A 124,471-nucleotide genomic window follows, 5' to 3' on the forward strand; every position below is an offset into this window, starting at 1 on the left:
CAGCCTATTTTATCTACTGGATACTAGTCTGTACTATAGTAAATATGGGACTGAGTACATTTGGTAAATAGTTGAAAGATAATCCAAGCTAACAGGGAAACTGGCATGTTGAGGCCTCATTCTTAAAAGCTATGTTTTTAAGAAGTATGTTCAGGTCACCGTGTCAATGCTTAACCTCACATTTCATGGGAAAATAATTGAGACATTTGATCCCACGACTTTGACATGAGAGGTGAGAGTATTGAGCTCGTATGGTAATTTATTTGCTGCACTGCATAGCAATCTAATGAAAGCACGAAGACTGACTGACCGTTCATGCAGCTTAAGCATCTTCATGTCCCCTTTCCTAAAGGTACCTTTAATTTAAAAAGTCTAAGGTGCTTGCATTGATGTATTCAGCTGTGGTGCAGTCACCCTCATGAATAAAACATGTGCTCAATCTGAATTTTGTGCTCAAATTAAATTGTGGGTGGAAGTCTGGACATTTGAGAGTTGATGGCCTGAGTCACCGGGCGAGCTGGGAGGATGGGAGTCGGTAAAACCGTCTCGCTTAACAATTACTATCAAGGTGCCCTTGAGCAAGGCACTTTAACTTTAAATTCTCATATCTTACCATATAATAGAAGTTGAATTTAATGGACTGAATTTCTTAACAAGGCCCCCGGATGGATGGTGAATCTGAACTGTAACATGGGCTGTAACTAAACTCTGCATAGTTATACTTGAATGGACCGGTGCTGGAGGGGTTAACACCTTAGGTTTGATGTACTCAGGGGGACTAAGTTTGCGTTTTCAGGCTGCAAAAAAGCTGAGCTGGGTAAGCATCTCTTGGCTGAACTGGACTGGACCTGAGATGATGCGTCTCAAACAGACAGACGAGGTTACGGGATGCGGTGCTGCTGCTTAGCGAGGCTGGTCTGTTCCAGGCTGAAGTGGGCTGGAGCTGAGTGGGGCCCAAGGAGAGAACCACGGACCTTAACATTGAACGGTGGCTCCGTGGTAGCGGTGTGGTTAAGTAGCTAGGTAAGCAGGCAGGCCGACCAGCCTGTTCTAAGAGCGGTAGTCCTTCTTACTGTACGGCCTGTTGCCCAGGATGTGGTCGATTTCAGACACTATGTGAGACGTCATCTTGGGAAGGACCTGGACAAAAGAGCAGAATTGAGTATGTGTGGTGAGAAAAAAGTAAAAAGTAAAGAACCCTGGATGTATGAAGAGAATCAGATATAGCTCTTCGATCCCACCTGTATGGCGCCGAGGTTCTCAGTGAGCTGCTCAGGGTTGGATGTTCCCAGAAGAACTGAGCTCACTCCTTCATTTCTTAGACACCATGCTGGAGAGAGACAGTGAGGTTGATGTTCACAGAGTGCCCACATGATGGCACACTGCCGCTTATTATTGTCCACAAATAAAACAGCGCTTTTAGTCCTCTACTTGCTCTCCCTGGATCCATATAGCAATTTATCACAGGGCGTTAGAAGACAAATCAGAGGTTTCTTTTAGTGGATTTACTTCAAATTGTAAACCTTAACATTACCGCCAGCCGTTTCTCCAAAGCACACCGCAGCTGTTTTAAATCTGAATGCATTTATGTCTACCTTCCAGGCAGCTCAGTTATTTTATTGATGCACAAGCAGCACAAATAGATGTAAGTATCTGTGTATTTGCGTGTCAGTGTGAAGCCAGTGGGGAAAATCAAATAAAAACTAAACACAGACATTGTGTGAAGGATGATGTGTGGTCGCGTCTTGCATTCAAAAGGTTCCTGCTTGTTGTGAGAAGGTAAAGGTGGGCAGAGACATCTTACCCACAGCCAGCTGAGGCAGAGTGCAGCCCAGCTTCTCCGCTATGTGGTTGAGCTCTTTCAGCTTGGCTTGTTGCTTCCTTCCGTCCTCACTTACTATTTTCTCCTTCAGCCACTGATACGACTGGCGGGAGACAGGAGGAGATAGAGTGAATGGGTGAGTGAGGGAAGAGAAAGACACAAAGCAAAGTAGAGACAGATCAGATATGGGGGGGAGAAAAACTCGAGGAAGGGAAAAGTCAAGGAGAGTCAAGGAGTGAGAGGGAGTGAGTGCTGCTGAACTGTGAGCATGTTGCATAAGGCTGAGAAGTAGATAAGGTGCTGCAGACATGACTTCATTTAATCATATATGCCAATACAGGCAGCTGGTATTGATCTGTTTCCACTGGTCGTTATGGGCTTGAGATGAATAATACAGCCTTGGAAAGCTGATGACGTTTTTCACCCACATTTCTTATTGTCGTGAGCTTCAGATGTGCTTGTAGGCATTTTTTTTTAACCGTTGGACAGAGCCAGGCTAGCTTTTCCCCCTGCTTTTAGTCTTTATGCTCAGCTAAGCTAATAGTCTCCTGGCTGTAGCTTCATAGTGCACACATGTGAAAGGCATATTGATCCTCTCATCGAAGCATATTTCCTAAAATGTCAAACTATTCCTTTGAGCATTAAAATACATGGATATATAAAATCTAAAAAAAATAGTAAAAACTAAATTAGAACAAGATTGAAAATCATTCCCAGTGTAACTCGACTAAATGTTTGAAGCATGAGAGACATCTGCTTCACTATTGTTGTATTGGACGACTGTCGTGGCGTGCAATCAAAGAGGTGTTGAAAGTCTTCCACAGGGATTCTGGCCCATGTGTTTGTCTGTTTGTCACAGTTGAGTTATGTTGGCTCAGAGACGATATCTACTGGATATTTTCCATCTTATTTCACAGCTCATGCTTTGGCGTTTGGCTTGTAGTTTTATCAACAATCACATCAGTCCAAGCTGGGCTGTGGTTTTAACCTCCACTGTCCTTCTTAGTCCACTGCACCTGCCGCTGGCTGTCACAGACTACTTGTGTTATGGTCGATTGCGTTTATTACTTTGATGAATCTTCTTTTATTAGTGATGTCCAAAACTGCCAGTCCATAACTGTGTGTTGCTCTGCACAATAAGCTGCTTTTATTGTTGACTCCATGTCTTCTGGATCGTTAGAAAAACCTGCAGTGTTGCAGCTCCTGAAGCACTCAAAGGTCATGTGATAATATTAGTCCCATGCGAATCAGCATCTCTGTGATGTAGGGTCGTTTTTTTTTTCATTTTTTAACATCTGTTTTCGGTTGTCAGACAACTGAACAAGTAAGAAATGTGATTGCGGCTAATAACATGCTGAACAGCAGTTAACAGCTGCGCCGTGAGATCGGCTATAATGTAGTTTAAAATGAGTGATGACAACGAAGGTGAGAAGCAACACAAGGCTGCCATATTCATGTGGAGCCACAAGACATCTGTTACTGGATCTGAATGAGCTGCATGTGTGTATTTCTGCTTATAACACATGCAGAAAGTGAGCAAAATAACTCTAAATTACATTAAATACATACTGTGGCTGTGAGCGAATGCATAACATGAAACACAGACAAGGGGTGGTAATTTCTAAATCACATGAGGTCCCCTGGTAATATTAGTCCTGTGTGAATAGGGCTTTAGTATGAGTTATGAGAACGTTTCCCTCACAGACTGTTTAGTTTGAAGGATTTTTAGAGGTGAAGGGTGCAAGTATTTGATAAGGATGGAAAATGTAGAAAATAATTAACATCATTTTGTGCTTATTATATCTCATCTTTGTAAGAAATCTCTAGTTTATCAAGTCATTTCTGTCAATAATTAATCCCCAAAACGTATTTACTTCTCTCTTCGCTCTGTGTAACAATTTGTAGCAATTTACATGTATTAATCTTTTTTTTTTAATGGCCTTATATGAGTAGATGGTAACATGACATGAAAAAAGAGACCTTCCCTGTCTCTCTCGTTGCCTATACAAGCCTTAATGCTGATTAATGCTGCTGGACTGTGGGTTTCTTTGTGAAGGACTCAGGTTGGATTTTCCGTGACACTCCAAAGGAAGTGACTTTATGCACGAGTGCCTCGTCTCACTGCCTCTCTCCGCCCCGATAACAGGGTCAACTGTAGCTGACGTTAGTTTAGAATAGTCCGCTAACATAAACTAATGACCGGCTTCCAGCACAACAAGTTTCATAGAGCTCCTTTAAAACAAGTGAAAACATCTTTAGGTACAGTGAGTCAAGTGTTTCAAGAATTAGGGTTAGGGTTAGGGTTTCTGTATCTTGAACTGAGAAGGAAGGGGCAGGTCGCTGCTCTAGAAGATACTATATACTATACTATATACACCAAACATAGCTGTCTGAGGTAGGCAGCACTGATTATCTGTGATGTTTGGGTGAATGAACACTTTTAAAAATGTTAAATATTGACAAACATCTCCAGCTTCAGGATCAAACGTTTGCCTTGTTGAAGACGAGTTACCAAAGATTCTTCATGAGACTAGTCTAAGGCCTTTTTTTCTAGATAACCCTTCGGACACTGACACAAATTGATGTGTATTTAACACATAAAATCTGTTAAGGATCACAGCTTTCACTTTGATCCATGTGGTCGTTCTATTCTTGGAACAAACTACATAACCCTTGTGTGTTGAATGTCACAAACCAAGTCCTGATGAGGTTTTCCTGCCTACCTTCATGGAGGCCCTGGAAGATTCAGGAATGCCATTTTCATATTTCCCTGTGATGATGCCGCACGCCAGCGGTGACCACGTCATCGCCCCAACTCCTGTCACCATGGAGACAAGCAGGAGTTAAACAGGAGACGTTTTGGTGAGATGCGTCGAAGGGAGAGGTGTGAAAAAATGTGCGAGAACAGTGCCAGGAAAGTGAAAATGTATGAGAGGGATGAAAAGAGATGAGCAACAGCTGCTGACGGAGATTATTTATCTGTTGAATTTATTCCTTATTTTTCTCATTTATGACAAACTGAGTGCAAGAATGTTCTAATCGGATGTGTGTGCTAACTAGCATCAAGACATTTCATTATCAGGCATTGATTGACTAATTCGTCACAACACGCACAATGAATACTTGCCTATCTTGTGGTAAAGTTCAGGAAGTTGAACTTCTACTTTCTCCCTCTGGAAGAGATGATACTCTGCCTGCTCACACACTGGAGGGATGAGATTAAACTGTCTTGCCACTGAATACGCCTCCTAGAGATAAAAACAACAGGAAGACAGAGATAAAAGGTAAATGGACGGTTGTTTCGATGTTGTTTTCTTTTTGGTGAGAATAAAGGAAGGAAAGAGCTTGAATAAAAGAACAAAAGGTGATTTTTGCATTAGTAAAGGTTAGGAGAGAAACTCGGGTAAGAGAAGGGAGAGGGAGGGTATTAATCAGCTTGTGGGAGCGTGGCACAAATTCAAATGTGGGGCTCAAAGTAAGGCACCCAATCAATATTCCATATCACATCTCTCTGAGGCATCATATTCAAATTTCCTTATACACCTTCTTATCTGGATTCCCATGTGTCCTTCATGCCAGAGGAAAATACACACTCACACTCACACACACACACACGTCGGGCTTGTTGCTTCTTTAAACATTCCCTGCTCTTTTATTTTACAGGTCTCCTGCTGGGGAACACATGTCAGGACTGGAAAGCAGTAGGAGGGGGAATCTATTCAGCGTAACGTAAGGATAATGTTGGTGCCATCACTCAACTTACAAATTACCCTTTTGTGCTGCAGCCCATGACTTCTGCCTCCAGCCTGTGTGTGTGTGTGTGTACTGTACTGCTGCCTCGTCACGTACACCGAGCAGCCGTGTTTACCCCCTCCACCCCCTCCTCTTCATTATTGATGCTATCTAAATTACACAGCTTTCATGTGGGCTTGTGTTCTACAAAGATATCTGCTCCCTTTCACCGTGATCACAGAGAGAGGATGTCAACACATCGCGCTGCGCTTAGAAGGGGGGAGGGAGGGCGTTAAAGACACCCGAGAGAGAGAGAATGAGTGTTAGGTCCTTGAATGTCACTTTAGCGATGTGTTCATTTCATAACTCTCCGCTCTGGCTTCACACACCCTGAATGTATTCATTACTGTAGCGAGAGTTGAGTTGGGAGGTGCATCGATTCTGACAGGAAGTGGAAACAAAGCTGGAGATCGCCGCTGTGCCTCAGTGGGAACACTTCCTAGAGACACCTGTTATTCCTCAAACCTTTAGACAGCACAGTTTTCCATTTTCATCACATTTCCTTTTTCGTATTTCCATTTTTACTCAGGTACTATCAGTATGGGTGACTTTCACTTTGACCAAAGTCATATTTGAACATGATATCTTTACTTTTAGTACTTTAAGTATGACTGTAAGTACTTTTTACAACCCAGCTGACTCTGCATGAACAATGTATCTCAATGGTTGAAAGTAACTAAGTACATTTACTCAAGTACTGTACTTAAGTCTGATTTTGAGGTTTATTTGAGTGGAGCGTTCCAGTCGAAAGATGTTAACCCAACACATGAGCTTGTTACCACTCTCGATGGAAGCTAAACTTATTTTATTCCACTCTCTGCGTTAATCTTGTATCACTGTTTACTCCAGGTTTTTCAGCCCATTTCAGTTAGTTACATGCATACAGAGTCCTTTCAAACTAAACTTCCGTTTTTACAGGAAGTAAAAAACCATGAGAACATATACAAGTGCATAACAAACATAAACTTTGCATTAGGGTCATTTACTTTGTGTATTTCCATTTTATGCTACTCAACTACATCTCATTAAAAACACCAGGTGTAAATGCAAAGGCATTGTTTATTCTCCAGATAGTGTATCAGGATAGAGATCCCAGTTTAATACCAGGTGTAAATAAGTTGTAAATGATCCCCTTGAATATTTTAATTCTTCACTTCAAAATGAGAATCTGACACAGAACTGACACTCATAGCTCCTCGCTGCTTACCATGATCTCCATGGCCGTCCACCGAGACGTCCCCCAGTACATCGCCATGCCCTGGTTGATCACATAGGTCATGGCCCGAACAATCTCTGTAGAGATACAGCAGAGATTATCAGTCAGCTGGATCGATGGGGAACAACTTATTGAGTCCACCCTGTACATTCAGTGCTACTAACAGACTATAACCTATTTCCTGCAATGCTCCTCTCACCAGTATGTTTTCCACACTCAGTTATGCCCTCTAAACAAACAAAACACATCCGTCGGTCCCCGCTGGGGGCTTTAGGCGATGTTCATGAGACTCTGAGGAGACATGCAGCAAAAACCTTGCTGTAAGAAAGAATGTTTCTCTGCATGTTTCACTCCTGTCTTGAAACAGTTGTGATTGTCATTCGTAAAGTTTAACGGACAAATGAAATCCATAATTCACTCAGTAGAGGTAAAGCATTCAATATTGGCTTTAATGAACTTGTTAAGGCTTAATGAGCGAGAATGGACATTGGAGAGACGACTTTGTGTGGTCCTGAATTACAATTAATTAGTATTCGAAAAATGTCACAGAGGCACATCAGTCTTAATCGGATGGGAGGTGGTATAACTGTGTTTATATTCATTTAAAGGTGTAATTTGTAGAATATGGCCAGAATTCAAAGGTAGCTCCAAAAACATAGGGGCAGCATATCACCAGAGTAAGAAACTGCCGCTCTTTGCTAGTTATCCTTGGCCGTGGTTAGCTACCATTAGCTAATTAGCTCATGGATCAGTTAGATACAAAGTGGTGCAATGTGTTATTATGAGACAGGACAGGCTGGGGCTAGCTGGTTAGCATGCTAACATCGTTAGACATCTCTGCAGCATAATACATGCATCAACACTGCTGATTCTTCACACTATGTTGATAATGTTAGTTCATGTTTTGAACATTTTAAACTAAAATTCTGTTCATATCTTACAAGTAGCTCCTGGGTCTGGTACTATATAAATACAGTGAAAGTGTCGTAAAGACAGGGGGTGAAGAGAGAGGTGCTGCAGCAATGGACAGTATGAGAAGAAAAATGTGTTTTTTGAACATTTAATCATGTAAACATTTCATAGTAGAAACCCAAAATAAAAGTATGAACTAGAAATGTGCATATTGTTGGATCTGTAAAGCAACCACAAGAAATCTTAAAAATAAGAATAATGGTTTCTGATGCGTGCAAGTTATCCACAAACAGAAAACCGAGCTGCAACTGAAACAGAAAGTGACTGAGAAGCTGTTTTTTGTTTGTTTTCTTTTTTTCCGAACAAAAAATGAGCATAAAAAACACCAGGCACAAGTTTGAAGTGACTTGCCGGGAGGCTGGCAATGTATCCTGAATCAACAATAGCCAAGCCACCGGAAAAGACAGTGCCAAAAAAAGAAAGAGATGGATAAAACCCAGAAAACAAACAGTCACACAGGAAGGAAACATGAAACAGAAACAAAGACAAGACAGGTTTTTATGAATGGTTTTGCCAAAGCACTCAGGAGTCAAGAAGCAAGAGACATTAAGACAATTAAAAAGCAAAATTGGCAGCCTTGAGAGTACACAAACTTTATTTTGTTCCAGTTTTGTGAAGCCTTGATGAAGTTAAAAAGCCTCCAAACACCTCCTTGAGTGTCTCTTACCTGCTGACGGCTCATCACCCACCGCTAACAACTCTGGGGACAAACTAACAAGCTCACATACTAAATCCCCTCAGATCACGTTCAAGCTGCTGCATTTTTAATGATGCAATTAGCTCCAACACTGCTGACTGCGCGAGCCAACAGCAGTCAAGGCCAACAAAAACTCAGATTAAGACTGTCATTAAGGTTATTCATCATCGCCCCGCGCTCACTCCAATTATACTGCAATCCTTCACTGTGGCAGGACCCTTGTATTTCAATCTGTATAACTGCTTCTTGGAGCTACGACAGGATGTGAGGGGTAAGAAGCGAAGAGGAAAAAAACATTGACTGAAAATAAAAAAGTATAGCAGCAGAATCGAAGGAAAGAGAAGAGAACTGCAGAAGAATGTTTAATCAAGAAGACCAAAAGTGTTGAGAGGGCAAGTTTTTTTGTTTTCCATTCAAATTTGGTAAGACTCTATTAACAATATTAAACACAGATGCTGAACTAATTACCATCCTGTCAAGTGAAATAACACAGTATCTATGTCTTGTTTCTCCCGTCCTCCTCTCCATCCCTCGGCCTGCCCTCCTGCCATCCGGCTCGCTCTGTCTCCGGCAGCACGCTGTGATTGTGCTACACTGCACTCACATTTAAATGCTACTTGGCTCACATTTCCGGCCAATATAACAAGAGGGAGAAGAGGAGGGAGTGAAAAACAAGTCAGAGGAAGGAAGAGCAACAGATCTAACAGCTGAAGGAATTGAAAAGGAAATGAACAGTGGGTGCAGATGGTAGTAGACAGTACGCTGAGTTTCAAGGACAGAGTGAATCTATAACGAGGCAACAGCTAGAAAAAGTGTGAAATCAAGGTCTTTGTGTGTGTGTGACATAGGATATCCTTCACTGGTAGCTTCCACAATTGCACAAGACGTAAATAAAACCTGGCGATATCCCTCAGTGTTGTTTAATAAACTCTGCTTTCACGTCAGTAATCAAAATCTTCAATATTGAAACAAAAGTTCTCATCATTACCGTCCCCGTCGTTGCAGTAGCCTCTAGTTTTGCATCAATTAAGGTTCATTAAAAAGTCTTGTTAAGCTTAGTTTTAAAGATTTGAAAAGTCCCACTTAAGACAGTAGGAATTCTGAGCAAAGCAGGTAATTATTAACAGGCAATGTCTTTATTGATTAGTTGTGAGCACTAATTAATAAGGTGACGAGAGAAAACCCACAGTTAATTGGCTTTATCTGTAGAATGCAATAGTACACAATTTGTTAATGATGACTAATGAGGAACCAATACACTACTTATTTGCATTTCAACAAGAGATGATGATGAATTATGTAGGGTTGCCTGTCGCACTTGGACTTAGAGCTCTAGTATAGCAGCTCTAACATCACTGGTTATCCTGAAATATCTTCTGTGTAAAGATGATGAAAAATTCAAACGCTGCGATCGCATTTATTATTTTGTTATTTTCCAACTCTGTAATTTCTCTTGCAAGTACACAGTTGCCCTCTAGCACCGAATAAACAACCTCTCTCTGCAGTCCCCAAACAAAAAACACACTTAAAGTAAAAAAAAAAAGAAAAAAGTGTTATCCAGTTCCATCTGCCTTGACCAGTTGGGAAGTCAGAGAATTAATTAAAAGTTTAACACACTTGAGCAAACACATTCTGAAACATCACAACACAAGTCACTGTTCACTCAAATACTTGATTAAAAACTGTGAACTCATCCTGCTGCAAAACAGCAAAGGCAATATCCCCGAACATGAATCAACATCGTCATCCAACATCTTAAACTCACTTTGGCCTCAGGACAAGTGACAGAGAAGCAACTCATACAAGTTGATTGGTTACTCAAGTACAAAGTTGTTTGGCTGACTCACCCTCCATGGGAGTATTGCTGTCAGGGCGATTGGCAAAAACTACATCTACATACTCCAACTGCATCCTTTGTAGAGAGCCTTTTAGACCTGGGAGATACAGAGAGGTGTGAGGGTTGAGATAGTGGACGGTGATTGTATAAACACAATTTGAAGGTTTAATGTACAGTAAGTGAAAAAGACCAAAGTTCAACTTGTCTTACCTTCAATTATGTGTTTCCTTGACAGTCCTCTCTCCGTCTCTGCTCTGATGGCACAAACACAAACCAATGATGAGCTACACTGTCAAGGCATTTTTTATTTTATATATTTTCACACTTTTAAGTCACAAATTCATGTTTGGGTCTTCAAAAAGGAAAATGAGAAAAATGCAATCTTGTGTGTAATGTAACTCACAATACAGAATGAATATACAGTATGAGAGTGTTTATACGAAATGTTTGATTGTTGCTGTGTTTCATGGACGATGAGCAGACTTTAATTACAGGAATGTGTACTAAACTTCGATAATATCTGGACTTTCTGGCACTTTTAAGTATATGACTTTAAAATAACTTTTTTAAAATGTGCCATCTTGCTCAGCAAGCAGAGTCAAAGTTGTTTTAAAACACCTTTTGACCCTGGCTGGAGGACAAGACATGAGAATGTGCATATCAGGCTTTTTTTATTAAAATGGGTCAGTGCGCTTTCAACTGTTCAGCATCATTATGCATCCAAACTCTGGAGGAGAGAGGTGGAGGACTAAACCTTCCTCCCAGGAAGAAGGGATGCTCAGGAACAGAGAGAATACCTTCATCCTTATCTCCAGACACAGTTGGACAGTCTCTGCCAAGGAGTGTGACAGCCTGTTCGAAACAGTCCATATGTGTGTGTGCGTGTGTGTGTGCTATAAAACCGATTTCTCTCTCTCTCTCCAGTTTCAGCAGAGGAAGTGGATGTTACTGTATGTGGCATGACGTTGCACAGGCAGTCACAGAGAAAAAAGGCCACCCCAACTGCCTGTTTGACCGCAATGAGACCTCCTAAATAAATGAAGCTTTACTAACTAACTTAAACGTGATCAGATGGGCTGATGAGACCGACATTATGCACACGAATGTGGACGTGACTGATATAATGATCTCACCACAGGTTGTCTTCTTCAGGTCTAAGTAAAGGACACACCTTTAATCCTACTTGAGTAACTGTTTTTGAAAAGTAGCAGTACTTTTACTTTAGTTTATAAAGTTTCTTACTTACTTTCCTCCCCAGTAGAGTTTAGTAGTAATGACCAAGCTGGATCGCCTGAGAAAGTGCAGAGACAGAAACAGAAAGTCAGAAGACAGATGCAGCAGAGTGAGCGATACATAATGCATTGCACTTGCTCATTGTATTCTCTTATCCAGACATACAGGTCCATCACAACTTTTCTTTCCACCACATATGATCCTATCACAGATGTTGTTATCCCTAAATCTGCTCTCTCTGCAATTAAAGCCATAATCAGCTCTTCTCACGTCACTGAGGTGCATTCATTTTCAGTCTAAAGCAGTTTAATGTCCTCTTATCCTCAAACTGTTGGACTAATCGTTGACACATACAACAGGTGTGAATATGCCACCCACATGCTGCTTAAGAGATTTGGGTGACACCCTGTTATTACATGCCTGGTGCTCTGTTAAATCATTAAATGTTTCCTCTCTAGATACACCATATGAGGTTTGCCTACAATCTGTTTACTTTGTATTAAAGGATAAGCTTGACGCCTTATTTTCCATCAAGTGACGGTAACAGAGCTGCTCATTGAACGTGGAAGTTTCTGTGCAGTAAAAAGTGGATCATCATCCCTCAGTACATCCTGTTCTCTCATCCGCTCTGTAAACTCATGATGACTGAAATGCCAGGATCAGTGTGTCTTTACTGCACCAGCATCAAACCACCTACTGGTGTAAAGTAGTCAGATCAGCGCATGTCACTAAAGGCGGAGACACACGTTGCGACTGTTGAGCTGATCATTAATACGAGACGAGCATGACGACTTATGGGTCTGTTCTAATCTGGGTCAGCTGGTGTTGACAGTCAGCGGATAAAATCACATGTGTTCTAATCAGGAGTAGGGATGCACAATAATGGATTTTTGCTGATATCCGATATTACGCAACTCATTTTGGCTGATGGCAGTACAAATATATGCACATATTTTCCTCACCACCTGCTTACACAAACAATAAGTATCAACATTCAGTGGGTTTGTGTTGCACGCCCATAATTAAAGCCTGTTATATCAGCAGAAATGTCCATGTCGGGTCGATGCTGATGTTTCATTTTTAAGCCTTTATCAGCAAGTACCAATGATGTGCCGATATTATCATGCACGCCTGATCTAAACTCTTTAGATCCACTCGCTGCCAGTCGTTCTCATCAAGATTTTTTATCCTTGCGATAGACATCAGAGAGGAGGCTCTCACCCAAACTCTGCATCTTTTTCCTCCTTTTTTGAGCCTTGACAACACAAATGTCCCTGCAAATAAACATTACAAGCCAGAACGGTGCAAGAACATGCAACATTAGAGCTGCTTCATACTGACATAGAGAGGCTGATATTGCTGTAAGGCTCCATTAGTTTATTCCTTTGATGTTACTGTAACTTTCTCCTCCCTGATTCCTACAGAGTTTATCAATAATACAAAAATGAGCATGTTTAAATAACTCCATCAAGGGAATATTTAAAAATGTGTGGAAACTGAAATGGCTGAAGGCAAACAGGGTAACTGTTTCATGCTTTGATGCAATATGTCTGTTTGCCTGTGTGTGTGTGTGTGTGTGTGTGTGTGTGTGTGTGTGTGTGTGTGTGTGTGTGTGTGTGTGTGTGTGTGTGTGCGCGTATGTATGCAGAAACATGCAAATGACTTCAAACTGCAAACTCAGCATTACTTAAACATCAAACATGTCTGTCTCTTACACATACTTGCAACACTAACACATGCATTTGCCCACACCATTGGGAAAAACATCTCTCACTCCTCTTCCATTTGTCTTTCCTTCATACAGGCCTCAAACACGCACACTTCCTGCCTCTTGCGACATGCACACACGTCGTCCTTCTCCAGCTTTCTCTCTCACACGAAAGTGATGAAGCCATCAGACACGTTCATGTCGCCATTACCTCCAGCATTTCTTCTTGATGATGTTTCCGAGAATGATTTCCGCCCTGCAAGGCAATATAAATGAGGCGGAGTTATTAAATAGTTCATAAACATAATAATATATTATAATTATATAATTCATAAACACCGCAATTCATTGTCACAAAATTAAACAGCCCCCCTGTGCATTAAAAACATGGCAAACCTGTTTGTTCATGAATGGACGGCTAAATGGTGTATTTAAAAAGTCTTAAAATACTCTTAACCATCGTACAGTGAAAGAATTGTATGTCCGACTGAATTTTATTTAACAATGCAGCTACAGGAAATCACTCCTTAGTGGGCCATATGGATTGTTTTAATAGTAGAAAGGTCAAACCCCACTGAGACGAGGCAATTTTGTTAAGTGTATGGACCATATTCACACGCCGGCAATTTTCCTCTGACGCCACGCTCAGGTTTGGTAGCACGAACTGCTGTGTTCCAGGTTGCAAGTCATATAAATGTAGGGAATATGACAAACTGTTATCATTTCACCACTTCCTGATTGATCAGCAACTGAAGAGAAAATGAATAGTGAAAATTAATTCAGTCATTTTTTCAGTTGCAGGAAGTTGGGAGATGATAACCATTTGTCAGCTTCCCTATGTTTATACAACTTCCAACCTGGAGCACAGCAGGACAACATCTGAACTTCCCACTCACTGAGTGTGACATAGAAGAAAAATGGCCACTGTGGGAATATGGTCTATTGTCACTCTGTTGTGACTTGCTGAACGCTGAGATAATAAGGAAAATCTCCTCACTTGTCCTGATGAAGCTGACGCAGGCTAGAAGGGTGTTTACATCAGACTGTTTAATTGTCTAATTTGGCGGATTAGTTTACAGTGATGGCTGCAAGCCTTTTCAGAGCTGTAATGCATTTTAATCTGACACAAATATCCAAACATTCCTATAATCCTATAATGTAAACCAAGAATATTCATATTTTACACTTCTCTTCATCTTTTAACATTATCCAAAGGCGCAGGCTCAGGTTACTCCAAGCAAAGAGCCACGATAACAAGAATTCCAGCCTCACATTTACAGCAGATATTTCTTTTAAGCGGAAGTAAATGTTACCCATCCAGTCTCAAATATAGGTTTGAAAAGGTTTTAAAAGAAAAAGTAGTAGTCTAGAGTGGCGATGAGTGGTCATGAATTATCATTCCAGACCTGCTGATTATTTACCACTTCACTAAAGGAGTGGAATAAATTGTATGTAGGAAACCTTAGTAAGTAAAAACACTTCCTGGAGCCACAGTGGGGCCAGATGTCTGCACCTGATCACACTAAAACATGAATGGTTGTTATGAGCTCAGCTGAACTGAGAGGTTCGTATGACACCCACCTGCCGCCGGCGTAGACCTCAGCTGTGTCGAACAGGTTGACTCCACTCTCATAGGCGATGGTCATTAGCTGCTCTGCAATCTGGCAAGAGGTCAGGACACACACACACACACACACACAGATGGTACAGTGAGGCCAGTGTGCACAATGTGTATTATCTTTTGTATATCTTTTTAAGGACTTGTTTCCACAGCAACAGTGTTCAAGATACCAAAACTGTTCCATCGAAGTAGAAAAAGGTGGTACACAGCCATGAAACCACAGCTTCATATTTTATTAAATACAAGTGCCCATGCATTTTGACCTGAGGCCTTCCTCAGAGTTGTTTAACTAAGTCACTTACATACAGGACAATCAAGACAGTGACTTAAATCAACACAGCAAACACAACAGACGACACCAAAATAAGGTCCAAACTCTCTAAGAAAGCTTTTAAAGTAACTCTGGAATTACCAGCTGTTATATTTTGAAGGTTGGTTAGTTTCTCTCTCTGGAAAGCACACTAACAAAACTTTCCACAGAACACAAATAATTTATTTATTAAATAAATAACTTTGACTGTATTATTCAGTATATAGCACTGTTTCAGTCTGCCAACTCATGTGGAATGGATTATTATGTGAAGGCCCAATATGTACCGAGTTGATATTTGACTTCTGGGCTCTGACCTCCAGGCCCCAAAAGGATACGCGAGTCAGCACAACAGGGATTGAGGAGCGACTGTAATAACTTCTCCTCAAGATGGTCCGTCAGAGCTGCTTGTCGGACAGTCATGGATTAGGTGCGTTGTATAACGTTAACCTGCAATATAACATTTACGCCTACTTCTCACTGTGAGTTCTCACTGCTAGTTCTCGCAACTATTTCTGTCACTTTTCATTTGAACGACTGAGTGCAACACGATGGATGACTTCTAGGAGAGACTATCTAAAAATGTGCGCCCTTATGGACAACATATATAACAAAATTGCGCCTCTGCCCTCTCTATGGCCCTCAGCTTTTCAATCCGCCTTCCAGTGTAGCCAGTCAGAAAACCTATACACAATTTTGATTTCCATCGTGGTCAGACCGAACGTCCTACGAGCTCCTTTTGATCCAGCACAACCCCACCCTTAGATCCCTAAAGTGTATGCTGGGGCGGCTTATGAAATGCTACCTGAACAGCACTGCAGCAGCCGTGGCAGAGTGTGAGCCGAGCATCGAGGCTTGAAAACAGCGCCCTATAGTAAAGGATGAGTTAGATACTGTATATATGCTGCAGTACTACACTCTATGTCGTGTGCGAGTATGCTGCAGTGCACTCGAGTTGCCAGCCTGAACTCGCCTGCCCCAACAGAGCCTGTGTGGCTGTGAGTCTGTTGATGTACACGGTTTATTGGGATCACAGTGTGATTATTATCTGTGAAATATCCTCTATGATGTACAGTAGTGTCAACTCATTCCTGTTTAGTTATTAAGTGCTCATGCTTTACTTAAGTGTGTGTGTGTGTGTGTGTGTGTGTGTGTGTGGCATATGTGCAGATATTTTTCATATTTTTGCAGACATGGTGACCATAAATCATCAGACCGAGATCTAATTTCCTCGTGGTGAGTTTTATCACATGGGGACTTTAAGTGAATTTGCCATCAACTCCCTGTGGAGTTACGTGCGTGCGCATGAGTTGGTTTTGTGGGCGTGTGGGGACAGAAGTGTGCACATGGTGCTTGTGTGTTTGTGTTTACATGTGTGCATGCAATCTGTTTGTCTGCCCTTGTGTATACGCCTGCAGTGTGAGCACTCCATGTGTGTGTGTGTTTCACTGGTGGCAGACAGCGGAGGTGTTGCTTCTCAAAGAATTAGATAATCTCTCCTCTGAGAATCTGTCTCAACCTTCCTCAACCTTCTCAGTGCAACCTGCACAAACAGGGTAGCAGTCCAAGCCGATGTGTGATAATGATACAACAATATTAAACTCTATTTAATTAGTGTATTTAAAGATGGACAAAGTAAAAGCATGACTCTTAAAGGAAAAAAGCAAGACAATAAACCACATACAACAAGGATTTATATTAATGCGAGGAAACAAGGGCAGAGAGAAGTGATGTAATAATGAAATAAAATACAGAAAGAGTAAGTGATAATAAAAGAAGTAAAAGAATAAAGGGATGACAAGTCAATAAAAACTGGTGTTAAAAATGCAGGAGATAGTTCCCATCTGAGCTCGAAGCCTATTGCGTAGCTCGGAGCCAAATCTGAACATGATCAGTAACATTTTAAATGTCCTATTTGTAAGAAAAATTGATTTTTGAGTCTCATTCCCAGTCCGGGGAATGAGAGCTGGACATTACAAATAGGACATTTAAAATCAATTTTAAACTTAATTGTGAGTCAGTGAACACGTTTGTATTAAGCTATTGTGATATGAAATGATTTAAAACCACCTATCTTCACATTCAGTAGCAAAGGAGGATTTTGCATGCTGTTTAATTGCAGTAAAAGGGAGGAGAGTGCACGTCCTGTCTCTTTTCAACTGTTCCCATTGGTTTCTTTTAACTCTAAACCCTCACCATCAATTACAGGACCTTTGAGTGACCGGCAAAACAGTTTCACGGGTCTGATCGCAAAAAAAAATCAAACTTATGCTATCTTCCAAAAGTTACCAAATTATACAATTGTTTTGGCAAGATGTTCAGAGTGGCAGGAAACACAACTCATAAACTGGACACACAGATCCAAAGCCAAAGGAGAAATGGGAAGATGTGACAGAGATACCTTAACTCAGGATACCTGCCAATATCTTATACCAGTGCTCTTTTTTGTACATTTAAAATCTGTAAAACACTGTGAAACTGTTTGGCAACTGTACAACGATTGATGTGGTGCTTAAAATTTTTCAAATTCAAATTCAAATTTAAAGGGGCTTTATTGGCATGAAAGTTTAACAACAATTTTGCCAAAGCATCTGTCCAACACTTGGATATAACATAATAAATAACAACACAAACACAACACCAAGATTGATTTACATTAATTATATATACAGTATATACAGTGTGTGTGTGTGTGTGTGTGTGTGTGTGTGTGTGTGTGTGTGTGTGTGTGCGTGTGCCTGCCTGCGTGTGTGTGTGTGTGTGTCTTAAAACTGAGTACGGATCTGTACCATATTGGATCAGTGTATCACTTAACACAACAAACACTATGCAGGTCTGTTGCCTTTGCCTCAGAAAGAAAAGTAATGAGAGTTTAATATTTGTTCAGCTTAGTATAACCACTACTATCTGCAGCGTATTTCAGAACTCATTCATGTTTAAGACCTGCATCATTATCAGATGCAAATCCACTGCTTTCAAAGAAGGTTGAATAGACAGTGAGATAGCAAAGTAAAGGACAGAGAGAACAGTGGCCACATTTCAAAATGGCTCATTCAGTCTCCGAGCTCTGGATGGACTGTCATTAAACCAAACAGAGCAGAATGAAAAGACAGGGCTGGATAATGGAGGTTAAAGAAAGTAGGGGTCAGTTGAGGAGAGAAAGGTTTGGGAAAAGAGGGATGACAGAAAATGAACAGCATGTTCTTTCTCTAACTGGTCTCTGTTGAGTGCGGAGGGGAAACAATCTCGGCTGGGGGCACTGGAGGGTGATTTTTAATAAAGTGAAGGAAGAGTGGGATGAGAGATTTTTTGCAGAGGTAAGAGAATAGATGGAGGATAAAGACAAAGTTGGATGTGGATAGAAAAAGTAAGAAAGTGCTCGGTTCAGTGAAAAATAGTGGGAATTAAAGAACAAACACAGTAGGTAACAGACTTTTTGCAGGAATATGCTGAAGACAGCTTTACTTATAGACTACAGATGAAGAGATGCAGAGGAGCAAACGGTCAGAACCGAGACGAGGGTGATCGAGTCAGTTTTTAAAGGGCGACTTTTTGGCCTTTGGTGATTGCTCACTCACAATGAGTCTCATAAGATACTAAAAGGCCAGTCACTGTCATCGAGTGATCAAAGTGACATTCACAAGGTCAGAAAGTTTGTTTACGATGACGAAGCAGACTATTTCTGACTTCTGGCCATTTCAGATTAACTGAATGTGACTAATGGCCTTCAAATGATGTGATAATTTTTTTAAAGTGAATACAAACTGCAGAGACAATCCGTCTGTAACACACAATCATATACACATGCGCTTCTATCCTCACCTTTACAGAAACACTGAGTCACTCAAAAGTTGCAGGAATACATGGGTGGCTGAGCTTCAGGCATCTTTCTTTGTGTTGTTTTTTTTTTTTCTCTGGGGCACAAATGGTGCAGGAGATTTTGATTTCCATACATAGAACAGACATAATAAGAAGAAACATTTTCTCTCTCACAACCCCAGATTCAAGGCCGTGGTAGCTTCCCACATACTACCCACACAGCCTTGAGATGATTTTATGACTACACTGCATCCTCCCAACCACACTCCCTACATCAAAGTTAACATCGACAAGAGACGCTTTCTTCAAATTCACTTTCTGATTTATGGGTCCACTTTTGGCCTTCTGGAATGAATAAGCAATGTTAACTTGCATCCCACCATCACTCTTGTGAGCTTTCTGTCTGGGAATGTGTTGCTGCCCAGACAAGACTGCAGTGAAACCAACCTGCTACCACTTTGATAAGACGCACTTTATTAGAGGTTTATAAGCTGTTACTAATGGCTTCATAAAAGGCACAGTTCACTAGCATTTATTACTGCAGACCAGACAGCTTATTATTATGTGAGACAGTGATTCATTCTAATAGCTCTCACATCTGCTGGTGTGCATGTTAAAGGAAAAGGTCTGAGGAAATAAATATAAATATCCTTTATTTACTTTATTTGAGTTAGATGAGTAGATGGATACTGTACCAATCACACTCTGAATAATGACATGAAGCTAGAACCTGAAGGTTAGCTTAGCTTAGCATAAACACTGGAAGTAGAAGGAAACAGCTAGCCTGAATCTGTCCACTGTTACAAATCAACAGACTGGCACCTCTAAAGCTCACTAACAAACACATGTGCATGTGGTCTGTGTTGTTTGTATTCAGGGTAGAAGCAAAGCTAACTGGATGCTGAAAAAACGACAGAGCCGACTGAAGACAGGGTGAGTGGTGCTGGCTCAGGTGTGAGCTGACCAATCAGAGCAGACTAGGTATTCGGGAGGGGGGCCTTAAAGAGATGGGAGTGTTTTAGAGAGAAGGTGGATTCAGTGCTGCAGCAAACTGATGCGTTTCTGAGCATTAAATCATGTAAAACTATTCTATAAAACTAAAACTAACTATAAAATGATGAACCTGAAAATAACCATAATATGTCTCCTTTAACATGTACACACTAAAAATGTATAAACAAGTTAGTAACTTCCTGGACCTTGGTTGTCTGACAACATCACAGTGACATCAAGACTCTAAAAGGTCACTGCACCCCGCCACTGGTTGCCAAGTTACAGCATGAAATCCCCTTTAACATCAAACTCGTCATTTTTACATTTCTGTGTGTACAGATACGACGTGTTAAATAATACGATTCGAAGAGAGTAAGGCTATCTGTCTCCCCCTGTTTCCAGTCGTTATGCTCAATACTTAGCACAGAGACACGAGAGTGGTATTCTCATCTAACCTTCAGCATATGGGATTAAGATAATTTCTCAAAATGTGTAAGTATTCCCTTCATAAGTTGTTTTTTTCATTCCAGTTTCTCTGCAGCCGTTTTGCAGTATATCCAACTTTCCATTTTAAGGGTCTGTTTAATATTCATAAATCCACTGGTTGCAATTAATACACTTTACAAACATGCCTTATGATAAATAATACAAAATAACTAGGGGAAAAGATGTGTTCACTGTTTGTAGAAGCACAACTTTGTGCTTATTAGAGCAGCCCTCACAGAGATTTTATGCCGTAACTGTGTTTGTGTGCCAGAGTTGTTGTGCATTTCTTAATGAGGGCAGGGACACTGAACTCTGCTGAGGACATGTTGTATATTTAGGGTGCTTTTGATAACAATGACATTGAACAGGGGGCACTCAGGACAGCAGAGGACATTTTAACCCAGCAGCGTTGCATGTGTTGGCCGTGGTGGGATCGCTTAAGTTTGTATGTCCACTGAGAGCCCTGCAGCACTGGCTTCTTCTTTGGTTAGTTTCAATGCCAATTGTGTGACTCTACTGGGAGCTCAAACATTATCTTCTGTCAACAATGTCATATTTAGAATAGTTTTGATGTGAGCCAACCAGCATTGCCCGTTTGAATCTCAGCTGTCGAATCAAAAGCCCGAAGTGTCTCAGTGATACCAGTGACATTGAACTGGGGACATTCATAATAATGGACAGAAGACGGTACTAAGCTTTGAGCGTACCATGTGAGTTGATGGCACTAAGCCTTAAGGTAAGGAAAATAATACTGTTACATAAGCTTAATGTCCCCTGAGGTGAGCTCTGTTCCCTTCTCCCTAAGTGTCACTCTAAAGTGTGTGCGTATGTGTGTGTATCTGTGTGTGTGACGACTGCGGTCAAGACCCCAGCAGCAAAATCAGAGCATGGTAAAGGGGTTTCAAGTACGCACATGTAAACATAATGTGTTGAACCTCAGTATGCCCTTTTTCAGTATTATGTAGCATAAAATGTGAGTCAGTCCAAATGATCTGAATCATCTCACCCAAAGTCTTTGTCAAGGTTGTGACTAAAATGTAAAAAAAATAAATCCACCCTCTTTCATTATAGCAAGGAAGCAATAAAAACTAAGCTGTAGTCCAATTAAGCTTGTAGGTATTAGAGCTCAAGGTAAACTGTGATACCACTGAGAAAAAAATAAAGCTGCGTTTATAATTACTTTGTTGTTCCTTTCCATGATGCAATTTTCTAATGTTTCAAAAGAGTCGGTGCCTCCTCTTAACAGAAAATTAACAAACACAAAATATTTTGTCATTTAAACCCAAAGACAGCTTCTGTTTTCCAAGCATGTCATAAGAAATGTGCTTTAGTTTTTCATATTAACACTGTGTCTAAACAGGAGGTGTAGTGTGAGCTGCATGATAACAGAGCAGCAGCGTCAGTCCTCCATCTGTGTGTCTACACAGGATGCATTCAGGCAGGGGTATTGACTGTGGGTCATCTGCGTTTTGGCAGCAGGCCAAACCTAATAGACAATCACTGTACTTGTGCAAGTAAAATTGAAAGAATTGACTTGAAGCGTAAAAATAATCTTTGGGTTGCATATAGTGCAAGTGAAAAACAATCTGTTAGTAGTAACGTTATAGAGAAAAGGACTGACATGTGACTCAAGTCAGTTAGCCCAAGTCGAATCAAGTCACAGTTTGTGTCAATTCAAGTCGAGTCCTTAGGCAAGTCAAGTCACTTTTTTCCCTATCCAAGAAACTTCAGTCTTACCTGCAGAATCTGGTAAAAAAAAAAAGATAGGATAAGGTGTTAATTCCTGTCAAATAATGATACTATTGACAAATTTATCCAGCCTGTTCAAAAAGTATAATAATGAATTGAATTTGTTTATTAAGATTCGTTGAAATACTATAATCAAACAAAAACCTTCATAAAGGTTTCCTTAATTTCTTCAGGTGAAATACTTACAGCAAGTCAAGTCAAGTCAAGTCACAGGTCTTTTACTTCCAACTACAAGTCGAGTCTCAAGTTGTTTATTTTCTGTCAAGTCAAGCTGACTCGAAATGGAAAGACTCAAATGACGGGTGGATCATTTCTACAGGTTGAGTCAAACAAAACTTCACAGCTTGTTTACATACTACCAAAGAAGCATGAAAATCTGACGGCCCACTGCTGCTCACTTTGCTGGACATTTCCAAAGGTGACTCATTTTGGATTTGGCAAAATGTGGTGTGGGGGTTTTTGTAGTGCCATTTCAAAGGTATCACTTGTTCATCAGTGTTTGAGTGCTGTGACATTTCCCTTAGGAGAGTCTGTCAGAAGTGTTGGAGTTGATGTGTATCAGTGAGTTTAGATCAAGAAAAACATGGTCTTATACTTCAACTGCTTCCACAGGTAAGGCAAGACTATTTCATATACAGCACAGTCCGAATCAAAGAACCTGAACGATGCAGTTTGACACATCACTACGGAAGAGTATTAGGGCCAGGGGTTGAGAAAAAAATGAGGTTTTTTTTTCATTATGCACTTCAAGAAGAGGAAAAGTCAAAATGTCGAGAATAAAGTTGAAATGCAATTTTGTGAATTAAGTCGAAATGTCGAGAATAAACTTGACATTTCAAGATGAAAGTCGACCTTTTGAGACTATATGCTTTAGTGGCTGGTTGTTAACTTGAATTATGTTAAGTTCGTACTAACTTAATGATATTGATATGATACACATATTAAGTATGGCGTTACGTCACTTCAAAAACTCAGCTTTAACATTACACTCCAAGGATGTAATGTAGATGTGATAATCTACAAATGTCTAAAGAACACACTCATTACAGGATTGTAAACCATACAACAAAACACAGAGTCCATTTAGTTGAATCTATATGCAAGATAAATCAAAGTGTTTCATACCTCGTCTGTTATCTGTCCCCCAAATGTCACCCATGTACCTGGAGGGAAGAGAGAGACATTTCATCATTAGAAAACACTTCAGCTCTTTATGTCAGTGTGTTCGAGTGTGTGTTCGTGTTTGACATCCTGAAGTAAACACTACTAATACCTGAGCTGTGACACTACTCGAGGAAGGCTGTCAAGTTCCCAAGAGGAAAATATCAGCTTAGTACTGAAGGATCACCTCACCAGTGTGAGCACTGTCAGTCTTTACTGGTGCATATGTGGATGACCTTGTGTCCGCTGTCCTTGTGTGATTATGTCTGTGTGTGTGTGTGTGTGTGTGTGTGTGTGTGTGTGTGTGTGTGTGTGTGTGTGTGTGTACCACATGCCTCTGAGTGCCATGCAAACAATGCTGATAAGCAAGACAAAACGGCTAAGCCATGCCAACCAGAGGAGACACGACATCCTCGGTGCATTCCCTCACTGAATTATGCATGTAGCTTTGTTGTGGCAGAAAATGTTTCCCATTCAGATTATGTCAAAACGTTTTTTTTCTCTGAAACTGTCCCGCTGTGCCAGACAGACAGAGCGAGGAACACCTTTTTACATCACAAAAATGTCTAGTGCTTATGTGTGTTCTGGGAGTTGCAAGAAAATCTGGGCTGCCTGACAAGATATGAGACGGTCTGTGTTGCAATGTGTTTGAAATTTGGCAGGAGAGGACCAAGGACATTGTCACCACATTTTTCATTTGTCATCTGAGGTAAAGGGAAATTCCAAGAAAAGTGATGTTATGAATTGCTCATGTACCTACAGTATGAGAGTTTAAGTACATACAGTAAAAACAGCACATTATAGTCTGACAGATACTGGAATTAAAGGCAGATACTAATATCAATATATGAGGGTAAAAAAAAAATACTACATTGATATATTAGCCAATATAATGAGAAACTCGTGCTTCAAACTTCAGTGTTTCCAGTAAAACTGCTGATTCAGTTTCTTTGAATTTTTGTATTTTGACTGCCACGTACATTGCAACATCAACAGTTTCAGCATTTCAACATGTTAGCATCGAGCTAATAAATGGTAAATGTTTAGTCAAAGGAGCTCTATGTAACTTTTTATGGCAATTTACATGTATTCATCACTTTTAATTGGTCATTTGTGAGCGGATTGTAATCTGACGTGAAAAATGAGTCTCCCTGTGTTGCCTTTACAAGCCTGTGAACGATTTGTTTTAGTTATTTAACGCTGCTGGACTGGACTGGATTTTTTGTAAATGACTCGTACTTTCTGTGACAGTCCAGAGAATGTGTCTTTATGCATGCCGCTTACAAAGAGCAACGGTTCTAAGTGCTATATCATATATGTTTATAAACCTACAGATGCTTAATAACTGGTTTATAAAGCATTTAACTCTTTCTTAACAAAGATGTAACTATTAGTTTGATGTAACTACTATAGTTTGACAGTAAGTTTTTATTTTGAAATGTATACTGGCTCCAAATATCGGTTACTAGTCTTTTATTTATTAAATCCCTCCAGGCCAAATGATCGCTCTCTCTGCTCTGTTTCATCTCTGTGTTGAATCCTTCTCTCTGTCCGTCTCTCACTCAACCTGTGCCACAGTGCTGAATGAACAGTCTGTTCCTCCTCTGACTCTGTCGACCTCCACCGCTCGACTGTCAGAAAACAACCGATGCACCTCAGAGACAGGAGACAATGAAACAGCCCTTAACCATCTGCTCATTTCAACAGACGGGATGAACAATGAAGCTCATTACTCCATACATTGCAATGCCATCAACTCCACTGAGGTTTAACTTACAGATGACACCCTGAGGATGAACTGGATCTGTTGGTGCATAATGATGATCTTCACTTAACAAGGCTGCACTTCAACATGCCCCTTCAGCAGAATCGTAATTGAATTTTTTCAGAGTTGTCGAGGGGGCTACAGTGATTACAGGTTGCTCTTATTAAATATGCAAGATGTTTGTATGTTATTTCCTATCCACACATGTATGCAAAGCTTGCCTGTGTACACCGATCAGCCTTTTAAAACCACTGACAGGTAAATTGAAAAACAATACTCATCTCATTGCATTCAAATGTTCTGCTGAGAAATCTTGGGTCCTGGCCTTCATGTGGAACTGATACAGTCTTCAATGGTGTTTGGGTGGGTGGCACAAGTATACCCCCTGAAGGCAAGCAATAGCACTCCCCAATGGCAGTGGCACGCCCAGCAAGACAACTCACAACGCAGCAAAAACCTCTCAGGAATGACCCAAGGAACGTGACAAGCAGTTCAAGGCGCCCCCCTGGCCTCCATATTCCACAGATCCCAATCTGATCGAGCATCCTTGGGATGTCCTGGAATGAGTCCAATTCATGAAGGCCCTAACGTGGATTGGACTTGGCTCTGACCCGTTGAGGCATGGACACAGGACCTCTGGGGGTGTCCTTTGGTGTCTGACACCAAGCGTTAGTGGCAGATTCTTTATGTCCTGTGGGTTGCGTGGTGGGGACTTGATTCAGCACATCGCACGGATGCTCGATTGGATTGGGATCTTTGAAATTTGGATTTCCATGAGGAAAAACCACCTGCAATGGTATTTGGGCAAGAGTTTTGTGTCACGTGGAATCCATGTTGAGATGATCAAAGTTTTTCACTTCAGCTGTCAATGTTTTTAATATTGTGGCTGATTGGTGTATGTGTTAAGCCTTGTTCCATTTTTGGAATATCAACATTGTGTTCAGACTGGTTTTAGAAAGTCTGGGCCGCAAAAAAACAAATCGGATCCAAACCACATTTGGAGTCGGTTCGAAATGTGATTCAAACAGGATTTCTACAGATGCACCTCGGACACAAAGGACAGTTTGAAATCCTTTGTGTCACTCCCAACACAACAGGACAATGACATCAAATCCAGAGTCACAGATTTGCATCAGAGCAGCTACAAGCAGAGTGACATTAAAGACAACACAGGGAACAGCAGTCCGTGGACCATCTCCCGCTGAAATAAACTGTCTGCTCTGCGACTTGACAGTGTGATTGTTTGGAGGGTGAGACGATGACTCGCCATTTCCTGTTCTTCTGTGTTGGAAAGCCACATCATCAGCGTACGTAGTTACGGACACCTACTCTGTTACTGACACCTACTTCATTACCACACCAACCCGTGCTGAAAGGCTGGTGATGTCTGGACACAAAAATCCGATCTGATCGCTTGCAAATGTCTGTTTGAGAAACAAATCTAATATACCTGCAAACTGATCAAGGCTTGAGTGTGTACATCTGTGTGTGTATGTGTGTAATCGGCCCTCTTAGCCGTCTTTAGCGCGGTGGAATTGTAATCACAGCTAACAAGGTGCACTTGCAGCTCTGAGCTTTGTTCCTGAGCTGGAGGCTGACAGCATGACACGAACACCCTGCGGAGCTCTAATGTCAAGGCCACCGCTCTTATAGGCTCAACTGAGGTTTTTTCTGTTTGATGGAAATTAAGTCCCTGCGAGTGCTAAACAGCTATTCCACTGCTGGTGGAAAGTGCTGGCAGTGGCATTTGATGATGCCGTAAAACAAGAGTAAATGTGATAACCTTGCAGTGCTTTTTGATTTCATATTTTGCCATTTAGGGTGATATTTCTGCTCTGTATTCACACATGTCAAGCACTTCAATTGGGTGGTTTAAAGAGAAAAGACAAACTGACATGAGCCCAACAGTACAAGGCATAAAAACAGGACAGAAGGAGTAAAAGGGAAAGAAAATGGGGCAAATAAGGGATGTGAGAAATTAATGAGTTACCAAGTAGTAAATTTGGCAAGAGTTGTCATTTATGTTTTCAATTTTGTGTGAACCTGATTCTTCACTCTTGAATCCGGTTCTGTGCCTGGCAGCCTGATAGATGGCACACATTTAAATGAAATATTTTTCTCTGGTGTCTCAGTTTAACAGACCTCCTAACTCTCTTTTTCAGCATTTTTCGGCTCATCTGCCTACAGATAGAAAGGCTGAGTCATAATTTTTCTGTTGGATTCATTTCCAGCTCCAATAAAGTAAGTCTCCAGTAAGTCTGCAGGCTGGTCATGCCTGAGAAGTTTACAGTAGGTTTATCCAGACGAGAGCCAAATTATAATTTGACTTGGGTTAAATATGGAAAACTACACCGTCATCATCTTCCAACAGACACATTTAGCACTATTTAAGGATCTAAACTGCAGTTATTAATGGACTCCGTCGTGAGGAAACCTGTGAAATTGAACCTGGGATGTTTTGGTCATGTAGAATTGTATGTGTCCTAAACAATAGACCACCAGAACGCCTCATTATCCTTCAATGAAAGTACTTAGAATTGTTTTTTTTGTCCAGGAATCCATTTAAATCTCTTTTTGGGAGAAGTGCCATAAAGTTTTGTAAAAGGGCTCTTTTTTGCTTTGAAAGGATCTGAGCAAACTGGTATCGCCAGTGTTTGAGTTAAATGTCAAAGATCCTGTATGGCACCTTACTGCATATATACACACACACACAAACACAAAGAAAAACTCTTTCTTTCCCTTTGCACCTATTTTCACTTCTGTTTCATGCCCTCGTCTCCTGTACTGCCTCTTCAAGCTCTATTGATTTCTTCTAAACAATTCGACTTCAGTCGCCTTCGTCTGCGCTGTTATATCTATATCTGTTTCTGTCTGCTCTTTTCAGCTGCCGCATACAGGGGGCGGACAAAACAATATAAACACTTAAAAATCGACACAGCACAAAAAGAATGTTTCTGTTGTTTTTTTTTCTGCAAGGTTGACAAAATAGCAGTCAGAGTGCGAATGAACAGAGCATCACAGATTATCTCAAAGTTTGATTTTTCACAGCGTTAACAGAAACTGAAAATCATAATTGATTTAGCAAATGGCTTTCACATTTAATTGCAAAACAGTTGTTCATACTGTGTGCATGCTGTGCAACTCGTAAAATGATCAACCACTAGAGCTGGACTGATAAAATAACCGAGCATAACTCGAAATCTTAGGCAACGTTGATCCTTCTAGATTTCTACTTCAGTTACAGAGGAGAGGAAAGTCAAGGCATTACAAACAACTTGGATTTTTACTTTATTGAGGGTTAAAAGGAGTGGACAGTGAAAGCAGGCTGAAGCAGAGAGACAGGGACACATGGTGAAGGTTGTCTGATCCCCTTAGTGCAGTGAGGATATGTAATGACATTAGGCTGCTGAACCACACAGCTGAAGATTTTAAAGGATGAGGTACAAAGTAGAAAACAGATGTGAGGAAAGCGGGTGCTGAAGAAGTAGAGATAAAAGCAGTGATCGGAATCACATACTAACATAGATTAATGTAGTGCGTTTCAACTGCATTGTATGTGAATTTTGTGTATTTGAGACATTGTGACATTTATAGTATACGTCCTCAGCTTACAGCAGACTGTCTGATTGAATAGTTTTAACTGTGTAGATTTCAAACATGGACAGTTTTATGAAAATTGATGGCGAATCAAAAATATGTTCCAAGGTTTTGTGCCTGTGGGGGTAGCTAGCTAGCCAGCGGGTTAACTGCCCTCTGTTATTATAGTTAAGAGCTGCTTTTATAAGATAACGTTAAACTCAGCAGCCTTCTACACCGACAGTAGCTGACAACATTGCTCGGCTCATCTTTGATCCTAATAGGTTTTTTACCTTAATTCTTTATACTTTAAATCAAATGTGAACCATAAACAATAGCCTTTGCCATGTCTTCTGTTATTTCTCTAGTTTTCTTTAAAGCAAGATTATGTAGAAATTGGCATTTTGTGTGATTTGGCGCCCCCCACAGTTTCTGAGTGCAACACCACTGTCGTAAATACAAATCCCGGTCTGTAACAGTTTGTCAGATGTAATGTAGGTGCTTACCACAAAAAAATCTCTTTACATCATCATTACAATGTTATGCATTGAAAACTTGTATGTTGAAGTGAACATGTATGTAACGCTGTATCCTACCCTCTCACTGAAGTCACATAGTGCAGAAACAAGTGATGTGGGGCAGAGTGGCTGAGACAGAGACACCATTCATCCTACTACAAGACACTGTACCATCAAAATCATAATGAAATAAAACACTGGGAAATACTACATTGAGTGAAGGACATAATGTTGATTTACATTTGTGATAAACAATTTTGTAACCCTAACCCGACAGTAGCTGGCCCATGAATGTATAGTGAAGACGGTAATGTTGTTACCAATACAGTGGTCTGATGCAAAGAAGACGTATTGCTTAAGTATGTGTGAACAGTCTGCTAGTAAGAACATTCTTTACTAACATAATCGTTTTCCTTTCGTAGGCAGTACACAGTATACACTGAGTGAGTATGTAGTAGGCAGTGTGTTACCTTGTCATTTCTAACACAGCCAAACAGGCTGTACTACATGTTGGTCCACTTACTGACAACATGCAAAGGTCCATCCTGCCATTGTCTTCTCTACACTGCAGGACTGCAGGATTTTCTGATAGAACCACTTTAAAAATTCATCAATCAACAGCACCGCATCAGTGCAGCATGAAGTCAGGACAAAATATGGACCTGGATGGTGTTTGGCATGTGTGTAGTGTGAGGAAATGTCTTCACACAGAAGTGCTGATGGTTCTGATATTGCTGATCACAAACCTCTGCATGCATTGTTTTGTTTTCCACCAATTAAAATGGGTTTGCACATGCAAACACACAAACACTCAAACACTGTTTATTCCATTTTTCCCAACCAATTAGCATCATTGGAACCAGTGTGTGTGCTGACAGCACAGTGAAGCCACCACAGACCGCCCTGCAGTCAGTCTGTTTTCAGGCAATGAGGAGATAGTGAATTATCTGTAGCAGCAGGCTGCCTGTGCTGCCGTCGGTGACTTCACCAATCACTTCACTTATCAATTAATCCACTCTCCATGCCCCTCTGCAGGGATAATCAGTTTTTTTTATAAATCTATTCAGTTTCAATTAACTGGTGAGAGGTTTTTACCTTGAAGACAGAGAAGCTTGTCACACAGTAGGTGACATTTTCACATGCATGGAAATTGAACTGATATTAAATTGAGTTTTGCTTGAATGTGAAAATAGCTTTTTTTATTGTTTGTGGAATGGAAATAGCTGATAATGAAATGACAATCAGAATTTGGCTATTAGACTAATATACAGGAGATAGAATTTTAACAAGAATACAGTCAATTTCTGAGCGAGCATGCCAGTCCTGCCACCAGGAAAGAGAGAAAGCAGTACTGACTTTATAATCAGAATCAGAAATACGTTATAATTCCCCGATGGGAAACTGGGTTATGTTACAGTTGCTCCTTCTAGAATAGAAATGTCACAGAGATATTATAAGAAATAAAAATAAAACCATAAATTAAAAATGTAAAAAATGTTATGGTGTACAAAGAAGGCCTTTGTATTTGCTTAAAGCAACATTATGTAGAAATTGGCATTTTGTGTGATTTGGCGCCCTCCACCGTTTCTGAGTGCAACACTACTGTCGTAAATACAAATCCCAGGTCTGTAATAATGTTGCTTTAGGTATGATATAAAAACAATAATCTGTTGCAAAAAACGTTTTTCTGTGGGTTTTGTTGGACCTGTACGACAGACTGTCTGTCAGTGTGTGTGTGTGTGTGTGTGTGTTTGAAAGCCATCTTTATCTTGCCCGAGCACAGAGCTAACCTTCATGAGACCTCTTTTAACCAAATAAGCTGCTTGTACCAACAGCTGGGCCCTGGGAGCAAAACACCAGGGACAGAGAAAGGCAAACAGAACAGTGAAGAAAGGAAGAAAGAAAGAAAGAAAGAAAGAAAGAAAGAAAGAAAGAAAGAAAGAAAGAAAGAAAGAAAGAAAGAAAACACAGAGGAAGGAGGAAAACTTAGCGAGGTTGAGAGAGTTCATAGAGAGAGACAGATAGTGTGAGAGATGGAGACTGTCAGGATAAAGGCAGAACTGCCAAGGCAGGAGTCACATCTTTCCTCTTCATTTTTCCTGTTCACATCTCATCACCCCTCCCTTCCTCCCTTCCTCCCTCCCTCCCTCCGTCCGTCCATCCTGGCCCCGGGATAATAACAGTATGTGTGGAATACTAATTCATCTGACTGTTCAGATTCTCCCCGACATTAGCAAGCAGCAAATGAACCCAGCACAAAGAGTCAGCATTTGTAAGAAAATGTTTCTTTAAACTCCACGCAGTGAGTCAGGAATTAATACAGCTATTAATTCCTCAGCTACACATATTTAATGTGTGTATATGAGTTATAAATATGAAGCGAAAAATAAATTCTGCCAACTAGAAAATGATCCAGCATGCTGAACAATTTAACAGACTGGAGAGAAACAAAGATCCTGCGCTCAATCACGATTAAAATTTTAAATCGAGAGCAAAATGTTAATAGACAGAGACTGCAATAAGTATGGATATGATCTTTTCTTCAAATATAAAAGGTTAGTCAGCTGATGACTGACTTAAAAACTGTATCTACTGACTGAGTTACATATAATAAGTAGTAACAGAAATCAGAAATGAATGGCCCTTTAGTGCACAAAAACCATGACGTAAGATTAAATTGCCTTGCATACATGGATTTAATTTGAGGTCAAACACTCACCATCCCTGCCTTGCTTATGTGCACTTCAGCAGTGTTGATCTGCATCCTAAATGCTGTTGCAATCATTAACCATGTTCTTCATAGCTCAGAGTCAGCCAGTCGCTCCATGTCAAGGTCAATCTGCTACTTTATAGTTACATAACTTTTGGACATTTCATCTAAAACACATTCTGGGCTCTGGCCAAGTTTGCCAGTTTCAAAGTTTTAAAAGCAGCCTCGGGTCTTGAGTGCTCAGTGCAGTCGTAATCCAGTGAGCAAACATAATACCACTCAAAAGGACATTTTTAGGAATTTTGAATAAACAACTACTCAAACTAAGTTATCTCTTTAATGTAATGTTTTGATGAAGAAACCAGACATCAGCTTCCCTCGTATTGGAAAGGCTGTGGGAATTCTGAACAGTGAGAAATGTTGAATTTCTGTGAAAAGGAGGTCTTCAGCCGATTAAACCATTATGTAAATGAAGCCGGTGCTGGTGAGACGGCGTTTCTCTCGGGGCGCCATCGTGACGCTCCAGATTGGCTCTTTAAAAAGTGAGACTCCTGCGACTGTTACATCTCCTGGCTGTGCTTCCCACAACCAGCGACAAATGGACACAAATGACTGAGTCATGATTGAACATGATTGAGTGTGTGTCTTATTAATTTTTGTGTTTACTACGCTGTCATTCAGAATTATGAGTTTGTGTGTGCGTGTGTCCTGCTGAATTTGCTCTAACATTACAGTTTTCAACCTCAAACACAACACCTTTCCTCTATCTTGGCACTTTTCTTTGAAGTTAAACAGTGAAACACCGTTTAGCATCCTGCTCTTTGCCCTCTCTCTTCCTTCTCTCCCCTGCCAGCATCATGTCTGCCCTGGGCGCAGCATGTGGCAGGCAGCTGGCATTATGCTGACCTTTTCCGCACCGCGCAGCTCAGCCAGTTTGAGTCAGACCTCTCAGTCTACTGTGCACCACCTGGGGCAGCGGCGCTCAGAGACAACCTGGGAGCCAGACATTACACCGTGAAAAACTGAAGTTATACATGGCACTAAAACGCCTTTTTGGATCTAATCTACCAAAACAAAAGGGAAGACCCTTTTGGTTCAACTTTCTGGTGCTGCACAGCTTTATTCAGCCAGCTGAGCACCTTTTAGATTGAACGATTCTTGGCAGAGAAAGATCATCTGCTCCAGGGCAAGTGTTGGATAAAGCAATGTAAAACTGAAATACAATTAAAATCATGAAAAAAGGGGAAAGAACAATTTTGCGGTCACTGCTGCTGTGCATCATGAAGCTGTGCTCTCTTTCTGTATTTATCTGCATGTATGAAATGAGAAAATTAATCAAATTATGTTTAAAATGCCGGAGTGTTAAATGTTAAATGTAATTTGAAACAAATCATCTGATGTGCCCTTTGCAGAAACGTTGCTGTGTTTTTTAATCAGAATCTAACATTAAAAATCTCTTCCACATATTAAGGACAAATGAAAGTGCTCTGATTTGAATACTAATGTAATTTATACAAAAAAATAAACGGTAATAAACCGGTCAACAAAAAACAACCTCACCTCTACCTCATGAAAAGTCCAGAATCTACGAATATATACATATTTTTTATTTCAAAAGTGTAACTGCTAGACACCGACACTGAAAGTCCCATCTAAACATGTGTTTACTGGAGGCCGCAACCTTTATCATCACACTGGCGCATTCAAAACTAATTGAGATAAAACCCAAATTATTTGTAATAATCCCTCAAATGTGTTTATCAAATACTTGTGACAAAGGTACGTACGCAATGGAGGCACGATATTTAACAGTAAAACAATTAACTTGATTGTCTAAAATTACATCAGTTCATTGGCACATGTTGAACAAAATATACGGCGATAACAATATATTGGTGATAGACCAGAATTGGCTGATGATATTGGTCAACCGATATAACATATGACTTTGAAAAAAACTCAGACATCATTCTCCAATGAAGCTCAAACATCCAGGTGAACAAAACAGATTTTGGAGTGGAGCGGGACTTTGAAATGCTGTTCAGGTCATGCCTGAGAATGACAACACTAACACTAAAAACAGGAGGTGCCTCGTGCAAAATATGGTGATAGAGCTGGAGCTGCTTTAAACTACATCGGAGAAAACTCAATCAGGCTTGGCCAAGTTAAAATCCATGCAAGAAGGATGCATCCATATGAGATCAGCAAGAGCACCTCTGTAAATATGAGGAAGCTCAGTCAGCTAAAGTATGCCTTAGACTCGACTTGGACATCGGTAGCAGTTTTGGGGAGATGCAAAACTAAAGCCACAGCAGGTACAAAAAAAATCTTCCTGGACAGGATATGATTTCTCCCAAGTCTCTGCTACCACTGCTGACCAAAAAACTTTGACTGAAGCAGAGCCTGTTTGAGGACAAGACTGTACAAAATGTCCTAGTGAAGGTCAGCCTCTCTAAGCTGGCTAAAGCTCACATCCCATGAGAACTAGAACTAGTTTTGATCCGATTTTCAGGATGGTGGCTGATCTGAGCCCTTGAGGGCCTCCTCTGAGCAGGGTGACGATGGCTTTTTATCCAATCCAGAGGATCCTGCAGGTCTGCTACTAACAGTATCTCTTGTGAACAGAATCTCATTTATCATCTGAGTCAAGTTCTTGTGTTTGATTCTGTTCATGTTGGGCAATGTTTTGATTTAACACAAATTCTGACTTCCTTATCTAAAAACCAAGGAGGTTTCTAGAGATGTGGAGAGGACACTTGAGAAGATATTTGATTTATTTATAAATGATATTAGAGTGCAGCTACTTTAATTGAAACAGTGCAGGCAGATGCAGTGGGTTTTCCACCAGAAATTGGATAGGAAAAACTAATAAATATTTCAGTCACAGTGAACAGGAGTTCATGAAGATTTATATTTTCTCTAAAAGTTAAAACTACACTTTGATATCATGTATAAATTAAGAACATATCTCGTATACATATCTCATGCGGTCTTTAGTCAACAGTCAAACTGGGAACCTAAAACTTCAATACATTAAGGCTCAAGATCCTGAATAATTGACAATTTTTGAAGGCATGTTCAGCAAAGCACATGTGAAATATGGTAGAATATTGATAGAAATAAAATAAAATATATATAATGTTCCCACATTATTACAAAACTAAATGAATCAGTAAATCATCACTGTTCAGTAAAGTTCCATCTATCAATGTTCCTTCTCAGATATTTCTTACACCACATTTCCTTTTCTTTTCCTGCACAAAGCAAACCTTGGGTTTAATATCTTCAGTTTGGTCTCATTATAATGTAACAGAAAGGCTTTTTAAAGAACAGTCCAACTAAAAAGAATTGTGATAGTTTACTTTTCCAATAACTTTACAGCAATGTTCATGATTTAATTACAATTACAGTTTTCCTATGCATTGGTAGAACTACGTCAATCATTATAATCTAGCAGGCCTAGATACAATTGTCACAATAATGTTTTTGCCGTCGGTGAGCGCCTGTGGCACACATTTCTGCGGTGTGCCCTGCACCGTTGGCACTAGTTGGCCCTTGTCAGTGGCTTTTCAGCCGACTGAGCAGGTAGAATCTGCGTCGTGACACAAATTGGCTGTTCAGCTAAATCAGTGCAAGAGAAGAGAAACACAAAAAGGAAGTGAAAGCCCCTTGAGTCACTGTAGTGTCCATGATTCAACCCATTTCCACTGCCATTTGCAACTTTTTATCAGACATTCTCATTTAGTGGGGGCTATATTAGTGAGAGTAATGTGTAAATGAAAGGCAAAAGCTGCTTCATCATAGCAACGGGTCTGTGTACCCGCAGTCCAGAGTCTTCTGGTTTCCCTTTTTGAACGAGGATTACAGATTACCGCCACCTGGTGGCATGGAGAGTTATCTTCTCGCACACAGAGAACATACAAGCTAGTTGGCTTTTAGCCTTGCGGTGTGTTCAAGTGCAGCTTTTTGGCCGAGACACAGGCGGGTTGAGGAACAGGCGGCTTTCATGGCCACTCGTTATTTGATGTTAGTTTGGTGTGTCTGGGTCGCTTGTCTGCAGGACGTGAACCTACAGTTTATCCAACTGTCTGTCTCTGTTTGTGTGTCCTACCCAGGAGAATGAGAACATTGGGCTAATATTTTTTGTGGACGAGAACAAAAGAGCAAGAACCAGTAAACAGACACACACACACACACACACACACACACACACACACACACACACACACACACACACACACACACACACAATCCTCTGTTGTTGTTTGAGAGCTCTCCATGGTGACAGAAATAGGTATGCTGTGTGTGTGTGTGTGTGTGTGTGTGTGTGTGTGTGCTGTCTTCTTCCCACTCTTAGGCTAAATATTGAAGCTGAGTTGGGGGTGGCTTTGACTCTCTCATGTGAAAAGTGAATTTTTACCAACAACCCACATTGATATGGCAACACACACACACACACACACACACACACACACACACACACACACACACACAAATGCACGCACGAATGCACACTATACTACAAACACCTCTGCTGGACGAGTAACTCCTGATTGGGCTACAGTCAGTCATTTAATCAAAAAGTGAGCTTTTATGCTTGTTTGTGTGTGCGCGTGTGTGTTTGTGTGAAGTCATTTGAACCAGGATGTAGGGGAATTATATAACCACAGCAGATTGTTGTTTTAATAAGAAAAAAGGCTCATTTGAACAGTTCAATTCCCAGCCCAGTTCTGAATTTATTACTTTGACCATGTTTTACCAAGTGACTCGATTAAATGTCTAAATGATTCAATGAAAAGCTTCTCAGTCACTTCTTCTAAAGATCTTTTTGTTGTCATATTATTTATTTAGTCCATGTAATTGGTGTTGTTGCTAAGTAAGGCCTGCTGAAGGAGTGCATTATGGGATGTGAACCAGAGAGTCTACTCACCCAGTCCTAAGCAAGATACTCTGAGTCCTGATTTCCCAAGGTTCCTGCAATAACAGAGAAAAAGGAATCAAATCTTTTGTAAATGTACACGTATTTAACCAAATAAGATCATTCAAACGGAAGACCAGTGCTGAAAAACTGAGAATTAGCTATTAATCAAACACATTACAACCTCTACCTCGGATTAAAACTTGTATTTAGTCGGACTTTCCTATCTGTAGATGAAATATTGTGTATGCAGCATGATGTCAAGGAGGCCGACAGTCAAGTGAATAACAAGCAGGCCTTTCAGTTTTACAAGAGGCTGGAGTGGCTTTGACTCAGATACACACATGACAGCTTGACAGTGTGTCTGATTCTTCCCTGACAGGAAATTGAATTTCACTCTCCTGGACCTCCAGCACTGACACGGTCAGCCTCCCATCATGTGTGGAGTGAAGCTTCAGAGTAGAATGAGCAGGTAATCTGCTCTTTAATGTTACTGTCCAATGTCCACGTCAGCGGGGAGGAGAACAAACACCCAAGAACAAAATGATGGAGGCACTACAGAAAAAACCTCAAGGCATCGATCAGACAAAATGGGGAATGTTAATTGAAACAGCGAATGCAGCAGTGGAAAAAAATAATGACAAACAAAATTACAGCTTCTATACTGCAGGATGGAGATGAAGAGTGTGTGTGTGTGTGTGTGTTTGTGTGTGCGCTATATATACTGGATGCATGTTATTAGCTTGCTAATGGCCTCATTTGCTTTTTCATTACCACCGCAGTCTCTGCTAAAAATGAGACTTTTTTGTTTTTTTCAGAATATACATGCATCCCTAGACATATAGAGTAATTATTCTGTACTTCTAAAAACCCACACCTGCCTTGACAACCTCATTAGAAGAAAAAAAATCAAGCACATGCTGACAGTAGTGTCTACCCGGTCCAGCTGAGGATCCCCTCTGGAATGAATTAAAGAATTATTATTGTTGATGTTGCCATTTAAGTTACTCTCATACACTATGTTGCTATATATACATATATATCATATTTTGGAGATACGGAGCAACAGTAACATTCATTTGGAGTCAAATTTTTGGCCACCTGACGAGTCCAAGCCTAATATTCAGCATCCTTTGAGCTCTGTTTTGGTCTCCAGCAACACTTGAAGGAAATATCTGGCTCTTTAGCTGCTAAAAGCTCCACTATGTTCACTAGCTAGTTGCTAACAATGTCTGTCTGCCGTTTGGTATCATATATTTGTTTTTTATGCTGCATTCCATTGTATTCGGAAGTCCATCACAGAAAAGTGCAATGGAACGTCATCCAAGTCAGAATTCCCAGTCAGAAACTCAGGCAAGATCCACCAAACCCCACCTCTCTGACATAAACACAGATGATATGATAAACTGCCTGGACTTATTGTTACGTTTGTGTGGTGAATCGTTCAGTAACAACAACTTTATAGTTGCATTTTCTCTCCCATTCAGTTGATTTATGCTTGATAGAAGTCTTTGCGAGTCGGAGCCTACTCCTCCTGTCTTTTCTTAAGTGCCCTAATCTTGTTAAATCAGCTGCTGTAGTTGTTGTGTGGGCGCCTATGTTTTCCCAAGCAAATGCAAGCATTTAGATTGGAAGTCGTTAATACCGACACGGAAACATCGACTTCAACTTGCAATGGATTGCAGCATTGCAGTGACAGCTAACGGAAAACTTGAAGTTGCTGGCCGTAAAACCAAAACATTGAGTTGAAAGTTGCTTGGCTTGGGAACGGGAAAGGCATAGTTCCACTCATGATTACAGCCACACAGTAGAGTCTGTCCTTCCTGTCTGTTCCAGTGCTGTGAGGTAGATTGGCAGATCCCTGCCATGTCCAATCAAGCCTGAGAAACAGTTATTGTCCTGTCATGTTGGCTTCCTGTGAGAACGACATGGACCGATGACTAAACCGATGCTCGAGGGGACACACACGCACACACATACGCACACGCACACACACACACACACACACACACACACACACACACAAACTTTGAAAACGGACTTCTGAGTTTTGTGCAGGTGCAAAGCTAAAACCACAGCTCCTATTCATCAGCTTGTAGAGTACAGGTGACACAGTTTTCAGAAAATGTCAGGTCAGCGCATTCTGACTTGCTGAGGAACCTTATTTAGAGAGGATTCTCCACAATTGATCTCAAATTAAAATCCAAGTCATCATTTCTATTATGAAACTTGCTATTTTTTTCATCGTAAAAAAGTACGAGAAAGAAACTTATGTGCTTCATACTGTGTACACAGACAACAAAGCAGGTGATCACAGATGCCACAGTTAAAGTTTTTACAACTCTTAAAACAAGTAAAGCAGGACACACGCAATGCAGGAAAATACATTTTTATCAGCACCTTTAAAATGCAGAAAACTAAAGATGTAACAAAAGCAGTAAAGACAACAAACTTTAACAAAGACCTGATCCTTTAGCTCACTGTAGATACGCCTCTGCCCTCAACACCAAACAATGGAAATGCACAGATGAATTCAGCTTTAAAACCTTTGCTAACTCTTTTTTAAACTAACTTTTAAATTTTAATTCTATACTCACATTCTCTCTAAGTTTGCATTAAGAATAGACGCACGACCTCATTAAAAGCATCAGATTTACAGGCTCGGCCTTGTGTATTGATTGAAGAGTACATTATTCACAGCTGTCAGCAATCTTTCATTTTTGCCCACCTGTCAAATCCACTTTAGTTATTCATTGCTGATATGTCACCTCGGTATCCTTCAATATCAGAATAGTTAATCGGGCGTAAAAATCAAGCCACCCTCGGATAATTGATTTTGGATGATGCATGAGATCCTCTGTAACCTATAACATATCCACTAAGGACACACGTTTTGGACGAGGTGTTCTTGAATAACAATTAACAGAGGTTCCTCTTTACAGAGGTTTAGTGGTTATATCTGACTGGAATTTGAATGTTTCCCCATGTTTACACCTGAAAACATGGGAAGAACTTCCATAATCTGGGTCCTATGTGAAAGTAAGTGGAAGACATTTAAGTGTTCACAGGAATGAATGTGAATGTGACTGATACTCTGTGTTCAGCTGGAACCGGCCCCAATGACCCTGAACAGGAATGAGCAGGTGAAAGAAATCATGAATGCAAACTTATGTAAGGCCGCTTTTCTTGCCTGTAAAGATGACGACAGTTTAAAAAAGTTCAAAGTAAGGGCCTGCCTAGAGTCGGGGCAATCTTTTGAATTTAGCTCATGGAGACTGGAGGCGCTGAGTCAGGCAGTGGATGCCCCGCCAGCGATTAATGATGATGTCGCTGTTCCCCGGGCCACGACCATGAGTGATGACACTCCAGGTGACTCTAATTCAGGTCTACAAGAAAAGCTTGGCTGGAGCCAGAGCTGAGAACAGACAGATCACCTAACGAAGCAAAAAACTGCACACTGTGATGAGTAGTATGATGACTAACATTTATTTAGACAGAATACTTCAATGTCTAAATGGAGTGATGGCGGGTTATGTTTGTGATGCAGTGTACATTCATGCCATTCTATGTTACTAAACTGGACTAGACTTCATTGCTGTGTTTTTTTGTTTTTACTCGTACAATATGTTCCTATTTCCATTTTTATTCTCATATCCTTGTGTGTATCTGTGTGTTTGTATATGTCATATAAGGATACTGGATGTCCAAATTTCCCCCAGGATCAATAAAGTATGTATCAATATATCCATGTATCAATCCATCAATCCCTGACAAACAGCAGCAACTTAAAGAAACTGCAAATGAATGTTTGTTTCTGTTTACAACTGTCAGGTGATTATTAGGACTTGGTTCATCAAGAGAGGCTGTAAGAGGCATTTCTGTTTATTACATTTGTTAATCTGAGGAAGGTTACATCAGATTTTACATCAGAGCAATGAGGAGACTTTTTTAGTCTGCGGAAGCAACTTCTTCTCCTGCTCTGGAAGTGGAAACATCTGAACAGTTATGAGATTTAAATCAGTGGTTCTCAAAGCGGGGTCCTCGAGGGGGTTCCATAAGAACACTATTACAGACTGTTTTGGTCATGGGTTCACACTTTCTGTAATAAAACATCTAAAAGCAAAATTAACTCTTCTTAAAAAAGGCAAAAAACAACTTCAAGCAGTTGTAAGGACGTTTTTGAGAAGTTTTGTGAATTTTTAATTTTTAATTTTGCAGTTTCTATTGACCTTTCCTAAATCAATACTTGAAAAATATGTTGGTAAACACAGCTAATAGGGATCACAGGACTGGTTCCTCCACCTACAACAAACTTGATTGAGCAGATTCACAAAATAAATGTAACTATGTCTGTGCAGTGGCAAACTCACATTAAATCCTTGCTTATTGTGCTATACAAGAGAGAAGTGCAAAGAAGCTACTGGGCAATTATAGCTGGGTATATTTCCCTTTGCTTACTGTTTGACTGTTTTTCTCCAATGTTGACTGAAGTAATAAAGGAACAAATAACTTTTTTAGATCAGCTTGGTTGGCCCTGATTCTGCTGAGCCTACACAATATGCGCCCTCATTCAGCTTTCACAGGGAGAGACAGCGAGATGGATGAAAGAACGGCAGTGAGGAGGATAATAGACAAGATGGAGAGAATGATGCAGAGAAGAAGAAAATAAGAATCCCCCACTTGGGAGATGGTGTGAGAAAATGATCTTCTCCCTCATTTAAAATCCCTTTCAAACGGCTCTGCATAGATATGCAAACACTTATAGCCACACATATGAATAACCAAACCCCCACCACTGAACACACACACACACACACACACACACACACACACACACACACACACACACACACACACACACACACACACTCGTGCACCAATACAGCCGTCCTCACCCATCAAATATTTATTGAAATATGAACCCCCCGTAGTTGCTTTCCAAACAGATCTACCATAACAAGCCTTCTCCATCAATGAGGCTATTCATCTCCACTTAAACACGTCTTCATTTGCCTCATGATGGACAGTAATGACTTTCTCTAATACCCCCGGTACTGGGGCAATATTATCCTCTCTCTTCATCTGACAAAACATTCTCTCTCTCTCTCTTTTCCTCTCCTGCATGTTAACAGTCATCATCACAGATCTGTCACTGATTCGCCCATTACCTCCTCCACGACAGTAGCAGAGGGAGCTGCTCAGTGTTCAGGAAGAGAAAAAAAAAAAAGGGTTATGCTTCGAGTGTGCATTTTAAACAAGATTAGTTTTTTCTAGACGGTTGGTTGTAATTGGCCAGGAAGGCGCAAAAGGCTTTGCTGTTCAAAGTAGAGGAGACAAATTATTTTCTCATCTAATGACTAACATGTTGATTAAGGCACCTTACCGAACTGTGACTGCTCAATTTATATGTATTACTCGCACTAAACTGATTCACAATAATATGAATTACAACATCTAATATACTGTCTTTGGGTTTTGGACTACTGCTTGGACAAAAGAAGTGATTTGAAGATGTCACTTTGGATTCTGGGAAATTGTGATTTCTGACATCTTAGATTAAGCGATTAATCATGAAAATAATCAGGTTAATCAATAATGAAAATAAGCGTTACTTGCAACCCTAATGAGAGGACGTTGCAGTGCATATGTGAGGATGGAAACACAATGAGAGTGAACATCACATTTTGTGAACTGTGAAGCACTGTGTAAGGTTTTGTTTGTGTTGTATTTTTGCACGATTAGATGCTGCTGCTTTCCGGATGTTTTCACTTGTTTTTATTTGTTTTAACTGCTGTTTTGACTGATTTCTACAAACACTGCTGTTAGTTTGTTTTATTATCATTATCGTGTCTTTGAGTGCTCTATAAATATAATCTATTTTTGTAAATATTATTATTAGAGTAATTGGTCATCTCTAGAAGAGTACAGCCCTGGACACGTTATTTTGATGAAAGCTAACACAGTACAGAAATAATTTACTACTTGGCTGCCCTTGTTAGTCTGGTCAATGTTGGTTAGTGTTTTATTTCTGGATGCACTTTCCCTTTAATGATTTTGTGGATGTCTTCCAAAGGGATTGGTTTTGCCTTTGTGACCAATTTGAAAATGAACACTGAATTGCTGTTTACGATACAGAAAAACAGTTAGAAGCCGCAAGAGACCATCTGACACACTTCTCTATCGAGTGTACAGTCTCCGTGTGTGTGTTTGTGTGTGTATGTGTGTCGGAGAGAGTGAATGAGACGGGAGGAAGGAGGACGAGGAGGGGGCAGGGGTGCACGCCTAAGGCCACCTGAGCTCCAGATAAAGTAGGTTACAATGTTACAGTAATCACCCAAAATCTGGCAACACACGGCGCTCGTCTACGGTGACACTTTACACCTCATGGAGACAGCAGCAGTTACTTCGCTGTGCCTCATGTTTCATTCACCTCTGTTTGAATCTCCCTGAATGTCACTGTCAGTTTAGAACCCCTTTCACACTGGACAACAACCCCGATAACATCTGGCTTTCGTCTTCAGTGGGAAAGGGCACAGAAGGCATTCAATCCCAACTCAAATGACTCTGGTTGGGAGTGAGCTCCTGCCCCAAGTGAAGGAGTTTAAGTGCCTTGGGGTCCTGAGATGGACATGAGATGGACAGGCAGTTTAGTGCGGCGTCAGCAGTACTGCAGGGCTTGAGCCGGACCATCTCAGGGAAGAGGGAGCTGAGCAGGAAGGCAAAACTTTTGATTTACTAGTCCATCTACGTTCCCACCCCCACCTATGGTCATGAGCTGTGGGTATTGACCGAAAGAATGAGATTGTGGATACAAGTCGCCGAAATGAGTTTCCTCCGTAGCGTGAGAGATAGGGTGAGGAGCTCTGACATCCAGAGGGAGCTCAGAGTAGAGCCGCTGCTCCTTCACGTCGAAAGGAGCCAGCTGAGGTGGTTCGGACGTCTGACTAGGATGCCTCCCTTTGGAGGTTTTCTGGGCATGACCAACTGGGAGGAGACTCCAGTGCAGACCCAGAACTCGCTGGAGAGATTACATATCTCATCTGGCTGAGAACTCCCTTAGGATCCCCCAGGAGGAACTGGAAAGCATTGCTTGGAAAAAGGGACATCTGGAATGCCCCGCTCAGTCTACTGCCACCATGATCCAACCCCGGATAAGCAGACGGCGAAGAATGGATGGATGACTGTCTCCGCACTTCAAGGATGGCAGCATGGCGGACAGCTGGATGCACAAGTTTTCGCCCATTTTCATGACTCGAGTTGAAGTTTCGAATGCGGGCATGTAAATGCTTTTCCATCCATCTCCATTAAAGTTTGAACATCTCTCAGTAAGCATTTAGTTGGAAAGAGACGCTCATGTAAACACTATGAAAGAGTAACCATCGTAATATTGGCACTGGCCTCCATGTCTGAAACTGATCGGAACCAGCTGTCCAATCGATACTGTGCAAATGCATCTCTCAACAGAGATGAGAAGGAAACAAGATGTCACATCCCTTAGCAACTTCCATCATCAGTTTTATCGTCCTCTGTAGTCTGATTAGGTATGAGATCAGTCCATTTTTTTCTGTCCTCTGTTTTCCGGCACATTTGTGACGTCAAATGTGGCAAATGAGGGAAAAAAAACAGAATCATCTACTGGCCATGGGACAGGAGTCAGTCACCTATTCTTAGTGATTTTCCTGCATTCAAGAAACCTGCATATAAACGCTAATTTCTGTCTAAAAATGGTGTATCTGTGTCCTCCTCTACAAATGTTCTCTGTACCCATTTTCTCAGTTTTTCTCTTCCTTCAGTTTCTCCACATTGGCTCTCTCTATCCTTTTCTGATGCCCCTTTAGTTTCTTTTATTTTCTCTCCTACTCGCTGTCTATCATCTTTAAGTTTTAAAAGTCTCCCAACTATATACTGTACTTGTCACATCCCACTCTATCGCAGATGTAATTTTCCCTTAACAATCAGCCTTGTGAGTCAGTGTGATCTCATGTCGTAAATTAATCTGCCTTTGCTTTGTCTTCATATCTGTCTCAATCACGCAGTTACTATTTTTGTCCTACAGTAGGCAAGGCAAGACAAGGTGATGTTATGTATACAGTAAATTTACAGGTAAACTCAATATGCTTAATGCTTAAAGTGAAATGTAGTTGCTGTGGGTGTCTGTGTCTGTCCTGTCACTCCAGCTCAGTTTAATTCAATTTAATAATCAAACATGGATTGTTGTTTATTAAAGCATATGTAGATAACCATCAACATACACTGGCTGTACTCTCCTCTCCTCCTCTCACACAGACCAACAATCCTCCATCCTCTTGCTCTCTTTTTACCTCCCACTTGCAGCCATCATCTTTTAAACATGAAAACTCTCTGCAACTATTCCACTGCGCACACCCATCTCATATTCAACTCTGAAGGTCTGTCAAGATGCCTGATTAACGCAGCAGTTTGGCAGGAAAAAAAAATCCTCCGTCTCATTGCTGCTGCTGACTTGTTTTTTCTTTTGTTCTCCTCTAAACATCTTCAATGTCAGATTCTTTCAATTCCTCAACACATCTTTGCTGAGTTTACATCATGAGATGGAATAAATGGGCCAAGTCCTGTTAGAGGTCTGCGAAGTAGAGACGCACAGCAGAAAGTCATTATACTCTCCAGATTCACGATTGTGTAGTTAGTCGTAATTCAGAGAGAGGGAATCTGACGCACAAATTCATAATTAGTCATATCGAGTCGTAATAATTTAGCATAAAATCTTCTGTAGTACAATGTTAATGACTTCACGTCAGAGGAAAAGAGAACCATCTGTAGATACTTATAATGCTTAGTGGACTTATTATCTCTCCATATTTAATTGACTCAGTAATCAAGGGAGGGGGATAGTTGTGATGATTGATAAGAAACAAAAGGGGGAAACAGATCAGCTAAGATATCAACTATGACGCGTTATTCACCCATATCAATAAAGTTCAGATTGAAATGTATCATCTTCAATGAAATGTCATAACTGTGAAAGCTTTCATGAAAATATGCCGATCTGATGGAAAATTATATGAGGGGAAAGGCTGAAGAGAAAAAGATCCAAAGGGTGACAAAGACTTAGCTAGTGAAATGTTGATAAACTGCACCAGGGAGCCAAAGATAAGGAAAAAAACACTTTTTCTTGAGGGAAACTGGTATTGTGATTAATGATGTGCCAATTAAAATAGAGACAGTGAGGGGGGAAAATTAGAGAGATGAAGTTGCCTTCAGCTCACCAAGAGAGAGAGAATCAATCACACTCACACTCTGAATCAGCACTAAGAGATATAGATAGCTACTACCTACTGAACAAGATCCAACTCTTGAACCTGCAAGACAGCGACAGGGACAAGAAGAGGAAGAAAGAGCTCAAGGGGGCAGATAAAGCAGCGACAGATAATAGTTGATGGTGATGTTCTGTGATTGGCTGACACTCAACTCACCCTGACCTTTATACTAATTCTGTTAACACATGTTCCTCCATTCTGCCATTTAAGGAGGAAAGGGGAAAGGGAAGAAACAGCACCTGGGGATGTTATCCTCTTGGATTGACTTTAAGCGATTAAGCAATCAGCTCCTTCCTCCGTCTCCAAGTCAAATGTACCTGTCATTACCCACATCATCAATCAGTGAGAGAGACTGAACAAAAGCTACATCAGGTCAGTCAAGCATGAGGATAATACCTTTGAGCATTGGGACCAATCCAATCCATTATCGGTATCGGGTGGTAATACTGACGAAATACCGATTGATTTCGTAGTATGATTGACTGATTGTCAATTTCCCATCATACTCTGAACATTCTCTTATTACTTTGGAACTCTGCTAACTCGTAGTCAATAATTCACTCGACAATTGATTAGTTTTTCTAAACATGAAAGGAGTTGCCATAGCAATCTGCTCTCCTGCACCTGTTAGCACCTCAAGCCTTCTTAACCTACAGTTCAAATAAATTGCTCTGGAATACATTTAAATGTAATTTTTGTATATTGTTTTGCTCTTTTAATAACAAGTGCTGTGTGGTTCACTACAACCTCTTGTAATCTTACACATAATACCACCACCAACAAGAGCAATAATAAAAATGATCTTTTTGTTTTCGACAAATTCCATAAAAATCAAAATTTTTAATACACATAACAACATGACTATTGCAGCGTACCAGCGACAGGCATACCGAACCTTTGTCATACGGTCGCAGTTTGGCTAGGTTTAGGAAAACATTGTGGTTTGGGTTAAAATCACTGTTTCTTCTGCAACTTAAGTTATGAATGAACATATATTGCATATGTAACGGTACGTACATTATGTCATGTAACCTCACAACATTAGTAAGTTAAAATAACCCATTGTTGACATGTGGCTTCACACTGGACATGAACAGCAGTCTCAAGTGACCTTTGTCGCTCTTTATGCTATTTCGCTTGAATTATTTCACTGTAACCTCTAATGGCTGTACTAATAATCACACAAGGAGGTCCTTTGTGCTGGAAAATCAACAAAAACCAACAATGAATTCATCCTATCAAAAAAGATGTATCAATGGGTGACATGTTCCTTCATTTTCAAAGAACTTGGGCATTGTAGTTTTATTCTGACTTAATCTCACATTCAACATGATTCACTCAGTGGAGCAAACGTGTATTAATGTGCAACTGAAAATAGTCCCCAACATACAAATCTATTGTGTATTGTTTGAGTCATGTTCCCATGTGCAGCTGTTTTCAAAACTGTGTAGCCTTTGTTAAAAAATAAACTTTATATTTGTGACTTGTTTGAACAAACAAACACAACACACATTAAATTTCCTCCCCTCACATCCACCATGTTATCTCCTGTGCTGCAATATCCTGCAGGCTGTAGCCCCAGAGCACAGTCAGTCACCTTTTGCCCAAAGACCCTGCCTACTGAAGTTCGGTAGAAAAATACATTCATACTAAAATCACAACCATTATTCTTGAAAAGTCTCTTTTGAAAATAAAGCAATCTATATGTGCGTGTGGCCCTGTGAATGTGCCTATGCAGTCATGCATACATAAATACATGAACACATTTGTGTATATGGTGGGTGCACATGCTCAGCTTTACATGCACTTGCACCTGCTTGCATGTTGTGCCTGTATGTGTCTGTACCAGTGTGCCTGTACGAGCCAAACTAAGGAGCAATCTCAGCACTGGGGCTATTTCATGCCTATCAAAGCCTGAGCACTGAGTGGGTGGGGGGTGGGAAGTGAAGAAGTGCAGGGGGGGGACTCTCAAAGCCTACGTACAGGCAGAGTAATGCAGCCTGTGTATAGGAGTAATATAAAAGCTGTCACCCAGCAAGCAAGGCCAGATTACAGTGCCAATGGGAGCGGGGGGGGGGGAGTACACTTTCAGCCAATCAGTCTTTTGACACCTTCCCAGTTGTGGCTGCAATATATATACTGTGACGAGAGCATTAATTGTGAGTATGGAGAATTTTGCGGTGCCTGTGTGCATGTGTATGCTTTAGCATTTGATTCAGCACTGGATGATGCAAATATGCATTGCTGTACAGCATTTGTACCCTTGGTGGATGCTGCTAATGAATGGCTATGCAGCATATGGAAATGAAATACATTAACACACATTTGTGGTTTTTTTAGTCTCGCTTCTCAACGCCTCCTGCTGTCACCATGAGAAAAGACACCTGACAAAAAATAGAAAGATACAGAAATAACGACGCTCTTGGCTCAATGCTTCAACAACCCACACATCTGTAGAGTAAACACATAGCACCCATATCAGTACATACACGTGTTACCGTACCTGTGATATATTTTAATGTGTGGCCTTGCCGTATCACTTCTCACTGTGTATCTGAGTATTATTCGCTCATAGAACACATCTCTGCATTAACATCTCATAAGCTGCAGCTGGTGAGTATGTCAGCATTCTTGAACTACAGCTCTGATGGGGCTTTGATGGCGTCCACATGGCTGAGACTCATGGGAGCTGTAATAATCTAACGCTAACAAAATCATACTGACTTTCTCTGACAAACTTGATTAAATTTTACTGTCCATTGCTGAAGCAGATAATCATCTATTCTAAACCTTCACGCCATGTTGATGAAAACAAATCAACAGAAGCTTACCTGGACATGACGAATGACTCGGAGAATAATAAAGAACCTAAATATAGTGTAGCGTAATTCAACCCCCACAGTAAAAAAATACCACTGGGACTCATTCTGGATTATTATGTAGCTGCTTCCATCGTTTCAGCCTTGTTGGAACAGGACTGCTGTCCTGGCGGTCCCCTTGTTATGTAAAGTATACATATACCTCTTGATTTTTCTCCTGAGGCAAATTTGCATTAAGTTAGGTACTCAAAATGCAAATTACCCACAATTAGCTTCACGCTCAACGAGACAAGCCCGGCATGTATTTGTACAACTGCAAGTTTGTTCTTGTAGTGTGTTCGATCACGACGGGAGAAGCACTGATGACAGGCTGAGAGGATGTTTAAACATGTTTAAGATGATTCAGATGCAATCATGTATGTGGCAGTATCACCAGCACTTGAATAGTTAGAGAAGGACACCACCAAGCACAACCCCATATGTGCCTGCAGTGACTCAGAGTGGCTGCGTGGGCAAAAGATCCTCACATTTCAGGCCTGAATCATTCTGCCAAAGTCTCTGATCTATTTGTTGTCAAGTGGTCTTGCTGTTCAGCAACAGAGACAAACTGGTTTCCAAAGCTATGTAAAGCCCGTACATCTGAGAAAGGACAAGCAATTTCCCCAAACCAAGATCCATTACACTACAGAATCCTTTTTGGCAGCCGGTCGGGTAATTCTGCCACCCTTTTTCCTATTATTTTTCCTTTCACTCTTCGTTGCGGCGATAGAACAAAGCCAGTGTCCCACCTGCCTCTCACACAAATCAATTTCCCTTCAATTTTCAGAGGTGCTGATGGGAATCCGAAGTATTTCAAACAATTGCAAAAACACAGGGGCATTCTGCAGAAGATTATGATATTGTTGTGGGGATCTGCAGCAACTTCAAGTGCAAACTAAGGACAGACAGTGGAGGAAGTGCTGACAAAGGAGTGGATGAAACTTTTCTTCCTTACATTTCTGTTTGAAAACAACTGATTTTCAACTTCTCTGACAATACATTTCTGCTGAGATCAAGAATAAGGACTTTATAGTATACAGTGGCGTTAGGCTTGAGGGTAACTCCTTAAAAATGACAAACCTAAAGAGGCCAAGATGCGTGATATTTATTCTGAACTTGTTAATATTGCAAGACCCCCGGCAGCTAGTGGATCAATCTACACAGGCCCTCGTGTGCTCAGCAAAACACTGTTTCAGAACATTACGGCATTGTTTGGTGTTCTTTATTTGAGAAGGGGAAAAAAAATCAATGCTTTCTCCATAGTGCTTAAGAGCCGCTAGCTTTGGCTTAATTTCCCCAAACCTCGACTGTAGACCTAGATGACTCAGAGCCTGGAGGCAAAACAAAACAAATACCAAGTGAAATTCTTAGAAGATCCCAGATTCCCTTTCAGCGAAAGATGGCACCCAAACATAGAGGAACACACACACACACACACACACACACACACACATGGCTTGACGTCCGTACAGTTGTAATGCAATCTTGTGTTAAGTGTTACAGGATTCTGCACATTAATCATGGACTAATTATATTAAATTGTCACTTTGGCTTTCCTGCTGTTGAATTGGGCTCAGTTCCCAAAAGAAGGGTGAATGGATGAATGGATGGATGGACTGACCTTCTTTTATTTGGCACACAGTGAAAATGCCATCAACCAACCACGCAACATGAACACAAGTAAATAATTTACTATAGGAATAGTGCTAGATGTCAGCGTGCTTCTGGTCTCCAACCATAGTAAATGTGTCACTACTGATTTATCAGGGCTCAACAATAAGGAATGCCCGACTGCCCAGGGTAAGTAAAATGCCATGTCAGGCTAGTAAATCTAGCAACTCACCTGCCAGATCTGGGAAGTGGTAAAAAAACAGAATTAAACACATAATTTTGAATTGGAGGACTGAGCCTTCTCACTTCTTTCTCATCTCTGTTGAGGGTTGCATATGCGTAGTATCAATCAGACACAATGGGATCACAAAAAAAATGGCAGCAGGTAAGGATGATTATGACCTGAAGTGGAAGTTTCCTTACACACTTTGCCCTTGTTCTGATTCTTTGATTTAAACCTACAACACTTAACTTTTAACTGGTTATGAATCAGTCACAATTGAATACTGATGCCTCCATAGGACCTACATAAGCAAACAAGACCGTCAGGGAGATGACTGGCTATTTCTAATTATTATTATAGTCATTCTTAATTGAATTTTGAATTTCAACTTATCCAGGTAATTTTATGGCAGAGCGCTGAGGATGAATTAAAGAGTCACAGACTGTTAACAGTCACAGCTCAGTTAACAGTCTGAACATAAAAGCTGCTCTGTAGTCTGGTGCTACAGGGGCCGCCAAAATCAACAAAAAAGGAAAGTTTGGGGATCTGTGTAACCATTTGTAGCAGTTAACAGAAGTTAATCACTTTTTTACTGGCCACATGTGAGCAGATTGTTATGTGACGTGAAAAATTAGACCTTCCCCGTCTCTCTCTCGGTTGCCTTCACAGGCCTGTGGACGATTTGTTTAAGTAGTTTCATGCTGCTGGACTGTGGATTTCTTTGGGAAGAATTCTTATCACCATTCCAGCATATATGTAGTTTAATATAGCAATCTATCATACTTGGATTAAATGTCACCCAAAATCATGTTAAGTCTTTAACCATCCAGTATGTGAACAACATTCTGCCATCATAAGGAAAAAGTGAAAACATTCCTCTAAACATTAAAAATAGATTCACAGAGTTGATTTGAAGTTTGACCCACATGGCAATGTGAGCCCTCAAGGAATTTTATTTATGTTGTCAGCTTGCTTCATTACGCTGCCCATAGCGCATATATCTGCGCTCATACGGATAGGCGAGGCATTTATAGGCTCATATGTGGTATAAATTGATAGAAGCTACCATGTATTTATAGATAGTGCATACACAGATATATGTGGGTGCAAAACACACACACAAGGTTTAAGATGAGTTTCCCTTCAGGTCTCAGGCATGGAAAAGGGTTAATTTGTCTATTTGACTCCATACATAACTCTCTGTGAGTGTGTGTGTTTCTCTCTGTGTGTATAACAGACTGAAGCCGTGCTTTTGTGCCTATAAAATATATCATAACTGGATGTGTGCGCACCACACATTATATATTTGTGAGTGCTCCAGTGTTATTGATTTCATGACCTTGCATTTTGTTGTGAGGATTTATATGACTTATTCAGCCTGGATTCATTTACCTGGGAAGGTTCTGTAATATGATTTTCCAATTTTACGTGTATCACTCCAGAGCATCTTTTTATACAGGATAAATCTCTCAGCCTGGATGGTAGATGCTGATCTGCACTTCTACTTACACGAGCAGCTGGTCGGACAATCTGCTGGACGAAAAAAAACATAATGTCGGGCCAAATTAGTCTGCGCTTAACTGTTATTTGTTGGCTGAACACGAGTCGGTTGCTCCGGATTTTTCTTTTACTTTACTGGCTTTTTTTTTTTTTTAAATTACAGCCAAATCAGAATCACAATGTATTAAAATTAAGGATGCCACTTGCAACATCCACCATTAACAGACTCAAACAAAAACACTAATCCAGTTTTAACAGGGATTAGTGTGTCTTTCTGACGGCTGTTCCCTGCAACCAAATGAGGAAGTTGCAGACAAAATAACAAACTTTGATAATAAATGATGTAAAAGAGGATATTAAGGTCCATCTTTACACATGGATTTAGATGAGCTTAGACTCTTGGTAGGGAGTAAAAACATCACGATAATACAGACTGAAGCTTCTGCTGCTTCCAGTGATGACTTTGCATTGTGCGTGATTAAAATGTACAAATTAGGAGGGGAGACAGGGACGTATGCCAGGCCAATGGCCATGAGAGAAAACTCAGCAGAATTTTCTGCTGCCACCTGAGCAGTGTCTATGTTGTTAAAAACGGGAACACAGGGTTGATTTGTTTCCTTCTGTTGGGACTCACTGTGCTGCAGAGAGCTGACCAGGGACAGAAGAAGGTGCACAAACTGGGACTGCAGCCAATTCAGAGATACTGTATCTAAGTGGTCTTAACACTAAGATTGTAAGATTCAAATTCTTAAGGCGGCTGGAAATGTGCAGCGAGGAACTGAAATGAGTATCTCACCTCCCTCAACAGCCACTGACAGGATGCTATTGAGCAATCACAAGAAAAACGCAGATACCTGAGCAATAGCGAGGCTGAGAGTTGTGATGCTGCTCATGTTTCTGTCCATCTGCAGCATGTTCAACTAATCCTGATGGGTCATTAAACACACTAATTAAGACTTCAATCAATAAAGGAGATAACATGTGAGACACACTCACACACAGCACACTGAGGGACATTCGCACACAAACAGGCACAATGAGAGGAATGCACACGCACACACACACACACCATTTTCATACACAGACTTGTTTTGGTCACTCCAGTTTCTGTTCTTGTCATCACTCGTCATGGTCTCAAGAAATCATATCGAGCTGAGATCACAAACTAATTATGTTTGAGAAACATGAGAGAATAATAATGACATCATCATTCACTTTCACTAAAATGAAAACCAGGCAAACATGCTTGAGTCAAAACAACAGCATTTTGGGAAAGCATACATTAAGATGTAAATTGCTACAGAATTAACCCACATTTGACAACATCACCTACTGAATGAAATGCAACCCTCAATGGGTTATTTTTGATTTTTGATTATGACAATGACTCATCAGGGGTTCTGACGCTCAAAAAAATGTTTCCACCATTTTGACAGATGCTTCTTTCACAATGTTAGCTTATGGGAAATGTATTTTTGGGCTGCAGCATCACATGACGATGTAATTACATGGTTTGGCCACTACGAAAACTGGCTTCAAAGCCTGGCGCTCCTCCTGGGGGCTTGGTTATCATTAACAGCTGTAAGTGTTGTCATCGTTTTACCTAACTTCCGGTCTGTTTTGCTGTTAGCAATCCCCTCCCTCCGCTCTACGTCACAACACTTGCATGACTCCTTTCTGTTTTTTCAAGGCTGGTCTCTTTGCCTCTTTCTTTTCTTCAGGGGTTTCTCAATGCTTGTTTTACATCACTCGCAATTGGTAGCTTTCCCTGCTCCACCATTAACGGTGTAGGTACCAGAACAGGAGGATCCTTCTCTCTGCGTGTTGGCCAAGCAGACAGGACCTCCTTTTTATTGACTTTCAATAAAGTGGGCAGGGATGCAGTAAAGCATCTTTTCTCTTTTACTGCATGAGCAGGCGGAGGAGAGACATGGGTTACTGACCAAACACTCTATAACAGTGATTACTGTTGGAATAAAGAGCTTGTGTTTATGTTAAGTTATGTTATTATTAAGAAAGGGGCAGTAATATAAGTTCCCCCCCCTCTTGCTCCATATTCAGTCAAGGAATTTGTAGTTTGGTGTATTTGTTTTGTAAAATTGGGTTTTGAAAATTATACAATATAATCATCGACATACATGAAATACAAAATGAAATGAAATTTACTGTCAATACGGTTAGTAATAATTAATTAACACTTCTTAATAATCCAAAGTACCTTACCAAGTATTTTTCAAAGTCATTGGAGCCTCAATGGAAAGTGAAAATCTAACCATTATAGTTTCTTTCCACTAAACTAAATATATCCACAAGTGACAACTGACTGAGAGCTGTGGTGACATTTTAATTCATACTATACATAGAACCAGCACTCATAATATCACAAGTCTCTTAGGAGTTGTTATGTGCACAGGCTACATGACTATCATGCCATTTCATGGGGTCTAGTTTGCATTATAGTCAGCGAGTAAGAGAATAATAGTGAGAGATACAATCAAACCACCTGACATTACCTCCCATTCATTCATGCAGCCTATAGCAGGGAAACAATGTTGGTCCAATGACTATCTGACAATGAGACCGGGTTTCTAATTAATTATTTATACAGATAAGCATTTCCTTCGTCTAATGGGTCATGGCCGTTGCATTAGAGAGGCAGGATTTCAAACTCACGTCATTACATGAATAGATGGTCCAGAGAGAGTCCACTAGGATTATTTTAATGCAGCACTGAGTCATTAACATTCAAAAAATGAAAAGATGTCATTGGTGAAAGGAAACCACGGTGCACAGAATATTAATGAGAACTAAAGTATGCGGATGGTACTGTTTTACTTAAAGAATACATTACTAGATCACAAAAAACGGGGGAATGATTGCAATTCAAACAAAACAATATTAGTATAAGAATTTGTTAACACACTGTTTCTTTTCAGTCCTAGTCTGAACTGAAATGTAACACTTTTTAAAAAAGTTTTCTGATCAGTTTGCTCTGATTTAAACTCCCCAAGAAGAAAACTATGGCCTGTATGAATTGTTAGGAACATTTGCCTCGGACTAAAAATACTGCAGTCCCTAAAAAATAAGAGATAGTTAAGAAGCTTCCTCCAGCGTCTTTCAGTCAAGACTCAAGCTCTCCTCAGAGAATGAATACTATCATCATTATCATAAAGTGAGATAATCATTGTAATTCACTGTAGGAACGGAGAAATAAAACACAGACAATAATCTCGCCTGTGGGGGTAAATGACAGGGTACTTATGCACAGCTGATAGGCTAAAAATATCATTTTTAAAACTGAAAATATCTCAAGATTATCTATTCACTCCATACATTCAATGTGAAGGCACTTTAAACAAAATTTGGCAGGTGCTGTAACTCTGCTGCTGACTGCCAGAGTGCCATGTGTGCCTGGATCATTTGGTATAGAATCACTAGATATTGATGTATTTGCTACATTTTCTTCTTGTGAATGGAGTTATTATAATAATAGTTACAGAAAGGATTAATAGAGACGGGAAAAAAGCTTGTTGATGTTTTAAGCTCTACAGAAGTCACCTTATAAATAACGTTCTAGGTCGTGGTCGTTTCCTACAGATGGAAACATGGACCCCCAGGTGGACATGCTAATTTTCACCCCTTTTCGGCTCGATGCTGTGATGTGTTTTAAAGCTCCGGATGTTGCTGCATAAATATTTTTCCATCCGTCTGTGTTCAAGCTCTGCTCTCATTCAATAAACGTGTTGTGACATCTAATGAGACGCACCAGAACAGGACGGCAAACTGGTGTACTGACAGTGAAAAAGGAGTCGACTGCCTCTTTTGAGCAGGTGTGCCCACGTTTCAAAAACACATACTTCGTGCTCGTTTTAGTGTAAAAAAGTGTATGACTGATGAAGAATTAAAGTGGCGACATCAAAGCATGGCTCCTTCTCACCTTTGCACAGCTGACCAACCAACCATGCATGAAGTGGGTGTGATAGATTGTCAGTTTTGGAAAAGCTATAGAAAAGGTCGGACAAACTTCTGATGGAGGATACTGGGAGCTTAACTCCAGACTACGTCTCCACTAGATATAGAAATTTTGTTCAGTTCTCCCTTGACTGATACTTTGCAGACCTCAGCTGTGTTGACTCAAAATGTATTTGTCCATTTTCACTATGACACAGTTTTATTAAATCAATTCATGTGCTCCAACCATTTTTTCTGCCCAATAAGATTTTCTGTCCTTAGAAGCAGTTGATTCAGCTGCACACTCCTGGAAGATACACAGAGAACCACTTTGAGTTTCAGTCTCTCACTCTGCTTGTTAAAGAACAGAGCATGCAGCTCATCTCATAATGTTCTGCTGGATATGAATGTCAACATCCATCTCCTTCTGGCTGTACAAACATATGGCGATGGATATCATGTTCATTAGGAACATATGTTTGCTGTATGGTCGTGTCTTCTTGTTAGGTTAATCACAATCTTACTCACTCTATAAAGCAAACCACAGTTGGTTGCATGGAAGAGGAATGAAGCTCGCACTTTGAAGCAGGTGCAGTTTATCACGTGAGTTTGTTAATACTCTGACCTGCAAACACAAACTAAAAGACTCGAGAATTCAGCAGAATAGCTGCAAATGCCTGATGTGAGCGTGCCCTTACAGACAGAAAGACCTTCTTTACTGTGGGAAAGGAAACATAATTGTTGTATCTTGGGGTTAGCAGGTAATTAGAACTACATTCCCCTCAATACTTTCCCAGGAAAAATAATATAAATAGTGATGTTTGCTTTTTTTAATAAATTATGACCTCATTTAAGTCTTCTTCCCCAAAGACGCACTGACACTGATGCTGCTGAGGCTTGCACACACAAGCAGTTTACAAGGTGTCACTCACATTAAAGTGGAGTGTATTCAGTCTGATAGTCTGTGATATTGTTTAGGGGCCTTTCATCATGCAACTGGAACAACTCTGACACACTCTGAAGCACATCCAAATACACATACAGGCAAACACTCACACAAACACAGTGCAGATGCAGCCATACCAACACTTTTATTTCCAGATGCATGCACATCAGCCGACATAGTTAAGCATACACTCACCTCCACACGCAACACAGCACTGACATTCACAACGAAAGTGTACAGATTGAATTTAATTTACACGGGAGGTGGAGAAAAGACAGCGGCAGCAGATTTTCTAGCCATCAGTGTGTATGTTGGGGAGCTGCAGTGTGTGGGGCGCGATCAATAAAATCCCCCAGAACAGTAGATCAGAAACGCTCTGATGGATTTTCACTAAGTTACTGCTTTATAGACTTGACTGCACACGCACATGCACACCGGAAACATAGATAAGGGTACAGACACGCATGCACACATACTGTACCATACAGGCAGTTAAAATGAACAGTTTTATAAATGTCATAAAACTGCTGTGGGCCATAAAAAGTACAATATATAAGCACAGCTCCCTCAGAGGAGAGATCAGCCCTGCTGAGTCTCTAGCACATTAATATTACTTATGGCCATTTTATGGATGTTATTATTACATTGTTTTATTGCGGCAATAAACACCAAAAATAAAATAAGCCACCTTTCTCATTTAGCATAGTTTTACAATAATCATATAAAACTGATTGTTGGAAATGTTCGTCCAGGGACAAATTAAAGCTCTACAAATCAGTGTTGACTAAGACACAGAAGAGAGAGAAGAGAGCGTTTGTGTTCTCATGAAGGAAAACGCAGCTGCAGCCTTTCAAAGAGCAGAGGGTGACAGTGTCAGAAAGACTCTCGTAGTAATAAAAGAACAAGGTTTCTTTTTTCTATGCTGACACCACTGATAGTAATTTCCCGACATATTGAACACACAGTAAGCAGCATAATGTATTCTTTGTTTGCTTGTTGTGTTTGTCTAATGAAAAACTTCAAAGGACTCAACCATCATGGGACAAGATTTGCTGTGTTCTGAACGTTTTATGTATGTTGGTATGTTCTATTATTAATTAACACGACTGTATGTTACAATAAGAACAAGGTCACCGTCTGACATTTAGACTGCACCACCAATCAAAGCAGCTAAATCTGACACTGCCGTGTGACAACTAAATACCTTCAGGGATCAACAAATGTTTTCAGCTCTGTGATTCAATCGTAAGATAAATAAAGGTTAATGAAGCAAAGCAAATCTTAAATTAATTGTAACAAGATGACCTTTGATCAACTACAATGGGATTTGGAATAAATTTGCAAGATAAGCAATCCAAACAAAACACTTTCCAATGCACGCATGTGGGACAACCAGCCCTACATCCACAGATTCAAAGGAAAATCTGATGTAGGGCTTGATTACATGAAAACAATCATATTGCAATTACTTTAATAGATAATGCAATTGTGATATGAGTCATTTTTGTGGGAATGGAAATTTCTAGAGGAGGGAAATAATGGATTACAAATACTTTGTTACGGTACTTAGGTAGATTTTTCAGGTATCTGTACTTTATTTGAGTATTTATTTTTCTGACAATTTTTTACTATTCCTCCCTACATTTTAACACAAATATTTATACAATATCTAAAAAAGGCTCACTACTTCATTTTTAATGTATTTAAGGGGAATTATCAATTATTTTGTATTTTGCGTCATTGCACGCTGCCTTCCCAACATCGCAAGATTGATTTCAACCTATCAGTGCATATCACGCACAGCAGACATAGCAAGACGGAAACAGACAAGAGGGAGACTCGAAAGGGGAGAAAAGGTTTGTGCATGTCTCATATCTGCAGACAGCCCTCTGCCTGGATTTTATTTTCTCACTTTGTTGGTGTGCTCGTGACACTTTACCAACCCAAATCGTTTTTTGACATCCTGGGAATGAGACTCAACAATCAACTATCTTTCTTACAAACAGCTCTGACAAAATCCTGCTGATTCTACCTTTAAGTTTTATAGTCTTTGAATTATATTAATATGACGTGATGTTCAGTTTGTTGGCTGGTAGAAATGTCCTAGCAGAAAAAAAAAACTTCCACCTTTCAGGACCACTATTAAAAAATTCTCCTTAATCTGCACTGAACATCACTTAGAGGACCAAATGCAGCTTCCTCATGCACTGTTCCATCAGTCCAGCATGTGAGCCGTGAATTAGTTCATGCAGACTATAACCCCACTGAGTAAACCCAGCTTGACCACTCCATCCTGCATTATTCACAACATCACCACTCACTCTGCCTTGCACCACACTGCAGCAGCCCTGACTCCATCCACCTACAGTATACAGTATGGTGTACTGCAGCTGTCACCTTACAGTAGAAGAACCTCTCTTTCTCTCTCAGTTTCACTTTGTCTCTCTCAGGTTTTGCCCATCACAGAAAAAGTATTTCTTGTTTGCTCTTTTAAGTCTGCAGATCCCTCTTTTTTACACAAAAAAATGTGGAGAGAGGGTGACAAGAGGACAGAAGTTCAGCTTCATCATCACCACCATAGAACCTGATCTGGAGAGGCTCGCTCAGGTTTCATTATCACAGCAAGTCATGATCCCTGGGTAGGGGTGTGGGGTTCTTCTAGTTGATGAAATTTGAGTTTTGCACCTCAGATGAGAGAACTTTTTTGCAAAGTAAGATCTTGTCAGCATTCAGCCACCTAGATTTGCCCACTCGGTTCTATCCATTATCTCATCAAACTGAAAGCAGGTTTGTATTTCTGCCTGAGTGCTGCTGCAGCCTGTGTAAAACCTCTGTTCCTGCTGAAACAGTCTTAAAAGCGCAGAAGACCTAAATCTTTGAACTCCTATTTTCACCCTTGCACATGCACTGACCTTGTTAAAATGGGATTGTCCTAGATTCATTTTCTATAATAGGCTGCTGTCATCAATTTAACTGTTTACGAAATCGAGTAATATTCTAAGTATGTTGCACATTATTATCATGCTGTGGAATCAAAATGCATCGGCTTTGTGTCATCACAGCTGATCTAATTTGTAATGCTTCCTGCAGCACAATTTTTTCACCATCTCATGGCTGAAGTTCATTATTTCAACTTTTCCCATTTCACCAGACTACACCTGCCGCTTCCCAGAGGCAGTGTAATGGTTAATAACTGTAATATGTACTCAAGGCAAAGTTAATGTGGACCCAAATTTCTGGCTGTGTTTGTGTTTTGCAGGTGTTTATGTATGTAATAATATGTTTACCAGATTCTCAGGAGTGAGTGTGATAAATTAGGCTTTGGTTCAGAAGTGCTTGTTTAGTAGTATTAACTAATTAACACTGCACTGGCTGGCTAAACACTAATGAACCCAAAATCCTTTTTTTTTCCACAAGCAATATCTCATCATTAAAAATGTAATCTCTATTGGGCCTCTGTTGACCTCTTTGCTTGTTTCTCTCTCATCCAAAAAATGATTGTGCTGAGGATATAACAACAGCAATACCATGGTGCATTAGGCTCATATATATACACATGGACACACAGCGCACCTTAGGGAACACACATCAACCCATGCTCATAGAAATGGACAACAGGAGAAAAAGTAAATGGAAATGAGAAAGTGGGCATAATTACAAAGGAAGTGCAGGACCAGGAGAGTCAAAGGGGTCATTCATTGTTGCTACTATTCACAAAGTGTACAAGTGTGTTGACATGCTCCTGCCCTGCTTGGATGATTGAAATCGATCTATGACAACAAAGTAAAAAAAAATATATCACTCAACTTGATGTAAGACTAGTTATGTTTATACAGTTACACATTTTCAGGCACCACTGAAAACTTTCTTGGCAGTTCAACCCTGTAACGTTCTTACCGCCCCAGCTCGAAATCACGTTCATATATCGCTGACATGCTTCTCCCAATTAACTGTTTGTTGGAAAATGTAACTGCTCCCTACATCTTTGGCAATCTTTTTAAAGTAGCATCCCAGGTCTGGCTTGTGGTTAGTCTGAGGCAATAAAAGCACTTTGGTTAAAGGTCTGGGAAACATTGTGGGTTGTGGTTAAATTTTAATTAGATAAATACACCATGTTCCATGCTTCTATTAACTATAGAGTTAATTTCAATATTACAGCAAGACCAAAATCTTTACTTTTAGCTGTGAGTGTCTAAACACAAACATAAAACACTTTTATGTTGTAGCAAATATGTAAAGTGGATTATGCTGGACGAGCTGTATGCTTTTTGAAGTTGTTTTTTTTTAGAAGTTTTTAAAACAAGCTGTTTAGGAGAATGCTGTAACACTGTTTTGCTGTGTTACACGAAGAAAATGTTTTGTGGATTACGAAACCTTTTTGCGTGAACTTTAATAATGAACGACACCATCATTACATCCATCTCAAAACGTATAGCATAGTTGCATATATAGAGACAGGAGACTGCATTTGCAAATGTAAGCTGAATCCTGTAGAAACTGCAGCCAGCCACTAGAGCGAAGCCAAGAAAGGTTAAACATGAGCTGATGCTTCTCACTTAAAGTAATGAGGATGGAGTTATTACATCCATCTTGTCAGTGTGCTTCTCAGTCTGTCTTTAAATGTCTACAGGTTATATATCTTTCCACATCAACATGGTTCAGTTGTCTTCATTCTCATGACAGATCTCCTGCATGAGACTCCCCACTTTCCTCACATTAAGAGCTTTAATGGACACTTGAAGCAACACCACTACCTTTAATGGACAGATACTAATGATGCTGTGTTACAGCAGGTTTAAAGTTACAACTGCTTCTAAGCACCACATGAGGACGAGCACAGCGAAAATCAGAGGTCTCCTCAGGAGCATTTCATTGTGTCAGCTTTGATGTTGACACTGATCAAAAACCAGATGTGGAAGAGGAGAAGAAGAAGGAGAACAAATCCATCTTAGCCATATTAAAGAAGTAGCTGAGGGAGTTCCTCACTGTGTGGGATTGAACGTCTGTCCATATAGCTCTCTCAATTGCTCACCCACTGTATATCACACCCTATTTTTTTTCACTCACCATCTTTAACACAGACACACACACAGACACACGCACACAGGCACACACACACACACACACACAAAATCTCCCTTAATTCATCTCTGTTCTCCTCAAGACTCACTCTTATCGATCTGAATGCTCACTGTGAAAGAGTGTGTATTTATAGTCTGTGTGTTTGCAAAGATATGTGATTGTAAAATTGTCTGATGTGTGTATGAGTGTATTTATGGCTCTGTGTGTGAAAGAGAGATAAAGATATCAAAGAGAAAAGACTGACCAAGTGAGAAAATATTGCTATTGAAAAGAAACCCACAGATCTCAGCTTTAAAAAGATCACATATAACAAAGAGATTCTCTCCAGCGCTGAACCAGAACTTTCTGTATGTACATCTTCAAGACATAAAATAGTTAACTTTCCACACACTGCATTATTTAATACCACAGTTTGCACCAAACAAAGCAAAAATTCACTTTAAAACAGAGACACGAAACCTCCAACAAGCACACCTCACACACATTAGACAAACCCACACGACGGAGCCTCGCACTTGCAGCTTTTGCAGTCATTCACATCTCCATGGAGACGGAAGTCAATTATATGGCCTTCATATGGATACAAAATCACACACACACACACACACACACACACAGTCCCTCTTCCCCCACACCACTACTACACATGCAGATATAACCGAGTGAGAGAACTGTTGTTGCTGCATGTGTTTATTGCACAGAACTCATCGGCATGCATAAATTATTTTTCATTCTCATCCCAATTTGTTTTGTCGCTTTCTGATGCAAGGTTCAGACTACTGTGTTTCTCTTCTAATACAAATTGCAAGTTCAAGCTCCTCTTTGTTCCTGGGTAGAGAAGCCAACCATGCAGTAGGAGCTGCTAATGCAGTGACCAATACACGCTTACTGTGTCAGCTTCCTCCCTCACAAACGACTGCTTGGAACTGAAGCTCAGATGTTCATTCAGAGTGGGACATTTATGACAGCTTAATACAGGAACTCATTGTGGGTATTTGTCACGACGCCTACAGTACTCCGGTTAGTCATTTTTGCTCATTTTCCTGTTTTTTCACTGATAAACTCCCCTCTGATTTTTCACCTGCCCTAGTTGCCCTCAGTGTGTTGCCAGCACTCTCAGTCACCTAATCCCCTCACACACCAGAATACCTGTTCTCCCAGTCTCTCATTGGCTTCCCTGTGTACATACTAGCCCTCTTTCCCCATTCAGCCAGCATATGTAATGCCAGGTTTAGACTCCATGATATCTTCCAGATGTTAGCCTGACCTGATAGACATGTTAGACGCAATAATTAATCTTTTAACCTGTGTAGCCCATCAAAGTAGACATTGTCGTGGCATTGACCAATATGAGCACAGAGGTGCTCTTTCATGCACGACTGTGAAAATGGCGAAGCAAAAGAAGAATAATGTTAGGGGGGACTGTGAAACAGAGGAAACAGTAGGGGTGTAAATCACCAGTTTTTAAGTACGATACAATATTATATTGATTATTTGGACTCCTGACAGGCCATCATGGTTGAGATTCAGCCTGCATGCGCGTTTTTCCAGCCTAACATTGTTGAAAAAGAACAGCTGATATTGGCGTAGCGAGAGCAACAAGTTAGCAGACGTGTTTGTCTGTTGACTCGTCTTTTCTCTGAAATCCACAATATTTCCAAACTGTTTATTGATTTATTCCTGAAAGGGGAGTAAATATTCTCATTGCATTGTTCTTGGTTGCTTGCCATTACCTGCCTGGGAGTAGCACTGTTTGAATATTTAGGACAAGGTGACACAGACAAGCCAGAAAAATGTGTGTCATCCTAAAGCTGATGACATGGATTGATGTTTTTCACTTTGCATCGATTCCATCCGATCATTAACCATTGAATTGATACATCCATCCGGATCCATGGATCATTACATCCCTTGGAAACAATTTCTATTTCTGTTTTAGGCTGTTTGTAATCTAACAAGACAGCCGGCATCATACACACCACTTCAGACACGATTGTTTAATAACATTTTTGTGTCCTGGGTCTCTTGGTAATGTAATGACAAGAATTTGTGACTCTATAATCACCTAATCTCACATGGTCACCAGCTTAACAGACAAAAATATTATGTAGTCTGAACCCGGCATAATGTACTACCCAGTCTAACCGTTCCAGCCTTCTTTCCTGATCCATGGCTGCCTGATCCTGACCACAATCCTTTCCAGGTGCTGCCTGCCCATTGCCTGCATTGTTTACACTGCGACTGATTACCTGTTGCCGCACTCCACATCTAATGTCTTACAGAGCAAGTGATTGATTGCTTTCAGCTGCTCAGCCTATGAGTCCTGCCTTTGAGTCCACATCTTTATCTGCAGAACCCATTAAAGTATTACACACAGTGCTGCCGAATGAGGATTGATTTATATTATCAGAGCTTCAACTAACAATTATTTTCATTATTGAAAAATCTGCAGATCATTTCCTCCATTAATCAATTAATCATTTGCGCTATTAAATTGCCAAATTTCTAAAACCCAAGGCGACGTCAGCAAATACTCCGAGACACAGAGAGGCTTTCCATGGCTGTGTGTATTAGTGTGGCTTTAAATGGCTTGGTAAGGTGTTAACGTGTGTGTGTGTGTGTGTGTGTGTGTGTGTGTGTGTGTGTGTGTGTGTGTGTGTGTGTGTGTGTGTGTGTGTGTGTGTGCATACAATATGGGTATGTAAAAGTCAGCCCACCATGACATCAGCCTCAGGGCACAGTTAGGTGATTTTGATTACAACATGGATCAAAGGCACCGAGCTGAGCAGACACTGCACAGTAACACCTATTCCTCACAGCATTTAGTGTGCCACTGCTGTCTGTGGAGGGAGGAGAGGGGGAGAAAAATTGAGAGAAAGAAGAAAAGAGTGAAAGAGATGAAGAAGAAGAAAGACTGAAGGGGGTAAATCTGACAGAGGGAGAAAAAGGTGTGAATTGAAAATCTGTAAATCTGTGAATCTGTAAGGGAAAGGAAGTGTGTTTGTGTTGTCATAGTTAATACAGACACTGAGGGATGAGCAGCACTGACACACATGCTCAGTCAGAACCAATCAATTATACTTCCTAACCTTCTCTCTATCCTCGTTTTACCTCTGTCAACATTCCTGTCTCTACAACATCTAATTCAATGTAATTCCACCACCAGCTCATCAGGAAAATGTCCACTCAGCTTAATAACAACGTGGAGAATAGAGACAGATCAGTACTTAGCAGAAACCTTGTCTTCATCTAGCTCAATGTGAATATTTTGGTTGCTGCAGTATGCCAGAGATCAAAGCAGTCATGTCGTGTTAAATTACAACGAAGTGAAGTCATCGGAGGTTGTCATGATATTTGATTTCTCTCAGTCCACACCTCCAGTATTTCAACAAGAGGATCAGAACAAAGAGTTTTCAGTTATGTTTTCCAAGGATTTGTGACTGTCAAAGAGAGACAGAAAGAGAGGAGAGTTTGAGGAGAGAATAGCAAACTGCATATATACAGGCCCACAACAAACTGCTTCTCACTGTGGTTTTTAATGAGAAACAAAGGTGTTATTGCTTCCATTAACTCACATACAAAAGATAAAAACAAGAGAAAACTAATTAATGAAGCTGAAGCTCGTACAAATATCCTCTGTATATCAGCTGCAGAGACATTCACTCATTCTTCTTGTTTAGTAGAAAGAGAAGAATGTGTATTAACTGTGGTTTATTTTATTAAACTGAAACAAATACATGTCATTAAATAACAAATAGCGTGCCAGGTGATAGTGTAAAGATATGTCAACAGTAAAAGCAGCAAATATTTAACTATCTGTGATCCAAATGCAAACTTTGTTTACATCAGCAATGCTTGTGAAATTTAAAATATGCATGACCCATAACTTCAACCTTCAATTCTGCATGTGAACATGCCAACTTGTACAATGTCATCGTTTTGGTTTTTGGGTAGCTATGTTTTATTTTGTAGTTATATCCTCTTGTGTCTTGTTGTCACTTTCTACTTCCCAGTGTTCCCAGTGATATGTTTCCCTCCTGTGTTCCTGTGCTCCTCCCAGTCTGATTTCTTCCTAATGGTATTCTGGCTTGTCCTTAGTTTTTGTACTACTTTTGTATTTTCTTTTGCCAATTTTTAAAGCTCACGTTTTGTTTTACCACCTGCCTGCCTGTGTGTCCTGCGGGTCCTTTCTGTGTAATTGTGACACACTCATTTTCAAAGTAAATAATCATAAATAATAAATAAAACTCCTTAAAAATATTCTTAGAATACTTCTTTTATGACAAAACAGGTTCAAGATGACTGAAAAGCTGCTGCTGCTGATGTCATCTGTGCAAATTCTTCTAAGTAACATTTCTCAGCAGACAGCAGTTCAGGTTCATCTATGTTGGGATTGTTCCATCAGTGGTTAGTAAAAATATCCAGTAGTAATATATGTCATGGTTGGTATTCGATACCAACAATGTTCAATATAGATAGTGAAAAGTACCAATATAATTGAGGCACAAAGACAGTAAACTTGGAGGTTTCCTCTAATATTAACCATAATTTGAATGAATGAGAGACAACAGCTACGAGATGTCATTTCAACACATCTGTCTCACCGGACGTCATTGTACACTGTAAGTTAACTGTGGTTTTGCACCTGAATACAACAGCAATTTTAAAATGTAAAAATTAATCAAATGAGTCTGTCTCCTAGGAGAGAGAAGATGTTAGTGGACGCTGTGAGAACAAACAGTTTGGTGTAGTTTAAGTTAAATAGCGAATTCAAGTTAAAAGCTTGTTGTCACAGCTCCATGCATATATAATACATTAGATTTGATCCATATGCAGGTTGAGTATCCATTATCTAATTAAGCACTGCTCCAAACAGGAATTAAGGAAGAAAGAAGTTGCCAGGAGTTGCAGGATACCTCTAATGTACAACCCGCTGCCCTCAGGCCTGCAGGAAGATTCACTGTGGATCCTTGTAAATCCGGTAAAAGAGCTGTCAGGAGACCTTGTGTGAAAGAGACAAGCTGGGCCCTGCAGATATCAGTTGTCATACAGACAGCGGCAGTCTGTCTGATTGGCCTGAAGTGTCAACACAGGCATGGCTGTTAGGATGATTTTTAGCTGGAAACAGGCAGGGTGTTGGGCTGTTTATTCAGTGGTTGTCCCGCTTTTTGGACAACAATGAGAGGGGATGGGGAATAAAATTTACTTTTTATATTCCATCGCAGGCATGGGAGTAACGAAACAGATGATGGCACTCTAGCTCAGTTTGCATAAAAATATCTGCTCTGAGAGTCATGAAATTATGCCTTGGCACTTATACTGGGATAATGCACCCCCATCATTGTCTACTGGCATCCAGTCAAGAGAAGGGCAGATCCAGTATGCAGATCGTGACACATTACTGGCCACTGATTAACCATACATGCTTATTAAGAGGGAAACATACATTATATTTCATCTTAATATATGTGCTGAGCTTTAACATTCAATTAATTTTCATCCCACTGCAGCTCACTTTGCACTTAGACTGTAGTGAACGGTTAAAGTATATCACAGCTTGAAATCAAACATCAATCTGGGCTGTCTCTGCAGTAGCAAGAAGTAAATATTATTGAAACTTTTGCAACGTGACCAGAGAAAACAGAGAATATTGCTACAGTATCCCAATTTGCTCAAAAGTTAGAAAACCTACAACAACCATAATGCACTGTGCCGCACCAGATTACTCAATGTGGATAGATCTAACAACCTATCACTCGGCAAAAAGGGACCAAGTTAGCTAACTTCTGGTTTAGTAGACTGCTAAGTTGAATGGGGATAAAATAATTTAATCGGACGGCTCTTCTAGACTTCTAAACTTGCTCAAATTCTGACAGTAAAACGAGTCATTTTGCAGGGGTTGTGAGGCGATGAGAGGCACGCAAAAATTTAATTACTGAATTTAATTTAATTGATGAGGCCAGCCGTCTTCTTTGAAGAGGAAGTTCGGGTCAAGCCAGCAGCATTAAATGCACCCCCTCTTCTTCGTTGGTTTAACCGGCAAACTAAAAACCACACCGCTATCCACTGTATCGGAGTATATAACAGCTATTCACTGAAGGGTGCGCTGTCTTGAGTGAGAACGGAGAGCGCAGCTCCAAAAATAGAAAATCAATAAGTGGCGGCCAATGTACATATTGCGTAAATTAATGTGTGGGAAAACACTGCATGATCAGTATTACTTGATTTTATTTTTGCCGTTATCCTCTTTTTTGTCGAGGTTGTATAAACATTTGAGATGTTTGCTGCCCTGCCAAAGGTTCATGTGATGTTATTCACAGACTTTAGTTTTTTTTACATTAGTAAAGTTACAAGGCAGATGTCTGTACAGTTAAATGTTTACATTATGTAATTTTACACTTTTTACTCAGATTTCTACCTCTAAAACATTTGAGAGTTGTAAAAGTAAAAGTACTTAACCAGATAAATATTTTTTACAGAGTTAAATGTTTATGTTACTGTTTTTTTTCTTGTTTGTTAATAAACTGTTCTAAAGTTTAAATAATAAACCCTCTGGTTTCTTCAGACTTCAGTCATTATAGTCTTCAAACTGGCAGCATGACCAAATTATATATCGTGATAAATATCAATCAAATAGTTGTATTTTTTGCCATATCGCTGAGCCCTACGAGAAATAGACAATTAACAGGATTATGGGTCAGCACGTCCCAGTTTTACAGTTTGGTCGGAGTGTTTTCAGCAACTTCTGGTTCACGATCTTCTCTATTGCAGCTAAACAGTACACTAAATTATGTTTCTTGAAACATTGTAGGCAAAAAATAGGCATTGTAATAAAAAAAAATCTTGGTTTATAGTTTATCAGCACTGCCTAGTTCAGAGTTTAGTGAGACGCTCCTGCTCTCGATCTTACTACTCTTTGTTGCTCCACACTTTGTTTGCCACATCCACAGACACAATCTGTAGTTGATACAACAGCTCTAGAATCTGCCAGATGACACAAATTTACCATTGTTCATTTGCATAAACTACGAACAATGTAGTGATACAAAGCTGGTTGAAAATCAGCAAAGTTCCCATTTAAGGGAACATCATGCAACTGTTGAGCTCCAACAAAGCAACAAAACCACTAACAAAATGTTGTTTTGTACTTTAACAACAAGGAACAGTAGACACCCAAAATGGATTCTTTTAACAATGAACTTGTTTGTGCTAATTGCTAGGAAGCCTGCGTGTTTACAGTGACACTGTTTCTGGGATGAAGGATTAATTACCAACTTAAAAAGGCTTCTGGGAGGAACTAACGTTCTTTGGGAGGACAGATTTTTTGGAGAAAAGTGTGCACTTTCAACTGATCAACATGGTGCTAAGCATCTAATAACATGGTTAGGGTGAGCAAAAAAGTTAACTCACTGATTAACTTTCTTTATTCACGTCTGTTTCTCTTTCTTTTGTTGTTTGTCTTCTCTCCTGTTGAGCAGCTACAGCCCTCTTTATGTGACACTGACAATGATGCTTGCTTTTTGTTTTTTGGCTCTGAGCCCCATTTAAATCACTCTCCTGCCACGCTATGGAACAAACCTGACAAGCCTTCCCAGCACTTCTATTAATTAAAAAGCCAAAGTAAAAGGGGGAAGACAGCACTTGAAGCTTTTGAACGCGGATGACACCATTATCCTTAACTCTAACATCAGTGCTATTAGGATCAGATCAGAGGAGCAGTAACTATAAAATGACAACGCGTGATATTACTATAACTTTATTCTTGCATTAATAACTCGAGAACAAGCAGTCTGTAACTTCAGAGTCAGCAGACCGAGTGACATATTTTATTCAGCCATGCACAGGGAGGTATTAGTCTTATCAATTGCTGTCACACACGAGATAAAAGGTTTGAACTCGGAGCGAGTTTCGGCTGCAGACCTGTCACAAGAATTAATAATACTATCAGTGTCTTTCAGGACGCCCAAGGGCACGGCAACAGTTCACAGACAAACTGACAGACAACCAGTCACAGTCACTGTTTGTTATTCTGCCCACAGTTCAATATAATAGCCCCCTGCAGGGATTTACCACTGTAATCATTTATACATTTGACACACTCGGTCTTTGCTGTATTTCTCTCTCCTGTCCTTCCTCTTGTTCCTTTTATCTTCCCTGCATCACTCTGAGTGAGCTAAATACCTGCTCGTGTTTCTCTAACAGCATTGAACAGAGTTTTAAACCCACCACAGTACTTGAATTTTTATAGTATTTATAAGAGACATTGTGTGTTTTAAAGAAGTCATATTATGCTCATTTTCATTTTGGGTTACTGCTAGAATAGTTTTACATGCTTTAATGCTCAAAAAACACAACAGTTTTCTCATACTGTCCACTGCTGCAGCGCTTTATTCCCCCCCTGTTTTAGCTCCTGTCTCTTTAAGGCCCCCTCTCCCAAATACCCAGTCTGCTCTGATTGGTCAGCTCACACACTCCTGAGCACAGCTGACAACAACAAAACAGCTGTGCTAAATTAATTCTTATGTGCCAAACGAGCCACTAGGCATACATTATACAAATGTGTGACATGGTGATGTAGTGTGATGTGTGAAAAATGCATACTAGGTCGCTTTTAATGGTTTTTCTTAAAATGGAGTTGCAGAGCTCAATAAATCAGTGTGTTTCCAATGAAAGCAATGAAAACAATGACTGCCTACTCTTTGCTCAAAATCACAACTAAAATCAGCAGGTCCTGTTCTTGCTTTCATGACATAGACAGCACTCGGGGCTCAAACCTGTCTCTTTCCATCACCCTCACCGTTTCAATCCCATTATTCTGTCACTCTTTAGTTCAGTTGCCTTTTTAGTTCATACCGCCAGTGGCTTAAAGTCTTTCTTAAATATGTTTGTTTTGTGTGTGTGTGTGCGTGTGTGCCTTCTAAAGCGTTCCAAATTGAATGATGGCACTACAGAGCCAAGGACATGATTACCATAGCAACAAGCAGAGATAATGCGTTGGTTAGGGCCGTTGAGTATTTGTTGTGTGGTGGTTTGGAGCTCGACCAGCAGGCACAAAGAATTCCTTCCTTTATTCATTATCATCTGTCTCATTCTATTTTTTTCTCGTACATTATTTGTTGTCGTGTTGCGAAACAGCTACGTGGAATTGAACAGCTGCCATCTTTCTATAACACCAACTCACATGCACACACAGGAACTTATGGTGTCACTGTTTTTCACACATTGCTGCAAAATGCACAATAATAAATGTCTTAATTATGACCAAAACATTGAGGTCTTTCACATGCAGTGCACCTCCGTACCTCCTCCATAAAACACCTTTACAGTAGCTGCTTATCTGGCCTTTCACACCGCTATACTGTGCAAGCTCTCAGCAGCCTGTGTACAGTAGCTGAGCTGACACCAACCCTCCTCTGCCAAATTAACAGTTTATGAGTTGGCTCCTGCATAAGCTTGCCCAGTACTCACAAAGCCTTCATGTTTTTTTTATTGCAACACATGTTGAAATGTCATCAGGAGTTAGCTTTTTTTCTTGCTCTTTCTTCAGTGGCCAAACCTTTCTTTTAAAAATTGTACAGCTCTATTTTCTTACCATCAGCTTTCACTGAAAAATATCAAATTTTAATCTCTTTTTAAAACAGATGCAGTTAGTTTTCAATAGCTGGAAATAAGAAGCTCTTTGTGAGTATGTTATTATCCTGTGATGAATGTGTGTTTGGCCTTTGCTGTCTTTTCACTGGTTGTTGTGTTTCAGTCGCTAATCACTGGCCTTGACTCCTGTGACCCACTAAACACCTCCCAACTCCCACATCTGCTGCCTCTCTTTTCTCTATTATCTCAACTGAAAAAGCAGGGTTAGCTGTCATTGAAGGTAAAACAGTGTGAGTGATGAATGAACCCATGCCTCACTCAGAGAAGCAAGTAAATCAAATATAGTGAGAACGAAGATTAAGATGAAGGGGAAATATGAGCAGAGTAAAGTCTGCACCAATGATGTTCAAATAAAGCTGTTATGGATTAATGGAGACCCTCTGCTGTTTTCACATGCTTGTTTGGACACCCTGAGACAGACATTTCTATCACCACCCAATCAGATGGTAGCACGCCATATTAAACACTACACAGACTGCCATCCTGTTCACTGTGTACTCGCTCATCTGCGAGCAAGGGGCCAGCTGCTGTTAAAAAGTCTATGCACACAAACATAAAATGTCTTCTTCAGGTAAATGTTTACTGTTTTGTACAGCGTTACCTACGGAAGCTCACATGGTCATGGGTCAAACATATTATTTCTTTCTTTTTACCTTAATAAATGTTAAAATAAAATTGGATTTGTTTTCATGACTTATTTATGTCATCATCACAGAAAAACAAATGTTGTGTTCCTGATATATGGGAGAATATTCTTGAAACCTCAAAAAAAAGTTGTTTTTGTCGCTTTTCCACTAAATAACATGTTGTTTTACCGAGATAACAAGATGAATTAATCCGTTATCAGAAAAAATAAAACCTCTTGGGAGGCCTTAAAACAGAACAAGTTGCGGAAGTGAGATAACTTTGTGCGATAAACTCCATATGTCCAGATAAGGGTGGTAAACTTTTTTTCTGCAGCTTTTGACAAACACCATTTCCCATAAGCCCTAGATTATCATGAACTAAACATTATAGCCAGACAAAGGTGACGTAGAAAACAAACCACTAACTAAACTATTCGACTACACTACAGATGATCACCAAAAAACATAGTAATGCATCAGCAAAGGCAGGGAAGAAGGAAATCGCTAGCTAATAAATATGGATGCAAACAAAGTAGTTTAAAAATATCAAAAAGTAATCTGCTTTGCAAATGTTTTATTTGGAGTAAAATACATTCAGCATGTTTGTTACATCATAAAGAAGCACACGATGGGTTTTGGTGAGTTAACAGTGAATGTTAACATAAGTCTTGTTTGTTTACAAGAGAACTCCACAGGGCACCTTTAATTTCGTAACAGTAAGTGCAGCAGTGAATGCCACCGCAGGTAAACCAACCGTCTCTCTAGTGTTTTATTGAGCATGTTACCACCTGATTGGACCTGATGTGTCTCAGAGCAAAAAGTCAGAGTCTGGGTAAGGTTAATTGATAGTGAAGCCTGTTAGAGACCAGGGCACGTATGCAGCTAAGTACAGCATTGTAATGCCTCACACATTTCAGTGGGGGGGTTATACTGACACACACGCACACACCTCTGATTTATTAATAGATCTGATATTAAGTCAAGCACAATCTCCTGCCTCCGAATGTTTCCCTCTTTCAATTATGTTTCCCTACTGCTTCATTTTTATCTGCCCTTCTCTAACACTCTCTCTCTCTCTCTCTCTCTCTCTTTCTCTCTCTCCCTCTTTCTCTCTCTGTAAAGGAAACATGCATAGAAATATAAATCCAACAAGGGGACGACACAAACATCACTGCAGCTCTCGCTAATCTCAAATGCTGCCAAGCTTGGAACTCTGACTGATTCAGGGCTCGTTATCACAACACACAGTGACGCAGGGAAGGCGACACAGGGAGCGAGTTGCACCCTGGTGGCTCACTCTATACAAGTGCATCCTGTATACAGTAACCAGACTACAGCATGGGATTTGAATCCTTTCATGAGAGCCATCTACCACCTCTCTCGCTTCTGTATGTCTCCTTCCACCTGTCTCACTGATTGACTGATGCTAATGTTGTTTACCGAGTCTCAAAGTAAAGGAAATCATTATAAATTGGATGAGCTCTCACCATCAGTGCATCAGAGTGATGGTGGGAGACAGTAACAGACTCAAAAATAGCTCGGCGAACCTTTTGTTTTTGCTGTACTGTCACAATCAAAGTGTGGGCACATACTGTAAATCCACCATAATCCTTAATCTTATCACTGTATTCAGATGTACAGCGATGCATGCACCACCCCCACCCCTCCACAGGCATGCACCAACCGAGCCTGCTCCTACCGTACTCTACAGCTCTGCTGTGGTCGCAACTTATTAAAATTTAAATGATCTCATCTCAGTCAAGCTCACATAGGGCAGTGTAAAAACATATCTTATCAGTCAATAAGTCAGTAAGAAAAGTATTAAAGTATTTAAATCTGTTGATGCAGTTAAAACATTTGCAGGATGTCAGAGTTGAAGTTGAGAGCACCTGAAGGACCATCATCACAGACTCTCTGCCTCATGGTTGTTCCTATTAATGCACACAAATACAAGCTGTTAGAGATTCATATTCTTTCATTTTACCATGTATAATCTTTGAAGTCATTCATTTATATTTGTGACAGCCAGGTTTGACACATCTCTTCTCTAACATGAGAAACACACATTTGTGTTTATAGGAATAAATTGTTAAACAGCGTGACCCCACATGTGACCCGTCTGTATGTGTTATGTGACCGTAAACTGCTGTACGAGCACAAACAGGTACACACTGAGAGGCAAACACATCCTCCTCACTTGTCACGCTTTCACCTACACCGAGGTGCCAGAGCAGATGGTGTGTACAACCCTGGGTTCACTTCCTGAAACAAAAAGAAACCGAGAGAGAGAGGGAAAGAGAGAGGGATGGAGAGAGATGGAGGAGGGGGTAGTGACTGTCTATCTCATCCTATACTGTCCTTCCTGAAGAATTACTGTCAGCGCAAGACAATACAGTGCTGAGTGATTAGAACACACACACGCATACACACAGGTATTTCTCTTGTCTGTTTTCGTTTCCAACCTCCTATTCTTCTCGCTTCCTATTTTCCCCCATTGTTCCAACTGTATAGAGCTGTGTGTAGAAACTCTAGCCCCGTCCTCATCTATTGTCAGAAGTCATTTTCACCATCCTCTGCCTACTGAACTTTTAATGACAAACTGTCAGGAAGACCGCACTGGCATATGGTTTGGCATCCTATAGAGGAAGCTGTGTATAGGGGAGTGTATAGAGTGTGTGTGTGTGTTGTGTGTGTTTGAGTGACGTTTCAATTCAACAGCCATAACACTGCTCCCTCTCTTTGATGCATTGTCCAAGAAGGGGATTCAATCAATCAATCAATCAATTCAGTGTATTTTTCCAGACTCAGAGTCCAGAATGAAAAAAATGGAGAGAAAAACAATTATTACAATTTCAAACTATCGTATCCTACAGTATATGACATGCAAGAAACAACATCACTGTGAATCACCCATTCTCAAAAGAATGTGCAGCTTGTGGTCGGATTGACTCATACATTAAATATTCTTATATATTTACTGTACGTACATCATGTACTGCGCTGTACTGAGTACTTTCTGAATAAATGCTTCTTATTGCTGCCTGAAATGTAGGTACATGTGTGCTGACAAACATATGACTAACACTACAAAATCCTGGCACACATAACAGCGCTCTCATAGCATCATCGTACGTGTCTGCTCTGTTTATTCCTGCACGATACAGTAGATCAATATGCACTGGCATTGATAGTACAGGAGAGTAAACCCTGAACAGTAAGACCCTTGCATCCGTTAAACACGTGTGATGTACATATAACAATGTAAAATGGTTGTTGATATATATCTCAGATCATCTTTCACAGCTTCTTTTTCAGCTTCTTCTATGACATCTTAAACTTCCCCGGATATAAACACAACGTGGCAGCATTAAGATCAGAGGAAACTTTTGTGGTATTAGTACTCACAATGTTAAGGGCCATCTACACCAAGAGCGATCACTAAACCACAATTATAATGAAAACCATGTAAGCATCCAAACTGATAACGTTCTGTAAAATGTGACACAAAGCAGTCCAGCTTCATATGCCGGCAGCTTAGGAAAATGGCTATTGCTGACCTGTTACTGCTGTACCTTGCACAGAGAAAGCAAACAAAAAAAAACGGAAGGATATGAAAAAAAAAGAAGGATATGGATATGGAAATTGTTCAAAGAGGAGGAGAGTTAGGAAAATCCAACACTCTGTTATGAGAGTTGTCATTTTTTGAAGACTCATTTTATTCATACTTTTGTATGAGTCAAGTATCCTGGCAACAAAAGACAAAATGAACTTCAGAGACCCTTTCAACGCCAAAGACCGTTTGCCAGTATGTCTCAGGCTTTATAGGTTTTATAAATAAACAAGACTGAGTGATGAGAGTAGACCATCTATTAAAGGTTCAATTTGTAACGTTGATTTTTGATTGTGGGTCGAGTCCGTCGGCATCCCAAAGCAACAGTATTTGGCAAGTTGGAAATGAGATTCAAAAATACATTTTTAAACAAAATGGACCTTTAATGCCATCAATTCTCTGAAAAAAGAGGTCAACTACAGTTAGAAACCAGTAATAGAAGACATCCTGCAACATGAAAAAAGTGATCCCAACAATAACAATCGCCGCTGTCGTCATTATAGTTGTGGTGTGGACTACACCATCCACTTTTGTTAGAATGATTTTTAAACTGATATGTTTATAGTTATTGTTATAGTTACCTTTCTTGGTTTGGACGGTCATTTAGTCTTCATCATTTACACTGTATATTGCTTGCTTTTCCAGGATTTATCATTCAAAAAATTAAATACAATAACGTTCACACAATAGTATGTAACTGAGACATGTTTAAAGTGGCTGTGATTCACTGCTATCATATTGTCAGAGCCACTGACATTATGTCTGTTTTTTAAGGCAGACCAGTCCATATATCGAATCATCAAACCCCAGTAGACTCCCTTTTTAGATGCCTCTAGTTCTGCAGAATGGAATCCGTTGACCAATTTGCTTTCAGCTCAATGTCACCAGCCAGGTGTAGCGCTGTAAATTTCACTTTTAGTCCAGGCATGTTTACTGGCTACCCCCACCTCTCTTGGCTGTTGTTTCGAACACAATGTGTTGTGGCACTGAGCCATGGCCTGTACGCTGCTCACCTGTCTGCCAGCTCTCATTACTGGTCAAGTCGTATCGCAGCGCACTTATATTACATGTTGTCTAGACGACTTCAGAGTCTGGACAATATGTAATAGTCTCAAAAATGAGACAACAGTTTTCTGTTTGCCTTGAATAGTGCCTTGAACTCAGGCACTTGTTTGAATCCCTGTATAAAACATGTTACATGCTGCAAACATGTTACATGTTACAGTTCTTTCACTGTGTCCCTTGCTGCCCTCTTCAACAATAGCACAATAACACAAAGTTATGTTTCTGAGATCTCAACTGATACCTCCTGTCAGTGTTGTTTAAGATAGACTAACTGACAATAAGCATTAAATCAGTATTATTTCAGGCCCAGGGCTTTTATCCATTTCAAAAATCAAAAGTAGGTGAACAGCATTCCTTCAAAAAAGGGGAAAAATGAACTGTGGCAGTTTTCACTTTTCACTGCAGATGAAAAATGTATTTCCCTGCGAGACAGGCAAAGCAATTTTCCATCATTAACCTATTTTGTGATATGCAGAGCGGTCTGCAGAACTTTTATCTGACAACAGCTACTACACATCAGTCTTAAAATCACCCCAAAAACTAGTACCTGATGTCTCTTATTTCCCTGCCTTGACACTGACGGGTTTTACAGAGTGACTTGATTCAGCAGAACATGAACAACATCGAATATAGGAGCGTGTGTGTGCAATCTGTCACTATCTCTTCTCTGCGCACACGCAAAACATGTCTTCATACACACTCTGACACACACACGCACACCAGTCTGATTTCACAGTGATCTGCAGAGCTTGGAAAAAGTAATGGCACCATATTTTATGTAAGATTCGCAGCCCGAGGCTACGAGAGTCAAACACACAAGTCAGCTGAGGAGCAGCACTGCTGAGGTCAAATCCGACTCAGACACTCTGCCCACACTGCAGAGCTGTCTCACCAAACCACAGAGGAGAGAAAGAGGAGAGAGAGTTAGAAAAAAGTGTTGAGGTGTGTGGGAGAGAAGCAGAAGAAGAGTATTTTTCCATTCATGGCATTTGGTTTTGAGCATTTGAGTATTTCTGAGCAGAAAACGAGGGAGAGAGCTTTGAGATTTGTGCGAGGCAGTTAATGTGAGAAACGATGTATAAATGAAGTGTGGGGAGAAAGAGGGAAGGAGAGAGGAGACACAGTGATAGAACCGAAAAAAGAACCTATAGGAACTGTCAGTAAACCAACTATCTATTCATAAATGCTGACAGGTTTACTTGTGACATCCAGCGTGAATGAGCAGCTTCTGTACGACTAGTCTGGAGACCCGAGGATCAAGATCTGAAATGTGCAGCGCAAGCTCACTGAAAACATACTGCAGGCTTGGCAGAAGGTGCTTCAGATGGTGTTGGCAAGAATGGCTTCATGAAATGGAACAATATGACGGCAACAAAAGCCGTGTGAGAGGGGATTTTAAGGCAGAGAGGGGGAGTCTTGTGGCAGCAGGTTATCAATAAGATTTAACTCTTATTTACACAAAAATATTCTTTATCGCACCATCATCAAATGTGAAATGTGCTACTAATTAATAAATTAGACAAAACTCTTTAAATGACATTTTTTTCATATAATTATGATACAATTCCAGTCTGTCTAGGAAGTGTGTCCTTGCTTGGATGACTTTCTTACACAATTTGTTTTTGCTATCTTCAAACTTTTGACCTTGAAAAGTGTAAAAGATTTGTACAACAAATGGATTAAGGCTAAAATCACAAATATGTGGGCAAATCTAATACAAATTTGAGCAGCATGATTAAACAATAAGGAAGCTGAAGAGGAGGAGAAAAGAAATATAGACAGGAACATGAGCAGCACAGTACAACATACAAACAGTTGGGAGGAAAAAACTACAAACAAACAAACGACAGCTCTTTTTCAAGAAACATACCCTTCAATAACTACACCCCACTTATTATACACACACACACACACACACTGCTAATTCTGCCACACACACCTGTACTTCATGCCAGTGTGTTTCCCTGTTGACTCCTTGAGTGAAATGTGGCGTGGAGTGAAGGAGCCGAAGCTGCGAGCGATGATGGCCACGGTGCGGAATTTGGCCCGGGCTTGGTTCACCACGTTGGGGCTGGTGGCGCTCTGCTTGCTGTGGTCCCCATTCCCCCTCTTGAGGTTGTGGTCCGTGCAGGCGATGGACACCTGCATGGTTGTGCTTTAGTTGGGGGAGCAGAGCCCGAGATGAAAGAGGAAAAAAAGTGCAGATGGGACAGAAGGAGTGGAAACTGACACTGGCAGGGGAAGCCTGAGTCTCAAAAAGAGTGTTTGTTTTTTTCAAAATCTACTGATTTAGCCTCTCGTCCTCTTTTTTTCAAGGTCTGTGTTCAAGTCCTCCTGTTTCCTTTTGCAGTTCTCTTTTCTTTCCTTGGAAATGGATTAAGTCTTCAGTCGCTCGCTTCCAAACGATGTGTCTCCATTTGCATCACTTTGTTCTGTGAAGCAAAAATAAAGCTGCAAAAGCTTCTCCTCTGTTTCCTTTTTTATTCTCTAATCAAGCCTCCCATTTCAAGTCTTTTCTTGTGGAAGAGAGGCAGCGGAACAGGTCAATCATCAAAAAGCCTGAGAAGAACAAAAGACTCCACAGTTCTTTGAGGAATCCCCAATTTATTTCAAGAGCGGTCTTCCCTTCTCCTGTGTCCTGCCTCTGGTGCCGAGCTCGGGGAATTATCTTACAGGGTTTCAGCTGCAGAATGACAATCAGAAGAGCCGGAGAGAAAGCAGAGAACGAAACACAGAGACAGAGATGCGACCCAGGCACTCCGCTCTCCCCGGTCTGACTGTGTGAAGAGAGAGAGAGAGAGAGAGCGATAGTGTGTGAGAGAGAGGAGGGAGAGGAGGGTGAAGGAGGAGGGGACAGGGTCAGAGGAGAGATAAGGAGGAGATGGGGGCAGAGAGGAAGGAGGAAACAAGAACGGGGAGTCACTCTCAGGTCCGGGCAGGTTGCACCATCACACTTCTGCCATCAGCACTTTTTCCTGTCTTGTCACTTCTTCTTCTTCTCCTCTCCTCATGCCTCTTCTTCAGCGCTCCCTTGCTCCTGCCTGCTGATGTTAATGCGTGTCACTAATATGCTCGTGCCCCAGTTTCCCCCTCTTTCTCTCCTCTCCCCTTTTATGTCTCTCTCTCGCCTTCTGATATTTGCTCTCTATCCGATATTTGGATGCTCCTGTTTCCTGCCTTCCTTATTTTTGTTTGGCTCAGCAGGGCAGCTACTTCGCCGTCAGCACACCTTCAGGGAACTGAGAGGCATGTGGTGCAACACACAGCTCTCTCTCTCTCTCTCTCTCTCTCTCTCTCTCTCTCCCTCACTCACTCCCACTCTCTTCCTGTCTCTCTCTCTCTTTAGCTCCCACTACCTGTCTCACTCACCTTCTCACACTCTTTTTCTCACCTGTCACCCATCTTTGAAGGTTCCCTCCCCACTTCCTCCCCAATAATCTCGATACAGCAAAGCTGTTGCCATTTATTTCCACGTTATTCTCTCTATGGTATTCCTTATTCTTCTTCTTCCTTCCTATTGTTTTGTAATTTTTGGACTATTTGTTCATCAAAAACAAAAGAAACTTCAGATGTTGTAGCAAGATAAATCCTGCAACTATAACTGTGCCACATTTTGGCTCTTTGCACTAAAATCACTTTATATTTAAAGACAACATGTATACTTGATTGGTCTTTTGAATTAGTGTTGTTCATGTGCTTTCTCTACGTGCACACACACACAAAAAAATGATGCACAAGCTGCAGTATGTGCAAGTCAGAAACATATGTTTGCTGACATAAAGTAAATCATTTCTTCAAATCCCCTCACACACTGTAAATACGACCTCAATAGGCAGCTACGAATCAAAACCAACAAGATGAAGATGGATGGACCAGATGGGGGATGTGTGCAGAGATTGTAAGCAAGAGAGAAAAAAACGGATAAAAAAGCAGGCTGGGGCGTAACAGAGCTGCGAAGAATTAATGTGACTGTGCATGTGTTTGATTACAGCACAAATGTCTGCCTGCATAGGAATGGCTGTGTGTGTGTGTGTGTGTGTGTGTGTGTGTGTGTGTGTGTGTGTGTGTGTGTGTGTGTGTGTGTGTGTGTGTGTGTTTGCAGAGGAAGGTGTTTATGTTATATGCTTTGCAGTAATTCTATAAGGGGTGTCAAGCGGAGGTAAACGGAGTATTTGCTGCGGGGCTCTCTCAACAGTCTCTCTTTGTGTGTGTGTGTGTGTGTGTGTGTGTGTGTGTGTGTGTGTGTGTGTGTGTGTGTGTGTGTGTGTGTGTGTGTGTGTCTGGTGGATGAGCACATGTGGTGTAAATGTCAGCACTGCAGTGCTCCGATATGCAAGTGTTTGGACAGAATAGATGCACCATATCATTATCTGGGCTAATCAAATACACATGAAGAATCTCAATATGTATGCATTTTGTTTATGTTTGTGTGTATGGTTGTTTACGTTGTCAGCAGATGCTTTTTCTGCAACAGCTGATAAATGTCTAATGTTAACACACACGATAAAAAGACTGTGCCAACAGCAAGAACGCTGTTGTAAATGTCATGTAAATGTCATGCTAACACCCGTGTTATAATTTTTTTTAAATCAGTTTCTAAACTGGAGGAGGGAGGCACAAAGCCAACGACAAGGAATTAACTGTAGATCATACTGCTACATTGATAAAAAAAAAAATGTGATCTCTTCACCACGACTTAAAGCCAGCTGAATGCGAGCCATGTACTTTTGTCAGTGCCAAATGATAGGTTTGGGTTTTGAAAGTGCTGACAGGACACCTACGGTCCAATAACAAAACTTTTTATGACACCTTACTTTGAGGACTATGGACATGAAATACTGTACAGATATAGATGATGACCGGAGGATCAACACTAATGACTTTGGTGACCCCTTAACTTTTCCCTGAGCAAAGCCACTTCTTTCTGAGAGGGACAATTGTGGTTTGGAGGAGACCAAGACCAATAACCGATATCTGGAACCGATATTCATTTGCAGTATGAATAAAAATCTTAGTGTCAAAATTTAGAAAAACAAGTGATGGAAAGTAACAAATTACTGTACAAGTACTGAACTTAAGTACAATTTTGACGTACTTTACTTGACTATTTCCATTTTCTGCTGCTTTATACTTCCAATTCACTACATTTATTTGATACATTTAGTTACTAGTTATGTGGCAGATTCATATCATTTTATAGTTTATAGGCTATTAATTGTGATGTGTTACTAATCAGTTATTAAAAAAAGAAAGAAAACAAGTTCATTTTGATTATGAGGTTATGTCTGATTAATGTCTGAGTAGGTATTGAGGTTTGATACCCAGTCGACCCAACAACCAAGCAAAGTGCTTGGATTGAAAATGTCTCAGCTTGATCCATCCATTTAGACAAGACAATTAACTGTCTATAAACATGACGTGATGAATTCATTCCTGCAGCTCTTTCTGCTGAAATGACCTTGTGTACATCAGGCATTGGAAATCGCCCAATAAGAGCCTTTTGGGATAAAGCGGCTTACATAAAACAAAGCCAGAGCTGCCTCTTGAGGCTGACTGTGAATGATTTGGATCTAGTCCATTGTTTTAAACAGCTGTATTTCATTGATTTGATTTCAACAGCACAGAAGCCCATTGTGTATTCCTGCAATCCTTCTTTTAATCAGCCCACCTGAACCTCTCTCATCTTCAAGCCAGTCAATCTTTTCTCAGAATAAATGTGTTAATCAAACATGCTTCTTAGGGCGTCAGACAGCATGTTTTTTCAATACAAATTCAGTCCTATAGAATTAATATCGTCATATTACCTGCACTCCCTCCTGTTCCATTGTTCCCACCTCACTGGGGGACGTACACAGCCTCAGATCAATTTCACACCTAATGGAAAAGCTACTCTGCAGCAGCTCATTCCTGATCGATCCCATCCCACTCCTTAAGGGAACAGCAGATTCCCAACGAATTCCACACATGGAATTGGAGCTGTCTTGAATCCTCTTTACTCTAATGAGGAAGGGGAACGTGCTGAGTGAAAAAGGACTGTGGTTGCAAGGTGCATTTCTGTCCTGGAGTGTGCGCAACACACCAGTCTATCCATCACTGTCAAAACACCAAAGCTTCAGGATGAAATTTGTGTTACTGTAAACAAAAATGTGTCATATTTTCTAAGAGTGGTGTGTCATCTACTTACATACTGTATATGTTATCAGTCATTTGAATTAAAGGTTATCATATCTGTGTCACTGAAGTTCAATGACTAGTATGTGGAGGTTGTGCACAGCTGTGATCCACTAGTTAATGAAGCCAGAGTCACTGAACTGAGCGAGAAAAACACTGAAAACAAACAAACAGAAAAACACTGCTTTTAACAACTACACAGTGACAATTTAGGCTTGATTAAGGTGAAAAAAATCCACAAATTTGCCACAATTAACAAAACAAACTTTTCAACCTCTTTATTTAGCCATGCTGCCGGTGGTTCTAAGACAAAAGACTATGTCAATCAGTCAGTCCACCACTTTGGTCCAGACTGAAACATGACTACTGGAAGGATTGTCACAAAGAGGATGGTAATCCCCATGGGGATTTCTTCTGCTGTGCCACCATGAAGGTGACATTTGCGGTTTTAAGTGTAATGTCTCAATTATTGAAAGGATTGCTGTGAAAATTGGGTCACACTTCAATGTTACCCTCAGGATGAATTGTAAGGTTTCTTAATAGGGACTATACCGCCATCCGGGGACATTCAGAGAGTGTTTCTGGGAAAATTTGTTTAAGACGAGTTTACACCAAAGCATGTTGAAACTTGCAAAAGAATGTCGTCTTCAATAAACTAGCCAGTTAACACCAGTGCTACTAGGTGAGACAGTCATCATTTCCCTAGCAACAACTCTCTGTACTTCACTGTTTCTGTCAACTGTCTGTAGCACAGCTCCATGGTGCCTTCAAGAGAATGAGACATCAGAGTAACATCTATACAATTTCACAAACATGGTGTTTACCGTATCAAATCACTAAAATGGACGCCCTCTTCTTTGATATTCCCTGTTAAGGAAATTAAGAGTTTCTTCCTCTTGGTTGGTGGTTACAAATTCACAAGAGGGATATCCCACTGTCGGACTTCCCGTAACTTAGCCAAGCATCCATACACAAACTACAATACTATTCTATAAACACCTGCCACCTGACAGAGTCACAGCAACACCACCTACATGTCTCTACAACATTGAGCAGGGATGTGGACGTGATGGCATCCGGCACACTACGGCTTAAGCTAACCTCTCTGCCTATGTATTCTTCTGCTTTCTATCCAGTAGACTCAGACTTTTTGTTGGTAACCTGTAATTCTCTAATTTATAACTGAATAACTTTGCATGTTTAACATTCATGAATATAATTTCTATTCACACGGCATAGCGTGTGTTTTTTTGTTTGTTTTTTTGCTCCCTATAACTAATGATTATGATAGTATAGCTATATTATAGCGTCCAATTGAATCAAATGTGCTATTTGGTATTCACAGGCATGCTTTTTAATGATATAATACAGAATAATAATCAAACGCTAAGACAATTAGCCTACATTTTATTTGATGTTGGGATGGTAAGGGACCTGGATAATGGATAGGGAGGTGCTTGCCCAAAAAAGAGAGCCACTGATCTAATGCCATCATCAGGTCAAAACCTTACTTTGTCCAATACTTTGGTTTATGACCAAATATCTGCAAAACTTCCTGTCAGCCTCAACTGCACTTTGTTTCATACCTAGTAGCAGGTGTTAGCATGCTCACACACTAATCTAAGATGTACAACCTAATGGAGCTGCTCACAGAGGGCTGTAGGCTATTATTTATTTTTTCTGAAAAATCTGAGACAAATTATTTCTGTAGTACATTTCAATACTTCAGTTCTCCTATATGTCTTTCTTTAACATTTTCTACATATTTGCTTTGTTTTTGAACAGGAGGTCACATAGGCACACAATCAATTATGACTGAAATACATGTGAAATATGGATTGTGTTAAAGCCTGAAATCAATATTTCTCATTTAACACAGGGAAAATGAACTCGAAACCAAAAAAACTGTGCACTGTGACAGGTTTTATTAAATTATCTGAAATACCACACATTTATTGCTCTGTTGCTCGGTAAAGGGAGCTACAATTCAGCAGCAATCAATACTGGCATTCATGTTTTATTAGGAAGTTTACAGCTCTCTGCAGCTCAGAGAAGAGAAGCAGAGGCAAGCGCAGAGAGATAGTAATAAACTGTATGTGTTAAGAGGAATCTTAAAGTCTGTGACAGCAGCTGAGTACTTTCTGCTGTTAGTCTTTTAGCTTGCTTGTATTCTGCAGAAGCTACAGCTACCCTTCACCAATGTTGTGAAGTGTCACTCAACATGTATGCATCAGCCTCTACTAACACTAAAAAAACCTTTTCAGGCTGCAGTAGTCCTATCACCTTAATTAAAAAGTCAAGCAATTTAATATTTGTTGTAAATATAATCAATTAACCCAAACACGTGGTGTTTTCTTTATTTGTTTTTAAAATGCATCCTCAGATTGATTTACAGTATTTCTCTAGATTTTGGCTATGCGACCATTTAGTTCTGGCTATACCTTGCTATCACTTTAGGATGCTGGTGATTTCCAGTGTTATTTATGAATTTAGCTGCAATCAAGTACAGGAGTTCTCTACTCCTCCCAATTATAGGGGAGGTCAGGGAGCTTTAGTACATCATTAGTCTGCATTCAAAGGTAATTTACTGCTGTTCTGCTCCCTGAAAACTACACACAACAGCAGCAATGGTCTAAATTAAAGATTAATGATGTAGGTCTTAATGTGTGTGTGTGTGTGTGTGTGTGTGTGTGTGTGTGTGTGTGTGTGTGTGTGTGTGTTTGTTTGTTTGTGTGTGTGTGCGTGCGTGTGTGCGTGCGTGCGTGTGTGTGTGTGTGCACATGCACTTCAGAGGTAGAGAGACAACACATCATTTTTGATTGACCACAACTATATACCATTAAATTGACCCATTACACTTACAGCCTGGGATCTCTCTACTCTTTCTGCCGAGTTAAACCTAAACTGATGCACAGTCAGCCTCTCAGTCTGTGCAGCTGTGTCCCGTAACCACACGCACAGATGTGTGTGTCGGTTTTAAAACCGACCAACTGACCAACCATCACAGCGACATACGCTTTCTGCTGGTTGTGTCTAAAACTTATAGCTGGATCTATTATTTGTCAGGTTGTACATATTCTAAGCCTTTTTTCCCCATTTTTCTGATTAACATCCATGTTTTGTTTTTGTTTTTCCAGCAGCTGCCCCGCAAGCACAAGTGATGACATACTCATAACTCTGAGCGTAAGGCGGCAATTGTGTCCTACTTTTGCACCTGTGTGTGTATGAGCGTGTGTGTGTGTTCTACTTCTTGCAGGATCATGAGCTTTGTCAGCAAAAGCCCACACACTACATATTGAAATCCCCAAGAGATGCCCCACGCTATGTGTGAGTGTATATAACTTGTGTGTAAGTATGTTTGTATGACTGTGTGTGTGTGCATGTGTGCGTGCGTGCGTGCATGCGTGTGTGCGTGCGTGCATGCGTGCGTGCGTGCGTGCCTTAATAATTTTGTACTGTGCATCACCACCCAACTGTCTAGCCTTCCTCAGGTCAGTGCTCTCTAACCTAATTCTGATGTGAATATCATTTCTATGACACAAGCGGCAGACAGCCATGGTTTTTCTTGCTTAGCAAGGGACACAGTGCACAAAACACTCACGCACACTTATACAAATGCATGTGAGTGCATCCAAACGTGCTCATTAAAACACACAGACACTCACAAACGGAAACACAAGCTGCCACATTTGAAATTCAGTCACTGTTTACTAAACTCACTCAACCATTCCTGAAGAAAAAAGTGTCAAAGAATAAAATCACAGACTGGTGCACAACTGAGGGCTCTTTTCTAACATGCAATAATATAGACCTGTTAGAGACGTTACGTGGACAAGGCCAACAAAACAGTATTCAAGGACACCTGCTATTTTTGTAAATAGAGATGTGCGTTGTACACAAAAATATGTTTTGTAGTGATAATTCATTATATATCAGGTGGCACGTTTGTATTTTGCAACACAACGCATATCTCTGTTACATCAAAGGTTGCTGATGTCAACCTAAATGCATTCAAGGGGAGTTTAATTCAAAGTGTTCCAGCTGTTATCTGCCATTAAACTGCAGTTTTTGAACATATCTATTTAGCTTGAGCTAAATAATGGATTCACCAGATTATAAACAGATTGACTTCGTCCTTAAATCTCACTCAGTGCTTAATGTCTAATCTCTTTCATATTGGTTATACAAATGCAGAAGTGACAGGGTACATTTCAATGTCAGGAAAGAAATCTAACCAAAAAAGTGTTAGTTGCGTACATACATTCAGTGCAGTACAGTACTGTAAACGTATGCCCTTGTCTGGGGCTCTGCCTGGAGTGCCATGACGTAACTGGAGTGCAGTATCAGGGATGTCAGGCCTCCTCATCTCCTGCCCATAGGACTGAGCTGTTCCCACTGCCATGGACTGAACCATTTGTGGCAGCAGTAGGGAGGATGTTAACAGTGAGACTTGACACTGCTGTAGAGCAAATCTGACTTGTTTGTGTCCTCACAGTCCTACCAAAACTGTATGGTAAGCAAAACAAGAGAAGAACACACCGAGGTAAAGAAGTTGAATATGTCCCTTATATCTACAAACTTTTCGAGTGCCACCCCTTGGAGAGTCAGATACTTTAATAAGCTTCTCCAGGTGTTAGGAACTAGGTTGGAAACACAGTTTGTGTCCATAAAAAATGCAGAAAATAAGTTTATGAAAAAGTAAGTAGGCAAAGTGACTTCACATTTCTTAAAAGTAGCATTGTTGTTTGATACACTGTAGTGTATACGTATATGCCACCCAACAGCAAGATGTGATGTAAAATTCTCCACTTTTACCCTATTTGTTTTTTTTATTTTCTACATGTCTAGCAAATATGGAGAAAGGACATTTATATCTATGAAATGGGTTGGTGCATGATGTCAGGAGGTGGTGTACAAGGCAACAGTGGAAGGACCAAAATGTGTACAAGGCAAACACGGACACAGAAGGAAACAAAACACATGAGCAACAATGTGACATTAAAACTTCCACAATCTGACAGGGAACCCAGATAGCAAAATTGTTGTGGCCCAGATCTGGCCCACACCAGACACGTTCATCCAGCCCACATACCACGTGTGAGCGATGTCACTTGGGCAGTCCGCTCCTGTTTGCAAGATCTGAGCCACAAGCCGGCCATAGTATGGCCACATGTCAGCCAAGAGCGAACAGAATAAACCAGAACTAGTCAGTCTGTCATTTCCATGTGACAACTAGACACACAAAGTGGCACCATCATTAAATCTGTCCTACTCCTTCCAGGCATGACTGAGGCCACAGGCCAAAGGGCAGAATGACAAAGAAAGAAGGAGAGCATGAATGCTTCATTAGTCAATCATATCCATTAAAATCCATAAAAGCAGCATTTCAATTTCACCCCTGCCACTTCAGTGACCTCTTTCTCAGTACAAATGGTGACACTATGGTGGCTGTCACACCCCCAACACTTCCATTAAACTGTGCTCCAGGCTGAATCAAGGGAACAACAGGCAGCTTACATGTTACATTTTCAAGTTTTGTTCATGTTTGATGACGCATAGTTGGTCCATTTTGGGTTAAGTCATACTGTTAGCCTCCTCAAATATTGTGCAATATTTTGATACATAAATTTATTCAGAAGAATTATTAAAATGCCATAAAAGAAACTATGTTAAAATGTGAATATGGCACATTAATGCTACAAACGTCAGCATATTGCTACATTATAGTTATTAAAGTTTCATATGTGTGTGAGAGCTCACTCTGGATAAAGCATGATCTTATTTCCTGTGCAGTTATTTAATTTTAGCAGAGCATCCTGTGGAATTAGTTTGAAATGCATGCAACCACGGCTGATGATGCCAACTGAATGTCATACACATCTCCTCGGGCTTCTAATGTATCATTTCAGCGGTTTACACATAGAAGCGGAATAGATCATGGGTCAAGGATATTACAGCCATAAGCCTGCCACAGTGATGAGTTTTGGCCCTGAGGTCATCCTCACGTCAATCATGGACCATACCATGAAGATACGTACGTGCTGGGTCTCAAATGAGAATCACTCATCCCCTCCTCCCTTCTCCTCACAGAGGCAGAGCTGTGAGCATGTTTGTAGGGGAAGCACATGTGAGCTTTCGATGGATTGTAATGTGATTTTAACGACCAATCATTGCACTATATAATTGCGTTTTAATTGTTTTGTTTTTGTAGTCAGTCTTTAATCTTTGCAGCCTTCTCATTTTATAGGTCACCACATGGCAGTTTACCAAACACGAGTTAGTCATGCGCAGGAGGTGCATACCGGGATATTAAGTTGATGAAGACTTTTTGAACGTCAGAAAAATAAAAGCAGATACAAACAAAAGTCTGTAGTTTTCATATTTGCATTTAAAGGCCTTCTCCTCGTGAAACTGACATTTCCTGTATGTTGAGATCTGCATCATGAAATACTTGTTAGCACAAAAATCAGGGTAAACTTTATTTTACAAACATGAAGGTAAGTAAACTGGGTTTATGTACTCTTCAGCATTGGCAAACTGGCAGAACAGTTCTCCACAAAACATCCCCACTCAGCTTTGCATAAAAGCCAGAGCTTCAATTATCCAGTGGCTGAGCACTGAGGTGTGTCACAGTGGGAAGATGCCAGACGCTCTACAGCTGCCACCTCCACTCATAGGACCAACAAAATTACCCCTGAAAATAAAACCACCTCTCCTCCAGACCACAAGGACTTTACGTAATAGAGTGCTGATTAATTACTACTTCAGTACATGACTCCTCAAAATTAAGAGGTTAGCTTATAATAAAGATTCTTTGTGAAAAAAAAAAAAAATGAGCCTGTTTACACGTAGATGAATATTCCACTAATATTCCCGTTTACATGCAGCCCTGTTAATGTTACCTAACATGGTGTTTATCATGAAAAAGTATAAAAGCCATAAGGGTTTCCACTGGTGGCAAAATTGTTCGACCTGGAGAACACAGCCTCTCTCTCTTATTACTTTAACCTTCTTCTTGAAAAGCTTGATGTGGCAATAGTTGCACATAGAAAAAAAACATGTTGATATCCAAGACTTTCATAATGTTTAAATGTAGTTGTGTGTCCCCTCATGACCAGAAATGGGGGGTTTTCTTTTGGGCAAGCATCTTTACCCCAGCCTTGCAAACATTTGAATTTTTAGTTCGTGTACAATGCATCCATGACAACACACAGAATTGACTGTGATGGGCAAGAGGTCCTATGTCACGAACTGTGGTGAAAACCCCAGTTGAGACGCGTAATGCACTATATACATGTCCAAATGCTCCTAAAACACAAATAATATTGGCATATCCCACAAGCCTTACTCAGAAAATGCTAGGGCAATAAGGCCGTTTGGAATATCCTAACGAGATGACATGTGATCATACCAACAGATTAATAACTTAAGAGCTGTCTTTATTCACTCACTTATATCACCCACTCACTTACACCCAGACACACAAACACACACGCACGCATGCACACACACACACACACACGCACACACACACACACACACACACACACACACACTACACAGGTAGGTCACCACTGGGTCATAATCCTGAGTGTATCCATTTAGTGTCATTGTTCTCAGAGGAGTTTTAGATTACCACTAGTCATTTAGACTTGAGACAGCTGGAGAAGATAAGAAGGGTCAAAGTGTCATGACCTTGTATCTATCGCTACCAATCACTTCCACCCCATGTACTGATGACAGATGTCTTACAGTAGAGCTGGGTCAAAAGATAATACCAAATTGCAATACAGTTAAGGTCAGTTATGGTTATAATGGCAATACATGTTGTAACTTGGAAGGCTAGATGTCCTCACGTGTCTTTAAACATCATTACTTGTTCTATAATTATTAAAATTCATCTTAATTAAACACTTCAACAGGCCCAGTTTGAGGGTAGAATTAATTAGTGGGGCCGCCCTTGTAGTTGTTACAGTGAAGGTTGTAGTCGCTGCCATGCAATGGAAACTCAACTTCAACTATACGCAGTTGGCAAAACTTCTTGGAGATTAACACTTCATAATTATTGATTTGGCGCACACTATTTATAAACCAAGAGCTATTAGTTGAAAGACAATTATTTTTAACCATCCCCTTTGTAGGCTTTTTGTTAGAACTTTAAGTGGTGTCCAAGGAAAGGGGGAGTCAGGGTGTGGGCTGTTTTCCCTTGGATTAGGCAAAGTAAATTTGACCAGCCGCCTTGGTTCAGCACATAAATTGTCATCACAACCACAGGACAGCTGATGTGCCATTTGTTGGTGTGTATGACACACTATTGTAACAGACAGTAGTCTGTCTTCACACATCAGCTTGAGCTGCCAACAGTGATTTGACCAACAGAACTTGTTGTAGTTGCATGTGCACACAGTTCTCATTGGCAACAAGACACTATTACTGAGATTACCATTACCTCCAAACAGTACAGTAGTTAAGATAACTGGATAAACTGCTGGCTTTTTTTATAACCTGTATGATCTGAGGGCCAATAATCGGTCTATCCCAAACAAAGATCCATCTGAGCAACAATTAAATAAGAATATAAGAAATCACCAGTCATTAGTAAAAGAAACAGGAGGCTTAGCATCACTATGAACAGGTTTTTGTTTGTGTCAAATGCACAATAATGTCTAAAACATGCTGGAACTAACAAGTGTGTTGTATTCGCAAAACTATTCTTAAAACTTCAAAATAGAAGGTCAGCCTGGGGTTGGCACTGTTGAAATGGATTACAGAATATCAGCTGAACATACTTTGGACTGACAAATAACAGTTTAACCTAACCAGGGCTCACAGAAAAAGTGGATCCCAAAATACTGTATTTAGGGCCCAATAGCACTGTTGTGGTTCAATAATAATCTAGGGTGGCTTTTCTGGACTGGAAAACAAATTAAAAATTGAAGTGTATTTGGGGCAAAAAACAACAGTATTCTCCCTGGGGATGCACAACATACATCAGGCCAATAAATTATGAATGGGGACATTTCATGGGGACGACAACTAAATCATTGAATTATTCTTCTTTTGAGTCCTAAAAACAGTGTTTCCCACACATTAATTTATTTGTGGCGGTCTGCCACAATAGCAACACTGGCCGCCACATATTGATTTTCTGTTTTTGAAGCCGCGCATTCCCATTCTCACTCACTCAAGACAGTGCACCCGTCAGTGAATAGCATGATGTTATATACTCCGATACAGTGGATGGCGGTGTGGTTTCTAATCCACCTGTAAAACCAACAAAGAAGAGGAGGAGGACTATTTAACGCAGTTGACTTGACTGTAACTCCCTCTGCAAAGAAGACGGCTGGCCTCATCGTCGAAATCAAGCCCCCACAAAGAGCGCCAGGCCTTGAAGCCAGTTTTTGTCATGGCCAAGCCATGTACTTACATCGTCATGTGATGCAATATTGTGAAAGATGCGTCTGTAAAACCATAATAAAAGCCGCACATCCCCCGCAAAATGACCGGTTTTACTGTCAGAATTTGAGCAATTCAGTCCAATAAAATTTGGAGAGTCTAGAAGAGCCCCCGATTACATTTTATCCCCATTCAAGTTAGCTGGGCGCTAAACCGGAAGTTAGCCAGCTCACGCCCTATGGCACCCCAGCTGGACAGCCACCACCACAATTAAAGTCTGATTCTGTGGGAAACACTGTAAATAATACAGTTGGTGTCTGTATTTAATCTTTGTATAGTGCTATGTGTAAGTTAAAATAGTTTATTATTATTAAAGGAAAGAAGAAAAACATCAACATACCAGGTGACTCCAAACGCTACAGCAATTTGCCAGTGAGTCAAGTGAGGACAAGTCTTTCTTTTCCATACCATTACTCCTTTAACAAATCCCCAGGTTGGTCATCACGGTAATATCTGTGCAAAGAGTCATATGAGCTTTTCGCGCCATATGTCTCAACTGATATGTTTTACATGCAAACAACAAAGGACCTCATTATAAAGTGCCTGCAAGCAAGACCCAGTTCTAGCACACTTGTCCAGAGAGTTTTAGCAGTACTGTGTTTGGACTGAGAGTTGAATCTTGTGTGTGTCTATGTCTAGGTTAACACTTCCTCCCACTGCAGCTCAGGTCATTGCTGTATCCATCCAGGGCCACTGCGGTAAATATGAATGTGTTCCGAGGGAGCGATTTAAAATAGGAAATGAAAGTCGTGTTTGCTCTATGAAGTAAAACTCAGCATAAAAAAACGCTTACACTGTAGATAAGAGAAAAGTCACCACTTCTAGTTCCATTAGATCTTAAGCCTTCAAATAATGTCAACTAAAATGAATGTGCCTGAAATTCTACACAGTGCATTTACAGGAGAATTTCCGAGAGCATAATTGTAAGGCACAACTTTTTTGTAAACTTTTGTACCTGAATGCATGACATAATAAGGTTGTTCTCAAACTTGTACCATGTAATAAGCATATACTCCCACACTACCTGCACCACAATTAGCTATTTGTTGCAGAGAGCAGCGTTCCTGGCTGCTAGAGAGTCTCCAGATATGGACACTTGATAGTGAAGAGTGGTAACAACAAGAGAAAGCCGTCATCTCAGTAATAGCATTGCTATGGAAACAGTATGGAGGCGTTATGTGTGTGGGAAAAAGCAGCAATAAAATAACACCAGGCAAGAATAAAGATGCCAGATGGCAACCAGGCAGCATCTGGAGGAACCAAGGATACACGTATACTGGTTACCTTGGAGAGGAAAGTACAGTAAGTAGTGTCACGAAACACGGATGTTAAAGGCACAATCATCTGCCATAGCATGGCTACATTACATCTGCACAGGGGATGTTTAAAAGGAAGGTACGCTGCACAAATGATTGAGTTAGTGTTACGTACAGTCTTAAAATCAACAAGTGAACAATTTGAGGAACACATGTCACATTGTGGAGTAGCACAGAAAAGGAAGATAACAGCAACAGGGATTTATTAAATGTTTTTACCCATTAAGCATTTAACACTAGCTAACCCCTTTTGTTTTAAGGGGATTCAATGTCAGATCAATTCCAAGGGAAAAGAAACCTTATCTTTGATCTATACAGTTTCTCAGCACCAAAACAAAGTCACTCTTTGACATTATACAGAAGTAGGAGAGAGCTGCACTCACGCAGAAGAAACTGAAAACGAATTTGCCCTTGTTTTTTTTATTTTGTGAATTGTGTTTTGACCTTTATGCCACTTTTCTAACAAAACACTTTTCTTTTGGTGACACACATCCTCTCTCCTACACATACACACACATTTTTTACTGCAGGTCTACTGCAGTTTTGTTTGCATTGCAGAGAAAGTAGAGTTTATGTGAATGTAATGTATTGAATGTGTTTAGGGTGTGTGAGTGGGTGTGTGAGTGATACATATATGTCAAATTTTATTGTGCTTACTTATTTTTATTACTTACTTATTGTACTACTCCGATCTTTGGCCATTAAATTCTAATCAGTTCATCCTTAAATCTTTATTTAACCACTTGTCCAATATCTGAATCTCAACCATAGACTACTCACCAAAATCTGACGCAAAAAAAATAAATAAAAAGGTCCCAAATAAATTATATTTCCCTGTACCTTACAGTTCTCACCTTTAAAATCATCTCCTGTGTCAATGATGATCCAGATATCATGATTGGATCCACTTGAACATGAGACAAATTGACACACAGGCCTGAGACCTGCAGCAATAAAACAAAGTCCTACATGAACCCCATTAAACTGAAGATAATTTGACCCAACCCGACTGGATCACGTTTAAAATATGATGAACCAGAGGACCCATGTAATTGGCATTGATTGCTGGACTTGGACAGAAATCGTGCACTGCAGTATTTTCCAGTATGACATAATAACTAGCAAGACTAGGCTGTCAGTCATGTTGCTCTTTCAGATGCTACATTAAATTTGGTGCACAGTAGGGTCACGCTACATAACTCCCTGGAAAAAAGACTTGTCCCGGTTGGTTGAGCAGGTACATGTACAGTAAATTGTGGCGTAGCGCTCCACAGAAAGGAACACTTAAATCCACAGAGCCTGTTAAAGGGCAAAGCCTGTGTGAAATAGAAAGAGGTAAGTTCAATGTATGAAAATGATTCCTCATACAACTCACTATCCACTCAGTACTGCTCTGAGTTCCGGATACAAACTTTTTGAGAGAATTAAACAGATGGTGTCTGTTTACTTCTGTATGTCTGTGCTTGCTTGCATTCATTTGTATGCACAATGATGTACATGTGTTCTTATATCAGCGTTTTATTGTCTGTAAGAGGGAGAGACAGACAAAGAGCTCAAGAGACAAACACAGTGAGACGTAGATTGCATGTTTCATTTACCAGCTCTGGTGAGTTCGTCACTTTGTTAATTGGATTATATCAAACACCTGTGTCTAGTCTAATGTGTATCTCCCTTTGCTCCAATTTCATGCTCTAATTACTTCATGATTACTGGTTGGGTAGGTAAAAATCTACTGTGTTTGATGCTTTTACTTTGCATTTACATCACTTTCTCCACATACAGTACACGAACATAATTCACTTTACAGGAAAGCTGTGAGCTCGGCTGTGGGTGTGGGTGATCTTTGCATTCGTTAATTTATGGATTTACTCTATTAATCTTGAAATTGAATTGTGATAATAACCCACTGTACAATAAAAAAAAGAGTACATAATTAAGGGCTTTAAAGCCTCTATGATTAACCCACGCAGGTGATTTCAATTATTTGGACTGATTAGACCACTTCTCAAGAATGTGGGTGTGTGTAGACTGAGCTTGATTGGCATCTCCCTCAATCTCTCCTGTTGGATTTGTTAGGGCGGAACAAATTACATATATTAGCACATAGCTAGCAAGTGCACTATATAAATCTTCTGCCATTTTTTGGGGTGTTAGATTTTAATTGTGACTTTTATCTCCTGTAGATATTGAAAGCAGAATTTTTCTTTTAAATGATAGCCCATGAAATTCATCTCTTGTCGCACTTTGTAGAGAATGATCATTAGCGAAATTACTTAAACCATAAAAGTGTTGAAATAAAACCACTTGAAGATAATGAGAAGGTGAAGCGGTCGTATGAAGGAGCGCTCTTCCATCCTGCCAAACCATTTGGCTCTTCTGATAAGTGCTTTACTGTGGGAGTAGTAATCATCGAGGTGAGACAGTGTGATAGGTCTGTCCCTAAAATCAAGGATTGGATAGTATCGCTAAAAGATTGAAACAAAGTCCAAACTTGGAAAGGATCTTTACGATCAAAAAAAGCTAAAAAATCAGGAAAATCTGCGATTCCTCTCTGTGTTTTGACATCAATCATAATATTCCAAGATAGAGCTGCAACGATTAATCACTTAATCAATTATCTGTCAACTACTCTGATGATTGATTCATCAGTTTTAGTAATTTAGTAATAAAAAAAAGAAGATAAGAAAAAATCTGATTCAAGTCTCTTGAATGTGAATATTTTTTGGTTTCTTTACTTCTCTTTGACAGTAAACTGAATATCTTTGGGTTGTGGACAAAACAAGACATTTAAGGACGTCATCTTGGGCTTTGAGAAACACCGATCAACATCTTTTTTTTGTTCAAACAATTTCCTGACATTTTATTGACCAAATAACTTATCAAGTTATTAGGAAAATAAACAAGAAATTAATCAGCAATGAAAGTAATCATTAGTAACAGCCCTAATCCAAGTATTCCAAAACTTTAAATATAAAAAGGATGATTGTGCAAGAAATGGGAGGAAAATACTGTAAATGTGTATATGTACTTGTGTGTGTCTGTATTGATTTATGTGTGCGTGCGTGAGCACTTGTATGCAATGATCTAAGCTCAAGGGATTCCCCATCACTCGTGTGTGCTGACAAGGACTTTCTGCACCACATCTCACGCCATTTATCATCTGTGCAACATACAACTCAACTCAAGATTTACTGACTGTGTCTGTGTGAAACAGGTAAGATTGCTTCCATCAGTATCACTTCCTGCAGTGGAGATTAAATCATTTTATATGATGTTACGATGGAAACATCACAGAGACTGTGCAGCAAATTAATGAACAATAAAAACATGAATGAAAAAAGATAAATTACTATATATTAAGGTATTGTAAGGTTATGCTTAGACAGTGCTAGGGATACAAGAAAGAAAGAAAAAAAGAAAGAAGCACACAGGAACGTGCAAACACAAACTGAAGTGACGGTGTGAACACATCTCAAGTGCTTAGGAAGGCTATTCCAGCAGCTATGAGCATAAAAACTAACAGCAGCTTTACAGGATTATGACATCACAACAGCAAAAATAACAATACTACATGACTTGAGAGGTGTGGATTATAGCTTTTAAACATGTCAAATACAAATCAGAGAGCGCGGCAATTGTGCATTTTGGAAGCCACTGCAGTGATTTGAGGACACGTGAAGTGCGCTTTCTTTTCTTAGTCCATGTTCAAACTCTGGCTCCAGCATTTAGATTAAGTTTCTGGAATTTTACAGTCAATTAAATTATATTTTAGTCTATGAATTTTTTTGTTTTATTTGTTATTTTAGATATGGATACACAATATTTATTTTTTTTATTCATGTAATGATCATTATATTTAATTTATTCAGTAATTAATATTAGATTTGTTTTGAATTTCAAAACATCAGTCAGGTGATAGAAGAGCACATTTGATATGTAGACCACAGCTTAGCCACACACGCTAAAGCATGTATAAGTCTATCCAGGTGTGGCTAGTCTTGTGACACTGTTGCTGAGTAAATACTCGACACATTAAAATGGGAGACTGCAGTCACTGGCCACAGATCGCTGCATTTTTGCTGCATTGCTGCACTGAAGCCACAAAAAACACATAACTGTTTATTTATGGATTTTTGATTAATGCAACTACTTATGGAGTATTTGCACACAATGCTCGCAGAACATTGCTGCGCTTCACTCTGACACAGTGTTGTCCTACACTTATTGCAGCGTTTATCAGTGACAAATACTGCGGTAAAGTCCACAGTGTGTGTGTATGTGTGTGCGTGTGTGTGTGTATGTGTGTATGTGTGTGTGTGTGTGTGTGTACATTGCACTCTGGTTGTTATGGCAATCTCTCATATCCCACTCTTTGTCCTCTGTTCTCTCACCTTTCCTCTTTAAATTGGCCTTTAGGGAGACTACAGTATATTACCCTTTCTTACAAAACATAGCCCTGCACCCGAAAACACACATACTGTACACCGTCTTACACACACGCACATACACACAAACTGGCAAGGACTCAAGCTCCACTCCTGTATATTACAATCTGTGAAGACACACACACACACACACACACACACAGAAAAGACAAGAAAAGTGCTGATCCGAGGAAGCATAAAGTTTGCCTGCGTCAGAGTATCAGCTTACTGCTGTGAACTAAGTGGAGATATATGGTGACACTAAAACTGAACGTATATGGAGGAGTATAACTAATGACAGTACCGAGGGAGGAGTGGAAGAAATAAATTAGGATTAAATGATAGAGAGAGTGGAAGGAAAGAAGGAAAGAGGGAAGGAAGGAAGGAAGAAAGAAAGGAGTGAGCGGTGAAATAAATACACATTGGCAATTTGAAAACAGCAGTAAGATAAGGAAAAAAAAAGCTTAGAGAAAATTGGTTTAGAGGCAGATGGGGAGATGAGAGAGAGAACTATAAGAAGAAAGAGTAGGGGTGATTGTTTATCTGTTAAAGGAGCTGGCTTGGATTTTTTTTTTATTGCCCCCCTTGAGCCGTGGTTTGAAAGGTCCCTCTGCAATCCACAGGAGGGGACACTCTGCTACTGATTCCACCATTGCATGAGCACTGCAGCGCCTCTTGAAACGATACAGTATTTCACCCTGCTCGAACATTTTCTGCTCTCTTGGCAAACACACAGTTATCTCTGGGAGCTTATGAGCAATTGACTTTTACGGGCTCTGACTCTCTGCCATCAGCGGCGGGGCACAGGCGTTCATTTTGTGCCCTGACAAATATGAAACAGTGCACAGATAAATAAAATATCCAGGTGTATGGTGCTACAATTTGTATTGTGTGGAGGTGTAAGTTTAGGACGTAAATGTGACGGCAAACACTCACTGCTGTTAAATCTACTGTTGACAAGTGTTCCTCTCTCTCACAAACTCACACACAGAAAGAAATACGGTAGTAGCATGCTTTCGTGTCCATTTACAAAGTGACAGCAGGTCCACGGCTCCCCCTGGTGGTGACAGCCCCAACCAGCACTATTAAACAAATTAGAGGACACTTCTTATCTCTCTCGCTCTCTCTTTTGATCCCTCTCTTCATCTCCCAAGACTCTCATTTATGTATGTATCTCCTCACTGCACCTCACTTGCCTGCCCACATGTACTATATAACTGTTAAACATGTTTTAAAAGTGCCTTCCCCTCTTGGTGTTCTTCACACGCCCACGCCATTACCCCTCATGTGCACTGCATCATCATTACAAACTAGGTATTTAACTGCTGCTCTTATCTTATCAAATGGTTCGGTCTCACATCCTTGTTACAAACACACGCACAAACCTATTAGTGAGTCCTTGTGGGGGTTTCTAATTAAGTTACATGACCTGCTCAGACCTCACAGACCATCATTATGAATCGTGGTACTTTGGCTGTGGTCTGATTTGGCTGCAAAGTCACCTTGAACATCAGCTAATATATAAAAAAGATGTGTCTGTGTGTGTGCCACAAAGCTGAAGTTGGCACCGCTACTTTTATTTTTACATGAATCAGCGTGGGAGAGTAAGATAAAGCTCCACTGGGGCATTATCCTCAAGCGACCTCATTGAGCCCCAAGGAGAGCGCTGCCTCTTAAATAACCGCTTATCAGCCCTCATCAATAATGGACAAACACCAAGAGGGGGGATGAAGGAGGCAGCGAGACTTAAAGACCAGAGCGGAGAAAGAGCGAGAGATAAAGATGAAGAGAAACAAAGACCTCTGTCTTGATGGATTATGATGTTTTGTCCTTATTTTCATGGTGAATGAAAAGTTAAAACAATTAAAAATAAAAAAAAGACGGAAGAAAAGAGGAAGGATATGAATCAACTGGATGAGGCACATACTTCATTACCTTCTGACTATATTAGGAGATTTTTGCTTAACATCCCAATGCTCTAATCTCTGTCGTTCACAGATCTAATAATGCAGACATGGACGCACGATTATTTTTCTAAAGCTGAATGAGTTTTAGAGGCTGTTCAGCAGAGCACGGTGTCAGTCCTAACTGGTCACATCCTGTCTGGCACGTCAATAGGACAAACTGATGCCCTATTGATACACACAGTCAGTTAGTGCTGACACAAGAGAAACACCAGAGGTCTGTGTCTGAAAAGACTCTTAGAGTTACAGCGCTGTGTGTGAGAGTCTCGTTGATTTTCCAAGCTGTAGAGTTGATTTATTAATGAGAGTCATGTTAAAAGCACGCATTAGCTCACTCAATAGCCGACTAATAAACTGGTGATGTGTGTGTCTGTGTGTGTGAGTACTGGGGGACTTGCCCTATGTGTCACATTGAAGAACTAGTTTCAATCTTGCTTAGACCAGTACGGAAACAACATTGACTAGTGGGGGACAATAACCTGAATTTGTTTTCACCACAAATATATTCAGTATGTACAATAAAAGTGTTTCTGTCTGTGTTGGATTCATAGGGTTCATGTTAAGGTTGAGGCATAGGGTTTGGTGTCTCAGAGGGTAAGCTTCTTGGGAATTAAAAAGTCAATTAAATGTCCCTAAAGTGACATTTAAACAGTAAAAGTGTGTGTGTAGATGAGAGAGGGCAGGAAGTGCATAACCTGATCAATCATTAAGATTGATAAAACACTAATTAACTAAAGCTTCTCTGTCTAAAATCCATCCAGCGGTCCATACTCCTCCACCTGCTCTCAAATGATCATAGAGATCTCAAATACAACTGTAATTGGCATGATTTCAGGAATTTACAGTCAATTAAAGAATATTTTGTCTTTTAGACCATAAAATTTGGAGAACAAAAAACAATTAAATATTTTGATTATAACTGAAAGGATAAGTTCACCCAAAAATTTAAAGTCAGTCATTATCTTCTTACTCTCGAGGCGACAGAAAGATGGCTAATGTTTCACAGTCCACAAAACATTTCTGGGGCTTCACAGCAAAACAGCGAGAATTCTCCTAAACAACTGCAGAAGATGGGGACTGGTTTTAAAACAGGCCAAAAAAAACTATGAACTGGCCCCATACAGCTCATCCGGCATTATACAAATCTCCTGAAGCTTCAAGATCCCAAATTAATTCAAAAACACCCTTAACACGCAGCTGAGCTCATGCAACCACTTCAGGTGAGCTAAACAGCTACAGTAAAGATTTTGGCTTAAAAAAGGGTGTAAATAATGTCTTTTCAAATCAATATGGGATCTCGGGAGCCACCGTAGGATTGGATTATGCCAGACAAGCTGTATGGTACGGAAGCCCTAAAGGGCCATGCATTCATACATTTTATTTCCTCCGTTTTCCCGTGATAACGAGTTAATTTCATTTGTTTTCTCGAGATCTCGAGTTATTATCTCGAAATAACAACTGCCGTTTTCCCGAGATAACGGGATAATTTTCTCGAGATCTTGAGATAATGAAACGATAGTGTAGTATATTAAATAATTGCAGGAAACATCATTCAGTGTAGCAATGTCAGAGGAGCAGGAGCATATCGATCACCACGTCACATATCTTTTCAATCAAGGCCTGACACAGGCTGAAATAGCATTATGCCTTGCTATTACAGATAATATACACATTAGTGTGCGTAATCTAAAAAGAGGTTAGCAAGGCTTCAGCTATATCGGCGGCGCAATCTAAGTGAGCCTGATGTCGTCATTAACTACATAGCTGACCAGCTATGTAGTTAATGAGGAGATCTCGAATTAATTATATCGTTATCTCGGGAAAACAAAGTTTCGTTATCTCGAGATCTCGAGAAAATTATCCCGTTATCTCGGGAAAACGGCAGTTGTTATTTCGAGATAATAACTCGAGATCTCAAGAAAACAAATGAAATTCCGTACTAAAGGGCCATGCATTCATACATTTTATTTCCTCCGTTTTCCAGTGATAACGAGTTAATTTCATTTGTTTTCTTGAGATCTCGAGTTATTATCTCGAAATAACAACTGCCGTTTTCCCGAGATAACGGGATAATTTTCTCGAGATCTCGAGATAACGAAACTTTGTTTTCCCGAGATGACGAGCTCTCGAGATAATGACTGTGATATGACAGGCCTGAGATTATGGAGACGCCCGGGACCTCGCAGCTGGTCAGCTATGTAGTTAACGACGACATCAGGCTCACTTAGATTGCGCCGCCGATACAGCTGAAGCCTTGCTAACCGTCTTTTTAGATTACGCACACTAATATGTATATTATCTGTAATAGCAAGGCATAATGCTATTTCAGCCTGTGTCAGGCCTTGATTGAAAAGATATGTGACACGGTGATCGATATGCTCCTGCTCCTCTGACATTGCTACACTGAATGATGTTTCCTGCAATGATTTAATATACTACACTATCGTTTTGTTTTCTAAAGATCTCAAATTAATTACCTCGTTATCTCGGGAATACAAAGTTTCGTTATCTCTAGATCTCAAGAAAATTATCCCGTTATCTCGGGAAAACAGCAGTTGTTATTTCGAGATAATAACTCCAGATCTCGAGAAAACAAATGACATTAACTCGTTATCACGGGAAAACAGAGGAAATAAAATGTACTAATGCATGGCCCTTTAGGGCTTCCGTAGTGTGGAGCCATTTTATGTTTTTATGTTTGGTTGTTTTCTAATGAATCTACCTCAGTTGTTGACTGCTGCAACACTGTTTTGCTGTGACGCTCCAGAAACGTTTTGTGGACTACTTCACCCAAATTTCCATCAGAATAATGGTGAGCAGATAATTACTGAATTTTCAATTTTCGGTTGAAACGCTCCTATAAAGTTTATTACTCATTAAAGTTTATTACTCATTATGCAACACAGCTTAAAATCAAAAGATAGATACACTAAGCAACTACTACTGTAGATCTTCAGCACAAACACAACTGAATTGAATATTAAAAATGCAAAGTGGTACAAGCGTTCAAGTAAACCAGGCACATCATACTAGTCCATTTAACCAAATCAACCTTCATAATAACATCAGCAACAAGCTAATTCTACAAAGCAACCACATAGCATTAGCCCTGGCAGGACATTTAACCAGCAGTGAAGCCACAGAGTATAGAGACAGTTATGAGAGAGATAAGTTAACAAGTTCAGACTGTATTTTACTCACATTATTTGAAGAGGCCCTTCTCCTTCTGGTTTTAGGAGTAGCCATCCCACTGCACTCCACAGGTGGATGATATCTTGCTTCTCTGTCTCAGGACTCTCAGCTGCTGGTTAGCAGCCTCAAAGCTAGCTAAAGTAGCCTAACTGACAGTAGCTAGAAAACTTGCTAACTCCCTCTCCCGTTTATTTAGTTGAACAAGACACTACTTTCCTATAATTTGAGCCTTTTCTATCTACAGTCTGCCAGTAAAATAACAGTGGCGACTTCAGACGAGTTAAAACTTTTTATTGTAAATCAAAGGATGTGAACCTGACCTGGCCAGGTGTTGACGTCTCAGGCTGCAATACCATTCTTCACCACACAGACTGACTGGCATGTACCAGCCGTAACAATCCAGAGGGGCGCTGTTTCACCAATTTGAAGAAAGCCAATGTTAACTTTTTAATAAAAACTTTTCTTTTTACTGAACAGTTTGGCAGAGAAACCTGCACTTTAGGGGGAGAACCAGGGGGATAAAAGGTAGTAGCACAGACCACTCTCCCATCTCAGTATCACTACACCCACTGGAGTACAGTGTGTGACTTAATTGGACACATTATACTATAAAACCTCTGGTTAAAGGGCTTTTCCCATCTTTTATTTACAGATGAGGTGCTCTCTTTCTCTCCGTCCAGAGTCATTTATTACATGACTGGTTCTAAGCCAATGGTGTCACTGGATCTTCGTCGGTCTGATACCTTGTGTGTAAAGCCCATGACACTTTACCACACCCTTACAGGGCTTTTAAAGTAATAGCTTAAAAGCATTCATAATAAAAAGGCCCTAAAGAGGTACTTGTAGTGCTGTATTCAAATACACGTGGAAATTCGTTACCATAGAGATTTACTTTACAAATAAGCTGCCTAAAATTATTTTAATAAAGTGGTACTTGAATTTATTTTACAACACAACACTTGTTGGTGTTTCTTCGAGTCATTTAGTCACAGTGATGAAAGCACTTTCAATGTGTATTCAAATTGCTGTAGAAGCAAATGGGTGTCTATGCAATAAAACAAACTTGAAACGTTTATAGTTCTATGTATAAAATTGGACTCCACACACACAAACCCATCACACAGACGCTTCTGTGACCGTCTGACCAATTAAGTATTTAGTGAGGATCTCGGCTCCAATGTTAAATATTCACTCGTTTTCCAAGATGAATAAAGGATGAGCAATTGACGCATTTATCTGCATGCGTGTGTATGTCTGTGTCTGATTGCGTGACAGTGTGTGTGTTCTGTGAATCCCTTGAGTGCACGATTTCACTCACTGCTCCTCAAGTGTCGATCCGTTACAAACTACAGCTTCATTAGGCTCTGATTAAGAATACAGACTGACACATATTCACACTCAGACACACAAACTATCCCACAAGCTGACAGATGCATAAACATAAAGTGAGACTGATTAGTCCCCCATCACCATTTTTTTCTTTTTTGGGCAGTGGTGAGTACACTATAATCTCATTTTTCATTTTAAAGTACTCCTCTTTTATTTATATTTTAGCTTTGTTGCTCTCTCTCTTTTCACTCTTTCTATTTCTGTCTGCTACACAACATAACAAGTAAAGTTGTGTGCCTGGACAGCCTCTCCTTACATAGGCAGATGCCAGAGTCTAAACACTTAGCGAACATGAGGCTCCAGTCCAGAGAGGACAGGCTTGTGACTGGCTGTAGTCAATAAACATTTGCTGATACTCTCTCTCTTTCGTTTGTTCTGATTTTTCTCTCCCACATTAAAGTACTGTGGAGCTCAGAAACAGTCCCACAGAACAAAGTCTGAAATCATTATCACTCAGCCAAAATAACTTCCAAAATCAGATGGTAAATCTTTAGCAAACATGCAACTGTGTGTTTTAGCTGGTAACTCCTAAACAATATGCCGTTGTATCTCCACATCAAGAGTTCATTTAAATACCAGTTTTAATGCAAAACTGCATAATTGTATTGTAAAAGTAGTAGTTCAGTTTGAACAGATTTTCAATTTTGTTCCCATCTCTTAAATAAAATGCATTTTTCACTGCAGTTCATAATATATATTTTATTATGTATACATATATATCATTATATGTATTACTAGAATATGTATCTGGTTATACAAAAAGGAAGACGCAAAAGTACTGTGAAACTAAAGACAGGCAATTTCATAATCCAATTTTCACTTTGAGTTTTGCATTATAGAGCTTTTACATCTAATTTTCACCTTTTTCTTTAAACTCTCGCTCTCTGGAAAAAAAGGTGACTGAAGGACAGAGACGATGAGTGGTGTAAAAACAGAAAAATAAGACAAAAAAAATATAAAAAATAAGTAGTAAAGAACAAAAGTGAGTGACAGGGCAATGGAGAAACAACTGTGGGGACACTGTAACTCTGTCACCTTCACACCACGCTCCATCAGCAGGCAGAGCTCACTTAATCAGATGGACCGACAGACATCCAGTCTGCACACACACACACACACACACACACACATTCACCGGTACACCCATGTGCACATGGCATATGCTTCATAATGTGACCCTCTGCCCCCTGGAGGTCTAAATGCCCCCTCACTGTCACTGGCATTCCCTGCTCTGTATCCAATAATATCATGAGCTTTTGATTAATCTAGTCTGATTAAAATTGATGTCTGCTTTGATTCAGTGTGTGTGATTAAAAAATCAGCAGAGTGCATTTGCCATTTAGGTTAAAAGGGGATGTGCTCTTTTTACAGGACAGTTCAATTGAACACAATCGTTATTTTCAGATTAATTTTCATTTAGCTACCCAAATGAAAACATGGAAACTGCCTTCCTGTCCACCAAGTAGCACAAGTTCTTCCATCATAAAAAGTACGGAAACTGTGGACCAGAAAGTAATCCTGAATGTAACAAAACTAAACCGCTGTGAGAAAACTATGTAGCTTATTCTATGTAGTTTCCTGCTAACTGTGTTGGAATCTAGCACAAATAAAGAGTCTCAACCAAAGCACGAAGACGACTTCCTCACATTCAAGTGATTCAAAAATGGCAGATGGTGGAGGCGTTGAATAACAACAAACTGTGACAGCTGTACCCTCTTTAATACAATGCAAAAAAGATGAGATAAAATGCAAAGAAAGAAAAGAAGGAGGAAGACAGAGCTGAGGGAGACACCAGAGTGAACCTGTGCCGGATGCTCATTCAGTGGTGAGGCGTTCAGGACCGACACGTGCACTGGCTGCCTGTCAAAGTCAGTTTCTAAAGCTTCTTTTAAATCAAGTCTTGATCTGGAACAAAGTAGCTGATCTCTGCTTTTCTGACACGGTTCACTAACATTGTCACATACTGACAGTATCTGGTCCTGAGTAGATAATTAGCGTTAACTTTCACCACATTAGCCCCGAGGAACGATGAATGCATATGTTCTGAATTTAACACAGTACATTGTCAACATGGCCTATATGGTCAAGATGCCCGTTAACGATACAATGAGCATGCACACGTAAGAAGCAGCAGTCTCACAAGCACACACACACAGATGCTCCTTCACAACTGAAAACACACACCCACACCCCAAACACAGACACACACACTCATGAATAATAAACTGCAGGGCATGTGAGGATGGATTGTGAAGCTGTGGCTCATATCTGCTTGTAGTTTGTCTCTTTTTCTTCTTCTTCTTCCCATCTGTGCTCCTTGTGGAATTTTGAATGAATCAAAGGTTTGCAAAAAATAGAAACCATGCGTGTGAGCGTTATGTGCATGTGCATACCTTGCATGTCTGTCTTTGCAAAGGACTAAATTTCATTAAAACACTGAGAAAGAGAAGAGAGAGAGGACAGTTATGTCTGGTTTTACAATGGGAAGATCTATTTGAAACACTGGCTATACCAGTGTTACAAAGTTAAGGAGCTGGGATTGAGGCCCAAGGTTAGGGGTTAAACATTTTTTAACTGCATTTGTGATTGCAGCATTTGCAACAATCACACAATTAATTTTTGGAATTGAAGTTTCAGGTGAGTTCCCCATTAAGGTGTCGCAGGATGATTAACAAGATAGAAGAGAAGAAGGAAAAAAAACATTTTACAACAATTTCTTTTTCTAGTTTTACCTTTTCAGACCTCTATAAAGTATTTGCTGGAGTTGTCATAACAATAATGACGGGGGCTTCACAAGAAGAAAATTCCTTTATTTTCAGGGGTCATAAGCTAAATAGGTTGAGTTAGGAACATTCATCATGTCACGACTCACCTCTCTGCAGAGCCAGAAGGGTTTTTAAGGAACACTCGTTGGAAGGGCACTGAGGGCACTTCACTGATTTGCATCTTTTCCTTTGGGGTGTTCATATGTTAATAAAAAAGTTTTTATATTAATATTTTGTGGTTGACTTGGAAAGTCATGGCTCGTTTTAGTTGTTTTATAGCTTGAGCCAGAAAAAAGGGTTTTCATTTCAATAATTCTTGGATTTTCTTCCCTCTGAGTGTGAGTGTCAGTGTGAGTGTCCAGCACAGGTCTTGACCACTGATACACACTGACCTGGAAATTAAAGTGGACAGCCAGCTGTTTTATTACCATGGCAATGAACACAAACCTTCAAACACACACACACATACAGGCCCATGTACATACACATATGCCGAGGTCCCAAGGCGAAACGCTTACAGCACATGGCCATATGAGCTCCCATAGCCAGGTTGACCCAACAGGGATACAGTCTGCCATCCTCCTCCCTGCTCCCCCCTTTCTCTCTCTGCATTGGTGGACACAGAGGGGTGATGGAAAAGACTTGCTCTGTGCTTTCATTTCCTCAACAACAGAACAAGTTAAGGCCATGTTATTATTACACAAACCGCAATATAGTCAAATATGTTTGCAGAATATAGCCAGTCAGTGATGAGAGAGGCTGGGGGATGAACAGGCTGTTCAAATGACCAAAATACAGTTCATGGAAATGCTAAGCCAGCAGCCTCTCCAAATATAAAACACACAGGGACACTTCATTTCTAAACAACACTGCAGTGCTTGATTTAGATGCTGAATGTTTTACATATGGCAAAATGAAGAATGAGTGTGAAGCAGAGGATATCTGTAAAAGAGCATTCAGGTTCAATTTGAATGCATAAAGTAAAAGGTTCAAGATTGGTAGCAACAAGATACGACAAACAACAGAAACACTATCTGAGAATGAAATGCCTTTAGTCGCTATCATTCTTCTCCTTTCTTCTCCACTGGAAACAACAACACAACAAAGCCAAAGCAGCTACATGCTGCTTTCTATAGCCTGAGGGCTGAGCAGTGATCCACAGTGTCCCAATCACACTCAGTCAAACCACTCACGGACATGATGCTTTGCTGATGACGAACTAGAAGAAAAACAACAAACACATGACGGCAGTGGGGCTCCACAGAGGCTTGAGGAACTGTCATAAAGTAGATTATCTAACAAAAATACAACAAAATACATTTTACATTTAGCATTATTTAATGCATATTTCCTGTATGGGGCTGTGCATGCATTTGTTCTGATTTTGCATGACCCTGGTGTACTGACGTCAGTAACTGGCATACCTATCCATTCTTTCTTTTGAAAACCACAGCCATTTTTTAAATGCTTTGTTTGTGCAACTACAACAGAACTGTGAGCTACTCCAAACACTAAAGCACAAGCTTTAGTATGTCTACGGTTCAAGTTTGAGCAAACGTCAAGGGAAAAACTGTCCAAGATAATGCAGACAGGTCAAGCACCCTAGCTTGTGCTTTTCGATTTTAAAACAAAAATTCAAGTTTGTGTGCATATGTTATGAAAACGTGTTCAAGTTGATTTTGGACTTCATGCAGTTTATTGACATTTAACGGCATTCAACAATTTGTCCAGCAGGTGACACAACATGAAAAATGTGACAAACACTTGTTGGCTTTTTTATTATTATAATTATTTTATTATGATATTATGGTCTCCCTCCAGTCAAAAGGGTGTTTTTCTTCTTGTTCCTCCAACTTAATGTGTAGAATGATGTACTGTATGTGCAGAGTTTGACACTGGAGGGCTGTTTTAACATTCAAACAGATGCCTTCAGAGAGAGATCAGTCAACTGGTGAGTTTCACATTGAGATCAATTGTCCCCATGCTGCAATCGCCGTTGCATAATGTAAAAAGGCTGACCCTAAAATTGATGGAAACAAAGTGGGCAAACGTGCTGGTCTGGATTTGAGATCAAAACTTCTCTTAGGGCTTTTTTAACACCTCCGATTTCCATTGTGTTACTATTCAAGTTACTCAGGTGCAAACTTTTTCTATGTCCGACAAAACAAGAAAAATGTAAACGTAACATCCAGTAAACAAAATGAAATCATACAAACATCTCAAACAAACAGTGGTCAAAGAACTACAAGCCCCACAACCAACACATCATCTAAATAACCAGAGCAACAAATCCCTGATCCACAACAGGTAGAAACAACATCTATCCCTCTGAGCAGTGATGCTGTCAGGGTTGCCATGGCAACAAATTAGCCCGTAGATGTGAGCCTTAGAGTACTGCAACAAAAAGTCTTCGGGAGCGTCCTACAAACATTCACACACTCACACACCAGTGAGGTTACCTGTAGAGCATGCCTGTCTGACTCTTCACCGTGTCGTGCAGCGACAGCGAGTGGAAGTTGAGGAACTCCTCCAGCTGTTTGAGCTCCGCCACACTGTTGTTTTTGTTTGCCGTCCACAGCATCACAGGAGCGTAGGGTCGTGGCCCCGTCCCTGTAGATATCTGCCTGTTGAGCCTCCCCTGGCCCGGGCCTTGGGCCTGGACCCCACCGTGGCCTCCTCCCTGACCTCTGGTCCCCTTCTGCTTCGGGTTGGGGATGTCCGGGCATGTTGCTTTGTACAGGTACATCTTCCTACTCTCCTCTTCCTCACTTTATCCTCTCTTTCAGTCTCTCCCGTCTTCTGTGAGTCTGTCCCACAAACATGTACGCTCAGAGTAATCCAGGTAGGCCCCCTCGCCCACGCAGCGCTACACGGAGCAGTGTGTGATTAAAGCTCAAAGGAAAGTGAAGTATTCCTCTGGATAAAACTCCACATAAAGCATATTCCTCTTGTTCAAAAAAACAAAAGAGGAAATGCAGGAAAATCCGACTTAATTTGAAGAGAGAAAAAACAGCATTCAGGAGTCCAATCTGTCTGCAGGCTGCACATCCACGCAGAAAAACAGGCTTTTTTTTCTCTTTACATGTTCTCCTCCATGTGGGCTGTGCCTCATATGTTGTCTGTACACATACACACATGCAGATAGAAAGAGAGAGAGAGAAACATACACACAGATATCTCCCTCTCTCTATCTCTCTCTCTCTCTCTCTCTCACTCACTCCCCCTCTCGCCTCTGCTCTCTCTCTCTCACACACACACACATTAACGCTGTCACTTTGCCCCCTGCTCAGCCAGTCTACATTATAAGCTCAGTTTGGTTTTGCTCCCTATTAAATGGCATGGGAATCTGGGACAGTTTTCCCGCCCTCCCTCCCTCTCTGTGTCTGTTTCTCTCTCTCTCTCTCTCTCTCTTCCTCCTTTTACCCCTTTTTCTCTCCAACTCCCTCTTATCCTTTCTCTCACTTTCTCCATCATCCCTCCTTTGTCTCTCAGTATTCCCCTTGTCACAAGCCCTTTTACTTACTACTTACAACTGATTTCCTCTCTTGTCTCTTTTCCAGCATTTACGTCTCCTGCTCTTATTTTTTTTGTATCCGACGCAGATACACGCATCACACTGTGCATGCTTCATGTTACTTTGCTCACTTTCCCTCCCCAGCCCCCCTTTAAAATGCCCTTTGAACCTCTTTTGTCTTTCATTTCTTACCCTGCCCTCTCTTTTCTCCTCCGTCTCTCTCTAAACAAAGTGTACTCTGGAGTTTTGCCCATAACAAACACCTAAAATAAACACACACACTCTCTCTCTCTCTCTCTCACTCACACACACACACACACACACACACACAGATGCACACAGCCAACAGCATGTTATGCACAATTGCACCCGGTCTGAAGGCAGTGTTTTTGTAATGATGAACCACAAAATAAAACTGGGAAGCCTCTTTCTCTGCTCTGTTTTCTCTCTTTCTCCTTCCATCATCATCATCATCATCACACACACACACACACACACACACACACACACACACACACACACACACACACACACACACACACACACACATATGATGTCTCACCTCTGGCCTCCTCTTGGGAGCTTTCAATGACATCACGTCTGGTCCTCCAGTGGATTGTGGGAATCATGAGGAATGCCATTCTACCATATCGGGAAATTTGAGTTTAGACACACACTGTCACTCTTTCTACAAACACACACACACACGAACACACGCATACACACATAGATGTTGAACTTGGATCTCCATTCCTCCATTCATCTTTGGTATTCAGCAAATCATTTTGGCAGCTGCTACTTGGCAACAATACCCAAACGCAGATGTGTCCACCATGTACACACAAACTGAGCCCAAATGAACTATGAAACCCAAAATATTTGCCCATTACAGTAATTTGCCCTCACCCAATTGCCAGAATGAATGTTGGTCATGTATGTTTTCATAAACCACTGATATGCTGAAACTTTAAATTTCTTTAGGTTACATTTTCAATTCTATGTTGGGACAACACTGTGCCTATGATCTGGTTAGGTTTAGGCGAAAAAAACAACATGTTCTGGCTTGAAATACCTGCTTTCGTCCCCACAAACCAGGTTGGAAACCCTCCCAAGATTTAGTTTCTTTCTTCTCTCCTGCAGGTATCAGGTACCGACTGCTTGGTCAGTCTTTGTTTCTAAAACTTTGGGTCCAAACCCAAATCTATCTAGGTGATGAGGGTCCCAGCCTGACAAGAGTGCTACTTCATGACTTTGTTCTCAAGACTTTGTTCAAGTGGGACATTTCCCCAGAGCTGACCACTGTCAGACTCCCATACAAAGTTGACTGACGTTTTGCAACTTACAGCAGAAGCTCATGAGAGTAATGCAAAAAAAAACGACTGTGTACATGCACACACACCCAAAGACATAGACTTGGGGGGGCAGGTTTGCAGAGGGGCAGCTGTGTCCATTGTCCGGCAGGATGGGTGGAAAAACTGATCCTGCCTGGCAGCAGGAATGTCAGCTGAGCTTATGCAACGGCAGAGTGTGTTTTTACAATGTATTTATAGTCACTGGAAGCGCACGCATGGTCCTATACATGCACACACATTTGATACACACACATACAGTGACAGTTAATGCCCTGTTTTGCTGTAAGATTCACTAAGAATTTTACAGTTGTGTAACTTTTTCTCTCTTTCACTTTTGTGCTATTTTTTCTCTTTTATTTTGGCCTCTGGTGTTGAAAACACTCACATTCTCCTTTGAGCCGCTCAGCATGTGGGCAGGTGAGTTACTGACAAGAATAAATACAAAAAAAAAGAGGGAGAGGAGAGATGATGTTAAGATTTCACCTAATTTTTATTCTCAGCTTTTACCATCAGCTTCATGCTCCCTGAGACTAATTAGCCATCTTTTTCTATCTTTAATTCTGCCCCCACACACACCCCTTCCTGTGAGTGAGTCCCTATATAATGATTTCATATGTCTGATAATTATCCAGCGTGATAGAAACAGAACAAGTAGAGCAGCATATCATAACACAACACTATAAACCTTTATTGTGGATCATTTTTTTATAAAGATTAGATGACTGAGGTTTGTTTCTACATTTTAGCCTCTCATTTGCAATCTTCAGTGCATAAAACAATATATAAGCATTGTTTACTTGATGGAGGAAGCTCGTTCTGTGCCATCTGACTCTATGGCAGCAATAATTATGCCAGTGATCAGTCCCCAGCCCTCAGGGACTGTCCTGCTCCTGTTTAACACCAGTGTGTTGGCCTACATTTTCTACTAAATCCCATTGTTATTATCATTGAAAATCTAAACCCTGCTTAAAGCTGAAGGGTGAGAGCAAAGAGAGGATGATAACATTATATTACATTAACTGTGTAAAATATATGGACATTATAGCTGTCCTAAGGCTCCTCTCTTTTTAAATCCTGCTGTTCTTTTATTCATCTCAAAGGTTTTAAAAGATGAACGAAGAAAAGAAAACACTATTCAACAGCGTCATTTGTAGAATATTGACATAATTCAAAGGTAGCTCCAAAAACATAGGGGGCAGCATAACAACAGAGAAACCAACAACTATCCTTGGCTGTAGCTAGCTACCATTGGCTCATAGCTCAGTTCGCCGTGAACCCAGTGGCCCCAGAGTTTGCCTGGACCAAGACCTCGGATCACAGGGTGAGTTTTAGCTAGCTGGATGGGGCCGAGATGAGTTAAATAACAGGAGAATCAGTATGGAGGTGATTTACAGTGGCTCTGACCGAGACTCTGACTTCAGACAGATGAACTGAGGAATTCTTTCGACCAAACCAGAGGTGATAGCGGAAAGACAAACAGGACTGTTTTAATTAAGTGTGTTTTATGATGTGTTAACGAGGCAATTAAGCTCGTCTTAGTTCAGAAAAAGAGAAACTTGAATTCAGAAGGTTTACAGGTAAATTTTTCTTTTCATTTCTTGACATTTTGTGAGATTATTTGTTCCTTTATGACACTCTCAGCTGGCATATATCTCCCAGCTGAAACTACGGGGGCTATCAGACTATTGTCTCTTGCCGGTTCAAAGTGGTATTACTAGACAAGACAGGATGTGGCTAGCTGGTTAGCATGCTAACCTCAGTAGACATATCTGGAACACAATACATAGACATATTTGACATAATGTCAACACTGTTGTATCTTCGTACTCTCTTGATGAAGTTAGTTCATTTTTTGAATGTTTTAAACTAAAATTCTGGCCATATCTTACAAATTGCTCCTTTAATATTGCAATATTTAATTTAGTGAGGGTTAGTGGATACTTCTAGCATGTGAACAGTGGCTGTGAATCAAGCCATCTATCTTGGCAGCATCCCCATGGTTCACCCATCCATCAAGCTCTAGTGGAACATGTGTTTTTGTTCTCCACGCAATAGTGTCATGTTGCCACGCCTTTGTCTCTGGTGCCAATGAGTGTGAGGAAATATAAAACCAATACCTGGTTAGAGAGGGGCAGTGATATTGTTAGCTGTCGTCGTTTCAACCAATCAAGTTTCCTTATCTGCTTACTTGTTGTAGGGGGGAAAAAACACTTAAAGTGACTATTTTTTAATAACTGTGTGTAACAATTCTTACCATGTCTCCAGAGAATATGAGAATAACAGAAGATTAGATAAACAAATACAGCAAGAAGATCCCAAGACAGCACACGATACCATACATACAGTAACAAGCACCATCTAAAGGAAAATGCACATTTGTATTGAGATTTGTATTATTTGGCAATACAGCTACCTTGATCTATAAAGACAGTGGTGTAAATTTTCAGTACCTGCATAATGGCAATTAAGAGGAGTAGTTTAAATGCTCTGTCTCTATTGAAAAAACATTAGCATTACATTAATTTGTAGCAATGAAAAACAAAAAGGCTATTTTTAGCGTGGTTTTAAAAGCTGGGGTTTTCTGTGGTCATATTCTGCCCCAGTTTTTATGCAGGATCACTGGAGAGCTAAAAATCGTAGCAATTGCTTTGATTCAAATGAGAGGGGGAGATATCCAGCCATCGCATGCTGTTTGGCATCCACGACAGGGGCTCAGAGAGCGGAGCTGGCAGACAGCGTGTGTGTGTGTGCCTGAGAATGTGTGTGTGTGTGTGTGTGTGTGTGTGTGCGTGCGTGTGTGTGTGAGGCACGAGATGGCTGATTGGTGAGACTTTTGGAGAGGTGCATCTCATGCCCACATCTTTTCTAGGTCAGAGTTGATTGTTTGTTGTTCAGACATTGATGATGATGATGATGATCAGTATTGACTTTTTACAGGGAATGAATTATAAAATGTGTGGTCTGTGTGTGTGAGGACAACATAGTATCAAGGCAGTTTGTCAAATTGTTATGAAACAATTGTTATTTCAGCATTAAAAAAGGTTGGATGGCCTGCAAAGTGCAGGACTGTCACATGAGAGCATTCAGTCAATGGTTCAGTTTAGGCAACAAAACACTTTGGTTAATAATTTCAGTTTGTAAACTAAATTAAACTAATTTTGGGAGTCACAACAATAGTGGACACTTCATCTTTACCTGACAATCTGTCCTGATACTGGATCTGTGAGTGTGTGTATGTATGAAGGTTGTGCTAATCTTACAGTGATTCACACACTGTAGTCCTTTTTATTGTCGGTCCATTGAGCTCATCACTTTGGAAACATATACCTGTTAAACACACTCACACACTTCCACACACTCCACATGCACCTGTCAATCTGTTCGTCAAACCACGAGAAGCTCTCATCGCATCTTTATGAGCCTGTAAATAAAAAGCATGTGAAGTGCGCAGCTCTTAAATGGCATTAGAAGCCACGTCTGAAATAACAACCTGAGTACAGTATTTGACACGTGTTTTGATTTAGAAAAGAGAGACCACTTGGTAAGAAGTATCTCTCATCAGTTTTCAGTTAAAATGTAGCTCACCATTCTGTGGATTTAACATAGCTAAGGTGTTCATGCTAAAGCTTCGTGGCTTGTTACCCATTAAAAATACATGATAAGGATTAGGGGAGATTTGAAGGATACAAAGGGGAGGACGTGGTTTATAGAAGGATTTTGTGGCACTACAGTCCAACGCGGTTCAGGCTAAGTGGTGATTGTTAGGTAGCGAAAGGTATGGAGTCAAACACTACAGTGCCGTGATGCGATCAAAGTGCTGTATTGATCGTATGCCTTTCCTTACTGCTCAAATTAGTATTCAGGACAAATAAAAATACATTTCCCCAAACCTAAAAATTTCAAACGCACTCCAAAAGGTAAATTAAACTCAGAAATTATCCCCCTAGATTAGTAATTGTAGCTAAACGCTCGCGGGTCAACCAGCCAGCTAACCAAACTAGCTGATAAGCCGGCTGGTTGGTTGGGCAGCTAGCAACCGATCTGTTGTTCCTATATCTGCAAGTTTCCCGGAGAGGTTACTCGCACTGAATATTGACACTGTACAAATCATTGGAAAGTGGTTCCAGAGGTGCTACAGAGATTATAAAACTACGGTGGCGATACACACAGCAGCACAAGCCAAGCACCTTTTTTAAGTGGCTATGTGACACAATGTATGTGATGTAACCTGATGTATTTTAGACACACGATGACCATCATCACTTTTAAAGATAACCTCTTAAATGTCGAGGATATCTTGGACATACATTCTGTTACCTCTGATTGAAACAAGGCAGCAAAAAGAGCTCACGCAGCTCATTGTAGCTGCCAGAAAGCAAAAGTTACATAAAAAACACGTGTAACAAAAATATACTTCAGTTCACAGCTGAGCTGCACATACAGTGATTCTGCGACCGTCTGCCAAATACATTTTCTCTGAGTGGTGAACAAACAAATTGGGATTATAGAAATCCCTTTGAATTGTGAAATCTTCTGCCTTGTTGCTCTATGAAATGAAGGGATCCATAAACATTTGGTAGACCTCGACAGTTTGTCTCCACACTGCGCCCTTGGTTCTCAGTCATCCTTGTCTCTGGTCTCGGCTCTGCTTTGTTTTTCTAAATTAGAGAGCGAACAGAGCCAAGACCAGCAGGGAGGCTGGAGAGTAAAGACCGAGGGAAGAAGAGAGGAGAGGAGATAAGGGGAGAGGAGAAAGGCTGGACTACAGACCCATGAATGTGGAGCTTTGGGCTCGAATGATTGGAATGGGACACAGACGGATTAGGCAGAGTAAAGCAATGAGAGGGAAGACATGAAAAGGGAAGGAGGGGGTGTAACCCTACACTGAAAATATCCATGTGTGAGAAAAAGGAGACGCAGGATGAGACAGATGGGAAAACAAGATCAACACCACTTCCTGCGCTAATATTCTTACTTCCAAAAGTGGAAATGGTCACACACTCCACAGCCTGGAAACCAACGACACTGGTGCTCTCTGTCTGTCAGTCACACAGACAGGAATCAAAACACTCCCTCCTGCCTCCATATGTTTTGTCACCATGGTGTTAGAAGATGTCAACACAGTCTAATGCAGCAAGACAGATGCTGGCTATTAGCATTACGGCCAGATCAGGTGACACGACTGTAAGCCGGTGGTCGTTATGAGCAGCGTGACTCCTGTGACACACAGCTCACAAATGAAATGACAGGACAGGAGGGGGAACCACTTGTCATCAGATGGCTCTGATGGTCCAGCCCAAAAATAACTGAATATTCAATCTGTGCACATGGACCATGTATACCTAATGGTATGTTGCACACACATACACACCAATTTACTGATCTTAGTGCTAATGATGTGAAGCAGCAGCCCTTAAAGTTCCCATGGAATGACTAATGGAGTGATATTTGCTTCAGCATATTTATGTGTTTTCTATCAAAACAATGCTAGAAATCCGCAAACTCTGCCCGGATTGGCAGCTTCCAGGGAAAACGGTCAGGCTGGGACAGAACAACACGGCTGGAGACGGAAGATGGAGGCCAGCATGACAACAGGGAATACAGTACTGATGTGGTTTTCCTGCCAGGTTTGGCTCCTTATCCGCCCATCAGGAAACTCAATAAATCACCTCAGTTCTGCAACAACTGGCCTCAGTCGTAGGCGTAGGGCCCCATTCTGGAGGTGTTCATTTGGAGACTGCTGGTTAGCACAAGTTAGCAGCTACTTTAGCAACATGTAAAACTGTCTGTCCAGAGTTGAGGTAAAACAGCCTGAAGACATCAGAAGGACAACCAGAAAGTATTTTCTATATAAGAATATGATGTAAGTTTCACCCAAATCAGTGATTCAAGTTATAAAGTTGTGTTTTTCTACAGTAATTCGTCAGAGCTGGCCCCCAGAAATGCAGCCTCCTTCTTTTTATACATCTGTGAGAGTGTTGTAAAAACAAGAGAGCATATATTTAACAATTTAAGTAATTGGTATACACCCCCATGTGCAGGATGAGTCATCAACATATTTTTATCATTTTCCAGGAAAATACAAACTCTAAAATACCATTAGTACCTACAAAACAACTTTTTTGCCATTGTTTGACCTGATACCAGTTTATAGGTGAAGTATAGAGCAAGACACGATGTTAATATTTAGACTTCATGGGAACTTTAATACTGCCGTGTGTGTGTGTGTGTGTGTGTGTGTGTGTGTGTGTGTGTGTGTGTGTGTGTGTGTGTGTGTGTGTGTGTGCGCGTGTGTGTAGGGGTTAATGAGCACTTCTCAGATACATTTGTCCATGGAGCCAAATGATTTTGTTCATCAACAAGCAGCTCCGCACAACACATTAGGCCTCCAATCTGTTCGCACTGTGTCAAGTGTGGCTGCATGGGCACCATTTAAGCTCTCTCTCTCACACACACACACACACTTGCACACTCACAGGGCTTAACTGACCTGTAGGGCATGCCAGTCTTTTGCGCGACTGTGTCCTCTTTGCCCAGTCCAAACATTTTAAGGTACCAGCTGGTCTCCAACTCTCTGATCAGCTCCGCCTTGTGTCGGTGCTGCGCCCCCTGCTTCCCGGATGAGGCGTTGCGCTTGGCATCCTGGGAGTTGCTGCGATGGGTTCTCGTCCCGCTGAGAGAGGCCACCGATTGTTTGCGGTGCGCATGGTGCGGTGGGTGTCCACCCCCGACGCCCCCTCCGCTGCTCCGGGCGGCTAGCATGGCCCCCGAGGGTGCCCCGCTCCCCTCAAGGGCACAGTTCAGAGAGCAAGGTGAAGAGGAGGGGTTTCAGGTTTCCAAGTGTTTCCTTCTTTTACCCCTCTGACTGATCACTCCAGCTTCAGAGAGGGATGCATGTCTGAGGTAGGCTGGTTTTGACTGACTGTCAGACCCTCGTCTCTCTACTTTTTGGCCATCTGCAGTTCTCAAACTCTCTACATTTGCTTGTTTGTTAAGTCTGGTTCCTGTCTGTTTATTCTGAGCTCTTTATGTCTCTCTGTCTTTCTGTCTGTCTGTCTGTGCGGTGTGCTCTCTGGTCTCTTATAGCCTCATCCACCCTGAAACAGGATCCTGGTTTCCTTGTCTCGTCACTGCCTGCCCTGGCCTAAAAACAGGGAGCTAAACATGCCAGTGTCGACAATGCGTACACACTCACACACAAACACACACCACACGTACATGAAAGGTGTACACAAGTAAGTGCTGAAATTACATACGAGAAATGATGTAAATACACACTCAAACTGCACATGCGAGAGCACAGACGCACAAAGCACACTGACAGACAAACGTAAAGTGTGGGCAGTAACTCGAGATTAAAATAAAGACTAGTAATAAACACAGTGGAAACTGTTTGAAGCAGAGCTATTAACAATTATTAGCACACACCACATGTACACTGGCTCACACAGATTGCTTCTTTTTATCTTCAGGGTTGGTACCAGTAACAACTCTATATTTACACTCCCCCTGTAGCTTTTCAGAGTCTTGGAGTCTTAACACCATTCTTTGTGTCATAAGACTCCAAGCTGGTGCGGCAGAAACACAAATTTACACCTTTGTCAGGCCTAACAATGAGGAAACGCAGACAAAATATGTGAGCGCAGATGGTAATAAATTGTAGTATTATGTAGTATTGTTGTCCTACCATTATAAAATTATTTTGGGAGCCAGATTAGCACTGCAGTCTAGTTTTGATGTATATTAACATGTACTGTACATTCACATACAGTATAGAGGCCTCGTGTGAGGGTTTGTGTTTCACTGTTTCCATGTGTGTGTGTTTGCTCTACTGCAAGTTCAGAGTTCAGCCTTTATGGATCCCCTCCCGACAACTTCCAAGCAAACTATTTTGCAAACTTCCTCTGACCACAGAAGTGTGCAACCAGGCATACACTTTATTTTTTGCCTGAACGCACCTCATAGAGGGACACAAAACAGCGAAGCAGCCCTGTGCAAAGAGCTGGAAAGTATATTAAGTGAAGGTGAGCGGAAGGACCCAGGAGACGCATGCGTTCAATCATCATTTGCGTGGTGGTGGAGAAGAAAAAGAAGGAGAAGAAGGCTTGCATGCTGATGAGATGCTAGTTCACGTCAGGTACTGCAGGAGAGCAGGGGGCTGCTGTGGCCCATTACCACCTGGCTCAACACAAGTTCAGTCAAATGCACAGAGAAGCTCAAAGTCAGTCTGCTTATAAGGAAAAGAGGAGGATGGGTAAAGGAGGAAAAGAGAGAGCCAGAGAGAGAACTTGGACCCGGCATGGACTTCATTTATTATGAAGGCTGGCTAAGTAAAGTGCTGGCTCACTTGTCCAAACTTAAGGAGGACAGCCAGCTTTGTTGGAAGTGAAACAGTGAGTGCTGCATTTTAAGTCTGGCCATCAATAAAATGTTTGAGCAGATCGATGTGAGTAGATCAAATAAAGACAGTTTAAATGGTTTAATTACACATCTGTCATGTTTAAGTGCAAAGACGATCAGGCTTTCAGCTAATGCAATCTACTCTAATGTTTAATAAGTAGTCATAAATGCATATTTCAGATTTTCTTTAGAGCAATAGATCTTTGACTTCCGACAGACGTAGAAAAAGGTAGCAACAACTGTTGCAACAACAGCTGCTAGCTAATCACTAGCTTTATGAGTGGTAGGAAAAGCTGTCTTCTGATAAAGCCTTGTAGTTTCCAGCTTACCCACCTAAAGGCAAGAATCTTCAGATATAATATGTAACATTTTTGCATTAAAGCCACTAGACCTGTTATATAATTTGTTGAATTGTGTACATACACTGTCCCAAGTGTTTCCAACAATGTTGAAACCCAGAGAAATACACAGTTTAACTCAGAGTCCGGAAGGAAGTTGCAAACATGTCGAAACAGAACGTGAATAAAACTTTGAAACATTAAGTCATCACGCAGATTAATTCAGCAGTGGTGGTTGTTTAACAATGAAGACAGCAACTCCCATGATCCTATGCATGCTTATGTCTCACGGCAGAAATTACATAGTGTGTGTTTAATGCACTTCTGGACGGTCATCAACATCTTTCTTGCATTGTGGGGTAAAGCCAGTCAGTCCAATTAGGACAAATCTAAGATGATTCATTCGAATGTGACCTTGGCTAGCTGCTTATAGCTTAACATACATACTTTTGTTTGTATTTCATAACCGTAACTGGCTACCGTAACTCTATCTAACAGGTTCAGCTGGGATCTCTGGAGTGCAAATCCGGTAAGGGCAGGACAGAGCTGTCAACGTTAGCTAAAACCCTGATAGCCGTCATGACCGGCTCCTACACTGTGGGGAAATACGATAAAGTTGATGATGTGCTGGTCATTATAGGGCATTTTTTATTTAACACGTTACCCCAACTGACAGAGCTAGAGGTGTTAGACCTGTGTGCACTCGTCCATTAAATGTGTCCATGTGGTCAAGCTGTGTGGTCCGAGGATTCCTCTTGATATCTAAGCAGATACCTAGAGACTGGTGTCCTGAGAGGTCAAGTGAATAGATCAGCGATGGAGTGTCAGCCCTGAATTATTCAGCTGGGTAACGAGACCCTGATAGCTCGCTGGACGTGTCTGAGGGGCCTCAGGGGGGAAAGGTTGGGGTCAGTGCTGACTGCACAGAGTGAAGGAGGGACCTTTGTCTGTGTCTGTGGTCAGCAGCTCATTTGCGTTAGAAATTGGAAGGTTCTGCAGTTTGCTGCAGGGTCATGCATCGTCTTTTAAGACCACATAGTGATAGGCAACACTTGAGTGAGATTTTTAATAGATATCCTAAATTATGTTGCTCATTAGTTTTGCCATAAAGAATAATTGAATTGAATTGTGAGTTATTTAACTCACAATTCCCTCCACTCCAAGCTGGATGACTGGATGACCTGCTGTCCCTCAAGGTCGCTGCCCGAGGAGACTCCTCTGTGGTGACCTCGTCGCAGAGAGAGAAATTCTAGCATGGACGAAATCCGTCATTCAAGTCCTTTATCCTAAAGCCCTGCTGAGATGCAAACTGATACAGTGTACGACACACACACACACACACACACACACACACACAAAGGCGTGCACAGTACACCCAACTCTTTCTCTTAATATGCTAGATACAGGTCAATTAGTCTAATTATGACTATGCAGTTTGCCTGGTGACAGCCTGTCTTTTTATCTGAGATGTAGCTGTTTCACTACAGTCACAGGTCAAGTTGTGCACAGCAGAGGTGATTATACATCTACAGTGGCGTTCGATTATATTATACATCATTTTATTTGCATAAAGTTAGTCTGAGATAAATAGCTTTAAAGTTTACAGCACCCATTTAGTTAATTAGTAGATGGATGGACAGGTAAAACTAAACGGGTGGTAATAGGTGCGTGTCGGGTTTTGACAGAAAAGCAGACACAACCTCTTAACTTCAAGGTCACTACTAGGCAGAGTCGTGAATGTCATTAACATTTATTCATTTAATTTGTGTAGATGGTTTATTACAGGTGAGAGCAACTTTTCTACATATGAGCAGCATACAGACAACAACACACACAGTCAAATATTCCATATCCCCGTCTGGGAAAGCATGATGAATCACTGCACACTTTTTTCTTAAGTGCCCTTATCCGGCCCAGATAAGCTATACATCTTTTATAAACTGGATGTACAGGAAGCATATTTTACTCTTGAATATATTCTAACACTCCAGTGAAATTATTTCAACCTTAAATCTTCCATGAATAATTACTTCTTTTTTTCTCATTTGCATGAAATGTGTTTCACAGTTAGAGGATGATTAATCCTTCATGAGCCGACTTTACTTACCTTTGAAGAGCATGCATGAGTAGTAGGATTGTGCAAATTGAATCTTTTTGAACCATTAACTAAAAATCGTTCCTGTTCATTCATTTGTTTGAAAGAGTGTTTGGAATCCGTGCTGTTTTCTACTCTCCGGCACAAAAGAAATAAAGGAGGGGAAAAGTGGAAATGGTTTCAGATATTAAGGTGGTTTATAACTAGTCCAGGTTTCTGAGAGAGAGGCAGTGAAGGAGCGGCGGGAGGGTGATGATGGATATAGATGAGAGAGGGGAACTTAGTAGCATCGGAGCGGTAAACCAGAGACACATACACACACATGCACACACAACAAACTGTATGGAGTGAATAGGAACAGCTGCTCCCTCCGGTATTAGATTAGGAGGAGCAAACTTCTGCACCTCTCTGTAGTCTCCATGTTAACCAGCACACTTCTCAGTTATTAGACAGTTGTTAAGCAGCCATGACATTCATTAATTTAATGAGAAATTACAATGTACAGTTAAGTTTTCTCATGCCCTTTCAGCTCTGACCTAGAAAAGTGAAAGAGTTTGTAGGAAAGAAGAATGTTTTCACTCCAAAGCAAGAAAAAAAAGCAAGAAAAAAGAAAACAATATGGTTACTGACAGTTTATTCCTCCCCTCAAACTCTACATCTCTGCACTGACAAGAACAATAGATCTCTTTGAAGTTCTGTTTCACTGAAAACTTATTTTGCATTGAGGACTTATATAATACAACAACGTATGTATTGTTTTCGAAAATCAATCC

At 40.5% G+C, this 124,471-nt stretch overlaps 1 protein-coding gene across 4 annotated transcripts; it reads right to left on the reverse strand.

The window, feature by feature from the left end:
- Nucleotides 1-1,050: 1,050 nt before the first annotated feature.
- kcnab1a (potassium voltage-gated channel subfamily A regulatory beta subunit 1a) lies at nucleotides 1,051-119,627 on the reverse strand. Of its 4 annotated transcripts, none has more exons than XM_073488617.1 (14): nucleotides 119,356-119,627; nucleotides 36,916-36,959; nucleotides 23,381-23,418; nucleotides 14,859-14,938; nucleotides 13,489-13,533; nucleotides 11,583-11,627; nucleotides 10,547-10,590; nucleotides 10,347-10,433; nucleotides 6,822-6,907; nucleotides 4,950-5,070; nucleotides 4,546-4,640; nucleotides 1,805-1,925; nucleotides 1,242-1,330; nucleotides 1,051-1,140 (listed from the first exon to the last, which is right to left on the reverse strand). In XM_073488617.1, exons 1-14 carry the CDS (start codon nucleotides 119,625-119,627, stop codon nucleotides 1,051-1,053), a joined length of 1,257 nt encoding a protein of 418 aa, XP_073344718.1. The 4 variants fall into 4 exon arrangements, with proteins under 4 accessions (XP_073344718.1, XP_073344710.1, XP_073344726.1 ...); XM_073488609.1 differs by lacking the exon at nucleotides 119,356-119,627 and adding an exon at nucleotides 110,459-110,745; XM_073488625.1 differs by lacking the exon at nucleotides 119,356-119,627 and adding an exon at nucleotides 79,262-79,470.
- Between the last annotated feature and the right edge of the window lie 4,844 nt (nucleotides 119,628-124,471).

This window comes from Pagrus major, chromosome 2 (assembly GCF_040436345.1).
Source record: "Pagrus major chromosome 2, Pma_NU_1.0".
Classification (NCBI taxonomy): Eukaryota; Metazoa; Chordata; class Actinopteri; order Spariformes; family Sparidae; genus Pagrus; species Pagrus major.

What these genes read in the sequence shown, in the direction of transcription:
- kcnab1a (XM_073488609.1), bottom strand. Translation starts at nt 110,745, where the DNA reads ATGTACCTGTACAAAGCAACATGCCCGGACATCCCCAACCCGAAGCAG. An exon ending in AGTATCTTGCTTAGGACTGG is followed by an intron (nt 23,419 to 36,915) that starts GTGAGTAGACTC and finishes TCTTCCCTCCAG; the next exon opens with GTACATGGGTGACATTTGGG. An exon ending in AAACTCTACTGGGGAGGAAA is followed by an intron (nt 10,591 to 11,582) that starts GTAAGTAAGAAA and finishes TTGTGCCATCAG; the next exon opens with AGCAGAGACGGAGAGAGGAC.